This window comes from Oncorhynchus mykiss, chromosome 16, assembly GCF_013265735.2.
Source record: "Oncorhynchus mykiss isolate Arlee chromosome 16, USDA_OmykA_1.1, whole genome shotgun sequence".
NCBI classification, from domain to species: domain Eukaryota; kingdom Metazoa; phylum Chordata; class Actinopteri; order Salmoniformes; family Salmonidae; genus Oncorhynchus; species Oncorhynchus mykiss.
This window is the reverse complement of record NC_048580.1, coordinates 54881402-55025580: the sequence shown is the minus strand read 5'-3', so window position 1 is coordinate 55025580 and position 144179 is coordinate 54881402. Positions and strand designations below refer to the sequence as shown.

Genomic DNA, 144179 nt, shown 5'->3' with positions numbered 1-144179 from the left:
CACCCTCCTTAGGTGGAGCAGCATGCACACACACCCTCCTTAGGTGGAGCAGCATGCACACACACACACCCTCCTTAGGTGGAGCAGCATGCACACACACACCCTCCTTAGATGGAGCAGCATGCACACACACACCCTCCTTAGGTGGAGCAGCATGCACACACACACACCCTCCTTAGGTAGAGCAGCATGCACACACATACCCTCCTTAGATGGAGCAGCATGCACACACACACCCTCCTTAGGTGGAGCAGCATGCACACACACACCCTTAACACCATTACATGTTTAAACCGTTGCAGTGTAAATGTGTGTACGACATCATAACCGCCATCGATAAGAGACAATACTGTGCAGCCGTATTCATCAACCTGGCCAAGGCTTTCGACTCTGTCAATCACCACATTCTTATCGGCAGACTCAACAGCCGCGGTTTCTCAAATGACTGCCTCGCCTGGTTCACCAACTACTTCTCTGATAGAGCTCAGTGTGTCAAATCAAATCCATCTTTTGCACATCTACCATTCCAGTGTTTAATTGCTAAATTGTAATTACTTCACCACCATGGCCTATTCATTGCCTTAACTCCCTTATTTGACCTAATTTACACTCACTGTATATAGACTTTGTTTTATTTTTTTCTTCTGTATTATTGACTGTATGTTATGTTCATTCCATGTGTAACTCTGTGTTGTTGTATGTGTCGAACTGCTATGCTTTATCTTGGCCAGGTCGCAGTTGCAAATGAGAACTTGTTCTCAACTAGCTTACCTGGTTAAATAAAGGTGAAATTAAATTAAATTAAAAAAGCACTGTGTACTGTTTGTATAGAATGGCACTGCAAGCCTCTGAGACTGTAGATCCAGGCATTTATCCTTCATCATAAGACTTCAAAATAGCTACACGGATCATCTGAGTTGACCTTTGTATTTTATACTTATTTATTCACACATTCACAGGGCCCTACACACTACACACATTCACAGGGCCCTACACACTACACACATTCACAGGGCCCTACACACTATGCACACTCACAGGGCCCGCTACACACTACACACATTCACAGGGCCCTACACACTATGCACACTCACAGGGCCCTACACACTATGCACACTCACAGGGCCCGCTACACACTACGCACATTCACAGGGCCCTACACACTATGCACACTCACAGGGCCATACACACTATGCACACTCACAGGGCCCTACACACTATGCACACTCACAGGGCCCTACACACTATGCACACTCACAGGGCCCGCTACACACTACGCACACTCACAGGGCCCTACACACTATGCACACTCACAGGGCCCTACACACTATGCACACTCACAGGGCCCGCTACACACTACGCACATTCACAGGGCCATACACACTATGCACATTCACAGGCCCATACACACTATGCACACTCACAGGCCCATACACACTATGCACACTCACAGGGCCCTACACACTATGCACACTCACAGGGCCCTACACACTATGCACACTCACAGGGCCCGCTACACACTACGCACATTCACAGGGCCATACACACTATGCACATTCACAGGCCCATACACACTATGCACACTCACAGGGCCCTACACACTATGCACACTCACAGGGCCCTACACACTATGCACACTCACAGGGCCCGCTACACACTACACACATTCACAGGGCCCTACACACTATGCACACTCACAGGGCCCTACACACTATGCACACTCACAGGGCCCGCTACAGACTACGCACATTCACAGGGCCCTACACACTATGCACACTCACAGGGCCATACACACTATGCACATTCACAGGCCCATACACACTATGCACACTCACAGGCCCATACACACTATGCACACTCACAGGGCCATACACACTATGCACACTCACAGGGCCTGCTACACACTATGCACACTCACAGGGCCCGCTACACACTATGCACACTCACAGGGCCCCCTACACACTATGCACACTCACAGGGCCCCCTACACACTATGCACACTCGCAGGGCCCGCTACACACTATGCACACTCACAGGGCCCCCTACACACTATGCACACTCACAGGGCCCCCTACACACTATGCACACTCGCAGGGCCCGCTACAAAATATGCACACTCACAGGGCCCCCTACACACTATGCACACTCACAGGGCCCCCTACACACTATGCACACTTGCAGGGCCCGCTACACACTATGCACACTCACAGGGCCCCCTACACACTATGCACACTCACAGGGCCCCCTACACACTATGCACACTCGCAGGGCCCGCTACACACTTCGCCGAGTGGCGCAGCGGTCTAAGACACTGCATCTCAGTGCAAGAGGCGTCAATACAGTATCTGGTTCGAATCCAGGTTGCATCACATCCGACCGTGATTGGGAGTCCCATAAGGTGGCGCACAGTTGTCCCAGCGTTGTCCAGGTTTGGCCGGGGTAGGCTGTCATTGTAAATAAGAATGTGTTGTAACTGTAACTGACTTGCCTAGTTAAATAAAGGTTAAATAAATAAATAAAAACACTGATACTCCAATATACATACAAACACTTCTCCATCATTTGCCCACACATACATTTATAGTGACTTTACACACACACACAATCATCAGATATGCTGCTGCTACTCTGTTTATATATCCTGATGCCTAGTCAACTTAAACCTATACCTCTATCACTCCAGTATCCCTGCACATTGTAAACATGGTACTGGAACTGACCCTGTATATTGTATGCTTACTTACTTTATCATGTTTCTAATTTTATATATCTCTTTTGTTTTTGTTCCACCTTGTTATTTTTAAGTTTACATTGTTATTGATTGTTAGGGTTAGAGATTGCAAGAAATGCATTTCACTGTACTTGTGTGTGACATTAAAAATTGAAACTTGACTGGTGGCTAACGAGCAGGCTGATTGGGGATACCTCTGTGACTGACCCGTCTAATGAATGCCTCTCTCTGGGGACCTCTCCCTGGGGACCTCTCCCTGGGTCTCTATAGGTAGATGCTGTTCTGTTCATCTCTATGATCTGTAGACTAGGCTGTAGAGGTGCTGACTGGATTCTATCATGACACTATCAGGGCCTGGGCAACATGTAGCACCTGCCTGCATTCTACAGCCCATATGTCCATCAACGCATGCACGCTGCACACACATACCATGTATGCATACATCAAGGATTACAGGCTCATTACATTACATGATCGTCACACAGACAGCACCTACATTACATGATCGTCACACAGACAGCACCTACATTACATGATCGTCACACAGACAGCACCTACATTACATGATCGTCACACAGACAGCACCTACATTACATGATCGTCACACAGACAGCACCTACATTACATGATCGTCACACAGACAGCACCTACATTACATGATCGTCACACAGACAGCACCTACATTACATGATCGTCACACAGACAGCACCTACATTACACGATCCTCACACAGACAGCACCTACATTACATGATCGTCACACAGACAGCACCTACATTACATGATCCTCACACAGACAGTACCTACATTACATGATCATCACACAGACAGCACCTACATTACATGATCGTCACACAGACAGCACCTACATTACATGATCGTCACACAGACAGCACCTACATTACATGATCGTCACACAGACAGCACCTACATTACATGATCGTCACACACAAGTGCTCATACTGATCAAATAGGCAACAACAACAAAAAATTCACACAAACTCTATTCCTCTACATTGCCTACTAACATGGTCAACTGGGGTGCACCAAAACCTCTATGGTCCACCAAACCCTCTGTGGTCCACCAAAACCTCTATGGTCCACCAAAACCTCTATGGTCCACCAAAACCTCTATGGTCCACCAAAACCTCTATGGTCCACCAAACCTCTATGGTCCACTCTGCAGTGGAGGGGGAAAATCTATGTCCTCAGAAAGTGAAAACAGGACAACATGATCTGGCTCTTGACTCACTGACTACCTAAACTCCAAACTATCACATGAGCACAGAGCACTATTTGAGACAAAAGCTTTGCTGCAGTCACAATGCATCAATATTCCATGATTTCTTCCATTACTTTGAGTCCTGTGCTATGCCCTTCTCTAGGGTAGATTTAGAAAGGGAGGAATAGAGGGCACCAACTCACACACATTCCTAAATCCTCTCGGAGGGAGGAATAGAGGGCACAAACACACACACATTCCTAAGTCCTCTTCGAGGGAGGAAAACTCGGTCTGAGGTGTCATAGCGTTGTGAGAGCATGTGTGTGCGTTTGCTAGTGAATGCATGAGCAGCCAGGGTAAATAATTGAGATGGCTCCCAACAGAAACACTGGAATTTAGAGACCCCTGTAGATCTCACTCTCTGTCACGCAGACACTCCTCCACAAGTCTGCTGCAGAAACACACACACCATACACAGCCTCAACCAAAGGACCCTACACCCTGTCTGTCAGTTTCTGTTGGTGACTTCCGTACCTCTCTGCAGTGTACACATGGCCAGCACCTGTTTGACCCTCTCCTCCCCCTGGTCTTCCCTCTTTACTACCTAGCCCATTGAACCCTCATTACCATCAGCCTCCCCATTTCCACTGGGCCGCTGCTCTCTGTCAACCCCCCCCCCCCCCCTTCCTTCTGACCCCTAGGACCCCACCCCTCACCCTTTAACTGCTCCCCCAGCCAATCACAATTCAGCATTCTGCCCCACTTCATCCTACTCTTCTCATTTCTTTATTGGGTTGTGCTTTCCCCATTACCTCCATTCCCTCAGTGATTACTCCTAAATTGCATCCATGTACTGAGAGTTGAACCCTGCAGAGACCTCCCTTTACTGGGGTTAATTTCCACCTAGCCAGCCTCTCCTCTATACGGAGCTCTCCTCATATATGGGCTGGAAGGATACATGGCGGGGGAACACACTCACAACAGATGCTTTGTAGAATACAATCATTTACAAGGGAGGGGAAACAACGATGAAAAACACTATACGAAACATAAAAAATATCTTGAAGAAGTTGAGGAACATGACTTATGGCTGTGTAGTGTGTCTGTGCTGTTCTTTGTCTTGTTTGTGTGCTGTGTTGCTAGTTCCTAGCGTGCAACTCTTAACAGTCCAGGAGAACAATGAAAAAGCACCCAGGATTTACGAGTCATTGTGAGTGTAAAGTCTTAATCAGGAGGATTAGGTTTCAGTGCTGAATCACATTATTCTATTCTACGGTTGTGATATTGTTTAGGAGCCAGAGCCAACACTTTCTCTCCCGCCTCTCTCTCCTAGACAGGCCCTATCCTCTCTCTCCTAGACAGGCCCTATCCTCTCTCTCCTAGACAGGCCCTATCCTCTCTCTCCTAGACAGGCCCTATCCTCTCTCTCCTAGACAGGCCCTAACCTCTCTCTCCTAGACAGGCCCTATCCTCTCTCTCCTAGACAGGCCCTATCCTCTCTCTCCTAGACAGGCCCTATCCTCTCTCTCCTAGACAGGCCCTATCCTCTCTCTCCTAGACAATTCTATAGACGGATATTGACTTCACTCCATCTCTCAAGTGCACACAGCTTTCTTGAGTGTTTGTGTGAGTGTGTGAGTGTGAAGCCAAATCATGGTTCCAAACGGCAACCCCCAGGACAGTCAAGAAGCCCTCATCCAGACAGGACAGTCCAGAACCCTCCTATCCCGACAGTCCAGTCCAGAACCCCCTATCCCAACAGGACAGTCCAGAACCCCCTATCCCAACAGGCTAGTCCAGAACCCCCTATCCCAACAGGCTAGTCCAGAACCCCCTATCCCAACAGGACAGTCCAGACCCCATCCCAACAGGACAGTCCAGAACCCCCTATCCCAACAAGCTAGGCCAGAATCTATCCCAACAGAACAGTCCAGAACCCCCTATACCAACAAGCTAGGCCAGAAGCTATCCCAACAGAACAGTCCAGAACCCCCTATCCCAACAAGCTAGGCCAGAAGCTATCCCAACAGAACAGTCCAGAACCTATCCAGACAGGACAGTCCAGAATACAACACACCCGAGTGAAGGGATAGAGAGAGACCAAGACAACAAAGAGGAAAAGGAAGAAAGTGGATAAGGGGATGAGTGAGAGTGATGAGAGGAAAGAGAGTGAGTAGTGAGTCGGGTGCTGAGCTATGGTCTGGTATTCCTGTGAGGGGGCCTGTGTGATGGCCTGTTCTTCCTGTGTCGTGGGACTGGGTGATGGTCTGTTATTCCTGTGAGGGGACCTGTGTAATGGTCTGCTCTTCCTGTGAGGGGACCTGTGTGATGGTCTGTTCTTCCTGTGAGGGGTCCTGTGTGATGGTCTGTTCTTCCTGTGAGGGGACCTGTGTGAAGGTCTGTTATTCCTGTGAGGGGACCAGCGTGATGGTCTGTTATTCCTGTGAGGGGGCCTGTGTGATGGTCTGTTATTCCTGTGAGGGGGCCTGTGTGATGGTCTGTTATTCCTGTGAGGAGGGCCTCTGTGTGTTAGAGGGACACCAAATAGAGATTATACCATAGAGAGCTTTCATCTCTCTAACACTCTCCCTCCTCACCTGTCCCTTGTTTCCTTCTTATCCCCGTTTCCCCTAAAGCCCCTCCCTCTCTCCATCCTCCTGCAGCCACGCTTCTGTCCCTTGTTTCCTTCTTATTCCCCTGTTTCCCCTAAAGCCCCCTCCCTCTCTCCATCCTCCTGCAGCCACGCTTCTGTCCCTTGTTTCCTTCTTATTCCCCTGTTTCCACTAAAGCCCCCTCCCTCTCTCCATCCTCCTGCAGCCACACTTCTGTCCCTTGTTTCCTTCTTATTCCCCTGTTTCCCCTAAAGCCCCCTCCCTCTCTCCATCCTCCTGCAGCCACGCTTCTGTCCCTTGTTTCCTTCTTATTCCCCTGTTTCCACTAAAGCCCCCTCCCTCTCTCCATCCTCCTGCAGCCACGCTTCTGTCCCTTTAATTGTTTTTATTGTAACGGTTCAACCTAAGCAGGAAGCACATTTAATAACAGGGAAAGTACATTTTGACTGTCAGGGACTCCGGCTAAAGATGGAATTTGGCATTAGGTTCAATGTGCACAGACTGGTTACCGAGCAACAGTCTCCGGGGGTTTTCCCCTCCGGGCTCTTCAAACGAGGCCTGTGATGTGGTCAGTGCCTCTTTAAAATCAGTGCAGAGGGGAAATCAAACACACACAACGTGCGTATCTCTCTCTCACACTTACACGCATATGTACCAAAGCGCACGTACCTCACTCACACCTCTGAAAGAGGGGAAACTGTGTGTCTGTGAATGAGTGAGTGTGATAGGAAGCAGCTATTCCCTATTGCACGATCTGATTCAGCCAGAGCACACTTAACTGAATGACTGGAGGCTTGATTCAACATCTAATGAAGCTCGTCTATATAGAAGAGGTTTCTTCTATGCAGGTTTCACATGGTCTAATATTGGTAGCGTGTGTAAAATCATTAAGGAAACCTCCCTTCTGGCTTCTGTTTCATTCACAGGGTCATTCATCAATGAACACATCAACATCATGGGACAAATGCCTTTTCCATTCAAGTCCTTTTTGTAATGGTGACACTACTGAGCTTGTTTTGGCCTACACACTGGATGTCAACTCTATGGTGATGATGACAACATTAATCATTTATCTTACCGTGTTCTCTGATTACAGCTACAGTACACACAGTCATGGGATATTTAGAAATACAGATGGAGAACAGCTTTGTCTAAACCTGCACACTATCACAACATTTCTGGATGTTACAGAGGTTTGATAATCATGTTATATAATAATATATGCCATTTAGCAGATGCTTTTATCATACATTTTACATAAGCGTAACATATGGTCACATAAAAATGTGTGTGTGTGTAATACTGGTTAATGTTAAGCTCTCCAGGGTTACAAGGAGAAGACAACTTGTATAGCAGTGGAGTCAAAGGTTACGACTCCCCTACAATACATTAAGCCTGGTCCTCGGGCCTGTCGCCCCTCACACACGGCTGGCAGATCAGAGACAGAGCTCCCATCCAAACACAGGGCTGGCAGATCAGAGACAGAGCTCCCATCCAAACACACGGCTGGCAGATCAGAGACAGAGCTCCCATCCAAACACAGGGCTGGCAGATCAGCGACAGAGCTCCCATCCAAACACACGGCTGGCAGATCAGAGACAGAGCTCCCATCCAAACCCACGGCTGGCAGATCAGCGACAGAGCTCCCATCCAAACACACGGCTGGCAGATCAGAGACAGAGCTCCCATCCAAACACACGGCTGGCAGATCAGCGACAGAGCTCCCATCCAAACACACGGCTGGCAGATCAGCGACAGAGCTCCCATCCAAACACACGGCTGGCAGATCAGAGACAGAGCTCCCATCCAAACACACGGCTGGCAGATCAGCGACAGAGCTCCCATCCAAACCCACGGCTGGCAGATCAGCGACAGAGCTCCCATCCAAACACACGGCTGGCAGATCAGCGACAGAGCTCCCATCCAAACCCACGGCTGGCAGATCAGCGACAGAGCTCCCATCCAAACACACGGCTGGCAGATCAGCGACAGAGCTCCCATCCAAACACACGGCTGGCAGATCAGAGACAGAGCTCCCATCCAAACACACGGCTGGCAGATCAGAGACAGAGCTCCAATCCAAACACATGGCTGGCAGATCAACAAGCACTCACACACACTCATCTTCAGGTGGGGAATAACCCCTCATCATGGGTAAGCCCGCCTGTCTTCACCATAGAGCCCCATGTACACAATGATATGCATAGACACACGCAACTACACAAAACACCAATAGAGACCCCCCATCTGACCCATGCAGAGTAATATGATGTATTCTCATTCCAAGGTTTGCCCATCTGAGCCTCTTACCCTGGGTCTGAGTCATCACAGCAGTATCCTGCCTCTCTGCTTGGCTCTGTGACAGAGGATGACATTCATACAGGTCCTTCATCAGTCCGTCCACTATAGCAGCTCTGAAGCACACTGGCCAATTACCTTCTGTTCCCAATACAGTATGGAGGATTACGGAACCACGTAATTACAATTTAGCAGCTGTCAAGCCTGATGTATGTTTCTCTTCCTCCATCTGGACTGCAGTGGAAGAGGCTGCTTCTGGGAGTCTACCCCCCGCCCCACACACACACGTTGGCCATGCTACTCTACATACAGTAAGGTATAGGGAAAACTTGGCCATCAGAGAATAGTAGTGAGTGAGTGAATGCAGCTGCAATGCTTAATTTTAAAAGCTGCACACACACAAGCCATTTGTCTAAGTGTGAAGTTAGGAAGTTACAAAGAGCCTAGATAATCTGTTGTTTAAGGAGTCTGAAGAGGCAAGTTTACTGAATGAAGCAAAGGATCTTGTTATTCTGAGAGCTCTTCAATCAATATTGTCTTCACTGAGTAAGACATGTTATCCCTGAGAACCACAGGACAGCTTGTGGCAGGTCATGTTTACTGCACTGTAAGGGACTTTGAAGACCACTTTGGTTGTGAATATCCATCTAAGATAATGAAGTCTTTGCTTATAGACCAAGAAAAAGATGATGCATGTAAAAATCTAGGACGTTTAAGCACTCCAAATGTACCTGACTAAAAGCTTCAGGTCAGTACTGCTGTTTACTGCTGTTCAGCAGAGGTGTGTTGGTGAGGTGGGTTGGTGAGGTGGGTTGGTGAGGTGGGTTGGTGAGGTGGGTTGGTGAGGTGTGTTGGTCAGGTGTGTTGGTCAGGTGTGTTGGTGAGGTGTGTTGGTGAGGTGTGTTGGTGAGGTGAGGTGTGTTGGTAAGGTCTCCTGTGACTTGGTGAGACAGTTTGTCCTTCCTCAGTAGCTGTTCAGGAGCATGCACACACACACACACACACGTGTTACTGCCAGGACAAGACACTCATCACAGATGTCAGGGCATATAGGAGACTTAACTCTCAGGCAGCTCTCTCTAAAACACAGCGCTCACCTCTACTGACAGACAAACCAGGGACAAGCTCAATTAGCAACATGTCAGCATGAGATAGACAGGAGGGAAAGAACGAAAGAGGGAGAAAGAGTGAACAAAGCTAGAAATGTGTATGCACACTATATGCAAAATGACAGCAGCATTATAAGCACAATCTATTGTTGTGTCTCCCCCCCTGCTCACCTGGGAAGGAGTTTCTGTGGAAGTAAGGCTCTCAGACAGAAAACATTACAGGGATAAACAAGCGCAAGAGGCCTTTCTCTTGAGCTGCTCTCGTCTTGGCTGTGAAAGTCTGGCAGTCTGACAACACGCAGAACGGAATTTCACATGTTGCGTTTGAACACCACCACTGAATGGTAACTCTCAACCCTCCCGGTTCTCTTCCGTGGTCAAAGGCCTAGGACTAGGAGACGCATGCAAGTGTCTGTGCATGGGGCTGGGTGGGCAATGATGAAAACAACAGTGAATGAAAGATGGAGGGAAGGGTGGAGGGAAACGGACATGGTATTGAAAGGAGTTGATGAGGACAAAGTAGCAACCAGCAGAGTAACAGATGTTGAACTGATTGCTCAGTGTGTCAACACACACACACACACACACACACACTTGTGAGGACTGCTGCTGTTTGAGTATTCAAGAGAAAGCATGGCAGGCCTCTTTAGAATGAAGATGTTTTAGAAAGAAAAAAACTGTCAATTTAACAATTAGCAGCTTGAAAATGCAGGCCTGAGGACCAAGCTTAAAACAACCCTGGAGAGCTGCTATACACAAAGGAGCCCTTTTCTTCTTCCTTTTCTCCCTTCTTTTCTCCTTTCTCTCCTCTGTTTCTGGTGGCGCTTGCTAATTGAGAACACATTCAGAGCTTCTATAGCTGTCCTATTTTCTACTCTCCACAGATGTATTTTCCTTAGGAGTTTCTTGTCGGGGCATTAAGTGTATTGCCGGGTGTTTGTGAGAGTTTTCTGAATGGAGGGAACGAGGGGAACAGTGGGGTGATGATGGCTGATTTGTAATAGAGGCCTCTGAATCATTCCTCCACTGAACCCTCCTGTTGCCGCTCCATCCCACCCCACCAATACGGCACTCTCCCCTGGGTAGCAGTCCTCAACTCTCCCCCTCTCTCTGGTGGGGCCCAGCCATCCTGTGTGGTTCTGGTTTAACCAGATGACCTGAACCAGAACGTGTCCCAGCACCACAGAGAGGTTGGAATGTGTGTGCCCAGAGGGGACAGAGTCTGGGATGTAAAGGAGAGGGTCAAGCCTCACATAAATACACACACACCACAATCACACACACTCCAACAAACACCCTGGCCTTTCTGGTCAAGTCCCGCGGGTGGGTGAGTGCCGAGGAGGAGAGTGGCACACCCCGAGCTAAAAGTGTAGCGCTCTGCGGGCTAATTGAGCGTTTAATCATGCTTAATACCTCGTCTGACATAGACAGGAGTTACAGGCCCCTCAGGCCTTATCCAGAATACCCCAGAGACACACACACTGCCCTTTCCCACCTGCACAAAAGGAACACCTATGTGACAATGCTGTTCATTGACTATAGCTCAGCGTTCAACACCATAGTACCCACAAAGCTCATCACTAAGCTAAGGACCCTGGGACGAAACACCTCCCTCTGCAGCTGGAATCTGGACTTCCTGACGGGCCGCCCCCAGATGGTAAGGGTAGGCAACAACATATCTGCCACGCTGATCCTCAACACTGAGGCCCCTCAGGGGTGCGTGCTTAGTCCCTTCCTGTGCTCGCTGTTCACCCACGGCTGTGTAGCCAAGCACGACTCCAACATCATCATTAAGTTTTCTGATGACACAACAGTGGTAGGCCTGATCACCGACCATGATGAGACTATAGGGAGGTGGTCAGAGACCTGGCAGTGTGGTGCCAGGACAACAAACTCTACCTTAGCGTGAGCAAGACAAAGGAGTTGATCATGGACTACAGGAATAGGAGGGCCGAAGAGGCCGCCATTAACATCGACGGGGCTGATGTGGAGCGGATTGAGAGCTTCAAGTTCTTTGGTGTCCACATCACCAACGAACTATCATGGTCCAAACACACCAAGACAGTTGAAGAGGGCATTGACAACACATTTTACCCCTCAAGACACTGAAAAGATTTGGCATGGGTCCCCAGATCCTCAAAAAGTTATACAGCTGCACCATCGAGAGCATCCTGACCAGTTGCATCACTGCCTGGTATGGCAACTGCTCAGCATCTGACGGTAAGGCACTACAGGCAGGTAGTGCATACGGTCAAGTACATCACTGGGGCCAAGCTTCCTGACATCCAGAACCTATATACTAGGCAGTGTCAGAGGAAGGCCCAAAGAATTGTCAAAGATCCCAGTCACCCAAGTCATACACTGTTCCCACTTCTAACGCACGGCAAGCAGTACCCGGAGCGCCAAGTCTAGGACCAAAAGGTTCCTTAACAGCTTCTACGCTCAAGCCATAAGACTGCTGAACAATTAATCAAATGGCCAACCGGACTATTTACATTGAACCCCCCTTTGTTTTTACACTGCTGCTACTCGCTGTTTATTATCTATGCCTAGTCACTTTACAAATGACCTGGACTAACCTGTAGTCCCGCATATTGACTTGGTACCGGTACACCCTGTATATAGCCTCATTATTGTTATGTCATTTTCTTGTTACTTTTTTATTAAAAAATAAAAGCACTTGTTTATCTTGCACATATTTTCTTAACTATTTCTTGAACTGCATTGTTGGTTATTAAGGGCTTGTAAGTAAGCATTTCAAGGTAAGGGCTACAAATAAAATTTGATATGATTTACTAAAGAAAAGTTACATCTCAATAGGTGATCCAGGTATGTTCCTCAAGCAAGGGGGAGGCCGATGACATCACAGATTCCCACCAGACCAACTATTTGACTGCCATACTGTTTGAAGTTGTGTAAAAAAAAAAAAAACTATTTTGCTCAAAATATTTATTTTTACCCTGAGCACAGAGCAACAGAGGAACATGTCACATCTGCTCCTGCCACGCCCTCTAATGCTCATCCGGTGTCTCCTTGACCTGCCACCACTCCCCCAGTGCTCTCTCCCTCTCCCTATGTGTGTGTGATTGTGTGGGTGGAGACAGGTGTGCTGTAATCAGAGTAGATTCCCACCAGCTGCAACCTGTTCCATAATCAAGACCTCTACAAATACTCAGTCTTGCCACTTCCACACTGCCAGATCGTAATCTCTGACCAGTCAGTCCATGTTTCTAGCCGTTTGTTCCTGCTGTGCCCGTTTTCTCTTGCCTGACGCTGTTTTCCTCTCCACTACAGTTCTGCCCACTCTGACTCTGGTCCCTGTCTCCAGTCCGATTTCTCGTCAGTCCTGCTACTCTGTCACGGATTCCCCACGCTACGCTCCCTTGGACCTGCTTACCCTGTCCCCACACCTCCCGCTCCAGCCTCAGCCTCCCCACCTGGCTTCCAGCAATCCGCCCGAGCTTCCCCGGGCCTGCAATCAATCTTCCCCCCCGTGTTTCAATAAATACATTGGTTACCTCATCCCAGTCTCCTCATCTGAGTCTGCTCTTGGGTTTCCCTGTTCTGCTCTGCGTGACAGTACGATCTGGCCAAAGACATGAACCCAGCAGACTCAGATCCTCTACACCAAACCCTCACTGGCCAAGGCGCCGTGAGCAACATGACCAAGCCCTGAAAACCCTTCTGGAGCACATCAAGGAGTTTTCACGGAGCCTGTCTGACCTGCAGGGCCGAACCTTCGCCGGAGCTTGCAACCAGCTCCTAGTTCGCCTCCTCTGCTCCGTGAGCCGTTCGTTCTGGCACCTGAGCGGTATGACGGCAACCTCTGAGCTTGCAGAGCCTTTTTGTTACAATGTTTGCTGGTATACGAGCAACAGCCCCACTCTTATTCTAGCAAACGGGCCAAGATATCCTTCCTGATTGGCAGCCTCTGTGGAGCAGCGCTTTCTCGGGCCACGGCTGTGTGGGAGAAACAGTCCCTTCTGCTCCTCGTACTCCAGCTTCACGGAGAAGACGAGGAGAGTCTTTGACCACCCTGTCTGCGCTAAGGATGCTGCCAACGACTCCTGTCCCTCCTTCAAGGCTCCCATAGTGTCATTGAGATGGCGATCAAGTTTTGCACCCTCAACGCTGAGAGCGGCTGGAATGAGGCCCTTCAGGGAGCATTCCAGAATGCTCTCACCGAAACCATCAAGGATGAGTTGGTGTCCAGGGATGAGCCTGATGGACATGGAGCTCATCTCTTTCTCCATACGCATCGAGAACCATCAGAGAGGGCAGAACCTGAACCCACATGGCTCGACTGGGCCCATCTCTCTCCTGGGGAGAGGCAGCGGCGAGTCTGCGCTAGGAGCTGCCTGTACTGTGGCCAGGTTGGTCACTTTGTCTCCACTTGTTCACTGCGGCCAGCTAAAGGGGGTGGCTCGGCTGTAGTGGGGTATATACTGTCGAGTCAAAGCACCGGTCCATCTTTCCCCAAACCCTTGCTAGATGGCACTCTTGTATGGCAAAGCCAGGCTTTTTCTCTACCTGCCCTCAACGACTCGGGTGCCGACGAGAGTTTCCTGGACCGAAGTGTTGTTACCCAGTTGGGTCTGGACACTGTTCCACTCGATTCACCCCTTGATGCCAACGCTCTCAATGGACAGCTCCTTGCCCGTGTCAGTGAGAGAACGGTGCCGGTCATCCTGCGTCTCTCTGGGAATCAGCAGGAAAGGATCAGTCTCCACATAATCGACTGCCCTCGCTCTCCCCTGGTTCCTCGGTTAAAGCTGCACAACCTACAGATCGACTGGACCCTGGAAGGGTCACCACTTGGAGTACATTTTGTCACTCTAATTGTCTACATTCTGCCTTTCCCCCTCCCTTTTCTGTGCCCCAGTCCATTCCAGAACCCCCGGACCTGTCATCAGTTCCTCCAGAGTATCACGATCTAGCTCCTGTGTTCAGCAAGCACCACACCCTGTCTCTGCCACCTCACTGGCCGTACGACTGCGCTATTGACCTCCAGCCTGGAGCTCTTCTCCCCTGTAGCCGGTTGTATAACTTCTCTCCCCGAGCAAGAGGCTATGGAGGGGTATATCCAGGATTCCCTAGCTCCAGAACATGTCAGGCCTTCTTCCTCTCCGGTAGGGGCTGTTTTTTCTTTGTCAAGAAAAAAGGTCACTGAGGCCATGCATAGACTGCCATGGGAAGGAATAGTGTCACTGTTAGGAACAAGTATCCCTTGCCACTCATCAGTTCTGCTTTTGCCTCCCTCCATTGTGCCACGGTGTTCACTAAACTCGACCTCCGGAATGCCTACCACCTTGTCTACATCAGAGGGGGGCGAGTGGAAAACGGCATTCAACACACCAAGTGGACACTGAGTATTTGGTTATGCTGTTTGGTCTCACTAACACTCCTGCTGTTTTCCAGAGCCTGGTTAATGATGTTCTGAGGGGTGAAGCGTGATTTGATGCTTCGTTTTTGACAATGTGAACATTGCAATTTTTTTCAAGGACCCTGAGGCTCACCAGCAACATGTTCTCCAATGGCTGCTGGAGAATAACCTTTTTGTTAACTTCATTGGGATAGTGGGCAGCATTTTCACTTTTGGATGAAAAGCGTGCCCAGAGTAAACTGCCTCATACTCAGTCTCAGATGCTAATATATGCAAAGTATTAGTATTATTGGATAGAAAACACTCTGAAGTTTCTAAAACTGTTTGAAGGATGTCTGTGAGTATAACAGAACTCATATGGCAGGCAAAAACCTGAGAAAAATTTCAAACAGGGTTAGTAGTTTTTCAACTCAGCCCCTGTTGAAGATGCAGTGGGATATTGGTTATGTTGCACTTCCTAAGACTTCCACTAGATGTCAACCGTCTTTAGAACGTTGTTTGATGCTTCTACTATGAAGGGGGGCTGAATGAGAGGGAAATGAGGTCTGCCAGCAGTCACGAGCTCAGTCACGCGCATTCACATGAGAGGTAGCTCTCGTTCCATTGCTTTTCTACAGACAATGGAATTCTCCGGTTGGAACATTATTGAACATTTATGATAAAAACATCCTAAAGATTGATTCTATACTTAGTTTGACATGTTTCTACGAACTGTAATATAACTTTTTGTAATTTTCGTCCGAACTTTCCGCTGGACGTTGCACCGCGTTTCGATTTGTTTACCAAACGCCATAACAAAAGGAGGTATATGGACATAAATGATGAACTTTATCGAACAAAACAAACATTTAATGTGGAACTGGGATTCCTGGGAGTGCATTTTGAAGAAGATCATAAGGTAAGTGAATATTTATAATAGTATTTCTGACTAATGTTGACTGCGCAACATGGCAGATATTTCTTTTGGCTGGTTTGGGCTCCATACTCAGATTATTGTATGGTATGCTTTTTCCATAAAGTTTTTTAAAAATCTGACAGTGTTTGCATTAAGGCTGAGAGATGTGAGTTTTATGCTTCCTGTGTCCTTCCTGTGTTACATAATTGCACAAGGACAGTTATGGATGGACCCTGCCAAAGTCAGGGAAGTCACAGAGTGTTGTAACAACTTTAATGTGTTACAGAGTTAATGTTTAAGTTAATTCATTGAGAGGTATCTAAAGATATTTCTTTACAGTTATTTACATATGTAATTATATTGGTTAGTATTGAATTACGCTTTTGACTGCAAGTTCCAGAATGCCTTGCGACAGGAATGAGAGAGAGAACGTGCCAGTCATGTGCAGGTGCAAAGTGATTAAGCTGATTTTCCACTAACATCTTGTTTACATTGCTCTATAGAATCTAAAGTTGTTAATTGTAACGTGAACAAGTATTATTACTAAAAGAAGCTTTCATATCAAACCCGACGTCCCGAGTCATTACTTTGAAGACAGTTAATCTAACACAGAGTGGCCTGTGCCCTCGAATCAAAAAGCAGCGACAGCGTTTCCTGGGGTTTGCCAATTTTTACAAACATTTCATCCGTGACTACAGCCGTTTGGCAGCCCCTCTCATCTCCACCTCCACTCCATTCCACTGGTCCCCTGGGGCAGAGGCAGAATTCCAGGAACTCTAGCGCCGCTTCACTTCACTTCACTCTCCAATCCTCACCCAGCCAGAACTCCAGTTCGTATTTGAGCTTGACGCCTCCGATACCGGGGTAAATGCTGTTCTGTCTCAACGTTCCCCCTCTGATCAGAAGCTTCACCCATGTGTTGTCTTGTCCCGCAAGCTCTCACCTGCAGAAAATAATTGAGGTAACTGGGAACTTCTGGCTGTGAAGCTGGCACTTGAGGAGTGGCATCACTGGTTGGAGGGCTCGGTTTTCCCCTTCATTGTGTGGACAGACCACAAAAATCTGTCCTACATCCAGACCGCCAAGCGTCTGAACTCCCAGCAGTCCAGGTGGGCATTAATCTTTGGAAGATTCAACTTCACACTCACTTATCGCCCCAGATCTAAGAATACCAAGCCTGACTCCTTCTCCCGTCAGTTCACCCCCAACAACACCAGTTCTGAGCCAAAGGCCATTATGCCATCCACCGCTGTCTCCTGGGAGATCGAGTCCCATATAAGCCAGGCTCAGCAGAACCAGCCTGACCCAGGTAACGGTCCTAGAAAGCCTGTTTGTTCTTCAGTGGGCCCATTCTTCTCACCTGTCACTCTGGCATGAACCGGACTGTTGCCTTCCTGCATCAGCGCTTTTGGTGGCCCACCATGGAGAGAGACATCCGGGAGTTCATCTCAGCCTGCTCGGTCTGTGCCCGGAACAAAACTCCACTAAACCCACTTCCGGTCTGCTTCGCCCTCTTCCCATACCCAGTCGCCCCTGGTCACACATAGCTCTGGACTTCATCACTGGCCTTCTAACAGTAACTTAGTCATCCTCACCATTAGACAGAATTTCCAAAGCGGCTCACAGTCATTCCCCTCTCCAAGCTTCCATCCTCCAGGGAGACTGCGGACCTGCTGGTATCCCATGTGTTTCGGCTGCATGGCATTCCCACTGACATTGTTTCCGACAGGGGATCCCAGTTTACATCCCATTAATGGAGATCCTTTCTTCTGTTCAGCACTTGGCATTAATGTTAGTCTTTCATCTGGATATCACCCCCAGACCGACCGGGCCAACCAGGAGCTGGAGACTGCCCTACGCTTTGTGCGTTCGGCTAACCCTTCCTCCTCGAGTGCTCAGCTACCCTGGGTGGAATATGCCCACAACACCCTCCTCAATGCCTCGTCAGGTATGTCACCCTTTGAGTGTGCTCCTTTCTAAAATGCAGTTGCCATCAGAACAGCCTCAATTCGTAGGGGCATGGACTCTACAAGGTGTCGAAACTATCCCAAAGGGACGCTGGACCATATTGACTACAATGCTTCCCGAAGTTGTGTCAAGTTGGCTGGATGTCCTTTGAGTGGTGGACCATTCTTGATACACATTGGAAACTGTTGAGCAGTGTTGCAGTTCTTGACACAAACCGGTGCACCTGGCACCTACTACCATACCCCATTCAAAGGGCACTTAAATCCTTTGTCTTGCCCATTCCCCCTCTGAATAACACACATACACAATCAATGTCTCAATTGTCAAGGCTTAAAAATCCTTCTTTAATCTGTCTCCTCCCCTTCATCTACACTGATTGAAGTGAATTTACCAAGTGACATCAATAAGGGATCATTGGATTCACCTTGTTGTTTATGTCATGTTTTGTACACTCAGTGTATATGCACAAAATGAAACAGTTTAAACGGGTGAATGAAACAGAATTTCAGCTCCTAATCGTCTCAAGCCTGACTGCCATCCTCCTCTCTCCAACCAAAACAACACATTAACTTCTATGAGCCAGCTCAAGACAGAACTCGGCTGCGTGTTTCCATTGACTCAGTGAGTATGACTCAGTGTGGTTACTCATCGATCCAGGTTTTTCTGATGCGGTGTGGCTGAATGGATGTGTTTATAATGAATCTCTACAACAGTGACTGATTCTTCATATTCTTCATAACCACTGAGGTATAAACTACCAATCACAGGATGGATGCTGCAACGTTACTGGGGGGGTGGGGGGGGGGGTGCTTTCATTTATTTATCATATTGGGACCGAGGTGTTCTTAGACCCATAAACGTTCCCCATGATTCACGAGGAGATTCTGCTGATGATGACGCAATAATTTCCCAAAATGAACCCCTGACTGCTACAGTGGCAGGCAGTGTTTCAGTCTTCCCCAAGCAGAGTCACACCTCTGAGGCATGGTCCCATATAAACTCCTCTATCCTCTTCTTCTTGGTTCTGTTTCTTTTGATTTTTCTCCTTCATCTCTTACCTCACTCTCACCCTTGCCATCTTTAAACCCTTCACTCTCTCACTCTTCTTCCTAATATTTCCCTAATTTGTACGGTGATGAGTAACAACCCTACCTTCTGTACAGACCCAATTCCTCCTGGCAATATACGTGCACAGGAAAATCCTCTCATCGCAAGCCAAACACATCTAATCCCAAATAACCATTAACAGCTGAAAAATGGTTAGGTACAGTAATTATGGAAAGAGAGAAAGTAATAAGACAGATGAAAAAGTGGAGGGCGAGTAAGACGAGTGAGAAAGAAGGAAAGAGAGAATTCTGGGCACCAGGCCATGGTTAAGGAGCCAGAGTAAAAACACAGCACATCTCACATCCAATCAAGCTGAGCCCTGCAGCCAGCCTGAATTAAGGTCCATTAATGACATCAATACAAATAATCCACTACTGCATATAATTAAACAGAGTCCTTTATTTTATAGTGCTGAACTGGCCTCCAACATAAAGAACAGTGGATCAGTGATCTAATTAAACATCCTCTGTTTGTTTTAACCCTGCGTGGGTTGGCTCATTAAGGCCTGATGCTGAGTGATGGCTAAGAGTTTGCTGTGTCAGTCAGACCCAGGATCACAAGGCTGCTCCTCAGATCTACTGACGGAAATCTGATAAGCAGCACAGGCATGACAGACTCATGGATGTGGTGAGGGAGCATCCTCAAGTGAGAGATGATCTACAGTGTGTGTGTTTGTGTGTGTGTGTGTATGCGTTCCAAATAACATTTTACTTGTCACATGCCCTGAATACAACTAGTGTAGACTTTACCATGAAATGCTTGCTTACGAGCCCTTCCCAACAATGCAGAGTTTAAAAAAAATCCTGGATGGCAGGGAGCTCAACCACAGTGATTTATTGGGCTATCCGTAACGCCCTCTGTAGCACTTTGCGGTCGTGGATTTGCCATGCCAAGTGGTGATGCAGCTAGTCAAGATACTTTCGATGGTGCAGGTTTGATCATACACCTAACTTTGAGGATCCAAGCGGAAGAGGCGCTGCCGTGCACTCTTTACGACTGTGCGGGTGTTCGTGGACCTTGTTAGGTCCTTAGTGATGTGGACGCCAAGGAACTTGAAGCTCTAGACCCTCTCTACAAGCGCACCCTCAATGTGGATAGTGGCGTGCTCTCCCCTCTTTCTTCTATAGTCCACGATCAGCTCCTTGGTCTTACTGACGTTAAGGGAGAGGTTGTTGTCCTGGCACCACACTGCAACGACTCATCGCCGTCAGTGATCAGGCCTAACACCGTCGTATCATCAGCAAACTTGATTATGGTGTTGGAGTAGTGCGTGACCACGCAGTTGTGGTGAACAGGGAGTACAGGAGTGGCCTAAGTACACAGCCTTGAAGGGCACCCATGTTGAGGGTCGGCGTGGAAGAGTTGTTGTTGTCTACCCTCGCCACTTAGGGCCAGGCCGTTAAGAAGTCCAGGATCCAGTTGCAGACGTAGGGGTTTAGTCCAAGGGGCACCTTGCTTGGTGATAAGCATGGTGGGGACTATTGTGTTAAATGCTCAGCATTCTCACATAGTTATTTCCCCTTTTGTCCAGGTGGGAAAGGGCAGTGTGAAATGCAATTGAGATTGCATCATCTGTGGATCTGTTGAGGTGGTATGTGAATTGGAGTGGGTCTAGGGGGCGCCCTGATATTCCGTCTGTTTGATTGGTAACCTGTTTAAACGTTTTGCTCACATTGGCCACAGAGAGCGAGATCACACAGTCAATCGGAAAAACAGTGAAAGGCATTTAGCTCGTTTGGGTGTTCTGCACCACTGGGCAACTTTTAGCTTTTAGTTTCCCTTTGTAATCCGTTAACGTCTGCAAGCCGTGTCACAAATACCGAGTGTTGGCGCCAGTATAACAGGATTTCACCTTCCTCCTATATTGTCCTTTTGCATGTTAGAAGTCTCGCCGGAGGTCGTAGTGGGCTTTCTTGTATGCGTCCATGTCCTGCCCCTTGTAAGCAGTAGCACTAGCCTTTAGCCCAGCGTGGATATTGCCTGTAATCCATGGTTTTTGGTTTGGATAAGTTCTTATAGTCACTGTGGAGATGATATCGTCTATGCACTTGTTGATTAAGCCTGTGACTGTTGTGATAAACTCCTCAATACTAATCGGATGAATCCTGGAACATATCCCAATCTGTACTAGCAAAACAGTCTTGTAGCCTCGTGTCTGCTTCATCTGATCACTTCCGTACTGGTACTTCCCGTTTGAGCTTTTGTTTGTAAACAGGAAGCAGAAGAATGGAGTCATGGTCATATTTGCCGAAGGGAGGCTGAGAGAGGGCCTTGTATGTGTTTCTGTGGGTGTAATAAAAGTGGTATAACGTTTTAGCGCCCCTAGGGGCGCGTGGGACTGGTTGATAGAAGTGAGGTAAGACTGTTTTAAGTCTCCACCCCCCAGAAATGCTACCTCTGGGTGAGTGGTTTCTTGTTTGTTTATGGCCGCATACAGTTTGAGTGCCAAAGTGGTGTTGGCTTGGTGCGGGACGTAGACAGCTGTGATACTTACAGATGAGAACTCTCTTGGTAGATAAAAGGGTCTCTAGATTACCATGAGGTATTCTATATCAGGCGAACAAAGCTCGAGATTTCCTTCACACTTCAAGCACCACCCCAGTTGTTATTTAAGAGAAAACACACTGCACCGACTTCTCCGAAGCCGCTGTACGATCCTGCCGTTAGATGGAAAATCCACGTGGTACAACATACATAGTTTCATCACCCAGCCATGTTTTAGTAAGACATAATATTGCAGTTTTTCAAGTCTCTCTGATAGGAGACTCTCGAACGAAGCTCATCCATCTTATTTTCGAGTGACCAGACATTTGCCAATAGAACAGAGGGGAGCAATGTTTAGTTTTCTCTTCACCTCAATTTCACCAGGACTCCACCTCGTCTTCAGCGTCTACACCTCTGCGTTTTGGTAGCACATGGAACAAAGGAATAAGGCCCGGTATGAACAGTGGAACAGCGGAATCGGAGTTTGAAGTCAAATTGGAGGTTGGTAGCTGTCTATCTGATGCCCAGGAGTGCTTGGCGGTCATATGTGACAATAATATGAATGTTCTGTACAAAAGACACACGATAAAAGTCATTATATAGCAAAGTTGGGTTGGAACTCGTAAGATTTCACCCTTCTCCGTCACGTTATATTTTCTCTCTCTCACACACACACAAAGAGCAGCTCTGAGTCTAAACTTGTCAGGGATATCTAGGGACCTGTCAATTTTTCAAACCTGATTCCCTAACCTGGAGAACTGGCGGTGGTGAGAGAGAACACACACAACAAACCAGACCTGCTTCACCCAGGGTTCTATTTAAGGTTCTGGCTCTGTACGGATGGGTGATCGCATTACCCAGGTTTGTTATTGTGGTTTCCTTTCAGCTTCCCAGACGGCACCACATGCCCAAGACCTGGCTCGCTCTCAGCACTACTTTTACAAACACTCCGCTGCAGAAAGGAAATGTGTGTTGACAAAATATGTCAGCTTATTTTCTTTATTTCTCTGGTAAGTACTTCCCTGAAAAGACAGAGAGAGAGAGATGGGTTGGGGGGTAGTGGGTCGCCTCGGCACATTCATCACGTGGAGTGATGATGCTCTTAGAGCCGTGGGGGGTGGGGGTCGGGGATCCCTCCTTACCTTGGGGTGGGTGTGAGCGATGGACTCCCCCACCTCGTACTGCTAATTGACTCATCCATTATGGTCCAGTGAAAACACTTCTCAAGTGGCGACACATTACCAATCAAAGAGCCTAGTCAAGTGCGTGCGAGTTTACTTCTGTGCGTGTTTTTGCATGTGTGTCTGGTGACCGACAGACACGTAAACGTTCCATGTGTAAGTAACGCAAATGTCCGCCACAGCATTTCAAACTAATAAGCACATCATCATAAACAAATTTGACAGTTTAAGGTTGAACCTCTGTTCTTATTTCCCCTCTTTTTCTACTTCCAAACATGTTGATGCTCGTGGAGTACTCAGCCCTACCGCTGTACTGGTGGGACAAGTTTAATGTACATATAATTCGACAGGAAGAGAGAGTCAGGCAATATGTGCATTCCAGGTCAAAGTGTTGAACAGTTCCTTAAAGAACACTACTGACATTACTGACATTAATCTGACAATCGTAGGTTGGCGGAGAACCAATGAAGTTAATGTATTGAGCATACATATGTGTGGTATGAGTGTTAGCGTGTGTGTGTGTTCATCACTGTAAGTTCACCTCCTCAGGAGGCCTGTCCTTTAAAATATTTATGTCTCAGCCTTGTTGATGTGGACCTGGAGAGGGTAAGACTGTGGACCTGGAGATGTGGACCTGGAGAGGGTAAGACTGTGGACCTGGAGATGTGGACCTGGAGAGGGTAAGACTGTGGACCTGGAGATGTGGACCTGGAGAGGGTAAGACTGTGGACCTGGAGATGTGGACCTGGAGAGGGTAAGACTGTGGACCTGGAGATGTGGACCTGGAGAGGGTAAGACTGTGGACCTGGAGATGTGGACCTGGAGAGGGTAAGACTGTGGACCTGGAGATGTGGACCTGGAGAGGGTAAGACTGTGGACCTGGAGATGTGGACCTGGAGAGGGTAAGACTGTGGACCTGGAGATGTGGACCTGGAGAGGGTAAGACTGGACCTGGAGATGTGGACCTAGAGAGGGTAAGACTGTGGACCTGGAGATGTGGACCTGGAGAGGGTAAGACTGTGGACCTGGAGATGTGGACCTGGAGTGGGTAAGACTGTGGACCTGGAGATGTGGACCTGGAGAGGGTAAGACTGTGGACCTGGAGATGTGGACCTGGAGAGGGTAAGACTGGACCTGGAGATGTGGACCTGGAGAGGGTAAGGCTGTGGAACTGGAGATGTGGACCTGGAGAGGGTAAGACTGTGGACCTGGAGATGTGGACCTAGAGAGGGTAAGACTGTGGACCTGGAGATGTGGACCTGGAGAGGGTAAGACTGAAGAATACAGCTGGAGAAGAGGAGAGGGACTGCTCTCAAACTACAGCTGCAAGCAGCTCTCCCACACATTCTTAAAACCCCATCCATCTTGTATGTATCCATTCCCCTTGGCTACTAGTAGAGCCTTGGTTGACTCCCTCCATGAGCCATCCCTCCCAGTCACACAACCCAACACAGAGGGCTGAAGTGACCTAGCTGCTTGACCCCAGCTAGCACACACTCTAAATGGCCCCAGTGAGTGAGACAGAGATTGACAGAGACAGAGATAGACAGCAGTCTGTAGCCCATTACTTACCTATTGAACACAAAGCTGTGAATTTATCTTTTTCTCCTGGACCAAAGGCTGTGTGGGTTCACAGGCATCCTATTATGCATGACCTCTGACCTCACAGTGGGTTGGGCCTCAGATGTGTGGACGAGCTACAGGGAGCTGGTCAAAGGTCCAGTCTTCACAGAGCAGTAAACCTGAATCAGAGGAGGTAGCTGCTGCCCAGTTCCCACCACACTGATCTTCATGGTGAGAAGGGCCTTTGGAGTAGCCCACTCTCCCAGACACACTCCACAGACAGAGACACACACAGAAGGAAGTGCAGAACATTCAGCAGACAATACCAACAGCGGATACGACCCTCACAAAACCCACCACAAAGAATACACAACCCTCAAACACCCACAGTCCACATCACATAACAAAAACACAGGGCCATAGTTTTCCAGGACCAGCCCACCTCTCTTGATCTGCGACACTGGGTCCACTCCTGTCCCCCTGCAGTGCTCGAATTTCCTTCCGTCTGCCTCCTCTCTACTGGGTTCTGATCTTGTGTTTCAGCCACCAGAGTACTACTTCTGCCTCCCCTCTCTCAGCATTGGCACAACGTCAACAGCAGAGGTTCAGACATGATGATGACTTAGCCATGCTGCTGCCATGGTCAAAGACAGCATCGGCTGACAGCACCACCACTCACTAGTGGTCTCTGGTGGTGGATACCAGAACTGTACCACAGGATGGTAAATTGAACTCAGGTCGCCTAGCTCAGATGATTAACCAGAACCACATTTACAGACAACCATGAAAAATGGTTAAGCGATGGTGGCTCGGGTTCAACCCATCATAAATTATAATAATCTGTAAGTATTGCTGTTTTAGAGCTACAGTAACAGTAAATGTCATATTGAAATACAATTGTCATGAGAAAATTCTAACCAGGAGCACATTTTTTAAACTGAATTTTCCCCTCAGATTCTATCATACATTGTTTTGGGGTCTTTCAGTGTCCCAATAGGAGGGCTGAAGTATTGGATTCTACACCATCTGTAGCTGCCTGAAGCAGAGTGAGTGTCAGCTCTACCTTCGTACTGGGTGTGAATGGCATCGATGAAGGTGTACTGGCTGTGTCACCTGTGTATGTAGAGGTGCCCGTGTTCCCTTGTGGGAGTGAGTGTTGTCTGAACAACAGCAGGAATATTCTCCCTGCAGTTGTGGATCGACTGTATCAATGATATTACCTCAAGTTTCTTGAATGCTTTCCAGAATAGGACTTAATATCTGCAGTAAGTAAATCATCCACTCACTCTCTCCTAGAGCTCACAAAGGCTCCTAGTGCGTACGATTTATAATCAACACAAGAACAAGAGGTCGTCACATATTCAGCAAAACATTTATTGCTAACATAACACGATGCAATCGCAGAAAAATTACACGCCAGAAGAACACCTGGTAATAATGATAACGATAACTAATAAATCAGTAGAAAACAAATCTACGAACAACTGAAATGAACAACGTGAGTACAGTACACAAGTGCGCATGTCTTAATTCCACAGTTCACTTCTTTGTGTGCGTGTCTAGTCATACCAGTAGAGGCTCAGTGCAGGTGCTGTTGGAACCAGCACCACATTGAGTGTCAACACGGGCCAGAGAGTGACCGTCCTCGGCAAACCACACACACAAAGGGGGCAGCACAGTTGTATTCATTAGTGCACACCGTAACGTTTGCATTGGAAAACAAAAATGAGGTAGTCCCTCCTCCCTGTTTGTTAGTTTTGCGTCCATTTAGTGCCAAATGAATACGGTCCAGAGTTAACACAAGTCCACGAACCATCTAAAAACATGGCTTTTGAAAGTTAATTTCAGGATAGTAAAACATATGCCGTCTGTCTGTCTCTGTGTGTGTTAGGGATGAATAAGTTCAGGCCCCATGACTTTTTCAACATTTTGTTACGTTACAGCCTTATTCTAAAATGGATTAAAAATAAATAAATCCTCATGGATTAAAACTTGGAGTCCCCCTGTGATAAATTCAATTGATTGGACAAGGATTTACATTTTAATACATTTGCAAAAATTTCAAAAAACCTGTTTTCGCTTTGTCATTATGGGGAATTGTGTGTAAATTGATGAGAATTTAAAAAAATATGTAATACATTTTAGAATAAGGCTGTAACGTAACAAAATATAGAAAAAGTCAAGGGGTCTGAATACTTTCCGAAGGCAAGTACTAGTAAAAAGTTTGGAGACACCAACTCATTCAAGAGTTTCTTTATTTTTACTATATTGTAGAATAGTGAAGACATCAAAACTATGAAATAACATATGGAATCATGTAGTAACCAAAAAAGTGTTAAACTTTTCTCTCCTTCACTGCAGCCGAGGTGAGTAAGACATTTAAACGTGTTAACCCTCGCAAGGCTGCAGGCCCAGATGGCATCCCCAGCCGCGCCCTCAGAGCATGCGCAGACCAGCTGGCCGGTGTGTTTACGGACATATTCAATCAATCCCTATACCAGTCTGCTGTTCCCACATGCTTCAAGAGGGCCACCATTGTTCCTGTTCCCAAGAAAGCTAAGGTAACTGAGCTAAATGACTACCGCCCCGTAGCACTCACATCCGTCATCATGAAGTGCTTTGAGAGACTAGTCAAGGACCATATCACCTCCACCCTACCTGACACCCTAGACCCACTCCAATTTGCTTACCGCCCAAATAGGTCCACAGACGATGCAATCTCAACCACACTGCACACTGCCCTAACCCATCTGGACAAGAGGAATACCTATGTGAGAATGCTGTTCATCGACTACAGCTCGGCATTCAACACCATAGTACCCTCCAAGCTCGTCATCAAGCTCGAGACCCTGGGTCTCGACCCCGCCCTGTGCAACTGGGTACTGGACTTCCTGACGGGCCGCCCCCAGGTGGTGAGGGTAGGCAACAACATCTCCTCCCCGCTGATCCTCAACACTGGGGCCCCACAAGGTTGCGTTCTGAGCCCTCTCCTGTACTCCCTGTTCACCCACGACTGCGTGGCCACGCACGCCTCCAACTCAATCATCAAGTTTGCGGACGACACAACAGTGGTAGGCTTGATTACCAACAACGATGAGACGGCCTACAGGGAGGAGGTGAGGGCCCTCGGAGTGTGGTGTCAGGAAAACAACCTCACACTCAACGTCAACAAAACTAAGGAGATGATTGTGGACTTCAGGAAACAGCAGAGGGAACACCCCCCTATCCACATCGATGGAACAGTAGTGGATAGGGTAGCAAGTTTTAAGTTCCTCGGCATACACATCACAGACAAACTGAATTGGTCCACTCACACAGATAGCATCGTGAAGAAGGCGCAGCAGCGCCTCTTCAACCTCAGGAGGCTGAAGAAATTCGGCTTGTCACCAAAAGCACTCACAAACTTCTACAGATGCACAATCGAGAGCATCCTGGCGGGCTGTATCACCGCCTGGTATGGCAACTGCACCGCCCTCAACCGTAAGGCTCTCCAGAGGGTAGTGAGGTCTGCACAACGCATCACCGGGGGCAAACTACCTGCCCTCCAGGACACCTACACCACCCGATGTCACAGGAAGGCCATAAAGATCATCAAGGACATCAACCACCCGAGCCACTGCCTGTTCACCCCGCTATCATCCAGAAGGCGAGGTCAGTACAGGTGCATCAAAGCTGGGACCGAGAGACTGAAAAACAGCTTCTATCTCAAGGCCATCAGACTGTTAAACAGCCACCACTAACACTGAGTGGCTGCTGCCAACACACTGACACTGACTCAACTCCAGCCACTTTAATAATGGGAATTGATGGGAAATGATGTAAATATATCACTAGCCACTTTAAACAATGCTACCTTATATAAATGTTACTTACCCTACATTATTCATCTCATATGCATACGTATATACTGTACTCTATATCATCGACGGTATCCTTATGTAATACATGTATCACTAGCCACTTTATACTATACTATGCCACTTTGTTTACATACTCATCTCATTTGTACATACTGTACCCGATACCATCTACTGTATCTTGCCTATGCTGCTCTGTACCATCACTCATTCATATATCCTCATGTACATATTCTTTATCCCCTTACACTGTGTACAAGACAGTAGTTTTGGAATTGTTAGTTAGATTACTTGTTATTACTGCATTGTCAGAACTAGAAGCACAAGCATTTCGCTACACTCGCATTAACATCTGCTAACCATGTGTATGTGACAAATAAAATTTGATTTGATTTGATTTGATTTGATTTGACAAATCAAAATATATTTTATATTTGAGATTCTTCAAAGTAGCCACCATTTGCCTTGACTGACAGCTTTGCACTCTCTTGGTACTCTCAACCAGCTTCATGAGCACCTGGAATGCATTTCAATTAACAGGTTAAAAATGTTGTGGAATTTCTTTCCTTTTTAATGCGTTTGAGCCAATTAGTTGTGTTGTGACAAGGTAGTGGTGGTACACAGAAGACAGCCCTATTTGGTAAGAGACCAAGTCCATATTATGTCAAGAACAGCTCAAATAAGCAAAGAGAAATGACAGTCCATCATTACTTTAAGACATTTTGCCACAAAAACCATCAAGCGCTATGATGAAACATGCTCTAATGAGGACAGCCACAGGAAAGGAAGACCCTCTGCTACAGAGGATAAGTTCATTAGATTTTTCTAATCTTTTTTTTTATTTTACCCCTTTTTCTCCCCAATTTCGTGGTATCCAATTGTTTTTAATAAGCTATCTTGTCTCATCGCTACAACTCCCATACGGGCTCGGGAGAGACGAAGGTTGAAAGTCATGCGTCCTCCGATACACAACCCAACCAAGCCGCACTGCTTCTTAACACAGCGCGCAACCAACCCGGAAGCCAGCCGCACCAATGTGTCGGAGGAAACACTGTTCACCTGGCAACCTTGGTTAGCGTGCACTGCGCCCGGCCCGCCACAGGAGTCGCTGGTGCGCGATGAGACAAGGATCTCCCTACCGGCCAAACCCTCCCTAACCCGGACGACTCTAGGCCAATTGTGCGTCGCCCCACGGACCTCCCGGTCGTGGCCGGTTACGACAGAGCCTGGGCGCGAACCCAGGGTCTCTGGTGGCACGCCCTTAACCACTGCACCACCCGGGAGGCCCCTAGTTCATTAGATTTAACTGCAACTCAGATTGCAGCCCAAATAAATGCTTCAGAGTTCAAGTAGCAGACACATCTCAATATCAACTGTTCAGAGGAGACAGTGTGAATTAAGCCTTTATGGTCAAATTGCTGCAAAGAGAGAGAATTACAACAATGGAGCACAGAGAGAACAAAGAGGGAATGGGCCAGTCTTTCCAAATGTGTGAGTGTTCGTGTGTCTGTGCATTTACCCACCAGTTCCTCCGGGCGCTACTGAAGACTTCTCCTTAATTGAGGGTCTGGGATAGGGGCTGGACAGGGGTCTGGAGGTCATGCTAAGGACTGGGGGCTTGACAGGGGTCTGGAGGGTCGAGGTGAGGAGGTGTATTATTTAAGATACTTTAAGACATAGGGTTTCAGGTGCTTCAGAAGATAAGAGACTCTGCTGACCTAGCCATCAGATTGTTTATCAGCCATCACTAGCACAGCGAGACGGCTGCCTACCTACAGACTTGATATCATTGGCCACTTTAATAAATGGAACACTCGTCACTTTAATAAATGTAACACTAGTCACTTTAATAAATGGAACACTAATCACTTTAATAAATGTAACACTAGTCACTTTAATAAATGTAACACTAGTCACTTTAATAAATGGAGCACTAGTCACTTTAACAAATGGAGCACTAGTCACTTTAATAAATGGAACACTAGTCACTTTAATAAATGTAACACTAGTCACTTTAATAAATGGAACACTAGTCACTTTAATAAATGGAACACTAGTCACTTTAATAAATGGAACACTAGTCACTTTAATAAATGGAACACTAGTCACTTTAATAAATGGAACACTAGTCACTTTAATAAATGTAGCACTAGTCACTTTAATAAATGTAACACTAGTCACTTTAATAAATGTAACACTAGTCACTTTAATAAATGTAACACTAGTCACTTTAATAAATGGAACACTAGTCACTTTAATAAATGGAACACTAGTCACTTTAATAAATGGAACACTAGTCACTTTAATAAATGGAACACTAGTCACTTTAATAAATGGAACACTAGTCACTTTAATAAATGTAACACTAGTCACTTTAATGATGCCACTGTAATAATGTTTACTCATCTCATATGTATCTACTGTATCCTACACTATCTATTCTATACTATCTACTGCATCTTAGCCGCTCTGTCACTGCCCATCCATACATTTATATATTCTTATCCCATTCCTTTACTAGATTGTGTGTATTAGGTTTTGCTATGGAATTGTTAGATATTACCTTCAGTTGAAGTTGGAAGTTTACATACACGTTAGCCAAATAATTTAAATTTAAACTGTTTCACAATTCCTGACATTTAATAAAAATTCACTGTCTTTGATTAGTTAGGATCACCACTTTTATTTTAAATGCAATATCAGAATAATAGTAGAGTGATTTATTTCAGCTTTTATTTATTTCATCACATTCCCAGTGGGTCAGAAGTTTACATGCACAGCGAGACGGCTGCCTACCTACAGACTTGATATCATTGGCCACTTTAATAAATGTAACACTCGTCACTTTAATAAATGTAACACTAGTCACTTTAATAAATGTAACACTAGTCACTTTAATAAATGGAACACTAATCACTTTAATAAATGTAACACTAGTCACTTTAATAAATGTAACACTAGTCACTTTAATAAATGGAGCACTAGTCACTTTAACAAATGGAGCACTAGTCACTTTAATAAATGGAACACTAGTCACTTTAATAAATGTAACACTAGTCACTTTAATAAATGGAACACTAGTCACTTTAATAAATGGAACACTAGTCACTTTAATAAATGGAACACTAGCCACTTTAATAAATGGAACACTAGTCACTTTAATAAATGGAACACTAGTCACTTTAATAAATGTAGCACTAGTCACTTTAATAAATGTAACACTAGTCACTTTAATAAATGTAACACTAGTCACTTTAATAAATGGAACACTAGTCACTTTAATAAATGGAACACTAGTCACTTTAATAAATGGAACACTAGTCACTTTAATAAATGGAACACTAGTCACTTTAATAAATGTAACACTAGTCACTTTAATGATGCCACTGTAATAATGTTTACTCATCTCATATGTATCTACTGTATCCTACACTATCTATTCTATACTATCTACTGCATCTTAGCCGCTCTGTCACTGCCCATCCATACATTTATATATTCTTATCCCATTCCTTTACTAGATTGTGTGTATTAGGTTTTGCTATGGAATTGTTAGATATTACCTTCAGTTGAAGTTGGAAGTTTACATACACGTTAGCCAAATAATTTAAATTTAAACTGTTTCACAATTCCTGACATTTAATAAAAATTCACTGTCTTTGATTAGTTAGGATCACCACTTTTATTTTAAATGCAATATCAGAATAATAGTAGAGTGATTTATTTCAGCTTTTATTTATTTCATCACATTCCCAGTGGGTCAGAAGTTTACATACACTCAATTAGTATTTGGTAGCATTGCCTTTAAATTGGGTCAAACATTTCAGGTAGCATTCCACAAGCTTCCCACAATAACTTGGGTGAATTTTGTCCCATTCCTCCTGACAGAGCTGGTGTAACTGAGTCAGGTTTGTAGGCCTCCTTGCTCACACATGCCTTTTCAGTTCTGCCCACAAATGTTCAATAGGATTGAAGTCAGGGCTTTGTGATGGCCACTCCAATACCTTGACTTTGTTGTCCTTAAGCCATTTTGCCACAACTTTGGAAGTATGCTTGGGGTCATTGTCCATTTGGAAGACCCATTTGCAAACCAAGCTTTAACTTCCTGACTGATGTCTTGAGATGTTGCTTCAATATATCCACATAATTCCCCCCCTCATGATGCCATCTATTTTGTGAAGTGCACCAGTCCCTCCTGCAGCAAAGCACCCCCACAACATGATACTGCCACCCCCGTGCTTCAAGGTTGGGATGATGTTCTACGCCTTGCAAGCCTCCCCCTTTTTCCTCCAAACATAATGATGGTCATTATGGACACACAGTTCTATTTTTGTTTCATCAGACCATAGGACATTTCTCCAAAAAGTACAATCTTTGTCCCCATGTGCAGTTGCAAACCGTAGTCTGGAATTTTTATGGTGGTTTTGGAGCAGTGGCTTCTTCCTTGCTGAGCGGCCTTTCAGGTTATGTCGATATAGGATTAGTTTTACTGTGGATATAGATAATTTTGTACCTGTTTCCTCCAGCATCTTCACAAAGTCCTTTACTGTTGTTCTGGGAATGATTTGCACTTTTCGCACCAAAGTACGTTAATCTCTAGGTGACATAACGCGTCTCCTTCCTGAGCGATATGGCGGCTGCGTGGTCCCATGGTGTTTATACTTGCGTACTATTGTTTGTATAGATGAACGTGGTACCTTCAGGCGTTTGAAAATTGCTCCCAAGGATGAACCAGACTTTTTTTCTGAGGTCTTGGCTGATATCGTTTGATATTCCCATGATGTCAAGCAAAGTGGCACTGAGTTTGAAGGTAGGCCTTGAAATACATCCACAGGTACACCTCCAATTGACTCAAATTATGTCAATTACCCTATCCGAGCTTATAAAGCCATGACATCAACAGCGAGTCGCAGAAGTCCAGACAGGAGATGACAAGTTCCTGTATTAGGACCTGCACTGCTTCCTGTGTGAGGAAGGGTCGTAGTCTATGGATGTTGCAGAACACAAACCTGCAGGATCGAGTCACTGCTTTGATGTTTGCAGAGAACAACAGGGTGTTGTCCAGGATCACCCCAAGGTTCTTTGCACTCTGTGGGGTAGTCATTCAAATCACTCAAGGCCTTACCATCCTCATACGCTCTCCCATGTTTGTTGAGATCAGTGAGCTTGATCATTTTTCTCATGCCATAGCTGCTCCATATCTGAAAACGAACACACAATATAAAAGTAGAAGCAAACCTTTACGTATTGTATCAGGGTGGGTGAATGAAGTGAGACAAACCTTTACGTATTGTATCAGGGTGGGTGAATGAAGTGAGACAAAAATGTGACTGACGCACCCAGGACACTCCAAGCCGCGTACGAACCATCCTGATCTCACGAGCTTACATTCTGTTTCGCTACACGGCTATCAGGATGGTTCGTACGAGGCTAGACCACTCCTTCCTTACCTAATTATTGTCCCACCCCGATTGCTGGAATTGCTCAAATGTACTTAAGTATCAAATGCCTTACATTATGCAAACCAGACAGCACAATTTATTTGTTATTTGATTTACAGATAGCCAGGGCCAGGCACACTACAACACTGACATTAATTTACAAATAAAATGTGTTTAGTGTGTCCGCCAGATCAGATGCAGTAGGGATGAACATGGATGTTGTCTTGATAACTGCGTGAAATTGACCATTTTCCTGTCAAAATGTACTTTTGGGTGTCAGGGAAAATATATGGAGTAAAAAGTATATTATTTTCTTTAGGAATGTAGGTAAGTAAAAGTTGTCAAAAATATCAATAGTACACTAAAGTTCGTATACCCCCAAAAAATACTTAAGTAGTACTTGAAAGGATTTTTACACACATACTATGTAACATCATCCAAAGGCATGACAGCACCAGGAAAGTGTGAGGTGGGGGCTTGTCTGTCCGCTACTTACTCATGGTGTAAGAGACTGCAGGGTTTGGTGGTAAGATCTTTACTGTCCTCTTGAATCAGTGTCCACTGCTGGGTATTGTGCAGTCCGTTTCCATTGACTGTCTCACTTTGGCTCCACTCTGAGCGCAGTTTGTGGAGAAGTTTGAAAGTTGTATTATTTTTTTATTTATTTTTTAAAGGTACATTTTAAAGCAAAGAGCATACACAAAAAACACTTTTTACGCACCAGCTTGTGCGCATATAACTTTTGTATGGTTTAAATCAGTGTGTGTGTGAGCTCACCTGTCGACAAATTAAAAACTAGTAATGCAGCATCCTTCTGGTTCGGTCGCAGTCACGAAGGCATAATAGGAATGGGATACCCACTATATTCCTTGTACAAAGTAATGACAGCATCGGGTTCCATTCGTGCCTAGGTGAGAGGTGCAGTAGAGTTAGTTAACAGAGACCTGCGGCTATCGACTGTATTTGGAAACACTTTACACTGCATGCACTAACCACATTTATCGATTCGTTTGAGCACAGGTGATATGAAACAACTCATGCATGCAACGAACATGAATTATCTGCTTAAATGTATAACGTTTAGAGCTAACTTTAATATTAATAAAAATGGAACAAAATGGTCAAATTTTGTTTGAAATTATTACTTCTAAATCTGCAAAAAAATGCAACAATAATTTCTCATCTTTTACCAGGGACTCCATGTTGACACGGCAGATGATACCATTTTGTGGAGAATGAGATTTAGCAGAACAGGGGTGATGGAGACCAACCGCAAGGGGGCAGCAGCAACACATGACCTTGCAGTCACTGATTTGTTGTCCAGTGTGGATTCACAAAATGAAAACGTTATCCTTCCCTATCAAATCCAACTAGATATATTAATACCGTGTGCCGCAGCGATCCATAAATGGTTACTTCTCATCCCTTGCCTTTGATCTGTGCATTACAATGTCAACATTAAAACATTTAACATAAACACAGAGAAAATAATGAATGATTACATAGATACAACAGCCTTACTGCGTTATTACATTTATCCATAATCAATTTATTTGCCTCATCCTTTGGGTTACATAGCATTGTTCATCAAAATACGTGGCTCTCTTGGAAAACAACATGATCAGTTATATGGCACTTTGTTGTTGGAGTCCACACCTAGAATACATATGTATTTGTATAGACAATGAACAAAAATATAAAACCAACATAGTAAAATCTTTGAAATTGTTCTGAGTATCAGTTCATATAAGGAAATCAGTCAATTGAAATACATGTATTAGCCCTTAATCTATGGATTTCACATGACTGGTAATACAGAAAAGCATCTGTTTGTCACTAATACCTTTTTTTTTAAGTAGGGGCATGGATCAGACAATAAGAAATAAAAGTATCTTGTGTGACCCCCATTTGCCTCATCCAGCACGACGTCTCCTTCACAGAGGTGATCAGGCTATTGATTGTGGCCTGTGGAACGTCTGTGGAATGTTGTCCCACTCCTCTTCAATGGCTGTGTGAAGTTGCTGGATATTGGAGGGAACTGGAACACGCTGTTGTACATGTCGAGCCAGAGCATCCCAAACATGCTCAATGGGTGACGTGTCTGGTGAGTATGCAGGCTGTGGAAGAACTGGGACATTTTCATCTTCCATAAATTGTGAACAGATCCATGCAACATGGGGCCGTGCATTATCATGCTGAAACATGAGGTGATGGAGGCGGATGAATGGTGTGACAACGGGCCTCTGGATCTCTTCACGTTATCTCTGTGCATTCAAATTGCCATCAATAAAATGCAATTGTGTTCATTGTCCATAGCTTATGTCTGCCCATACCATAACCCCAACGCCACCATGGGGTACTCTGTTCACAACATTGACATGAGCAAACCACTCGCCCACACAATGCCATACACGCTGTCTGCTATCTGCCCAGTACAGTTGAAACCAGGATTGACCCGTGAAGAGCACACTTCTCCAGCGTGCCAGTGGCTATCAAAGGTGAGCATTTGCCTACTGAAGTTGGTTACAATGCTGAACTGCAGTCAGGTCAAGACCCTGGTGAGGACGACAAGCATGCAGATGAGATTCCAAGACAGTTCCTGAAAGTTTGAGCAGAAATTCTTCGGTTTTGCAAACCCACAGTTTCATTACCTGTCCAGGTGGCTGGTCTCAGACGATCCCGCAGGTGAAGCCGGATGTGGAGGTCCTGGGCTGGCATGGTTACACGTGGTCTGCGGTTGGACGTACCGCCAAATCCTCCAAATCGACATTGGAGGTAGTTTATGGTAGAGAAATGAACATTTTCTGGCAACAGCTCTGGTGGATATTGCACGCTCCCTCAAAACTTGACATCTGTGACATTGTTGTGTGACAAACCTGCACATTTTAGAGTGGCCTTTTATTGTCCCCAGCACAAGGTGCACCTGTTTAATGATTATGCTGTAATCAGTTTTTGGATACTCCATCCACCTTATCTTATCTTGCCCCTTATCTTGCTCACTAACAGAGATGAAAAAAAAATTGTGCACAAAATTAGAGAAATAAGCCCTTTCTAGGATCTTTTATTTCAGCTCATGAAACACAGGACCAACATGTTGCATTTATATTTTTGTTCAGTTTACATGTATAGATTATATGCACAACCAACCAGCATAAAAATATACATGAAAACACCCAAACTTACATTCCTTGTCCTCTTCCCATATCTGAAGTCTGTAAACAGAACTTCCTTTAAAAAATCAATGTACTGTTCTCCCACTTTCAATAAATTAGAAAATAAAATACTGTACATGACCAGAAATGGTTAAGATATTCTTCCGAAAATATTAGTAAAAAGATACAATAAACCACCTTTCTGTTTGATTTTCAGGCGTCCCGTAGGTGTCATGATTTTATTATGTAGTGTTAAATTACAAATAAAAAAAACATGCACGCACACGAGTTTGCATTGTCTGCAAAGTCCCTGGTTTGGCAGCAGCCATTGTGTCCTGTGAGATGAGTTTGGGCAAGGGGCCTATTCAAGAGGGTGTAATGTTACAGAACATTCCTATAGAAATGTACTGTGTAGAACATATAGGATTGTTTGTCATTTGGAAAAGGAAATCATGTCAGCTCTATTCATTACATTTCTATCTGCAACGTTACAAACATTTCGCTTCAATAAATATACCCCAGTATTCTTCTCCTCAGGGTCTCCATCCTATGGGGCCAAGGCACGTTCCATCAATTCCTCTCCTCCAATCCTCTCTTTCATTCCTCACATCACATCTGCTCTCTTGTCCCTCACTTTGTTCCTTAGTTTAGTCCTGGCTTTGAAGGCCGCTGAGTTGAACAGATGCTGTGAGGGAAATAAAATCAACAGGTTCGATTTACACCATTCAAAATGAAGAATACCAATATGGAGGGCAGGTTTCTATTGGGTCCTGTAAAGACTAGGCAAACCCATAACATGTCATAGTACCTGCTAAAGAAGCTAATGGGCAGGTACATTTTGTTTAACCGACATATATTTCATTAGACAGTGGAGATCTCACATGATATGTGTGTGGTTGTTGAACAGTATTTTCTGGTTTTAGGGCAGTGGTTATGGTTTCAGGGCAGTGGTAATCTGCTGGTGGGTTTACAGACATTTTAAAGTTCATAGGACGTGGGGTCACCTTCTCGAAACGGGAGATCTTGCTGGCTTTGACGGAGGAGTCCAGAATCAGAGGGGGTCCCAGGCCAAAGATATCCCTCAGCAACGGATTAAACTACATAGACAAGACCAGGCACACCCTTAAATATCATAGAATGACAAGCTGACTATTAGCAATTACTAAATGATACATGAGAAAGCATAGGCAAACAAGCATCAAAACCCTTTCAGACATTTGATTAGAACATTGTTGAGATACCAGATATCTCTGCTGTAAAAAAGTACATTTACCTCACAAACACTTCTAGACCTAGAATTTGTCCTAACCTGAAGGTGGTGTCTCACTCCAGACTCCAGCACCTCTTTGAAGGCATCGTAGACCCTCCTGCGCATCCAGCTGTCAATGTAGATGCCCTCCACACCAAAGCGGATCTTCTCTTCTGTGAAGTCCTCATTCTGCACAGGCGGGGGAGAGAATATTTCCATATTAAAATCAACATTATATAGTTATTTATTTCTCACACTGACCTATGGTCTCCAGTTAGAGAGACTGGTCTGGGGTGAATTTTAAACCCATTAAGCACCGTTAGAAGTGTATGTGGAGGGACGGGTGGTTCCTCACCTCTATGTAGTGCAGCACCTCTCTGAATATGGAGCGCTGTTTCCTCCTGTCGTTCTTGGCACGGTGTTTGTTCCCGTCAGTGGCCAGACCTTTCAGGCACTCACACAGCATGTCGCTGTCTTCAAATTCCTACAGAGAAAAACACAAGGATAAGGAGGGATATTTCCTCACTTCCTCTCCATGGGATCTACATTGGATCCATATTGTGTTATAGCCTGTGTGAATAAGACCAGGGACTGTATTCACAAAGTGTCTCAGAATAAGACTGCTGATCTAGGATCAGGTCCTCAATGTCTAATCTTATTCATTGTGATCTAAAAGGCTAAACCTACAGCCCCTGGTTGGTCACGAGGCAGAACATACCCTGTCTATATCTCTTCCCAGTTCAACCAGCAGGGCGATGGTTTCCCCCACAGCTATCCTGTAGTTCACATCGCTGCTCTCCAGGCAGGCCTGTAGCTTGAGTAGATGTCTGAGCACAATAGGAGACAGAGGAAGTGAGATGAGCAAACAAACAGGTTAAATTCACTTTTTATTTAAGGTGCCATCTTGCTGTTTTTCCCCTCATTGGCAAGATCCTGTCTGTATGTGAAATAGCAGCCTATTCCCCATTTATTCCACTAATTTGTCCAAATGTACTGCACCACTGTAGTACACGGGGAATGGTGTCATTTAAGACGCTGCCCTGTTCTGTGTGTTTCCCTCACATGTCTAGCAGCACAGTGAGGCGGGAGGCGGGGCAGAGGGTGACGAGTAGAGCCCAGGCGTGCAGGGCGGCGCTGTGGAGCCCAGGGGTACCGGCCTTGGGGGTGGGCAGGGTGCCCTCAAAGTTGGGGTACGACGTGGTGAACACACTTTCCAGGTGACTCATGGATTTGACCAAGTCCTGCCAGAGCGAGAGAGAGCGATTAAGACAGACAGTGAAGGAGAAACATTAAATTAAGTACGTGATTTGCCATATTACGTTTCTATTCCAGCTACAGAGAAATAGAATGAAAAGGATTTCTAGAGATTCTCACCTCTCCATCTTCCGCAGCAGAAACATAGCAGCACATACCCAGAGCACTGGCACACTGACAGGGAAAACAAAGAGGGAACACTTCAACTCTGAGTGGGCTTATAAGAATACATGCACTTTCAGTGGAAAACTGCAGTCGACAGCAGGACTGTGGTGAAGGCCAATGGTGACACTCACGCTCTGGCGGGCGGCCACACTGGCACAGCCGTCAATCATGATGGCGCTGAGGACGGGTCGAAGGATCTTGAAGCCCTCCTCGCTCTCGTCCCCCCCGCCCAGCTGCACACACAGCTGGGCACACACTGTGGCCGCTGCAGCCTGCTCCTCTCCACCACCTGAGAGGAGAATGGAGAGAATGATGGACAGAAAGAGGGAGAAAAAGGGTCAAGGGTAAGAAACCTTTTACAATCCTTAAGGTCAACAAGAGAAGTCAGGCTATTGCAGGACTTTGTCAAGAAAAACTCTGAATTCATAGAGCTTAAATTCAGGTATACTTGAAGACGATCCACTGGATCAGCAATGTTTATTTTCCAGCCAAATAAAGGCATGGTAGACCAAACAGTGTGTGCGGGTCAAATTCATCTCCTTGGCCTAGCACCACCTAAAGTAACCTGCGTTTGACTAGATTGAGTAGGTAAATTCAGCCTCTAGCTTCCTCCCTCCACCATCATCACAGACAGTCGCACGGTGTCAGTCTCACCCTTGCGCAGGCTCCTCTCCAGGCAGTCGCTGATGGTGAGGCGTCTCTCTGTCAGGAAGTCACAGAGCAGCCTGGATGAGAAGGCCCCTCTCAGAGACTCCAGGGCTGCCAGGCGTGTCTTTGCACTGCGAGGGACAGGAGGAAGGGGCACGTCAGTATGTCTCCACACAGCTCTGCCTAACGCTGTAGTTATATGAGAGGACACCTCTTACACCACACCATTATGTTGAAGCTGATCTTATGTTCCTCATGTCCATTTACCCAAGTACTAGCAACGTTGGTGGCTTTAGTTCTGAGAAGTTAGGTGTACAGTAAGTCCCTCTGTAAAAACATTTTAAATCCTGCGAGACCCACCTCTTGTCCATCAGGTTGTCTATGCATTGTTTCAGCTTGTCCTCGGTCTCTTCCTGGGCAGTCTGTTCATCTAGTGGCTCACCTGCTCCTGTGGTGGACACAGAGGAAACGACAGGTAAGCGCCAAAACAAAGAGCTTATATCAACTGCATGACGCTTCTTTGGATGATGCACCTGTGTTTAGTGGTGTGAGAGCACATGAATGTTGACTTAGCTTGTGTGTGTGTGTGTGTGTGTACCCACCTGGGCTGTCGTCCAGCACCGAGGCGTTCTCGCTGGCACTGCTGTAGTGACTGAGCACATCAGATGCCAGGTCATCATCACTGGCACCAGACCCACCCTTCACCCCATTCCTCCCCCCTATGAGAGAGAACGGAGGATAGAAAGAACAAGGAGAGTGGAGGATAGTAGGTGAGAGCAAGAGAAAAAGGGAAAGAGATGCAGAGAGATAGGAGTGTGAGTTTGAGGTGAACGTGGTCTCTGTCAGTGGCTCACTCAGCTGTCTGTCTCTGTCAGTAATGACATCCGAGGACCCTTGTAGAGACCAAAGTCTATTCTCTCCCCAGTGCTGACACACACGGGCACGTCACATGCAGCTAAACTGGGAAGGCTGGTTGCGGGCGGCCGCTGCCTGAAGTGTTAATCCCTCAGACACAGCCGAGCCAACTGACTGGCACTGCCCCTAGTACAGCTACCAGACTGTGGCCCTATCCTGACAGATGGCAGAGACAGTGAGGATATAGTCACACATGGCCACACTGCCTTACTCCAGTGATCAAGACCTAGCATACCTAGGCTCAAAGGAATTCATCCTTCAAGACAGACCTTTCTTAGTTTATCAGTGAAGTTGGATCCCCAGGTTGAACCGCAAAAATAAGCCTGCCCAGCCCCAGCAGAGAGCTTTACTGGGGGAAAGTTCACCGGGATGACAGACCTGATGCAGGGAATCAAGCTGTAAAATCACCTCCCTGTTGAATGGCTCTAGGGCTGGGGGAAGCCTGACCAGGCTCCACATTGTCATTTACTATGACGTCCTAGAATACACTGTATGACCAAAAGTACTGTATCAACAATGGCCTCCAGGAAGCATGTCCATTCATTTAGTGTCATCAAAGCAAAGGGTGGCTACTTTGAAGAACCTCAAATATAAAATATATTTTGATTTGTTGAACTTTTTTGGTTACTACATGATTCCACGTGTGTTATTTTATAGTTTTGATGTCTCCGCTATTATTCTACAATGTAGAAAATAGTCAAAATAAAGAAAAGCCCTTTGAATGAGTAGGTGTCCAAACTTTTGACTGGTACTGTAATTCATTCCCATAAGTCACCTTCTCTGTCTCTAGTGATCATACTGTACCGAGTGGGCCCTTATCAGTCACGTGACTTACTGGTACTCAACCTTGAACCTCAGGCAGAGTGTTCACAGCCAGCACTATGCACGTGTCAGCCTATGGCAATCACTCAAGCTTTCCACAAGTGTCTGCACCTCAGTCATGACATGGGGAGGCGCTTGAGTGTGTGACAGGGCTTTTCTTTTCCAGACACAGCCAGTGAGATGAAGGGGCTTCCTGTCCCCACAAGTCTCAAAACTTAGTCTTGGCCAATTGGGTCTTTAACTGAGCTTTTCAAAACATAAGCAACTTCCCTGCTGCCTAAGCTCGAAACCACAGATAAGAAAAACAAACACACGGTGTAAGAGATGGGAAAGCTGACGAATGGTAATGCCATGGTTTATGCAGCATTCTGAATGAAGCCTCTATGAGAGGAGTTAGGTCAGTGAGTTGGCCAACATGTGCAGAGGGGACGGTGGAGCTGGGGGTATCCAAGATGTGGATACAGTGTGTTAGTAGGACAGAGAGGGAGAGAGAAGGCTGGGAGTCCTGGGACCAGCCGGAGTGACATGAGGCAGGGTAAAACATATGGCAAGGAACTCCCGAGGACATTGTTTGGAATATTCAAACCTAGCTACTACACCTGTAAAGTCATGAGCCATGCAATATCATATGAACTGTAACAATGACGAACGGTAAAGATGACTTAGTCAAGTGGGTGGAGAAGTACTGGGATGTGATGGTCAAGTGGGAATAGTTGACAGATGGCCATGGGCATCAAATTAGTCCAGGTGATGTAGGGACACATTAGTACGTGGGTCCAGGTTACATGAACGGTGAATAAGATTTGAAGCAGGCCAGGGGTTGGAGTCCTGCTGTGTTACCTTTGAGAGACAGGGCCCTTGGCCAACAGATACAACTGTATAACCCCCTGTCTGTGACAGCCTGTTAAGGGGTTCAGGTGCAGGGAGAAGGGATGAAAGGTTGGCCATGGATGGAGGAAGAGACTATTAGAGAGTAAACCTCCTCTCCTTCTTCATGTTGCTCTCAGCAGTGCAGCTCTTGCTTTCACCAGACACTTCTCTGTGTAACCTGTCCTGTTTGATCATTCTCATCAATTGAACAGCAATAAGATGAATTCTACCATCTTTACTACTGGTCACATGGAGATATCTAATATAGATTACTCCGTGGTTGTTATAAACATGGATTTTACTTGGAGATAGCTAGCTAAAGTATTCCAGTTGAGCAAACATTCATTAGAATGTCATTTTACCGTTTCTACCACTATGCTGACAATTGACCGGGGGCGGAGCTCCCTGCCAGCCTAGGGACTAGGGCTGGGCGATAGAAATCAAATTCTACTATTCTACTACTACTTCTAAATCAATTCTACTTTGTTTGAACGCAATGTTCCAAATGCCAGTACTGCAAGAATCAAGGTTTAATTTGTTTGTTTATATGAGCATTTGTCTTTTTGGTCTCGTCTCTTTCGCTCCTTCTGTGCAACTTCCCAGTCGCACACACCAAGGCCCTCGCCCTGCCACTCACAACAAAGATGGAAGATCACTTCTTCCTCTCTGACAGAAAGCAGTTTCAACTCACTATTTGCATTTGAGGTTTGGTCCAACAGAATCGGTCATATGGACGCAGAAACACATCCACAGTCCTAAAGGCCTTAACCTTTCTATCCATACCATTTGTACCAACTGACCCTACTAAAATATGGAATATCAATGAACATGGTGGAAAACTAATCATCAGTTTCATTTGCGCACGGCCTTGGAGTGTCACGTACCGTATTTTAGCCAGACCTACGGGCTAGCTGTCTAGTTTGTGTTTTATGAATGTGCAATGAGCATAAAAACATTCCTTTATATATGGGCAGAAGTTCCTTAGGATCCGTAATTTGAATGTTTCTACCACTATGCTGACATTTGGCCACCTGCACACGTGGCAAAAAGTCTCTGCATTCAGCAATGACAGTCTCATTCTGAGAAAGAAAAGCATCTTATCCAGGAAGGACACTTGATTTCAACATTAAACAAGGGCGGACAACTAAGTTTACACATGTAACCACGGTTATGTGAGCTATTGGATCACTCCAATATGGTAGCCTTCCGAGGTGCCGAGAAAGAATATGAGATTAGTCCGGTGTACCGGGTAGTTCTGCGACTGACCACCTTAAATAGCTGCCGCCACACTACTTCCACCTCGTGTCCTTTGAGGAGCCGTAGATCACAGAGAAGATTGGAGAGATCCAATAGCTCACATAACCGTGGTTACATAAGTAACCTTTGATATGTAGCACTATATTGGATCACGCCAATATGGTATCACAATACCAGATTCAAATCGGTGAACTAGGTAAGGGACAGACAGAGAGCAAAGTCCCGTAGGACTGAGCTCAGGGCTATGTCCCTCCGTTCCCACTCAGGGTTTGGGCAAAACCCACCACAGCAGTCCCGACCTCATTTGCGGGGGCAACAATGACTCGATGTACCTAGAAACAGGTGCTAGACGATGCGCAACTGGCAGAGGCGCAAATGTAATTGAGAGGAACTCCTCAAAGCAGTGCCCACGATATACCTACTCCTCTAGTAGGTATGAGTAGAGTGCCTTGCGAAAGTATTCGGCCCCCTTGAACTTTGCGACCTTTTGCCACATTTCAGGCTTCAAACATAAAGATATAAAACTGTATTTTTTTTGTGAAGAATCAACAACAAGTGGGACACAATCATGAAGTGGAACGACATTTATTGGATATTTCAAACTTTTTTAACAAATCAAAAACTGAAAAATTGGGCGTGCAAAATTATTCAGCCCCCTTAAGTTAATACTTTGTAGCGCCACCTTTTGCTGCGATTACAGCTGTAAGTCGCTTGGGGTATGTCTCTATCAATTTTGCACATCGAGAGACTGAAATTTTTTCCCAATCTTCCTTGCAAAACAGCTCGAGCTCAGTGAGGTTGGATGGAGAGCATTTGTGAACAGCAGTTTTCAGTTCTTTCCACAGATTCTCGATTGGATTCAGGTCTGGACTTTGACTTGGCCATTCTAACACCTGGATATGTTTATTTTTAACCATTCCATTGTAGATTTTGCTTTATGTTTTGGATCATTGTCTTGTTGGAAGACAAATCTCCGTCCCAGTCTCAGGTCTTTTGCAGACTCCATCAGGTTTTCTTCCAGAATGGTCCTGTATTTGGCTCCATCCATCTTCCCATCAATTTTAACCATCTTCCCTGTCCCTGCTGAAGAAAAGCAGGCCCAAACCATGATGCTGCCACCACCATGTTTGACAGTGGGGATGGTGTGTTCAGCTGTGTTGCTTTTACGCCAAACATAACGTTTTGCATTGTTGCCAAAAAGTTCCATTTTTGGTTTCATCTGACCAGAGCACCTTCTTCCACATGTTTGGTGTGTCTCCCAGGTGGCTTGTGGCAAACTTTAAACAACACTTTTTATGGATATCTTTAAGAAATGGCTTTCTTCTTGCCACTCTTCCATAAAAGGCCAGATTTGTGCAATATACGACTGATTGTTGTCCTATGGACAGAGTCTCCCACCTCAGCTGTAGATCTCTGCAGTTCATCCAGAGTGATCATGGGCCTCTTGGCTGCATCTCTGATCAGTCTTCTCCTTGTATGAGCTGAAAGTTTAGAGGGACGGCCAGGTCTTGGTAGATTTGCAGTGGTCTGAGACTCCTTCCATTTCAATATTATCGCTTGCACAGTGCTCCTTGGGATGTTTAAAGCTTGGGAAATCTTTTTGTATCCAAATCCGGCTTTAAACTTCTTCACAACAGTATCTCGGACCTGCCTGGTGTGTTCCTTGTTCTTCATGATGCTCTGTGCGCTTTTAACGGACCTCTGAGACTATCACAGTGCAGGTGCATTTATACGGAGACTTGATTACACACAGGTAGATTGTATTTATCATCATTGGTCATTTAGGTCAACATTGGATCATTCAGAGATCCTCACTGAACTTCTGGAGAGAGTTTGCTGCACTGAAAGTAAAGGGGCTGAATAATTTTGCACGTCCAATTTTTCAGTTTTTGATTTGTTAAAAGTTTGAAATATCCAATAAATGTCGTTCCACTTCATGATTGTGTCCCACTTGTTGTTGATTCTTCACAAAAAAATACAGTTTTATATCTTTATGTTTGAAGCCTGAAATGTGGCAAAAGGTCGCAAAGTTCAAGGGGGCCGAACACTTTCGCAAGGCACTGTATATACCTACAGCTGATATGCTGTAGTAAGTGTAAATGTCCACAATCCAATGTGAGTCTTTGTATCGATAGGCTCTGGCCAAGAACTCTCACCATAGCAAACTAATAGCCGATCAGACTGTCGTATTGCCAGCCACTGTGTAATGTAAGTGGGCACAGCACACATGGGGGGGAATAACACCCAGCTCATCCGAAGGAGGAGCATATGCGGACAAACGTAAGGGTCAGTTCGCATCTGTCAAACAGGACCTTCGGCAAGAATGAGAGGTTAAGACGGAGGGTGACAGTCCTCGTCTGGACCCATTCATAAACACATTCAGCGCACACTGAAAAATCATGAAGTTCGCTCACCCTCTTAGTTGAGGTAATAGCCAACAGGAATGCCACCTTCATCGATAGATGCTTCAAAGTCCTTGACTTTAGGGGCTCAACAAGCACTGACAGCACCACGTTAACGTTCCAGTTTGGCACCGAGTGGGCCATTGCTGGACACAGACGTCAAGCTCCATAAATTTGGAGCGCAATGAACTTCGTCGTGGCATGCCGAGATAACGGCTATACTCTCAATGTGGAATGTCCCTCGGCCTGCATTGAGCAGTGACTAAAACCATTTGCACATATGGCTCTCACACCAGGTACAGAATATGCCCCACCACATTTGATATGACGCGTTGGTGGAAGAAACCATGGCGCTCCGCACTGTGTTCACCACATTGTCCTAAAGGCCTAGACAGGTCCACTAACGAACGCCTCAGAGGCCAAGCCCGAAGATGGAGGCGGTGCAGATCCAAATTCCAACAGTTTAAGGCAATATTGTAGTTCCCAAGGTATGTCCAACCTGATTAGCCAATGGGCTTTCATGATTTTGCAGGAAAATCTCTGTCGTGGATGATGTTGGCTTTCGCCGACTGATCGAGCCCCGGTACACACTATTTTTCAGATGTTGCACTACCAGAGTTACACAGTATTGTTGAAATGCACATGTATGAGCTACTTGCTATGGGCGTCACTGATATTAGCTTCACGACTGACATTTAGACCAGCGATGTCAGCCCCATGAGCATGCGGAGTCTGACAGCACAGTGGTTCGACAAGGATTTTGTACTGAAGAAAGCCATACTGTATGCTCAAGAATGTGCTGGTTATCATACCGCTGCTGCTACAAAAGTACTCAAGGTTGTGAACATGTGATTTGGTGGCATGCTATCTGAGCCTCTTTACTGTGTCGCCACAATGCTCGATGCTAGGTAAAAGGACCACTACTTCGATGCAGACAATAAACAGGGTTTACGTTAGGGCTGGGCGGTATACCGTATTTTACTATATACACCGGTATTTATGCACAGACCAGTTTGGGTTTTTACTTTACCTTCTATAACGGTATTTGTATGTTTGGTTTGTTGAATGTGATACGTCCATTTTTATAGTTTACTCCGCTACTTAAGTCAACCCTCTCTGCTCTCTCCCTCTCCATGCCTCTTTCCACAGAGATGTAGTCCCACCCCATTACTCAAGGAGCGCATTTGTTGTTGCTTGACCACGAGACACTTTCGTTCAGTCTGCATGGTTAATGCAGCACAGGCAACAATGTTGATGACAATGTTGTTGTTTCCACTTTGATCTTAATATAAATCCACAAGCGTTCTATAATTACAATATTAGTTTGTGTTTCTTACATCTGCAAACAGCTAGTTTGTATTTTCTTAGCAAGTCAAGCTAAATCGTGTTAGCCACTAATGATAATTGCTAGTTAGCTGGCTAGCTAATAAAAGTCAGATGAAACGTAGCTAGCTAATACATGCATGTTGTTTGTGCAACAGTATCTACTAAATCAAAAAGGAATAGGTGAAGCATGAATATGTTGGCTACATGAAGAAACATTTAATGTAGCCAAAGATTACATGGTCCCCTAGGAAACACTGAACATCACTTTGGTTCCTACCCTGTCACTTTTCATCCATGGCATTTTCATTCGTTGTCATGTCAAACACTGTATTCAAAGTGCCCAATATTATTTATCTTATAAATATAGAATTATAATAAACATTCTATTTCCATGATACCAAAAGTTCATCCAAGGGTTTTGATCTAAATCACAATTGCAACGTTTGGTTAAAAATAAGGCCTAGTATTTCTGCCCATATCGTGGCAGTGTTGAAATGATCCCAAATGAGTGCAGGAAATGCAGAAATTGATGGAAATGCAGCAAATTATTTTAGGTTGAAGTTGAATTGAACCATATAAAACAATCCGAATGGAGAAAGACCCATTGAAATAATATATATATCCGCCCTAGGGTCACACACTACTCATAAAGCAAATTTAGAACTTAAAAAAAATAAAATAATCATAAAAAAAAAATACCATGAGATATATTTTGGTCATATCGCCCAGCCTTAGTTTACTTGAAATGTTACATACACAGCTGGACAAGATGGAAACGGACGTAGAGACGCGCACTGAGGTGCGCACTGAGGAACAGGCGCCACGGACAGACAGCTGAAACTTCACTGCTTGACATGTATGATGTAATCTTGGTTGAGAATGAAACAACTGAACAAATGAACAATGAAACAGCAAGTAAGTGAAATAAATGTTTTGATTATGTTTTACTGGTAATGGGAACATATGCAAATGCCAACAAAATAACTTTTTGGTCAGTTGGGTTTGGTGTCTGTGTAACCTTGATTTAACTAGGCAAGTCAGTTAAGAGTAAATTCGTATTTACAATGACGGCCTACCCCAGACGACGCTGGGCCAATTGTGCGCCGCCCTATGGGACTCCCAATCACAGCCGGATGTGATACAGCCTGGCTTCGACCCAAGGTCTATAGTGACGCCTCTGGCACGGAGATGCAGTGCCTTAGACCGCTCGGGAGCCCCACGAAATGGGGGTAGAAGCTGTCAAGGAGCCTTTTGGACCTAGACTTGGCGCTCCGGTACAGCTTGCCGTGCGGTAGCAGAGAGAACAGTCTATGACTTGGGTGACTGGAGTCTTTGACGATCTGACCACTTCCGTATTGAGCGAGTCACTGGTACTTCCTGCTTTAGTTTTTGCTTGTAAGCAGGAATCAGGAGGATATAATTATGGTCAGATTTGCCAAATGGAGGGCGAGGGAGAGCTCTGCATACGTCTCCTTGTGCAGTAAAGGTGGTCTAGAGTTGTTTCCTCCCCCCTCTGGTTTCACAAGTGACATGCTGGTAGAAATTAGGTAAAACGGATTTAAGTTTGCCTGCATTAAAGTCCCCGGCCACTAGGAGCGCTGCTTCTGGATGAGCATTTTCTTGTTTGCTTTTGGCATTATACAGCTGGTTGAGTGAGGCCTTAGTGCCAGCATCGGTCTGTGGTGGTAAATAGACAGCTACGAATAATATAGATGAGAACTCTTGGTATACAGTGTGGTCTCCAGCTTATCATAAGTCTCTGAGCAATACCCAGAGACTTCTTTAATATTAGACATTGCGCACCAGTGAATGACATTCCACATATAGCAGTTGTCAGATACTGTGACTCAGAGCAGGTAGGTGAGGAGCTGCTTTGTCCAAAACCCATGCATAGTAACACTAAAGGGGAAGATGTAGCAAAAGCCTTCACAGATCATTTTGAGGAGAGTGGTGTCGATATTAAAAACATTTGCCATTACAACTGACAGTGCCCCCACTAATGGTAGGGAAACAAACTATTCGCAAAGCTGATTGAAGATTAAATTGGCCACCCTGTGTTTAAATTACACTGTCATTCACCAAGAGAATCTGTTCCAAGATTTCAAATTCCGATTTTAGGTACTGTGATAGCTTCTGTAGTTCAAATTGTGAATTTCCTTGTTGCTCACTTGTCTCTGAACAAATCCACTAAGACTTTCCTCTTCACTGCAGTGTCAGTAGAGGGAAGTTTCTGGAACAGTTTGTGGAGTGTTTGGATAAGGTTAAAGCCGTTCTGGCTGAAAAGGGCCAAAACTACCCAGAGCTTGAGGATTGGCTTGTAAAACTGATGTGTTACACTGACGTAACAGGTTACCTCAATGAGCTCAACCTGCGCCTGCAGGATTCAGGCCAAACAGTGCTGGATGGGTTCCATGCATGGAAGGCATTCGTTGCCAAGCTAGAAGAAGTTTACTAGCGGGATATTCAAAGTGGAACATTCCGCTACTTCAAGCAACTTAAAAGGGCTGTCAACGCAATAGTCAGTACTGACGCCATCGGAGTGTACATGGGGGAGCTAAAGTCGGAGTTCTCTGTCAGATTTAAAGACTTCAAGGAACATGGCCCAATGTTTTATTTTTTGATCAAGCCAGACAACTTTGAGGAGAGCGACTTGGATCGGTCTGTGTTTCATTGGATGGGAACCAAGGACTTTGAAATGCAGCTGATCGAGCTCAAGGCATCCTCCCTTTGGTCATCAAAATTCATGGAGCTGCGCAAAGAACTGGAAGGGACAGAGCGATCAAGGGGCCTCCATTATCCAATGTTGGGAGAGCCTGCCAGTGAAATGACAGTCTGAAGAAGGTTGCATCTGTGCAATGCTTTCAGCATTCAAATCCACGTATCTATGCAAACTTTTCACACATTAAGTCAATACTGAGCCCCTCACGCTGCCGGCTGACCACTCAGAGGCCTGTGTGCAGCTCAGTCTCCTAATATAGCCCAGATATTACGCGGCTCAGCAATGGAAAGCAGGGACAAGGATCGCATTAAAAATCGGTAAGATGTGATCGGTAAGATGTGATTTTCAATACAAAATGATATAACCTTGTAATGTTCATGCCAGTAAATTTCAGCAATTAGTAATGTGAGAGTGTGTGTTGCAGGGGATATGGAATTAGACGGGGGAGACAAGAGACTGAGTAGGCTACGATTCTCAGCAGTAGTTATGGACATGATAACACATTATGTTTAGGGTTGTTGTTAGGCCTAACAGTCGTCTGTCTTTTTTTATTGAACCTTGTATTTTTAAATAAATGTTAGTTTTTTTAATCACATATTATTTGGCCTTTGTAGTTCTGTAGCCTATATTGAAACGTGACTTCCACAAAAATGAATGGAGGAGCAATTTAAAACACATGATTTATTATTAACAAAGATGTATAAATCATATTTCCAAATGTTCTAACAACATTTCCATATAAACAATCAAAATGTCTGATAAATGCAATTGAAAACAGTGAAGTGTCTCACCACAATGAAATCTGGATTCTATCTTGATAAAACTCAAACGAATATTGTCCATCATTCAAAAACATAAATAAAACCAACATTTAGACAGCTTTACAAAATATACATAAAACCACTAACACAGGCCATCAAGTCACAATAAAGCACACTTCAAAATTAAAATGACCATTGCTTTAAATCTGCTAACCACAACTGCATGTCAGACAAATACACATAACGCAATGGAATAATAAGCACAAAAGGAAAAACGTACAAACCCGACAAATCAATGACAAAAATCAGGAAGTAGAACACAAAGATCTATAGATGCGTTTTAAAAAGGAGCGAAGACAGCGGCCTTGGTGTGGCATCGCTCATCTGATGTAGCTCGGCCTATAGTGGAGCTCCGTGGTGCTAATGGACAGCACCTTGGTGTGGCATCGCTCATCTGATGTAGCTCGGTCTATAGTGGAGCTCCGTGGTGCTAATGGACAGCGCCTTGGTGTGGCATCGCTCATCTGATGTAGCTCGGCCTATAGTGGAGCTCCGTGGTGCTAATGGACAGCGCCTTGGTGTGGCATCGCTCATCTGATGTAGCTCGGTCTATAGTGGAGCTCCGTGGTGCTAATGGACAGCGCCTTGGTGTGGCATCGCTCATCTGATGTAGCTAGGCCTACAGTGGAGCTCCGTGGTGCTAATGAACAGCGCCTTGGTGTGGCATCGCTCATCTGATGTAGCTAGGCCTATAGTGGAGCTCCGTGGTGCTAATGGACAGCGCCTTGGTGTGGTATCGCTCATCTGATGTAGCTCGGCCTATGGTGGTGCTAATGGACAGCGCCTTGGTGTGGCATCGCTCATCTGATGTAGCTAGGCCTATAGTGGAGCTCCGTGGTGCTAATGAACAGCGCCTTGGTGTGGCATCGCTCATCTGATGTAGCTGGGCCTATAGTGGAGCTCCGTGGTGCTAATGGACAGCGCCTCTAAGTTAACAGATGCGGTACTATGTTTTACCATCTTGGTGTGCTGTAGCCCAGGAGTGCTGCAACTTGACTAACAAAGACAGCTATAGGCTACGAGAGTATTAAGTTATTTTTAAATAAAGAGGTGTCTACTTACGAGTGCTTGATATGTTTCGTTCAGTTATGGAATTCTTCTGTTTGTGGGCAATTAAACATTCAATACACAATTAGCTGTAATGCACATATGAACATCCTAACTGACACGCAGATCGTTAGAAATGGTAGGATAAATTGTAAATTGGCACTCAACAGAAAAAAGGTTGCCAACCCGTGGTGTAGACTCCAGGCCCCCATCCGGTGGGACTGGGCCCACGGCAAGAGCTCCCAAGCCATTGGATCAGGAAATGTTGTCCTACCAGATAGGGCTGGAACTGTTGAAGAGCCAGGCGAACCACCCTGAGCTCCAGCACATTGATGTCAGCCTACTCATTGATAGCCTCTAATTTAGTGAATGTACGAGCCATTGCAAGACAAGAAACAGAGATACAGTATTGCGATATAGGCCTACATCTTTTGTTTACCGATACATGGTTCTGACTGTACTGCCTGGTGGCCCACCTGCCTACCAGTGACCCTGTCTTTTCTTGCTCTTTCAACTACTCATCTCCTCCATTGCAAAATACTGAATCTTAGTGGTAGTAGGAATCGAAGCTCGGGTCGAAGGGCAAAGAATCAACTCCCCACCACAAATCACAGGCACATGCCATTAGGTCTCTTTTTCAGACTAACACCAGCCTTGCTAGGAATACTCCCAGTGCACAAGCTACTATGTTAGAGCTATGTGGCAATGTCACTTTGAATGCGTTTGCTTTTCATGTATTGTGTAATTGATGTGTATTTAGATAGTTATGTATACTGCAATTGTTGTTTATTGATGTTTGACAGGTCACTGTAAATAAGAATGTGTCCTCAATCGACTTAACTGCATAAATAATGATGAAATAAAATGATCAAGTGGTCAATTATAACAAGCAAAGTTAGCTAGCTAAGGCAAAATTGCTTGCAAATAAATCTAGCTAGCTAGCTAACGTACTGAGCAAGATAAACAAATTGTCTAGCTCAGAATGCAAACAAAACACTGCATACTGTACAGATATATAGTGTGTTATAGCAGTTATATAAGGTGTTAGATAGCTAGCTATTATCAAACACCAGTTTGTCAATGCATTGCTACAAATAATGGTCATTCTATGAGAAAGTAGCTAACTACTGTAGTGTAGCAACTTTGTTCCATATGGAACCGATCAATTCAGGCAGTTGCACAGCATTTATGCCAGCTTAGATTGTGATGCAAATAATACATATTAGCCCTTTGCTACACATAATCATATGTTAACAAATAAGACAGCAGTTAGCCAACTTACCCTTGTTTGAACTACGTTTCCCTTTTTTACTCCTTGGCATGTCGCCAATCAGGTTTCTTCACAAATTCACTTCCAAGTCTCAACAGGGCACCCCCGGAGCCGAAACTGAACAATTAATATTCAAGGCCTTGACAGTCTTTTGAAAACTACCTCGGAGGTCACGATGTATTCAAGATCTTAATTAGTGTGATGACACCATATATCAAAAACAAAAATAATTAACGTTAGCTAGACTCGATCCCCCACTTGTTTTTAGTGGCACCACGTTTCACCACCGCAGATGATGTGGAGTTGGCTTTACAAGTCGAGGAATTTGTTTTTCTTCATTACCTGTGATTGTCCCCGGGTAACCGATATCTAATGCCAGATTGAGATACAACATGTTTTTTAAAGTGTTTGGAATGGAGTATCGAGCACGTTGCTGTTCCAAATTCACACATCTTCTTCTTTGGTATAAAGGCGTTCCACAAGCAAACGTTTAAGGTGTATGCCGCCACCTATTGCACTGGAGTGTGCGATCAATCATGGTTTGCCTAATTCTGTACTAAGAAAAAACAAATCCCATTAACTTCTATCAAACCCTCCCCAAAAACTCCATCCCTCTTCAAACTTTCTCTATCATGCTCAGACAATCTAACTATAGGATTAAGCAGCATTTAAAAATCATGTCAACAGAAACATATACTGTTATTCCTAATAACTGTTGCCGTATCCACAATCATTTTCAACCTGACATTTCTGCTTTTCACAATCCGAGTCGTGTTGATAACCTTCCCAAAGTCAATTTTATTTACCAACAAAGTGTGCTTTGACACAGCACATTTATGGGAGCAATAATTCTGAAAAGGCCTCGAAACCATGTCAGGAACACTGGGCTATAATAAGAAGGTCGACCAGTAAAAGCACCAGTTCTAACAAATCCACCATCTTCTCCTGGGTAAGTGGTAACTGCTTTCAGACCCACCTCTTATTAGATATATTAGGCAAAGCTGTGTTTTGTAGTCATATGATGATTCTCATTTAAGTGCCCAAAGCATGAATTCGTCTTCGACTAAACTACAGTATCCATAATACCCCAAAACAAATCAGCTGTTGGGGTCGTCCGACAATTTTATTTTTTTGTCAAACGAGCCAAATGCAACCGGTGTGAATTTTACTGTGAAACGCTTACTTATGAGTCCTTTCGCAACGATGCAGAGTAAAAAATTAAGAAAAATTGTCCAATCAAATTGTATTTTTCACACGCTTTGTAAACAGTAGGTGTAATCTAACAGTGAAATGCTTACTTACGGATCCTTTTCCAACAACGCAGAGTTCAAGATAAAGATACAAAGATAAAATAAAAATAGAAATAGTGACATGAGGAATAAATACACAGTGAATAACAATAACAAGTAAAAAATAACATGGCTAAATATAGGGAGTACCATACCAAGTCGACTTGCTGGGGTATGGGGTAATTGATGTAGCTATGTACATATAGCTAAAGGTAAAGTGACTTGGCAATAAGATAGATAATAGACTGAGCTGTCGCAGCAGCGCATGTGGTGGGCCCATGCCAAATGCCTGAAGGGACACTATGTTGAGGGTCAGTGTGGCAGATGTGTTGTTACCTACCCTCACCACCTGAGGGCTGGCCCATCAGAAAGTCCAGGATCCAGTTGCAGAGGGAGGTGTTCAGTCCCAGGGTCCAGAGCTGGGTGATTAGCTTGGAGGGACTGAACGCTGACCTGTAGTCAATGAACAGCATTCTCACATAGGTATTTCTCTTGTCCAGGTGGGAGAGAGCAGTGTGGAGTGCAATAGAGATTGTGTCATCTGTGGATCTGTTGGGGCGGCATGGGAATTGGAGTGGGTCCAGGGTGTCTGGGATGATGGTGTTGATATGTGCCGTGACCAGGCTTTCAAAGAATTTCATGGTTACAGATGTGAGTGCTACAGGGCGATGGTCATTTAGGCAGGTTACCTTTAGGTTCTTAGAAACAGGTGGTCTGTTTGAAACATGTTGGGATTACAGACTGGGACAAGGAGATGTTGAAAATGAAGACGCTTGCCAGCTGGTCTACCTACGCATGCTCTGAGAACACGCTCTAGTATGCAAGTGTTAACCTGTTACTCACATTGAACACGGAGAGCGAGATCACAGTCATATGGGACAGCAGGGGCTCTCATGCCTGGTTGAGTGTTGTTTGCCTCGAAGCGAGAATAGAAGGCAATCAGCTCATCTGGGAGGTTTGCGTCACTGGACAACTCACAGCTGGGTTTCCCTTTGAAATCTGTAATAGCCTGCAAATCCTGCCACATCCGACGAGAGTCTGAGCCAGTGTGGTAGGATTCTATCTCAAATCAATCACATCAAATGTTATTTGTCACATACACATGTTTAGCAGATGTTATTGCGGGTGTAGCGAAATGCTTGTGTTTCTAGCTCCGACAGTGCAGTAATATCTAACAATTCACAACAATACACACAACCTAAAAGTAAAATAATTGAATTAAGGAATATATAAATATTAGGATGAGCAATGTCGGAGAGGCATAGACTAAATACAGTAGAATAGAATACAGTATATACATATGAGATGAACAAAGAAAAAATATGTCAACATTATTAAAGTGACTAGTGTTCCATTATAAAAGTGGCCAGTGATTTCAAGCCCTGCGGTTGCAGGTGGTGCAGTTGCCGTACCAAACGACGATTGTGCCTCTGTAAAAGTTTGTGAGGGTTTTAGGTGCCAAGCCACATTTTTTCAGCCTCCTGGGGTTGAAGAGGTGTTGTTCTGCCTTCTTCACCTCACTGTCTGTGTAGGTGGAATATTTCAGATTGTCAGTGATGTGTAAGCCAAGGAACTTCAAGCTTAATTATCCACACAGTACACAAATAAGATACATGATAAAATAACCAAATAATGGGAAAATCGTGTTTAATAATTTGCAAACAACAAAATCTTGAATGTTAGAAATACAATATACAGGGCATTAATCAGCAGTAAATACAGTAGTCTATACATTTTGGCAATTGTCAAACAACATTAGTGACAGATGTTTAACTTACATCTAGTGGAGTCATGTGCAATGACAATTCTCCAAAGTTATGGCTTTCCCCAACAAAGAGAAAGGTATAATATATTATGAATTACCCTGAATTCTAATATTTAATTCTATGTGAATTATAACCTATATTACAAGGAAAATGAGGGTTTCAGATACAAACTACATCATTACCTTGCTATACAAATTAAGGCATTCACATGAACAAAAGTGAATATCAAAAACATTGAGACAATATTTCAATAGTAGAGGGGAGATGCAAGACCATGAACACCTCTATAAGATACTTCACAGTAGTTACAAGCAAGGTATTGGAGTTTTGCCACACATTACTGTATATATTGTTTAGTTTTAGTTTGTTGGGAATGTGACAACTAGGATCGTGGTACAAGCCTAAAGACAAAGTATCACAAAAGCAATTTGGAATCATATGAAGAGTTGTTTGTTCATGCTGACATTTAGTATTAAGTTAGCAATTAGTAAACATTAACACGTCATTGTGCCACTTAGCCTGTAAAATGCTAGATTAGATTCATACTATTAGACAGGAGAAAATGTTTTGCTCAGCAGTCCTGAGAACGTGACTTTCTCCTGTGTCTCTTGGTTTACATAGCACGTGTTGCTGCTTTTGCTGACTGGTCAGTGAGATCCCTGTCCTTCAAACCATATGGCTCATTCACACAACTCACTGTGGTCTAAAGACCATCAACAAGCTTCAGATAACAGGAGTGAAAAGCCTCATCCTCAAGAGTGTAGCTGTATTTGTGTAGTTGAGTGGAGATTTGGGTGTAGGCAAGGCCACACACTCTCATAACCCATTCTCTATCGCTAAAGAAAGCCTTACAGTCCTTCAGGTTTGAGTGTCACTGCTCAAGGTAAACACAAGGGGGCAGCATTTGTTCTGATAGACTGATCTCTTGCTGTCATTAGGAGGCAGTCTGTCCGATCAGGGTACTGTTCGCAGGCTGATCTCATAAGCCAGGTGTCCATTGAGGGACAGATCTAATGGCCAGAGTAGTAGTTTGTAGGCACGAAGGGCATCTTGGTGACCACTGCCTTCACTGCCTTCTTCCTCACTTCCACCTGAATGGGAGTTCCATTCTTGGCGTACGCCACATCCACGTAACCCATGGCAATGTTCTGCTTCAGGCAGGGGGAGGGGCAACCACTGGTGACCTCACCTGAAAAAATAATAATAACTGATAAAAAGAAAGCTGAATCTAATCTCAACAGCAATCCACACACAGCTAAATTTCAGGCCTAAATTTGTAGGCCTAATAACAATGACAAACAATAACAGAAAATCATCAGGCCTGGTATCCTGATCCTAAGTAGGCATAATCAAACTCTTACGTATGATTATTCAGATATTATATCTTGTAATAGCTAGTAGAGATCCTCTAACTGACCTATGACCTTTCCCTCTGGGCTGAGAATGGGGGTGTGCTGTCTGACAGGGGGTCCCGTGGACACCAAGCCCACACGCTTCCTCGTCGTCTTTGCCTTTATCTGGGGGACAATTATCTCAGCACCGGGGAAATCCTTCGCCTGACGCCGCCGCTTTCCTGCAAGTCCATCAAACAACCCAATTAACACACACACACACACACACACACACACACACACACACACACACACACACACAGGGAGTGTATAATAATGGGGAGTCACCTATGGTCCACACCAGTGTTGCCTCCACAGGGGTGGTGGTCTCATCGATGTCGTTACCATAGAGACAGAGGCCTGCCTCCAGTCTCAGACTGTCTCGCGCCCCCAGTCCAGCCAGCTTGACCTCACTGTTGGCCAACAGGCGCTCCGTCAGGGCCACCACACCAGATTTAGGCACTGAGATCTGAACAGGAGGATGATTTTGCAACACAACGAAAGAAACACATTCTTTTTTACAAATGCCAATTGCTTTCAGACAAAGGATTCTTGAAAGAAATGCACACAGCACAGAAAAATATCCATCTCTACTGAAGTACAAAGAAAAAGAGAGTGAGAGGACCACCTCCACTCCGTCTTCTCCAGTGTAGCCACAGCGGGTCACCCTGCAACCCTGGATCCCAAACACAGTGGCCAGAGTGCTGGTCATGAAGGTCAACTTGCTGAGGTCATCTGTCAATCCCGGCTGGAGCACCTTGGCCATGGAGGGACCTGAGGAGGACATTACAGGGTCATATTCTTTAGTACACATAGTAGCAAAATGATTTGCAACGGAAAACAAAAATATCTTATGGGACAAGTTCAGGTAGTTCCTCTCTGTTTCAGTTGGCCAAATCAACATTTATTTGTCACATGCGCTGAATACTTACAAGCCCTTAACCAACAATGCTGTTGAAGAAATAGAGTAAAGAAAATATTTATTAAATAAACTAAAGGGGAAAAAGACTCAAATAAAATAATCAAATAGTAACAAGAAAATTACATAACAATAACAAGGATTTATACAGGGGTTACCGGTACCGAGTCAATGTGCGGAGGTACAGTTTAGTCAAGGTAATTTGCAAAGTGACTAGAGGTCGACCGATTAATCGGCATGGCCAATTAATTAGGGCCAATTTCAAGTTTTAATAACATTCGGTAATCGGTATTTTTGGACGCCGAATGTGGCCGATTACATTGCATTCCACAAGGAAACTGCGTGGCAGGCTGACCACCTGTTACACGAGTGCAGCAAGGAGCCAAGTTAAGGTGCTAGCTAGCATTAAACTTATCTTATAAAAAACAATCAATCTTCACATAATCACTAGTCAACTACACATAGTTGATGATATTACTAGTTTATCTAGCTTGTCCTGTGTTGCATACAATCAATGTGGTGCCTGTTAATTTACCATCGAATCACAGCCTAGTTCGCCAAATGGGGGATGATTTAACAAAAGCGCATTTGCGAAAAAAGCACATCGTTGCACGAATGTACCTAACCATAAACATCAATGCATTGCTTAAAATCAATACACAGAAGTATATATTTTTTAAATCTGCATATTTCGTTAAAAGAAATTCATGTTAGCAGGCAATATTAACTAGGGAAATTGTGTCACTTCTCTTGCATTCATTGCATGCAGAGTCAGGGTATATGCAACAGTTTGGGCCACCTGGCTCGTTGCGAAATAATTTGCCAGAATTTTACATAATTATGACATAACATTGAAGGTTGTGCAATGTAACAGCAATATTTAGACTTAGGGTTGCCGCCCGTTGAATAAAATACAGAACGGTTCCATATTTCATTGAAAGGATAAACGATTTGTTTTCAAAATTATAGTTTACAGACTTGACCATATTAATGACCAAAGGCTCGTATTTCTGTGTGTTATATTATAATTAAGTCTATGATTTGATATTTGATAGAGCAGTCTGACTGAGCAGTGGTAGGCAGCAGCTGGCTCGTAAGAGTTCATTCAAACGTTACTGCATTTGCAAGCAGCTCTTAGCAATGCTTGAGTCACAGCGCTGTTTAAGACTTCAAGCCTATCAACTCCTGAGATGAGGCTGACAATACTAAAGTGCCTATTAGAACATCCAATAGTCAAAGGTATATGAAATACAAATGGTATAGAGAGAAATAGTCGATGTGTAATAATTCTTATAATAACTACATCCTAAAACTTCTTAACTGGGAATATTGAAGAACTGGGAATATTGAACCACCAGCTTTCATATGTTCTGAGCAAGGAACTTAAACGTTAGCTTTTTTACATGGCACATATTGCACTTTTACTTTCTTCTCCAACACTGTGTTCTTGCATTATTTAAACCAAATTGAGCATGTTTCATTATTTATTTGAGACTAAATAAATTGTATTTATGCATTATATTAAGTTAAAATAAAAGTGTTCATTGTTCATTCAGTATTGTTGTAATCGTCATTACAAATATATATATATATATATATATATATATAAAAATCAGCTGATTAATCGATATCGGCTTTTTTTGGTCCTCCAATAATCGGTGTCGGCGTTGAAAAATCATAATCGGTCGACCTCTAAAAGTGACCATGCATAGATAATAAACAGCGAGTAGCAGCAGTGAAAAAACAAAAAGGCGGGGGTACTTTCATCAAGGCAAACGGTGGCTACTTTGAAGGATCTCAAATATAAAATATATTTTCATTCGTTTAACACTTTTTTTGGTTACTACATGATTCCATGAGTTATTTCATAGTTTTGATGTCTTCACTATTATTCTACAATGTAGGAAATAGTAACAATAAAGAAACCCTTGAATGAGTAGGTGTGTCCAAGCTTTTGACTGGTACTGTAGGTCGAGTAGAACTGACGTTGCCATAAGAGAACTTACCTTGAACGGCAATCAAACATTCCTCCAGAAACTCCAGCTCCACATCGTGACCTTCTGCTTTGAACTTGGCTAGTCTAGCCTACATGAACACAGAAAGGATCAGATATATGAAACACAAACAGACATGACACTTCATCAAAGCGTTACAAATCCATCCAAAACGTTGAGTGATGGTCGTCAAACACATGAGGTCTGTGGACTACTGACCTTCATGTTGGCAGAGTCCTTGTCTGCACAGCCAGCATTGGACACCACGTAGAGGTAGCCTTGGTCTGTCTTGGTGACGATAAGATCATCATTTATTCCTCCCTTGTCATTGGTGAAGAGGGTGAGCGTGCCCTGGAGATAAGTGTGAGAAGAGTGTGTCGGTGTGTGGGAGAAACAAGTGTACGTGCGTGTCTTTTTGCTTGCAGGCATTTGTCTCACCTGGTTGTCCTTCAGCTCTGCTATGTCTCCAACGATCATAGACTCTATAAACTTGACTCTGTCTCTTCCGTGGACTTTGCTCTGTTTGAGACACACAATAGATGGTATAGCCCATAGAATGAGCACACAATATCGACCCATGCAAATTTGCTAAATGAAATGCCTCTCACCTGTAGCATGTGGCTGACGTCGAAGATGGAGCAGTGCTGGCGGGTGTGCATGTGGGAGTGGATGTGGCTGTCTTTGTACTGGACAGGCATGCTCCAGCCAGCAAACTCCACCATCTTACCCCCCTGGTCCCGATGGAAGTCAAACAGAGTGGTCTTCCTCATACAGGCCTGGCTCAGGAGGAAAACACTCGGTCTTTATTGTTGTAACATATGCTGCTGTACCGCAATTACTGTAATGGTATCAGTAATGTAAAAGTCATAGCCTGGTCGCCAGTCTGTTTCTGCCCACCTGCCAACTTCTTATGGTATTGTCGTGCCAATGACAATGGAGTAGTCAAAAGCACAAACAGACCTGGGACCAGGCTAGTAGAGTCATGGAAGTTCATGTAATTCATGTAACTGATTCAAACAACTGATTGTCCTATCATTGTAGGTGAGAACTCATTAGTGTAAAGAGGGCAACAGCAGGTCTGACTTGAAATATTAATGTTTTCGTCATAACCATAACAAATGCAGGTCCTATAATAGATAACAGTATTAATGTTGGTGATAAATGTGCCTCTTTCAACAGCCGCAGTGTACAGTATAAGTCTGGTGCGCAACATTAATCAAATACACCCAAGTTATTATGCAGACTTCTTCTACTACAACCATTGTCACCTTTAACCATTAACCCAGCCACTGCTTGCTCTTATCAGTCAGCCATGCACTTTGGGGGCCGATGTTGGCCTGCTTACGGGTTCAGTATTTTGTGAAACAACTCCAAAGTCATCTCTCTCTCTTTGTGTAGTCTAAACGAACACTGCTAACTAATCCCTACTGCTTGATGGGTACGATGTGCTAAGTGTTCAGGGTGCCTCCCTGTTCTTATTCATCTACTGTAAGAGTGAACAATAGGCACACATACAGTGCCTTCGGAAAGTATTCAGACCCCTTGACTTATTCCACATTTTGTTACGTTACAGCTAGGGTTGCACATTTTGGGGAATATTCAGAGGTGGAAACTTTCAGTGGGAATTAAGGTAAATATATGCAAATTAATATTAATAACATTTAAATGTAGATGTTTTTGCATTGGATATATTTACCATATCATATAGAGACAGAAACATAAACCTTTTACCTTATCATAAGTAGACATAATTGCAAATGATAAAATCCTTCCAATATATATATATTTTAAACTATTTAGTTACGAATTGAACTTTAATTAAATGAGTTGACTCTTCACACGGGATGATTTCACTGAACAACAAAAGACAGTGAATACTGAATGATCCATCGCATCTCCCAAAAACGTTTTCAACATACATTTTTAAAATGATAATCAACGCTATAGTTTCTAGACTGTCTTCCTCTCGGGCTTCCGTGTCTTCTCCCTGGACTGTCACTTTCCAACCTTGTTGAGGATGGCTCGTTGTCAGGCTCAAAAAGCCTCACATTTTCCCAGATGGCCCCCAATTTTTCAACCCTTGATTTGGTCAACCTGTTACGTGCTTTGGTGTGTCTGTTCCCAAACAAGGACCAATTGTGCTCTGAGGTGGCTGATGTTGGTGGGATTTGGTGGATGATGGAGGCAACAGGGGAAAGAGCCTCAGATCCACAGTCCCTTCCACCAGGTGACTGAACATCAGACAGGATTGCATTGTCTCCCTCAATCCGTGCAATGGCTACTGCTATAAGTTTCAGGAGTTTCAGGCTGCTTACCACTCTCTCCCAAAATACATCATCCAGGAGGATCCTCTTGATGGGGCTGTCCATATCGGCAGACTGTGATATGGCCATTTCTTGGGGAGACTCCTTCCCCTCCAAGAGATTGTCAAACATGACAACACCACCCCAACGGGTGTTGCTGGGCAGTTTCAACGTGGTGCTCTTATTCTTCTCACTTTGCTTGGTGAGGTAGATTTCTGCTATAACTTGATGACCCTTCACATACCTAACCATTTCCTTGGCTCTCTTGTAGAGTGTATCCATTGTTTTCAGTGCCATGATGTCCTTGAGGAGCAGATTCAATGCATGAGCAGCACAGCCAATGGGTGTGATGTGAGGGTAGGACTCCTCCACTTTAGACCAAGCAGCCTTCATGTTCGCAGCATTGTCTGTCACCGGTGCAAATACCTTCTGTGGTCCAAGGTCATTGATGACTGCCTTCAGCTCATGTGCAATGTAGAGACCGGTGTGTCTGTTGTCCCTTGTGTCTGTGCTCTTGTAGAATACTGGTTGAGGGGTGGAGATGATGTAGTTAATTATTCCTTGCCCACAAACATTCGACCACCTATCAGAGATGACAGCAATACAGTCTGCTTTCTCTATGATTTGCTTGACCTTCACTTGAACTCTACATCTGGCAAATGAGTAGATAAAGATGTCTGGTTGGAGCAGTGTATGCTGGGCGAAGAACATTCAGAAATCTCTTCCAATACACATTGCCTGTGAGTATGAGGTGAACCAGTTGCATACACAGCTTGTGCAAGACATTCACCAGCATTTCACCGACTACGTTCCTCTACTGAGTCAAAAAAACTTTTGATTCCAGGAGGACCATGAGCTGTTGCTGTCGATACGGTGTCTGATTCATAATTTTCACCTCGAATAGATGTAGAGGGACTTTTGTCAGAGGTTGCTTGTTGTGAGCGCTGAGGGAACTTTATGCACTTGGCCAGATGACTCTGCATCTTTGTTGCATCATTCACATATGATTTGGCACACTATTCGCAAATGTACACAGCTTTTCCTTCTACATTAGCTGCAGTGAAATTTCTCCACACATCAGATAGTACCTGTGGCATTTTCCTGTAAAGATTAGAAAAAAAGAGAAAAAAAATACAATTCCATGTACAGATAAATAGTTAAGCAGTTAGATTAAACAACTCCTTTGTAAGATATATATTTTTAAATGAAACATGTATGGCAACAGGTGAATTAACACTCCTCAGTTAGCAGGCTCAAGCAAGCTAAAACCCACATGGTAGCAAAAACTAACCAGCAGAAATGGTTAAGTTAGAAATTATTTAAACACACTTTGCTGTAGGCTACTATTTACTAGTTAACAAAAAAATAATGTGTCATATAAAATATATTCACCCCACCCAGTACTGTACTCAAAACTTACCAGAAAGCATGTAAAATGTATTAAAATGTATTAAAATTAAAATAAATCTCTGCAATCTGCACACAATAATGACAAACCAAAAACAGGATTAATACCTTATTTACATAAGTATTCAGCCCCATTGCTATGAGACTCGAAATTAGGCTCAAGTGCTTCATGATTTCATTGATTATCCTTGAAATGTTTCTACAACTTGATTCAAGTCCAACTGTGGTAAATTATATTGATTGGACATGAGTTGGAAAGGGCACACACCTGTCTATATAAGGTCCCACAGTTGACAGTGCATGTCAGAACAAAAACCAAGCCATGAGGTCGAAGGAATTGTCCGTAGAGCGTCGAGACAGGATTGAGTCGAGGCACAGATCTGGGGAAGGGTACCAAAAAATGTCTGCAGCATTGAAGGTCAACAAGAACACAGTGGCCTCCATAATTCTTAAATGGAAGAAGTTTGGAACCACCAAGACTCTTCCTAGAGCTGGCCGCCCGGCCAAACTGAGAAATCAGGGGAGAAGGGCCTTGGTCGGGGAGGTGAACAGTGCAAAGTACAGAGAGATCCTTGATGAAAACCTGCTCCAGAGCGCTCAGGTCCTCAGACTAGGGCGAAGGACAACAAACCTAAGCACACAGACAAGACAACGCAGGAGTGGCTGCGGGACAAGTTTCTGAATGTCCTTGAGTGGGCCAACCAGAGCCCAGACTTAAAACCGATCTAATATCTCTGGAGAGACTTGAAAATAACTGTGCAGCAACACTCCCCCATCCAACCTGACGGAGCTTGGGTGGATCTGCAGGGAAGAATGGGAGAAACTCCCCAAATACAGGTGTCAACCTGTATTGGCACACCTGTACGACAATGATTTAATCAATTTTAGAACAAGGCTGTAACCTACCAAAATGCAGAAAAAGTCAAGGGATATGAATACTTCCTTACATACATTCTTTCCTACGGTAAATGGCAGCGCGAGGCATAAACAAGATCTTAATAAAATACTTTATCCCACTCAGAACTGATTAGCATCAACGCCGAACTCTTTCAACTGGATAGTAACAATCCAAGGTCCATTCCTGTAAAGAATCCTGACCTGCAGTGGGCCAAGACATTACACTACACTACACTACATTCATCATTTGACAGTAAATCAGGAAGTCTTCAGCAGCCTAAACTATTCAATGAAATCTCACTAGAACTGATTAGAGTATAAATGGAAGATAGTGTTCATTCAATAGACTAGTTCTAGAGATGGGGGATCTGAGGCAGACCTATCTATACCCTGACAAGCCACTATTATACTTTTAATAAAGCCATAATCTGCAGCAGTCAGTCAAGCGAAGTGATCTGTGCGGGCTCGGGGGCATTCTGCGGGGACAGATGTAGATTTGATTTGCATGACCAAGCGTGCCACAAATAAGAGGGGAAAAAACCATGGAGCAAATGGGCAAGCGCAATATGATCGCCGTTCTGTCATATTGCAATAGCTTATGCAACAAAATCATTGTTAAAAAATCAAGGTTTGACGACTAAATACATCTAAAACATATGAACAGATAAACAAATTACGTTCTGGAGGATCTGAAACAATTAATATTCAAAATTTCCCAGCACTAGGCCAACTGCATGGGTCAGTTTTAGTGAGCAGCAGAAATTTGTCTTCGAGGTTGATGGAACAGTACCTCTGAACTTGAAGCATGCCTCTTCTGCCTCCTCGCTATTCCGAGTCCAACGCCACGTAGACACTCCCTCGGAACTCGGAAACCGAATCCGAACCCGCGGCCGCCAGATAGAATCCGAGACCACATCGTATATTCGTTGCAGACGAGATCCAAAAGTTCACGTAACATAAACACCTCGCTGTCGTCAACAGTTTGGACTCCGCACTCCGAATTGTGCTTTCTCTGCAAAACAGCGACCCTAGCCAGAGCAATGTATTTCGGGAAATGTAGTTGATGAAATTACACATTCTTCAAACATTTGGAGGAAAACTCACAACACAGGCCTGTTTGTTGCACATGTTCTGTGTCAATACTAAATGTTGCTGTCATATGAACAAATAAATATATTCTCAACTATTTGTTTCTACACTTTTCTTATATTTTTCTTTCGGTCTTTCTTTAATTCTTTATTTTTTCTTTCTATACATACATATTATGCATAGCCTATTGCAAGTGTTTATGATGTAATAACACAAGCAAAATGTTCACACCAATGCTCTGTAACATGTCTTATTGTCATTACTTATATTTGTAAATGTCCATAGGCCTACTGTCAGAGTACACTTTCAAAACACAACAATCTCTGTCATGGCACAGATAGTACACTGAAGCCTCGCTATGTGACAGTCTGACTGAGGGGAAATTCACAACACCCAGCACCATAACATAACGTATCCTATACTCAAGAAGAAATGTCATTACCACTGACCCAGAAAAACCAAGGAATTTCTGGATCTGGGATGACAGTGGCTACATCTCAGAAAACCACTAACGATGTGTTACACTAACAGTCAACCAGTAACTGTTATCTTTACACTGTCATTAGATCACTTGTTGTAAATTAATAAAATATGAACACACTAAAAAGCAGTCTTTTTTTATATTCGGGGACGTTTCACATTGCTCTGGGTCCTGTTGCTTACTATACCTCCTCTTCCTCTGTTGGATAATTGAATGATCCTGTGGCCCAGTAGCAGCTATTAATAGCACCCTCGTCCCAGCTTCTATTTTAGGGTAGGGGCTGTTGGGGTAGGGGCAAGCAGCAGGGAGCAAGGCAGGGATTGGGGGCACAGAGACACAGACACAGAACACTGGGTCTGGACTCACTTCCGTGCGATAAGGCAGTTATTCACCCTGGACTATATTCAGAAGGTTAATTAATACAGTTGTGGATGTATATTTTGTTTGATCCTATGACACTGGACAACCTTTTTCATCACTTGTTGTTGACACGTATTGGGAACGTATTGACAGCAGCTTTCCTTTCTTGAGGAGACGCACACGGAGACGTACTGTACGTGAATTCTCCTCAGATACACATACTATACGTGTATCTTTCAGAAGGTAAGAGCAGAGAGAGGGGAGAATTCAAGGTGGCTGATTTGGTGGAATGGCACTATCTGGACACTTGATTGATTGTGAGGAGAAAATTCATGGGTATTGTGTCCCTAAAGTTTTTGGGTGAAGCCCGGATACCTGAATAGAAAATGGGGTGGGAGTGTCTGGTTTGATGAATCATGCGTCTGTTTTTGTGTGTTAGAGAGTAGGACTATATCATGTCTCCCTTCTATCATTGAAATAATTGTGCTTGCCTGTCAATGCCACCATACCAATATGCCAATATACAACTTAGTGTGCTTAAAGCATTCTTGTACATTATATTAACTAGGCTGCATGACTGAAATGGCTTGTCATTTTGGCTAGACTTGTGGAAACATTCCCAGTCAGACAAAGGGCCTGTTCTCAATCACCTCTCCCCTGGCCCTGGCCCCGAGTCCAAATTCCAACTTCCTGATAACAGTTTTATTTTGATTATCAGTAATAATATTTAGAAACCTGGTGTCCTCTTCTCTCTCCCTCCTTCCCTCCAGGGATTATGGCGAAACAACCTCCATCCCCTACCACTCCAGTATTTTTTACCCGGATCAGTGATCGGGATCTGACTGAGATCGAGCTACATTCCGTGGAGTCCATCAACGACCTGCACCGCACCCACCCAGAGCACAACCACAAAGGTACCAGATGTTTCCAGGCTGTATTGTGTATAGTGATTGCATCCAAATCCACCATTGAAATGTGACTCTCATTACTCTCCCGTCACTAGAATCTCCACTGTCTCTATGGTCTCTATAGGCAGCAGACGACCTCCCCTTCCTCCTGCTCCCTCCACCAATGGAAACCTCCATCTCCGGGACAGACCAGTTGTCTATCAGACAGGGCATCCAATGAGAAGCCGATGGCAGAGCACGCTCCGAGACCTGTTGATGCCCACCTCGTTTCGATACACCATGGGGTGTGCAGTGACATCACTGACGCTGTTGACGCTACTTCTTATCTTCTATTTCTTAGGTAACGATATTCACTTACTCTTTCTGAATCTTGATCTGAAATCCAACCAGGCCTCAACATTTTGCCCATCCCTTTCTGTGACTGCGTTCCCCCTCCAGTGCAGCAGGGCAGCACTCTCCGGTCCCTAACGGAAGCAGTGAGGGAGAGACAGGCTGTGGCCCTAGAGGTCTCCCAGCTCATCCAGGAGCTGCAGGCGCTGCGCCACAACCTCACAGCCATCACGGGAGGATCCTGAGGAGCAGAGGTCACGGAGAGGAACACCCTTCACCCCTGGACCCTGAAATCCCCGTCCTAGTGGCCCCTGGACACTAATGTAACACCAACTGTTAACTACCTGCCCCAACATCTCCACTCAAGTCAAATCCCTGCCCTGCACATGGTATTGGAACTTGGGCCCATCCAGAAACAACCCCTACTGCCATATGCACAACATAGCCCGGGTGTGCACAACAGAGCCCAGGAGTTGGAACCCATAGAGAATGTTTCCATATACTGTACTGTATATTTATGAGTTGTTTGATTTGCAAGACAAATAGGGGAAAGAAAGACACTCATTCAGTAAGATTGCAGGGTATTGAACACTTTATAGCATCTTTAGTGACATCACAGCTTAAAAGACCACACTCTTCAACTGACAATTCATGTATTCATGTATTTGAACAACTGCATGAGGACAGAAATGATTCAGGTTCGAGACGTCCATGTGATCTGTGACTTAAACATACTGTACATACAAGCTACGCTGTAACTTTTAGAAGCGGTCCTCTTTTACATGTATGCATGAGACAGGCGATGTATGATGAAATGTCACAACCATTTAGTTACTGACAAAACACAGTGCAAATTTGTTCTGACTATCACAACTTAAACATGTCACAAGTGGAACTGAATTGTATAGAATGAATACGCTGAGAAAGTGCCTTAGCATGGCAACTGCCACAGTTTTCACTTTGATACACTTGGTGGAATTGCAATGATGCTACTGTATGCTGCGCATCAACCAAATAAACAAAAGAGGTGATATTATATATTGGTGATAGAGACTATATATTTTCCTGACACTAAGTGTTAGTGATTGAAGCTATCCTTTCCTGACACTTCTCACCCGCCCAGCCCTGATAGCACTGGCACAGGAAGTTAGTGCGGAGGTGGCTGAGGTCATGAGTGGGGTCAGGGAGGAAGTTGGAGAAGGAGTCAGAGAGTGGGATCATGTGGTCAGAGTAGGGGTCCCTTCTGGCACAGCGACCGTTGCCATGGCATCGCTCCTCGCTGCAACGCTGCACCCCTCTCTTCAGGGTGCTGATGTACACTCCCAGTTCAGAATTAATGTAGTCCCTCAGTATCTCACACTGATGCTGCCGAGAGAGGAAGGGAAAGAGATATTCATATACAAATACAGAACAAAAACAAACACAGAACAAAAACAAACAATCTAACAGAAACTGAACTGCATACACACTGAAGGTTGTAGAGGTACGGTGCATTCGGAAAGTATTCAGGCCCCTTGACTTTTTCCACCTTTTGTTACATTACAGCCTTATTCTAGAATGGATTAAATAAATATCCTCAGCAATCTACACACAATACCCCATAATGACAAGTGAAAACAGGTTTTAGACATTTTTGAAAATGTATAAAAAATGAAAAACAGAAATACCTTCTTCACATAAGTATTCAGACCCTTTGCAATGAGACTCGAAATTTATCTCAGGTGCATCCTGTTTCCATTGATCATCCTTGAGATGTTTCTACAACTTGAATGGAGTCCACCTGTGGTAAATTCAATTGATTGAACATGATTTGGAAAGGCACATACCTGACCTGTCTATATAAGGTCCCACAGTTGACAGTGCAGTTCAACCTTATAAGCCATGAGGTCGAAGGAATTGTCCGTAGAGCCCTGAGACAGGATCGTGTCGAGGCACAGATCTAGGGAAGGGTGCCAAAAAATGTCTGCAACATTGAAGGTCCCCAAGAACACATCATCACAAGGCCTTCATCATTCTTAAATGGAAGAAGTTTGGAACCACCAAGACTCTTCCTAGAGCTGGCCGCCCGGCCAAACTGAGCAACCAGGGCAGAAGGGCTTGGTCAGGGAAGTGACCAAGAACCTGATGGTCAATCTGACAGAGCTCTCCCAGAGTTCACCCATCTGTGGAGATGGAAGAACCTTCCAGAAGGACAACCATCACTGCAGCACTCCACCAATCAGGCCTTTGTGGTAGAGTGGCCAGACGGAAGCCACTCCTCAGTAAAAGGCACATGACAAAAGGTACCTTTGACAAAAGGCACCTAAATGACTCTTAGACCATGAGAAACAAGATTGTTTGGAATGATGAAATCAAGACTGAACTCTCTGGCCTCTCTGGCCTGAATGCCAAGCGTCACGAGTAAAACTGGCACTATCCCTACAGTGAAGCATGGTGGTGGCAGCATCATGCCGTGGGGATGTTTTTCAGCGGCAGGGTCTGGGAGACTAGTCAGGATCTAGGCAAAGATAAATGGAGCAAAGTACAGACAGATCCTTGATGAAAACCTGCTCCAGAGCACTCAGGACCTCAGACTGGGGAGAAGGTTCCTCTTCCAACAGGACAACGACCCCTATGCCCACAGACAAGACAACGCATGAGTGGCTTCGGGACAAGTCTCTAAATGTCCTTGAGTGGCCCAGCCAGAGCCCGGACTTGTACCCGATCGAACATCTCTGGAGAGACTTGAAAATAGCTGTGCAGCAACGCTCCCCATCCAACCTGACAGAGCTTTAGAGGATCTGCAGAGAAGAATGTCAAAAACTCCCCAAATACAGGTGTACCAAGGTAGTAGCGTCATACCCAAGAAGACTCAATGCTGTAATTGCTGCCGGAGGTGCTTCAACAAAGTACTGAGCAAGGGTCTGAATACTTATGTAAATGTGATTTTTCAGTAATGTTTTCTTAATAATTAGCAAAAATGTCTAAAAACCAATTTTTGCTTTGTCATTATGGGGTATTTTGTGTAGATTGATGAGGGGGGGGAAAACACTTTAATCAATTTTAGAATAAGGCTTTAACATAACAAAATGTGGAGAAAGTCAAGTGGTTTGAATAATTTCCGAAGGCACTGTATGTATATTATAGTGGATGTATATGCACAAACTGTGAGGTCTCCAGGATCTGACCTTTGACTTAGCGAACGCCTGCTCCCCCCACAGCACCACTCCTGCCATCCCCAGCGCTGCACTCTCTCCCAGTGTGTGCTCCAGATCCGTCTGAAAACACACACAAAAAGACATACACTTGAGGTGAGATGATTGAGTCTAATGGTTAAAGACCTGGAGAATAAACCCTGCTCCTCACAGCTGCCCATGTCCCTCAATGTTGATGATGTGGTTGTTACTGACAAGGAGCACATGGCTGAGCTCTTTAATCACCTCTTCATTAATTCAGGATTCCTATTTGACTCAGCCATGCCGCCTTGCCCATCCAATTCCTGCTCTCCCACCCCTTCTAATGTGACTATCCCCGATGCTCCTCCCTATTTTTCCCCTGCCCCGCTACAAAGTTTCTCCCCGCAGGCGGTCACTGAGTCCGAGCTGCTGAAGGAGCTCCTTAAACTTGACCCCAACAAATACATCTGGTTCAGATGGTTTAGACCCTTTCTTCTTTAAGGTTGCTGACCCTTTTATCGCCAATCCTATCTCTGACCTTTTTAAATCTCCTCTCTGGGGAGGTTCCCATGGCTTAGAAGGCAGCCATGGTGCGTCCTTAATTTAAAGGGGAGATCAAGCTGATGCTCTGTTATAGGCCAATTTCTATTTTCCCCTGTTTATCAAAAGTGTTGGAAAATCTTGTCAATAATCAACTGACTGACTTTCTTGATGTCTATAATATTCTCTCTGTATGCAATCTGGTTTCCACTCAGGTTATGGATGTGTCACTGCGACCTTAAAGGTCCTAAATGATGTCACCATTGCCCTTGATTCTAAGCAATATTGTGCTGCTGTTTTTATTGACTTGGCCAAAGCTTTTGATACGGTAGACCTTTCCATTCTTGTGGCCAGGCTAAGGAGTATTGGTGTCTCTGAAGGGTATTTGGCCTGATTTGCTAACTACCTCTCTCAAAGAGTGCAGTGTATGAAGTCAGAACATCTGCTATCTCAGCAACTGCCTGTCACCAAGGGAGTACAGCAAGGCCTGATCCTAGGCCCCACGCTCTTCCAATTTATATCAACATCATAGCTCAGGCAGTTGGAAGATCTCTCACCCATTTATATGCAGATGATACAGTCTTATATTCAGCTGGTCCCTAACCGGACTTTGTGTTAAATGCTCTACAACAAAGCTTTCTTAGTGTCCAACAAGCTTTCTCTGCCCTTAACCTTGACTGGAACAAGCTGCAACAAACACTGAAACTGGACAGTTTTATCTCAATCTCTTCATTCAAAGACTCAATCATGGACACTCTTACTGACAGTTGTGGCTGCTTTGTGTAATGTATTGTTGTCTCTACCTCCTTGCCCTTGGTGCTGTTTTGTGCTGTTGTTTGTGCCCAATAATGTTAGTACCATGTTTTGTGCTGCTACCATGTTGTGTTGCTACCATGTTGTTGTCATGTTGTGTTGCTACATGTTGTGTTTTCATGTGTTGTTTCCATGCTATGTTGTCGTCTTAGGTCTCTTCATGTGGTGTTGTGGTGTCTCTCTTGTCGTGATGTGTGTTTTGTCCTATATTTTGATTTTATTATTTATTTTAATCCCAGACCCCGTCCCCGCAGGTCTTTTGCCTTCTGGTAGGCCGTCATTGTAAATAAGAATTTGATCTTAACTGACTCCAGTTAAATAAAGGTAAAATAAATAAATACAAATAATGCAGGAATAGAATATCTTTCCATTGCTTGCTAGCATCAACTGCCAGGTGTGCTCATATGTCACTGTCTGCATGGCAAGGTCAATGGGAGACTAGTTTGATTACTTGTATGCCACAAAGTGATATCAGCACAAATAATAGTAAATTCTGCCAAATATCATATCAAAGAGTTTATAATATTCATAACATAAGTGCATCACTGTTAGTGTATGTTTTGAAGGACTGATTATAACTCTGTAATAACACAGTCATGGGATAGGAAACATTTTCCAACTTTACTGTTATACTTTACCTTGTTGAGGAAGTGGAGGGTGTGAGCGAATGCCACTCTGGCATAGGGCAGTACAGGAGTTGCATGGGTGCTAGTGGGGTACTGATTCGCCACCCTCAGGGCCTCCAGAAGCCTATGTCTGACCAGGAGGGTGGCATCAGAGGACCCTGCCAGACGTTTGGGTAGGTAGATACTAGGGTAGAGGGCAGTGGACTGGCGCCACAGCCAGGCTAGCTGGTCATTCTTCTGCCTGGTCTTGGAGTGGCAGTGACCCGTGTAGCTGTGGCCTTTCTGCTTCCTGTGGTAGTTGAAGCATTCAGGGAAGCTGTAGAAGCCCCAGAGTCCCCTCGGTCGCAGACACACTCCTAACTGCAGCGTCTCAGACATGAAGTCCCTGGCACCCCTCTCAAACTCCTTACGGGCCAGGGAGTTCACTTCCTGTTTAGTTAGCTCTGGATGCTCCCCTCTCACTAGTTTTTTAGACAGCCGGCGGTACTCCAGCTTAATGCCGAAGTCTCTCACCCACAAGGGGCGCCACTCCTCCCAGTCGATGACGGCCAGGCCCCTGAACCCTGTCCTGAGCAGGGCTGAGATCTGGGTCTGGGCCAGGGCCAGGTGGGCCTCCAGGTCTCCCCTCTGGGGAACCCCTCCATTAACCTGCAGACCCTCCTGGGTGATGTAAGGGTAGAGCCCTAGCTGATTGTGGTAGAAGATGCTCATGTTCTGGCCCTGGAAGCGCTGCTGGTGGTTCTCCACGATGTCGAAGGCCCCCAGGTCCAGGTGGATGCCATAGTGTTCCTGGCAGCTCGCTGTGGGCATGTTCCAGACCATGGTGAAGGGCCTGCCCTGGACCACTGGCCCTGCAGCAGCCACAGACCTTCCAGACTCATCACCCACTGCCCCCCATTGGGGAGTGACAGGGATGGTGGAGAGAAGGAGGATGGTGAGAGGGAAGCTATGTAGCAGCATGGCTGTTCACTGGTTAATGTGTTGTCGTGCCTAAAGAGAACACACAGACAGACACATATCTGTTCAAACTAAATTCATTTTGGCTGATGTTAATATTTCAAGAGGATCTTAAGGACTTACAAATTCTTAACATATTGTACAAATTGGAATATTTTTCTGCAGGATGTAGCATATCACAGGAAATGGATGACATGTACTCAACTGTGCACAATTTTCAGGGAACCCTTTTAGCTCGCGAGCACTACTTTCCAAACTACTGGCTGAAATTATACACAACCTCGGTTGCATCCCTTTCAAGACAAGACCATTGGAGATTGTCTGCACAGATGCTTGGATGAAAAGGTATTTAAACATGTGCAATCTTAAACGGTGACCCATAGAAAACACATAACAACACACTTTAGTACGCTGTCTTTTATTTCAACATCGAAATGATTGAAACATTAGGTCCAAAATATAGACCCAGTGATAAATATTTAGTTTGATCAGGTAAAATTAACCATTCATTAAATAAATGTTTTATTTTAGGACAAGAAAAAACAACTTACTTAAGGCACATGAGATCAAACATTTGGTATTCTTTGTTCAAGTGTTATCTCAGTCTACAGCACTAAGTATCTCTGTCAAGAACTCAAGGAGAGCCAGCCAGACCCCAAAAATATCCTTCCTTCTCAGTCTGTCAACCTCTTGTCAAAACCCTACAGGCTGTGGTACTAAATAGGCCAAAGGCAGCGTCCTTTTCCTCAATGTCCTGAGCATGTGTGTGTGTGTGAGGCTGAGTGACATGGGTGACATGGTCTGTGGTCAGCCAGGCCCTCAGACTCAGATGTCCTTGTGCATCCAGAAGATAGGAACTCCTTTAGCATCTCTGTAGGGCGTCTCCTCAAGAGTCTGAAACACTAGTCGGGCCGGACACTGAGGAGGAGGAGGAGGAGGAGGAGGAGGAATAGAGGGAGGAGGTGGAAGACCAGAGGGAGGAGAGGGAGGTGGATGACAAGATAGTGCAGAGGGAGGGAGGAGAAGAGGTGGAGGAGTAGGAAGACTAGAAGGATGAGTGGGTGGTGGAGGAGGAGGCAGAGGTGATGGAGCAGGCCCTATAAAGGAAGGAGGGATATGGGGTGGTGATGGTGGTGGTGGGCCTCCCTGTACCTCACCCTGGGTGTCGTCTGTCCCTGGGAGCTTGGAGAACCTCTCCAGCACCTCCATGGGCATGAAGGAGGCCATGACACCAGCATTCTGTACCGGCATGGACAGAACATAGCCCAGGTGGGCATAGAAGTGCTGCTTGTCGTGGGTAGTCAGACACAGCCTCCGGAACCCTCGGGCCTTAGCGTAGCACTCCGTCTCCTGCATCAGTGTTCGACCGTAGCCCTTCCCCCTCTGGGCCTTGGACACCACCACCGACTCCACAAACAGGCTCCCAGGGCGGGACACCACGCGGGACAGCCGGACATGCCCCAGGAGGGTCTCCCCATCCCCACCGTCCCTGTTCCCAGAGCCCTGCAGCAGCACCAGGGCTACGGGGAACTCCTGGCAGGATTTCTGGAGGGCGTGGACCCGGGCACCATGGCTCCGCTGCCACTCACTGTTCACCAAGTCGGCGCACGGCTCCAGCAGGTCCGGACGCTGATGCAGGGGGATTGCCCACACCCCCCCACTGTCATACCTGTGACCCCCCCCCCAGACAACACGGGACAGCCAGGGTCAGAACACACAGAGGGAGGGGATTCCATCTTCATGCACATGCCCCTGGTCACATCATCAGACAACTGCACTGGGAACTACTAAATTCCCCAGTGTGTCACAAAGTATAGTTATGACACAGCAGTTATTAGATAGGCACCAAATTTGACAACAAACAGTAGATAGGCATCATAGACAAATATTATAGAAGCAACCTCAGTGTAATTCAGGCAGTCTTGCAATGATCTTGGTTTTTACTGACAATCCATGGGCTCATTGGTGGTTGAAATAAGACCCACACCAGCCAGGATAACAGTAGAGACTTTTAGTCTCGCTCTCTTCCTCCCCTCCCTCCCCTGTGACCTTCTCTGCTGGCCCCTTGTCCGGGACACCGAGGGTGAAATGATACCTTGTTTCACTGCACCTACTGTACAGCTAAAGTAGGATGCATGCCCAAGTGCATTGATGAGACTCAGTTAACATGCAGCCCCTGGACAGGAGAGAAGCTGTTAACATTTCAACAGTACATTTTTCAAAAGGTACTACAGTACATTAAGCATCATCATTTCCATTTCTCAGATGCTATACAAAGCAGGCCTCCAGTTTAGTACAGTGTTCCAGATAGGCCTAGTCTGTGTCACAGAGTGTGGCCAGAGCTGACAGGCTTAAGATGTGCTGAGTGTCTATAACACCAGTTTCCACACTATCTCTCTCAGACATAAATGGGGAAGTTATTACTCCACAGCGTTTCTTGATAATATCAGCTTCAAGGAAGAGACACACTGAACCCACTCATTCTTGCGATACATGTAATGTACATCCATGTTCTCCACAGAAAATGTACCGTTTAAAAAACAAGGTTGTGCACCATTACTACGGTATTCTTAATTACCACTGAGGAAAACATGTTTCTTCTCCTCCCCCTGGTGATTGGAAGAAATAAGCTGACTGGACTAGTTGAGAATATCTGACACAACAAGACCTGAGGTTGCCAGCTTGTCAACTTTGGACAAAAAACGTGTGTCGTGTTGTATGGCCAAAACCAATGCAGATACACAAATAAAAGTCCGAAAAATTGGTTTCATTGTTATATATTCCTTCAGTTTGTAATACTTATCTTGGAGCAATACATCAACTTAAATAGATACAATATTTGTCATTATAGAAAGCTCATAATGTAGCCTACTTATGAGTCTATGTATTTATGATTTTCCCACAAATATTTGTCTTAATATTAACAACATTTGAAATGTATATTTTCACAGACCAAAGTATCAGCTATCATCACACCATGTAAAGGAACAACCTCCTAATTCTTCAATTTCTTCATCAAATGCAACTAACTGGATGTATGTCAGACACCTTAAAATAAACATATTTGAACCAAAATGTATATCCTATCTTAATCTATCAGGGAGATGGAGTTGACAGTTTATGGTTGAGACCATGGTTATTTCAATATTGTTTGTTTAAATCTATCAAAAGTAGAGAACTTCCCAGACCATGAGCATTCTTGTTGCACCATAATGAAGACAAGAAGAAGGGATCCCTATGGAGTAGTTATCCCTGCTCATTCCTCATTCATTTAGGATTTCACACACATTTGACGGAGTTGACCAAATCTCTGGACACATTTTTTTAGCAACTACAGTTTTGAGAGAAATATTCAAAGAGGGCTATTGCAAGACACTGCATAATGACATTTTTCAGTTGATATTAATCATTGCCTGTTTTTGTAACATTTTCAACTTTCTTTGGTGGCATTTCCGAGCATAGTGCCGACATGGAAATGTTGCATTATTATTTTATTTTTTTACTATAAAATAAAGTTTCCCTGCTGGACAAGGTTTGTCCCGACTTTCAAGAATCCCCGATCTACATCTTAATATCATTGTCAGAATTGTCAACAAGAGTTGTATCATTTATGAGAGCAGCATCCTTTACAACTTTGCAAATGACTCTCAGACAAACTCATGAATTGATCTAAATCTATGACCTGGTATGTAATCAAAATCTGGGGCTCCTCGCACAACACTGGGTAGCAGTGAACAAGAGCCACCATTCCTTAAATGCAGAAAATATTTGCAGAGCATTATTTTGTATAATAAAGACCACAGAGAAAACGCATGCTGCTGCACTGTAAAATGTTCTATTTGCTTACACATAGAAAAGCCTCCTAAAAGCAGTAGAGAAACACATATGATAAGAGTACAATACGAGGCCTATACCAAGCAAAATACAAAAGAAACAAATTGCCCTTGCAATTGCAGGCATCTTACCTGGTTCTACTGCAGAGTGGACTAGTGACTGGCAGGCAGAGAGGAGAGAGAATGCCAATAGTCTAATGACATCACACTGAACATGCTAATAGACGTCAAAAACCAGGAAATAACCTACATGACAGTTGTGACAGCAGCTCAACCACAAACTCTTTATCTAATTTAGTGTTAAATAACACACTTCCGATGTGACAAACATGGCAAGGGCTGTTTATTCCAGTAAATTAAATTGTAAGTGTGTTCATGTTAGCTGATACATACATCATTTAGTTACAAATTAGATGTACTGCATATGCAAGCATTGGTCGTAGGCCTAGCATTTTCCAAATAACATGTGGAATTTAGTGGGGAGATGTAATTATGATTTGTAGACTATATGGTATTTTACAATATAGCCAGTGCTGCAGCTATCTAAAACGTACAGTATGTGGATACAAATTGATTAAGTATAGAACCCCTAGATTACTGAATAACAGCATTATGAAGGGAGCTTGTCATTGATCTTCTGTATGACACATGAGTTGTAAAATAGTATTTTCTTAGGAACACTGTTCTTATCTCAAGATATCACTCACTGGTTCCTCTTGTGTAAAGGATCGCATCACCACCAGAGCCTTATAAGACACCCGGGCTCCCGAGTGGCACAGCGGTCTAAAGGCACTGCATCTCAGTGTAAGAGGCGTCACTACAGTCCCTGGTTCAAATGAAGGCTGTATCACATCTGGCCGTGCACAATTGGCCCAGCATCGCCCGGGTTTGGCCAGGGTAGGCCGACATTGTAAACAAGAATTTGTTCTTAACTGACTTGCCTAGTAAAATAAAGGTTCAAATACATAATAATCATTTCAAAAACATTTGTTTATATAACCACCAGGTCAAGTGATTTTAAAGCCCATCTTTCTCAATTGGTTCAAATATTTTGTGTTTTTTAAACAGGCAATCTGCAATTGCTACATCCATTTTTGGACTTTAAATTAATGATATAAACCCATTGATTCCTGAAGAATATAACTAATGAATGCCTCATGAGCTTAGTTTAACTTTCAAACCCAAATATAAGCTTGTTTTTCTCCATTGTTTGTAAACAATGTATTTGTAAACAAACACTGTATAGCCTCAAAACATGGTTAAAACCACTTTTAATAAAATGGATGGTCAGTCCTTGCATCCATAGCTCTGTCTATTCATTTGAAAGTCTTGACATTGCTCCACCCCCCATACCTTTACCAAAATAGTGGCGGGGTCACGACTTTGTTAATGTTTGAACTGCAAATTTCCCCTTTAAGCTGCAGGTATGGAATTATTGTCTTTAAAACTAGGTGTTGGTTAAATAAAAAATACAACATAATACTGAGTGAAATAATAAGAAACACTGTCAAACATCTCAGCTACTGAAAAATGACGGGATAGGCTTTTCACTTCCACTGCCAAATAAGGGCAGGTCCAAAAATAAGTGACACCACATCAGAATGCGCCCTAACCATTTTGTCGTAAATGCATTGCGTTCACAGTACAGAATGCAACAAATAATCTCTGTGAACGACATCATAGGCAACATAAATCGTGCTGGCTCGGGAAGTGCATTGAGTAATTCAAATGACGCCTCGACTTCGAGTACTTCCAGAAACCATTATTTAAATATCATATTCCAAATATCCAAGACCTAATAGCCTAAATTTGTATTTGGTTAAAGTGGAAAGCAATTGTGACAAATGTATGCTGTTAAAGCCTAAACCACAGCTAATACCTACATGTTCACGGTTTCACGCTTCTTCCACCGAAAGTTGGCTCGAATCTGAAACACGCGCTGTTCCTGGATCGGTTTTGGTTTCCTTAACCAAACTAATCAGGGTAATGGTTCAGTAGCCTTCACTGGTCTGCGATCGGGATTTACCGCACTTGGTCAGGAAATATACTTTAATCTTTGGCTGTGATCACTGGATCCACGTGGACAAGAAACGTAATGCGTCCACCCAGCGTATGGGAGGTATCATAGCATCTTTTAGAAAACGATGGGGATAGATCAATGTTCAACTTAATGGATATGTCAGTGGTATTGAAGACCAACTCGTGTCTCAATTTTTTTAACACGATTTACTTAAAAGGCACATCTCAATAGGTGGTCCAGGTATGTAACGAGTCCCAAATTGGGGAAAGGGGGGGGGGCATAGCAGCAGAAAGTAGAGATACTGAGGTGCTGCAGCGCACCCTGAAAAATCAGCATACCAACAACAAAGTCCTGTATTAGCTGTCCGATAAAGCCTTCTGTAGTGCGGGCTAAAAACGCAGCACCACCCACGATTATGTGGGGACGGGTTGTTCTCTAAGCAGGGGGGGGGGGGGGGGGGGGGGGGGGGGGAGACCGATGACATACTGTATCAGACCAACTCCTTGAAGTTTGCCGTTGTGTTTACCCCCCTCACTATTTTTTTTACCCTTTAGTCTGTACACACGCTTGGGATATCGTTTTTCAAAGGAAACGTTCAGAAATCATTGGAGGATGTACTTCATGGATATGACTTTCACTTAATCAGGGTTAAATAGGGGTTGATGCCCCCCGCCTTGCATTAAACAATAGCTCTTCCATAATCAGGAAACCATAACATTAATTAAATGTATATTTTCATCCCATCTTGAGTCAGGGATAGAGAATGAGAACTGGAAAGCCAGTGAGAAAACTGCCCGCAGCCTCCAACTATCCCTCAAAAACACCAACATAAACAGCAATATAATAAAGACAGGGCAGTTTAACAAAATGTTTGCTTTATTCTTATCCAGGACAACTCATTCAGAATGATCAAGGAGAAATAAGCACTATATTCTTGTTTTACATTGTCAGAGATGGTACTTTAGCTGAATAGGTCAAAGTAAAACAAAATGAATATATAATACATGAATCAATACATGTGTGGAGTTAATGATAACAACAATAGCCCTGAAACATAGGGTATTCTGTGGTAATCACCGGCACTGAATCAATCAACAACAGTAGGAGAGCTTTCAGAAAGGACTCAACCCCAAAGAGGAAACACTTTTTATTGAAATAATATTTTATCAAAGCTTCTGTTCATCTTCATAAAATGTTTCTAAAACTTCTCTTTAAACCTTTATTTTTTGTGGGCATTTTAAACGTTTTAATTTGTTTCTTCTTTTTCACCAGGTGTCTGTGTGTGCATGTGTCCTTGGCTGAGGTTTGTGTGTGTGTGTGTGTGTGTGTGAAAGAAAAGGGCACGCCTGTATGTATGTATGCATGTGTGTGTGTGTGTGAGAGAGAGAGAGAGAGAGAGAAGGGCAAGCCTGTGTGTGTGTGTGTGTGTGTGTGTGTGTGTGTGTATGATGTCCTTGCTGAGCTGTGGCGGCGTTAGAGTGGTAACAGCAGGGACGTTGCTTTTTAAATTGTCTGGAGCAGGTTCAAGCAACTAAGAATGTCTGTGTGTGATATTTATGGGTGAGTAGAAAGTGTGTGTACCTATGCGCAAGCTTACAAAGGAGTGTGTTAAGCTAGAAAATGTGTGTCAGGGTGTACTTCTGTAAGTGGTCTATGTATCTGTTCATCAATGTAAATGTGCGCGTGTGTGTAAGGCACGGAGAAGGGTGGTCATTTCAGGTCCATGCTGGAGCCAAACAGAGCCACTAGCTGTTCCTCGTAGTGGGTGATGTTCCTCTTCATGATCTCCTTACAGGAACCCAGCAGACGCTCAAACGCCTGAATGTCTATTACTGAAAAACACAGACAAAATCACTCACACAGCTGCACAACAGATAGATGGCGACATGGACCCGTATTCATAAGGTGTCACGGAAAAACAGCGCTGATCTAGGATCAGGTGCCCCCTGTCCATGTCATCTTATTCATTAGGATGTAAAGAGCAACACTGATCCTAGATCGACACTCCTACTCTGAGATGCTTTATGAATAGTGTGTCCTGGTAAAGGAATAGAAATACACTGTTGTAGCCTATGCTCCTGTATAGTTTATTTCCAACAGTTCTTTGCCATGCTTAGCTTAACCACCACACGGGTTGAGCCGGATATAGACCTTCCTGTCAAAACACTGAGATAAAACTACAGTACAGCACACTGCTTTCAAATTAACATTTTTTTGCACTCTACACCTGTAGAATTGTTAGATGTGTGTACACTTTGAAGTCATAAGAGAGATGACTATCACTATGAGAGAGAGAGCATCACGCAAACACCTGTTTGTCTGAGGGAAACATCTCTGCATTAGGTACTGAGAGACCGTGAAGGAGAGATACTCATCTAGAACACTTACAAGCCAGTAATCTGCAGTTAAGATGATTCAAGGAGACAAGCAGAAAATACCGCTCTCTGTCACACTGATGGACACCCACTCAGAGCCCAGGGCCTTTAAAATAAACTGACACACACACACATATGTGTGTAGATGTATGAAGTGGCCTTACCCAAGCACTTGACCTCTCCCACAGCATACGCTGATGCAGCGCGGGGCTTGTTGGTGACCAGTGCCAGCTCCCCAAAGTACTGACCCCTGCTACAGCGGGTGATCTCCACCTCCGCATTATCCTCCTGGTTCACCTTCGTCTGGGGGAGAGAGGGGGAGTGAGAGCAGGGTACAGAAAAAAAGAGGACAGGATGGGTTGTGGCTGATTTTGTTTACGATGATTTTTATATTTTTTTGCCGATTCAAATGACTGGTTGCCGATTTCAAAATTCACAAAATGTTTTGTCATGGCACACGAGCCACAGTGCCAAGGAAGCCCAAACATGTTGTTCACTAAGCAATAGGCCATGTCTGTTGCAGAGAGCTAAGAACAAGCCAGATCTGGGTTCAAATACATGCGTATTTAAGTATGTTATTTAAATACTTGGTGTATTTTCAAATAATGTGGCCAGATCAGCTACTTCTATTTGAAGTATTTTCAAATAACTATCCTAAAACTATTCAAATACGTTTCTCCAAATACATTTTTTCAAATACCCCTAGGAACAAAACAGACATGGGTTCAAATACATGGAGTATTAAATATTTGAAAATACACTTGTATGAGTATTTTCAAATACATTCCAATATTCAACTACTTGTATTTTCTGAGAAAAACTATCCAAACTACTTCAAAATATATTTTAAAGTAATTGAAATAACCTAAATATTATTTGAACCCAGGTCTGGATAGAGCCATGAGAAAATGAGTTTTGCTTTGTCATGGATATAAGATAGTACTTTTTAAAATCCATTTAATTGCACCAGCTAATACACAAGACGGCAAAAAATAAAATGCACAAGAATGGAAATACAGACTTAAAGCAGCACATCAATGCATTAGAAAAATGAAAAAGCCTCAGTGTAAAACTTTGTCTTACACTGTTCGGTTTTATAAACAAAGTGCTGCCACACCATTTACTAAGAAGAAATCAGATGGAGAAACTATCAGGGTGAGAAGGAGTTCTGATGCAGGTACAGCCGTCTAGTGCTAGCTAACATTAGGAACCATAGTTTGTTAGCTAGCTTAAATTATTTTTTGGGAAGGACATTTTGTGGATTGTAGATTTGACAAATATTCTGATTCGAATCAGGTAAATGTTGGCGATTTTTTTTTAAGGTACGCCGTGCTCAACTTTTAATTATTACTATTCATATTAATAATTATTATAATTCAGATCATTAGTCATACCATCTTTGTGTTTGGGTGCAGGGTTAAGCAGTACATATGAGAAAAAGAGGAGAGAAAAACAGGGTGACATGAACATAAAATAAAGGCACTTTTTCCACATTCTCTGGTGATGAGGCAGAAATGACAGGAGAAAACAAGTACTCTTACTTTGCTCTTCATCATTATCTTCACGTCTCCGGACTCCACAATGTAGAAACAATCTGCCCTGTCCCCCTATACAGCAACACAAACCGTTTACAATTGCCCATGGTCATCGTTACTAGTACGCTTTACAGTAATACCAAGAGAATCTTGGAGAACATCCTACCTGCATGATGATGCGTTCTTCATCAGAAAACGTCTTCATTCCTAATACATCCACAATCTTCATCCTCTCAGATAACTGAGAGACAGAAGTTTGATAAGGAAAAGCAAAGGGAGACGTCCAAATCAAATTAATATCAGTGCTACATTTTTCACTGTCGAGCTTCCTCAACTTCCTCCCATCCCACTCCCCTCACCTCCAGAGACTTCAGTAGGGGCACAGACTCTACAAATTGCTCGTACAGCCTCCTCTTTTTGGCGTTGTTCTTCACAATGAGCCTACGGAACGTGGCCCGGTCCTGGTAGTGCACACAGACAGGATAACACAATCACACCGACACAAACTGTTTCATTCTCCTGCTATAGGTTACATATCTAACAGACAAAAGGTATGGATAGGTGTACTAATCTTCTATAATATTTACTATCATGATTAAAAATATTAATCATAAAGAATTTATTAAACTTTTATAGCACTTTTCATTACATAAAGAGTATTAAAGACCAAAGAATCTTAAAGCACAAAATCTAAGATCTATCTCCTACAAATTAAAGACCCACAACAGCCTCCCTGGCACCCAATTTATCACCCAAATGGGAAAAGTAAAGAAATAGCTGTAGCGGGTCTTTAAAAACACTGAACAAAACAGGAAATCCAAAGACTGAATAGAATTAAGATGGGCTTCTGCTTCTCCAACAGAAATCGCAATCAGACTTGTCGGCGATGTCATGACGACGTTGGCTAGCTAAGCTCATGAGTAGAAACACGACGTCAGGTCTAAAGGTCGTCTCGTGCCGAACTGAGCATGTGCAAGCAGTAAAACTAGATTTATATCGATATGAAGTAGTTTGACAAAAATGAAAAGGTGTCAGTTTGTCACTCTCATGAGGTTGGAGTACTAACATGTTCAACTACTTAAGACATTGGCTCAAATCTAGGTTGTGCCTTTAGATTGAGAAAATATACAAATAAGGAACTATTTTTCACTTCTCTCATTGACTTTTCAAACCCCAAACACTGGCCCGGTTTGTTTGGCAAGCGTTCCCAGAAATCTTGCGATGTCTGGGTTTAGAAGCTCTGTGGTAAATCTTGTATCTGTAATGCCATTATGTTTACCATTCTCCCTAGTGTCCACTGGGAGGTGCTGTGGCAGAACATAGCAGTGAACTAGAGGTCAGAGGGTTAGGCCAGTGTGTGTGTGTGTGTGTGCATGATTCTCACCAGGCCCCAGAGCGCCCCCTCCTGGGTGGCAATGATGGTGGCAGCACGGGGGGTGTTGTACATCAGTGCCAACTCCCCGAAGCTGCCCTTGTTGTCATACTGGCCCACACACTTTCCTACGCCATCAATCAGTACCACTATGTCATAGATTCCTCTGGAAGAAGAATAGGGCGAGGGAGACAGGGGGAGGGGAAGGGAGAGAAATGAAGAATGTTCTAATAATATTTGAGCTCTCTACAAAATGCATTGTGTATAGTAATAACATAGGAGATATTTGCAGACTAATCTTCATCTATAATAAAGTTGATCAAAAAATTGGAGTATTGGGCTCTACTCTTGGGATTAACCAACCAGGGGTAGGGGGACTAACAGCACGAGGAGCTCAGTTCTGGGAATTTATTTGGATGATACACCACCTGATTGGCTGCCAGGGTTGCATTGTGCTGTGGTAGCCAGTGAGCATTCACTTTGTTTGGGGGGGATTAGTATGATGATCACTTGGCTATGTAGGTGACCAGGGGGTTTCCCATGAGGCTTTGCAAGGCAACACACAGGGAGGGAATAGGTTTTAACATGCTTATGACGTGCATCTAGCCCTAAGCCTCTCAGGGTGAGGCACTAGCATGACTGAGGAGGGAGCTTAAGGTGCAGAGAATAAGCCCACTCATACGCTGCGTCAAAATGGCACCCTATTCCCCATGTAGTGCACTTCTTTTGATCAGGGCCCACAGGGCTCTGTTCAAAAGTTGTTCACTATATAGGGAATAGGGTGCCATTTGGGAAACACCCATGAAGCCTAGGCCCAGGACACATGGCGGAAACAACAACTAGTAAAATAAGGCTCAAGGGGGACTTTTGTATTGTGTTTGGTATGAACGCTGCTTTCTAGCGAATGCCTTGATTGTAACGATTCTGAAGAAACCGTGCACGCACACACACACCTCTCGATCACATAGAAGTTGTCTCCATCGTCTCCCTGGTCGATGACATGCTCCTGGGGCTGGACACGCAGTTCAAACATGGCGTCCAGTACCTCTGAGAACTGTTCCTGTGAGGGAGGAGGGCAGCAGCAGGAGGGAAAGAGGATGATTGAGAACAAAGACCACAACAATCACTGTCTGAAAAAACTACTCAACTTAATAATGGACGGAGTGAGTTGTGCCTGTCTGGCAGATTGTGTATTACTGTGTGTTACTGAGTGTACCAGTAAGTAAAGACCAGGAAACCTTAACCTTTTATGAGTCAATGTGATCTACAAGCTATTAGAACAGAAGTGCATACGACGGTGTGGCCCGTTATACTCTATTAGAGTGTTGGGGTTTCCTGTCACTGTGTGGTTAAAACCTCGGTCTCATCTTTTCTACCTGTTCCAGGGTCTTGAACAGTAGAATATCTTTGCAGGCGTCCTGCAGTCGACAGCGCTGCTCGTCTGTTTTAGGATGCACCACCCTCGGCTCCTCCACCTCGTCATCGTCGTCTGGGTTAAAGGCCTCCGCGCACACTGGCGTGAGAACACTTAGATTGTAACAAACACTTGGGGGGTAAACACAGATTGCCATCCTGTAGTCCTAAAAAAACTGAGTTACCTCTGGTTTGTTCGGCCAGTCCTATGGTGGAAATGAATGGGTGACAATGGGATTTTGGGATAAATGCTGAAAATAAAGTCTGAGGTTAACACAGGCTTAGATGTTATATGTTTTGTTTCATGAGACAATATCAGTCAGTTAACATGACCTATATGTGCTGTTTGTGCTTAAAGTTTTGATTACATAAATGACTCAAACTGTAGAAAAAGTAAGATCTCCTAAGCCGGTGTTATTGCAGACCTTATTTTCAGTGTTTACATAAAAACGCCATTCATTTCCCCCAATAGGCTTTGGCCAACGAGCCATGGCGGAGTTAGTGCCTACAAAAATATGCCATTACTATTGCCATCTATTACCACTTAGACTAACAGATGCTTGGGGGGGGGGGGTCATCTTTAACACATAGAAGGAACAATATTACCGTAACACTTAAATCGTAACATGGTGGGGTAAAGAGTTCTAACTTATACTGTAACACATACGGGCCTGGGGGCACAATATTAGCACCACAATCAATACACCTAAAGACTCATTGTAAGGGATTACTCTGTGTGCTGGACACAACGAGGGAAAACATTGAAAACCACGCTCCAGGGGACTAATATCAGTGTGACACACACCTACTAGTTATCAGTGTTCAGTGGTACATTAAGACAACCAGTGACTTAGTGTTAACACCAAGCAGGCATAAAGAGGCCAGGTAAGATTACACCAGATCAAAGCACAAACACTTCACATGCAAACAAACATCGCTGCTGCAGATTACATTAGGGCAGTACTATTCAAAGTCAGGTTGGTGACCCCCGGAATTGCAGTGGGGTAGGCAAAAAAAGATATACACAGTGCCTTCAGAAAGTATTCATACCCCTTGACTTATTCCACTGTTACAGCTGGAATTCAAAATGTTTGTTCTCACCCATCTACACACTATAATGACAAAGTGAAAACACGTTTGTAGAAATGTCAAATTTCTTGAACATGAAAATGCAGAAACATCTCATTTACATAAGTATTCACACCCTAGTCAATACTTTGAAGACCCACCTTCGGCTGTGATTAGAGCTGTGAGTGTTCTTGGGTAAGTCTAAGAGCTTTGCACATGTGAATTGTACAATATTTGCCCATTATTCTTTAAAAAAAAATTCAAGCTGTCAAGTTGATTGTTGCTTAACAGCCATTTAAGTCTTGCCATAGATTTTCAAACTGATTTAAGTCAAAACTTTAACCAGGTCAATCAGGAACATCTAATGTCGTTTTGGTAAGCAACTCCAGTGTATATTTGTTCTTGTGTTTTATGGTATTGTCCTGCTGAAAAGGTGAATTAGTCTCAGTGTTTGGTAGGAAGCAGACAACCAGGTTTCCTCTAGGATTTTGCCTGTGCTTATAGCTGTATTCCATTTATTTTTATGTTAAAAACTCCCTAGTCGATGACAAGCACATACCATAACATGAAGCAGCCATCACCATGCTTGAAAATATGTTTTGCTGTATTACTTAAGTACTTTTTTTGCAAACAGGATGCACGTTGGATAATTTTTTTCTGTATAGACTTCTTTTCACTCAGTAATTTAGGTTAGTATTGTGGAGTAAATACAATGTTGTTGATCTATCCTCAGTTCTCCTAACACAGCCATTAAACTTGAACTGTTTAAAAGTCACCATTGGCCTCATGGTGAAATTCCTGAGCAGTTTCCTTCCTCTCTGGCAACTGAGAAGTGACTGGGTGTATTTATAATTGCAGTAACTTCACCATGCTCAAAGGGATATTCAGCTTCTGCCTTCTTTGCGAAGCATTGGAAAAACATCCCTGTTCTTTGTGGTTGAAAATGTGCTTGAAACTCACTACTAGATTGAGGGACCGTACAGATAATTGTATCTGTGGGGCACAAAGATGGGGAAGTGATTAATCATGTTAACTATTATTGAACACGGAATGAGTCCATGTGACTTGTGATTTGTTGTTGCCATAAAAAATAAAAAATGCATTGAATACTTAAAAAATATATTTTAATTTAAAAAAAAATCTAATTAATTTAAAAAATCATTTCTACAAACAAAATTCCACTGACATTATGGGGTATTGCGTGTAGATCAGTGACAAAATGTGGAAAACGTAAAGGGGTGTGAATACTTTTTACTGAGAAAGATCATTTGAAAAATAAAAATATTGAGTAAATGTATGTTTTTGTTCTAGAGAGATTAAAATGTAGCCTAATGAACTGAAGGTTATTTGTTGATGTGAAAATAACGGTGGAGACGCCAGCCTAACTGGCGAGAAAAATGGAGTCGCCAAAAAATTGGATAAAAAAAAAAAACTTTTAAAAAACTGGGTCCCTGCTGAAAAAGTTTGAATAACACTGCATTAGTGAGTAGTGACATCAAACAGGACTTACCCGACACTCTCCGGTTATATCTGCTGGGAGGAGGGGCTGGAGAGAGGGAGGGAGAAAGGAAGGGAGAGGGTTGGTGAACACTCTCTCCTGTTCACAGATCGCTGCAACTGTAGAGCCTGTGGTTACGACCTCTGACATTGCTAGCACTCTTGAAACGGCAGAGAAAAACAACTCAAACACATGAAATGAGACCGTGCCGACACACACAATATTCTACACTGCAATAAAGCCAGACAAAATAACACAAAAGTAGAATTTAACAGCTCTTTTATGTATTTTTAAGCTGATTAAATGACATGATCATTGCAGGTGCACCTTGTGCAGGGGACAATAAAAGGCCACTAAAATGTGCAGTTTTGTCAAACACCACAATGCCAAAGATACCTCCAGTTGAGGGAGTGTGCAATTGGCATGCTGACTGCAGGAATGTCCACCAGAGCTGTTGCCAGAGAATGAAATGTTAATTTCTCTACAATAAGCCACCTCCAATGTTGTTTTAGAGAATTTGGCAGTACGTCCAACCGGCCTCACAACCGCAGACCACGTGTAACCACGCCAGCCTAGGACCTCCACATGAGGCTTCATCACCTACGGGGTCGTCCGAGACCAGCCACATGGACAGCTGATGAAACTGGAGTATTTCTGTCTGTAATAAAGCCCGTTTGTGGGGAAAAACTCATTCCGATTGGCTGGTCTTGGCTCCCCAGTGGCTACACCCCTGCCCAGTTGTGAAATTCATAGATTAAGGCCTAACGAAATTATTTTAATTGACTGATTTCCTTATGAATTGTTTCAATATGAAATGAAACTCAGTCAAAACGTTGAAATTGTTCCATGTTGCATTTATATTTTTGTTCAGTATAGAAAAAGTGCATCATTGTCAAAATCTTTCACTATCGCTTTAAGATCAGAGTGACAAGTTACAACATATTTGTAGCCAACAGAGCGAGCATTGGTGCAAATGAGAGCCATGAGCACACAGCCACCGCTTGCTCGTCATCTCCCTACAGTGCAGTGGCAAGCATGTGTTACGTTTCAGATGGTGTTAACATAATTACATTTTTATGGATTTTTGGAGTAGAATATATATTTTTTAAAGTCACCACAGTTGTTCTACAAATAAACATTTCCCAGGGGGCATGTGCACAGACCCCCGCAGCAAAGAGAACCCCCCCCCCCAACCTTTGCCACTGCTGCTCAAACAGATCCTAGGGGAAACACTATATTAACATAATGATTGTTTCAGTGTCATTATTCTAAAGTGCATTTGTGGGAAGCAGGGGATGAGTGTAGACTAAGTGTGTCATTGTGCAAGGACATGCGTGTTTGCATGTGCTGTGTAAGGAGAGTGTATGAAGTGCTCTTGCCCGTCATCATGTGTGGGGGATAGCAAGTGCCTGAAGTTGCCATGACAACAAAACACAAGGAAGACCCCATTGCCATAACAACCCCCCCCCCTGAAACCACTTCTTCCTAAGTAAAAGGTCCCCCCTCTACCCAAACACCCACTCATAAACTCCCTTAAGGACGAGACGTTATCACTGTCTGCTGGCCTTACTAATTGCAGCTAGAGCTAAAGACAATCAAAGTGGTACTTGTTCGTTGAACAGTCATCCCTCACCCCCCCGCCTGTTGCTCTCTCCGGCTTTCTCTCACTATCTCTTAGTCTCTCACTATCTCTTAGTCCCTCCCTCTTTCCCTCCTTGTTCATGCCCACCCCTGTAAAAAAAATAAATCAACCATGATAAAGTGGAAAAGGAAACAAATGCAAAAAGGAATGAAGTGTTTGTGCTCGCAGGTTACGTTCTTGCAGTCTTCGACAGCCCCCCCCCGTGCAGATGATCAGACCTCAACGCCTGGAGAAGTGTTTCTCCTGGCCCCACATGAACATGACAGAGCATCATCTCATATGCACAGACAGAGTGACTGTTTATAAAGACAGGGCTGTGAAGCAGCAACCAGTGTCAATGGCCTATTGGGCAGAGCAGGAACACACAAGGCCATTGAGAAGGGAAGTGTAGTTGTGTGGCTGGAGGGTGGGGGACTAGGGGGAGACTAGGGGTTAAATCAGCACATGCTCAGTGTTGGCATACTGTTCTGGTTAGAGCACCGCAGGGACAGGACAGGGGCGTCTGTGTCTCCAAACCAGCACGGCTGACCTTGCCTCCGCGGCAGAGCCAGCCATGGAAGCAGCAAGGACAACAGAGGCGGTTAGCCTGGCAGGGAGCTCTCCCTTTTAGATACTACCACAGCTGTATACACCTGACTCCCCATGAAAACAATCTTTATTGCAGTCAGGGCTGTCACACTGCTCAGATGATCAGATCTCACAATGCCTGGAAAAGTGGATCATCATAACTCAGGAAGCACATTAATAAATATATAGTCTGAGATATGAGATAGCACAGCGGCAAGAGATGAGCTGGAAGGCGAGCACATAGAAATGGAATGAATAGAACAAGGTCCACCCATTATGCCATCATTGACTTGAATGGGGACACCTGTTCTATTCATTTTAATTATTGGCTACTAATTCCTTGACGCAGCCATAGTGGACAGGGTGCCAACTCAGACGCAGCCATAGTGTCTGCTAGCTTGTTGTTGATGCTCCTCTGTGCTTATCCAGAACATCTCTTCTGCTAATCTAATTGTTTTGACACAGCCTCCTAACCAATAATCAGTGAGGCCCAAGCAGGGTTGGGTAGTAACGGATTACATGTAACTGGGATTACGTCATCAGATTACAAAAATGTACTTTCTTAAAAACAGCTTATTACTTTCGGGATTACTTCATCTCATGTTAAGAGGTAATTTTATGAAATTGCCATTGCTGTCATTTTGCACAGCATCAAGACTTATCACATGCTCTCAAAGATTATATTGTTCGGTTGATCGTCCATCAAGTGTGGATGGCCTCTTATGGTAATAGGCTATATTTCGAGTTGGCGATCTAGCTAACTACTTCCTCAACTGGTGAATTAGCCACAAATTAATTAGCCTGTGTGATATTAGTGCCCAAAAAGATGTAGAATAATGAATGTCTATTGAACCCAAAAATAGATCTAAAAATTCTGGAACCCTTATTGCCTAGTTATCATACACCAAATTCATGACAAACGCTGGTTCAGGTTGCACATCAAGATATCTGGTGTCATGTATTCGTGCCTGAACATGTTGTTAGAGTCAACTTTATTTCTTGAATCATACCGTTTTCGTAGTCTAGTACACTTCTGAATGAAACCCTTTGAAAGACTTTATAAGACTGAGGCTACAAATGTGTTCAATTGCATGACCCCACTGCAATTGTGGCGCAACCAAGTCATGAGCTGGTGCCACCAATTGAAAATGCTAGTTTGGAGCCCTGTGACTATGCTCTTACACATCGAATATAACGTGTGAATTATAGCATATACTCTCATGCTAGTCCCCATTTGGAAATGCTCATGTTACTAAATTTAAAAAATGCTATGTTAGATTCATGTTTTAAGTATGTCTGGGTTTTAAAAGTGAAAGTAATTCAAAAGTATTCCAAATGTAATAGGATTACATGACTCATTCTGAGTAATTGAAAACGATTACGTTACTGATTACTTTGTTTTTCAAGCAACTGTCATCAGTAACACACTACCTTTTTCAAGTAACAGTGCCCAAACCACAGACAATGAAGTATGAACTAAGGCTAATCTTGTCTAGGTTCCATTTTTACATGTTTATTTAAACACATGGATGTAGCCTACTCACTGCTTTTTTTTAATGATTTAGCCAGGATCGTCTAACAATTTAAAATGTTTTCCAGGGAGACCTGGTCTTGCTCACACACACGTATGTTAATGCAAACACGTTCCAAAAAGCCCTGATGGGTCAAGGAGCGTTGCCATGGTCTTCATTCACCCAACAATGTGCATTTATATTCCTAGACGTCACCAGTCAATGTGGCACATCCCAAAGTGCAGTGCTCAGCACTCTTCGACAGCACTGTATAGATTAGTCACAAGGCTTGTGTAATGAGTAAATCCACACACACAGTCCACCATTTTCCCTGAACATGAGGATGATGGTGTGGCAAGGTAGCATATACAAGTGTTCCTGCAGTGTTCTGCTTTAGAGACTTAATAACTTTGTCATGTTTTGGTAGCAGATTGTAGAGGCCCCAGCCACACACTACAACAAGACATGCTTAGCAAGGACCGCTGAAAATCATTTATCGTATGGTATGTCAGTGAAATTGCTAGGGCAGGCCAAACACTGGGAAAAACATGTACTTACGGGTCTAATTTTCCCACACCCACAAGTTTACCACTGTGTGATGGAGAACATCAACATTACACACGCACACATTGTGTTTCTGCTCTTTGCAAGAGGATTTCCACTACAAGCTGAGGTACAAGAGATTACTCTGAATTTTCAGCTTGACTTTCAACTGTCATACTCATGGAAATTAACTACAGTATATTTTCTCCCCATGACTTTTCCAGCTTTCCCTCTCCCCTGTCAATCTGCCTCCTTTACTACACCCAACCCTCACTTGTCTCCTCTCTCCACGTCCCCCCCCTCTCATTCTCCAGGCTAGTCCTTAAAAGGAGAAGTGGCCTTGTCCTGTTTAGAGCTTGCGTTGTTAACCCCTTCTGGACTGTCAGTGATGGGTTAGCCCCTATATGTCAGAGCGGTCTGGGTGCCAATTTAATGGCGGACGCGCTAGCTAGGACCTTGGCCAAAGACGGAACTCCCGCCCCATTGGAAGGCTATAGCCTAAGTCAAGAGAAAGACTTTAGGAGGAAGAGCCGTGGAAGGTTGTGTGGTCAGAGAGACAGTAGTGATGGTAACAAAGAGCACTGACTCACTATCTGGGCCCATTTAAAGTAACAAAGGCTTCCTGAACCCACATTATCAGGCTTATGTTTAAAATGTAACAATTGAAAGTGTGTAAACTATCAAAGAAATACTAGATGGGTAATGGGATTGGGCAGAATGCCTAGCAACCAAATATGAACATATTGGCCTTTACAGAGCTGTGTAGACTAGACTTGCTCCTGAAAATCAGAGTGTGGTGCTGGTGCCAGGCTGGTGGATGTCCTAATTTGACCAGCCACCCCGCTTCACCACTGTCCTGTTGAGATTTTTTTTCTCTCAATGCAAAAATCATGCTTGCAAATGCTCTGTGTGACCACCTGCCAATGTAGCTGGTAGCGATAGACATTCTACCAGCCATTGCCAAAATATACCAGCATTTGGTGTGTGTTAATTTCCCACCCTGGTGCCCTTTCAGATAATAAATTATTGAAGCTATGCAAAGATGCCTGTATCAAAGCCACTTGTGGATGGCTGAGGACTGAACTATTACTGAACCCCTGCACTTTATCTACTGTGTGATTAGGCAAGGTCGCTGCCTGTCCACTTTATTCCCACTCCAATGTGTTTGTGAGGACAGCGCCAAGGTTGCCGGCCCAGTCTGTATTCCCTCTGCACTGACAGGACAAGGTCACCACAAGCCAACACAAATTTTTGTTCCATGTTCGTTCTGTGGGGGGTGTCAGACATCTTCCATGACCATTTTCATGTATTGCAGCCTATACGTCAAAAATGTAGTTGCTTGGGATAAAGGCGTCTGCTAGTAAAAGGTCATAAAAAAAATGTAATTGTTTTTAAATATGTCATATATAAAATGCTATAATAAATACCAACACATCTATTTGTTAGCAAGCCAGGCCCTGAAGGCCCCCCCCCCCCCCCCGCAGCATCTTTACAGCGACTGCCTGGTGCTCCCACCCTCGAAGCCCCTTTGTCCCGTTAAATCGTACAAATTACATCTTCTCCCTAAACCACCTTGTCTAATCAGATTGAGAAGCTATCCTGTTCGAGAGGGGAGAGAAAATGGAAAAGAGTCAGGGAAGGACAGCCATGACGGTCTGTTTTCAACTTGATTTCAATTTCAACGTTGATATTACAGTGGACCGGTAGCATCATCAACGGAAAGGCTAATTGATGCACAACGACCGATGATTAACTATCTGAGATAGTTAATAAAAGCATGCAACAAGAGAAAATGTTTGCAGTCTTCCTGTTAGCCATATCAGAATTTATCAGAGGTTATTATGCATTGCATGACAATATGTTATTAGAATGATCCAAACGGATGGTTTCTACATCCTGCAGTGTAGGGAAGCCGCATAAGGTCCACGACCAAGTGACTAAACACGGTAACAGCCCGTCTTTCAACGTGGTGACTTCATACAGTAAAAATGGCATATGGGAGAGCGGGCCGTGTGAAATGCATATAAAAGAGAGGATGTGATTTTCCTTATTTTTCTGCCACAGGAAATGGGCAGGGAATGAGGAAGTGCCAAAGTTCAGATGCTTTTCAAAACGTGACTAATAAATGAAGCAGTAAACTGCATGCATGCCTAGTTTGCCTCCCCATTCACGCTCACAGGGAGAGACGGGGAGCGACTTTAAAGCCAGTGTGGAGTGTGGCTCTCAAGGGATGCTATCCATTAGATTAGCCTAAATGCACAGTCTGGACTGGTAATTAGGTCACCTGTTGCACAACTGACAGGGACCACATTTTCCCTAGTGATGGGCGGGAGGATTTCTATAGTAGAGTATCGCAATATGGGCCCAATCTCTGTCCATGCCACATAAGACTAACTGACATTTGTTATTTCTCTTCTCAATGGCACCCAAACTTGTTTTTCAAAGTTTGTATGTAATGCAGAAATACTAGGATATTTCCAAGAGTGTATTTTCAAACTGCTGTGACAGAAAATGTAATGTTTTGGCATGTTCCTGGCAATCATACAGCTGGGAGTTGTATGGCCAGTTCATGGGATCCAGAATCTGGTTACAGCAAACCTGAAGCAAAGTGACCTCACAATGGTCTGCTGTTTGTCATGTCTTCGTTCAGGTGACTCATCTATTCATAGGGCCTTATAATGCCCTATCAGACAAGCTATGAAGTGCCGGTGTAAACAATTCCTTCTCTGCTTATACAAACTCCCACTTTTAATTAGAGGTCGACCGATTAATCAGGGCCGATTTCAAGTTTTCATAACAAAAATCGGTAATAGGCATTTTTGGACACCGATTATGGCCGATTACATTGCACTCCACGTGGAGACTGCGTGGCAGGCTGACTACTTGTTATGAGAGTGCAGCAAGGAGCCTAGGTAAGGTGCTATCTAGCATTAAACTTATCTTATAAAAAACAATCAAACTACACATGGTTGATGATATTACTAGTTTATCTAGCTTGTCCTGCGTTGCATATAATCGATACGGTGCCTGTTAATTTATCATTGAATCACAGCCTAGTTCGCCAAACAGGTGATTTAACATGCGCATTCGTGAAAAAGCAATGTCGTTGCACCAATGTCTACCTAACCATAAACATCAATGCCGGTCTTAAAATCAATACACAAGTATACATTTTTAAACCTGCATATTTACTTAATATTGCCTGCTAACATGAATTTCTTTTAACTAGGGAAATTGTGTCTTTCTTGCAAGCAGAGTCAGGGTATATGCAGCAGTTTGGGCTTTTTTAGTCCGCCAATAATCGGTATCGCCGTTGAAAAATCATAATCAGTCGGCCTCTACTTTCAATACACCCCCCCCCCCCCCCCCAGTTCTATTCTCCCCCTCTTTAGAGCTCATCTATTCCTCTGAAATGTGCAAAAGATAGGCTATTGGTTCAAATGAGCCCAAATTGCAATTCTACCTCAAGGAAAATAGGATTTATGCAACAGTTTGTTTTCAAAACTATACCATAATTTATTTAAGTAGCTTAAAATGGGAAATCTGCAGTACAAAGAACAACAAAGCGGTCACACCTCCACTGAGTTGGTAAACAGCGAAGGGACAGGGCTGGAGAAATGTAAGCACAGACATAGCTATGAACACAAGGACTGACCATCCATGAGATCAAAATGACAGTTTTAACCATGTGCTGAGGCTACAGTATACAATGTTTGATTAAGATTACTTTGTTTACAAACAAAGGAGTAAAATAAGCTTATATTTTGGGTTCTGATGGGGTTACACAATTTAACTAATCTAATCAGACACTTCTATGTTTTAGTCTTCAAGAATGTATGAATTTAAGTCAGAAAATTGATGTAGCAATCGCAGAACAGACCCTTTTAACTATGGAGCTGAATATTACTTCAGCTACGGTCACTTACACAAACATGCTACAAAACTTGATTATCCTCAGTACATCAAGTTTGACGATGGGAACCCTATCATGAAGACAAAAAGTCTGCTATAATACGCCAATAACATTAAGAAATGTCCTAGTGGGTCAGTGTCTGCCTCTCAGGGGTATGAGAGGAGTTGTGTTATGCATGAGATGGTTTCTCCACTAAGAGAGGAATTCAAATAGATGCGATTGTCATTAGAGATCTGTTTACACACACCCCACACATATAACCAATGAGGTAATTGCAATCAATCTCACAACCGCCAAATACAGCCAGAGATTAAACTGAATTCCAAGTCATTCCTCAGCCAATGAAAACACATTTTGGAATTGCTGTGATCACAGACCGGAGCTCATTGACAAAAACAGAACGTCCATTCACAGCAGAACAGCCCCTGAAAAGCAATGCGATCTGGGTCACGTTGCTCTCTCAGCCTGCAGAGAGCAGCGGACTTCCTGGCATCTTATGTCCGGGAACAGCCTGGGCTGGCAGATGTTATGCTGGCCACATCTTGTTTCTGTAAATAGGGTTTTCATGGCCTGGGTGTGTGGTGAATGCACTTATGTCATCATTGAGGACATTAACAGTAAGATCAGCAGACATCTGATATAACATGTCTAACCTATATAACGTCACAAACAGGATTGCAGCCATAAGTCTTACTAGTTTAGTTAGGGTTCTCCAACTCCAGTCCAGGAGTGCTACTGGTTGTGCAGACTTAGTCTAATCCATCTGTACTCATCTCTAACAAAAAGCATGACAGTATTCCGTTTGGGTAATGATTAAGTGAATCGGCCACATCAGGCTGCAACTTACGCTCGAAATCAGACTCGTCGGACCCGTCTTCATCGTCGCCATTTGACTCTGTTTGCATCGGCTCCCCATCGAACACCACTCCCTTCCCGAGCTTGACAGCAGCACCGCCCCCATCTTGGCTTCTGGTGTCCCGCAAGCGCGTGAAATATTGCACGGCGAATTCCACCAGGTCTGTTGGCCTTTGTCGAAGCACCTCCACAGTGTAGCCTTGCAGCAATTCCGTCAATCCCACCGGTATCTCGATACTCATGACTGTTTTTCGAGGGTGCTATCTAACTAGAAAGATGTTCAGGTATACTGTTTTTCGTACAAAAAAAAAATATATGAATTCAATATCCGTCCATGTGTTGCACGCTACAGCTCCTACTGGGGGGAGATAGCTGACACTTACAACAGCTTCACAAAACTGGGTTAGCTTGCTGACATTGATAAACAGTTAGCGGTTGCAAATTTGCTTAGCTAGCTAACAAAAATGTCCAAGCAAGTAACGTAGTGACACTGTCGATGGAAGGCCGGTATTGTTGTGTAAAGAAAGCAATATAACCCCAGTGACGTTAACGTTAGTTTATGATATCTGAGCTGTCAAGTTGGGTAACTAGATAGCTAGCTGCTGCTATACCAAGCTGACAAATGAGCTCGATGGCTAATAAATGGATGCCACAAATGATAACGAACGTTGTTAGTTAGCTACAGTAATGTTACTATAGTTTGTTCCCTCGCTGTCCTCCCTGTTCTTTATTTCGCCTCCTCTTTTTCGCTTGTTTCTTTGCCAGGGTAGCGACCAAACCCCGCCAGCTAGTGGTATATCCAATCAATACCCGATCAAAAACTTAACTGATCAGCGAACAGGCGATGTATAGTACACCACCAGCCAGCAAACGTTAGCCTATAATTAATGGGTGGGCACTGGGACTTGTTACGTTAGCTAGCTAGATTAGCTAACTACAGTACTAGCCAGTTGGTTTCGAGGAAAGAAGAAACATCTAATTAAATATCCGAAGTATTTCGCCTTTGTATTATACGGATAAAGTAATGGCGGCTAAAATCTACCAATAACGTCCCTTAAACTAAATGCCGGTAGCTATAACTAACAGCTGACTTCTTATTGCTGAGTCCAGGCAGACAGTTCAGTTGCAGCAGACAATCCGAGCCCGGCTTAATTCCAAGCCCCTGTAGACAAGGAGCGGTAGGAACAACCCAAACGTTAGCTTGAATTACCCAGTGTTTCTCCAACGTTAAAATAAAAATGTGTGGCATAAATATTGGTAACGACGTTCCTCGTGATTTTCCGTAAATCTGTTTCTACCTCCAGATGAGGCTCTTCTTTTCGTTACTTCGGGGTGAGTGGTAGACACGGTTGATTGACATGCCAATGTACCAATCCAATCTAAGACTCATGACACGCAAGGATCAATTAGGGGATTCGATGAATTCCCCGGGTGAACCGAGTTAACATTGAATACATTCGATTTTGAACCGGGCTTCCTCCGGGCGTGAGCCGGGTGTCCCGTTCTGGCAGACGGGGAAGTCGGCTCTAAAGAAAAGTGACAGGTTAAAGCTGCAATATGTAATATTTACATATAAATGTGAGTTATAGATCTGTCATTCTCATTGAAAGCAAGTCTAAGAAGATCTGTTCTATGTGCGCAATTTCCCGATCTTAAGTTTAGTTTTGCATCTTTTACTTTCGGATTTGTACACCATCTTCAACTAGCTGAAAATACAGCATTGTTGGGTATTGAAAATATATTTCACAGCAGTTTAGATGGTACCATGATTCTCTACATTATGCATAGTTTTTTTTTTTGTCACAAAATGAAATTAGTCGAAATATTCGAATTTTTGCAACCAGGAAATGGCTGAGCGATTTCTGCATATTGCACCATTAAGTACTTGGAGTAATGAGTTTGATTATTTCGATAAAGTGATTGCTTTAAATAAAACATCTTTATCTGCCTTCCCAATGAAAATAGGTGTATGTTTCTGAACGATGCACTATGCTGTATTGTTGACAACAGGGCCTGCTCCAGGCATAAGTGATCGCTTATGGTTGTGCATCAGCATTTTTTCTCTTGTTATGTCAGTCACTGACAGTCACTCAGCCATGTCAGCTAACAATGTTTTGATTGGTAAATTAGTCTAGCCAGCTATCTAAACTTGTAGTAATCATGGCCGAATACCAGATAGGCATGCAGGGCACATGCCCAGGGGCCCTGGCCTCCAGGGGGCCCACATTGATTTTTTGTTAGTCACGCTCACTCAGATATCATTAACATGACATACGTCTAGGCAAAATGTGTAGAATTGTCAGAAATTAGGTTTAAAACTGAAATAATGTCTCTCTACCCCATTGCAAAATGGGTAGAATTGCAGGAAATTTTCTCTTTCGCTTAGGGTCTCCAAAAGGCCAGCACCGGCACTGGATAACAATATGACCAAGTGCTGCAGATTACTGCTCATTTTTAGCAAACCGTGGCAGCTTCAAACCGTGGCAGCTTTATTTGTATTTATTAAGGATCCCCATTAATTGGCGCCACAGCAACAGCTACTCTTCCTGTGGTCCAGAAACATTAAGGCAGTGATATACAATTTAAAATATTACATAAACATTACATTTCATAGCACTTTTCACAACACATGTGTTCCCTCAGGCCACTACTCTACTATCACATATCTACAATAGAAAATCCATGTGTATGTGTGTGTGTCTTATCATGTGTATATGTCTGTGCCTGTGTGTGTGTGTCTCTACACAGTCCTCCCTGTTCCATTTAAATAAAAATCTAATTTCACTGCTTGCATCAGTTACCTGATGTGGAATAGAGTTCCATGTAGTCATGGCTCTATGTAGTACTGTGTGCCTCCCATAGTCTGTTCTGGACTTGGGGATTGTGAAGAGACCTCTGGTGGCATGTCTTGTGGGGTCTGCATGGGTGTCCGAGATGTGTGCTAGTAGTTTAAACAGACACATTGGTGCTTTCAGCATGTCAACACGTCTTACAAAAACAAGTCGTGATGAAGTCAATCTCTCCTCCACTTTGAGCCGTGAGAGATTTACATGCATATTATTAATTTTAGCTCTCAGTGTACATTTAAGGGCCAGTCGTGCTGCCCTGTTTTGAGCCAATTGTCATTTTCCGAGGTCCCTCTTTGTGGCACACGACTGAACAGTAGTCCAGGTGCGACAAAACTAGTGCCTGTAGATCCTGCCTAGTTCATAGTGTTGTTAAAAAGTCAGAGTGCTCTTTATTATGGACAGACTTCTCCCCATCTCAGCTACTGTTTTATCAGCATGTTTTGACCATGACAGTTTACAATTCAGGGTTACCCCAAGCAGTTTAGTCACCTCAACTTGCTCAATTTCCACATGATTTATTACATGATTTAGGGTTTAGTGAATGATTTGTCCCAAATGCAATGCTTTTAGTTTTTTGAAATATTTAGGTCTAAATTATTCCTTGCCACCCATTCTGAAATGAACTGCAGGTCTTTGTTAATTAAGTGTTGCAGTGATTTCACTCGCTGTAGTAGCTGACATGTATGGTATTGAGGCATCCGCATACGTAGACACACTGGCTTTACTCAAGGCCAGTGGTATGTAATTAGTTAAGATTGAAAAAAGTAAGGGGCCTAGACAGCTGCCCTGGGGAATTCCTGATTATACCTGGATTATGTTGGAGAGGCTTCCATTAAATAACACCCTCTGTGTTCTGTTAGACAGATAACTTTATCCACAATATAGCAGGGAGTGTAAAGTAGGCAGGAGGGATGTACGTTACACTATATTAGGCCAAGCCTTTGGAACTATGATTTTCCTAGATATGGCTACTAAATTGTGATCAAATCAAATCTTATTTGTCACATGCGCCGAAAACAACAGTGAAATGCTTACTTATAAGCCCTAACCAACAATGCAGTTTTTAAAAAATACCTAAAAAAAATAAGAATATAAAATAAAAGTAACAAATAATTAAAGAGCAGCAGTTAAATAACAATAGCAAGGCTACTCACAGGGGGTACCGGTACAGAGTCAATGTGTGGGGGCACCGGTTAGTTGAGGGAATATGTACATGTAGGTAAAGTTATTAAAGTGACTATGCATAGATAATAACAGAGAGTAGCAGCAGTGTAAAATGGGGGGGGGATGCAAATAGTCTGGGTGGCCATTTGATTTGATGTTCAGGAGTCTTATGGCTTGCGGGTAGAAGCTGTTTAGTAGCCTCTTGGACCAAGACTTGGTGCTCTGGTACCGCTTGACATGCGGTAGCAGAGAGAACAGTCTATGACTACGGTGGCTGGAGTCTATGACTAGGGTGGCTGGAGTCTTTTACAATTTTTAGGGCCTTCCTCTGACACCGCCTGGTATAGAGGTCCTGGACGGCAGGAAGCTTGGTACTCGGGGACGTACTGGGCCGTACGCACTCCCCTCTGTAGTGCCTTGCGGTCAGAGGCCGAGCAGTTGCCATACCAGGCAGTGATGCAACCAGTCAGGATGCTCTCGATGGTGCAGCTATAGAACCTATTGAGGATCTGAGGATCCATGCCAAATCTTTTCAGTCTCCTGAGGGGGAATATGTTTTGTCGTGCCCTCTTCATCCGATGGATTTGGATACTGCTTTAAAGCAAAATTTTGCAGCATTAGTAAAGATGTGATCAATACATGTTGATGATTTCATTCCTGTGCTGTTTTTAACTACCCTGGTAGGTTGACTGTTAACTAGTAACATTTTTAAGCCTTTTCTTGAGTAGGCAGCTTGATGAAAGCCAGTCAATATTTAAATCACCCAGAAAATATAGCTCTTTGATGATATCACATACATTATCAAGCATTTCACACATATTATCCAGACACTAACAGTTAGCACTTGGTGGTCTATAGCAGCTTCTCACAATAATGGGCTTTATGTGAGGCAGATTAACCTTTAGCCATATTACTTCAACAGTATTTAACATTAGATCGTCTCTAAGCTTTACAGGAATGTGGTTCTGAAAATAAACAGCAACACCTCCACCATTGGCATTTCTGTCTTTTCTGTAGATGTTATAACCATGTATTGCTACCACCACTGTATCATCAAAAGTATTATCTAAGTGAGTTTCAGAGATTGTCAGAATATGAATGTCATCTGTTACTAGCAAATTAACATATGTAGCTTAAGAAACAAGGTTAATAAAATCAATAATTTGCTTAATTGAAACCCCTCAATCACATTGTTGCTCAAACAGTTCAGCAAGACCTAGCAATACAATATCGCTACACACATAATCCAAAAAGTAAAAAAATATCAGAAATATCTAAGCAATGTCAGAGTCCGGAATATATACCAGTCAAAAGCTTTAACACACCTAATCATTCAAGGATTTTTCTTTATTTGTACTATTTTCTACATTGTACTAGTAGTGAAGACATCAACATTATAAAATAACACATACGAATCATATAGTAACCAAAAAAAGTGTTAAACAATGAAAATATATTTTATATTTGAGATTCTTCAAAGTAGTCATCCTTTGCCTTGATGACAGCTTTGCACACTCTGCATTTTCTCAACCAGCTTCATGAGGTAGTCACCTGGAATGCATTTCAATTAACAGGTGTGCCTTGTTAATTTGTGGAATTTCTTTCTTTATGCGTTTTAGCCAATCAATTGTGTCGTGACAAGGTAGGGATTATATACAGAAGATAGCTCTATTTGGTAAAATACCATATTATGGCAAGAACAGCTGAAATGAGCAAAGAGAAACAACAGTCCATCATTACTTTAAGACATGAAGGTCAGTCAATCCGGAAAATTTCAAGAACTTTCAAAGTTTCTTCAAGCGCAGTCGCAAAAACCATCACTACTGTCACAATCGTCTGAAGAAGTGGACCAAAGCGCAGCGTGGTGAGCATACAATTCTTTATTTATAATGTCGCCAACAAAAACAAGAAACCACTGCGAAGCTTACGAGGGCTATAGTGCCACTAACAAAGATAACTGCCCACAATAACAAAAGGGAAAAAAGGCTGCCTAAATATGATTCCCAATCAGAGACAACGATAGACAGCTGTCCCTGATTGAGAACCATACCCGGCCAAAACATAGAAACACAAAACATAGAAATCAGAACATAGAATGTCCACCCAAATCACACCCTGACCAAACCAAAATAGAGACATAAAAAGGCTCTCTAAGGTCAGGGCGTGACAACTACGATGAAACGTGCTCCCATGAGGACCGCCACAGGAAAGGAAGACTCAGAGTTCATTAGAGTTACCAGCCTCAGAAATTGCAGCCCAAATAAATGCTTCAGAGTTCAAATAACGGACACATCTCAATATCAACTGTTCAGAGGAGACGTGAATCAGGCCTTCATGGTCGATTTTCTGCAAAGAAACCACTACTAAAGGACACCAATAAGAATAAGAGACTTGCTTGGGCCATGAAACACATGCAATGGACGTTAGACCGGTGGAAATCTATCCTTTGGTCTGATGAGTCCAAATTTGAGATCAAATCATCATTCATTGAACTTGAGAGTAGGTGAACGGATGATCTCTGCATGTGTGGTTCCCACTGTGAAGCATGGAGGAGGAGGTGTAATGGTGCTTTGCTGGTGACACTGTTGGTGATTTATTTAGAATTCAAGGCACAAAAACCAGAATGGCTAGCACAGCATTCTGCAGCGATACGCCATCCCACCTGCTTTGCGCTTCGTGGGACTATCTGGGTCTTCCTGTTTTACAACAGGACAATGAACCAACCCACCTCCATGCTGTGTAGGGGCCATTTGACCAAGAAGGAGAGTGATGCATCAGATGACATGGCCTCCACAATCACCCGACCTCAACCCAATTGAGATGGTTTGGGAAGAGTTGGACCGCAGAGTGAAGGAGAAGCAGCCAACAAGTGCTCAGCATATGTGGAAACTCCTTCAAGACTGTTGCAAAATCATTCCAGGCGAAGCTGGGTGAGAGAATGCCAAGAGTGTGCAAAGCTGTCATCAATGTAAAGGGTGGCTACTTTGAAGAATCTAAAATCTAAAATATATTTTGATTTGTTTAACACTTTTTTTGGTTAGTACATGATTCCATATGTGTTATTTCATAGTTGTGATGTTTTCACTATTATTCTATAATGTTGAAAACAGTAAAAATAAAGAAAAACCCCTATAATGAGTAGGTGTGTCCAAACTTTTGACTGGGTCTGTATATACAGTGGGGCAAAAAAAAGTATTTAGTCAGCCACCAATTGTGCAAGTTCTCCCACTTAAAAAGATGAGAGAGGCCTGTAATTTTCATCATAGGTACACTTCAACAATGCCAGACAAAATGAGAAAAAAAATCCAGAAAATCACATTGTAGGACTTTTAATGAATTTATTTGCAAATTATGGTGGAAAATAAGTATTTGGTCACCTACAAACAAGCAACATTTCTGGCTCTCACAGACCTGTAACTTCTTCTTTAAGAGGCTCCTCTGTCCCCCACTCGCTTCGGTGAGGGGGTACTGTCACGTGTGCTCCCTCTCCGGCCTCTAGGTCACCAGGCTGCTTGTTATGGCGCACACCTGTCACCATCGTTATGCGTACCTGCACGTCATCAGACTCACCAGGACTCCATCACCTCCCTGATTACCTTCCCTATATATGTCATGCAAAAGGAACTCATTTCGCAGAACGTCCCAGAAGCTGTTTTTCAGGCTCTTGGTCTGCTAGTTGGTAGCAGGGTGAACAGGCTGTGGCTCAGGTGGATGAAGTTCTTGGTGATCTTCTTGGCCTTCCTATGACACCGGGTACTGTAGATGTCCTGGGGGGCAGGCAGTGTGCCCCTGGTAATGCGTTGGGCTGACCGCACCACCCTCTGGAAAGCCATGTGGTTGCGGGCAGTGCAGTTGCCATACCAGGCTGTGATGCAGCCTGACAGAATGCTCTCGGTGGTGCATCTGTAGATGTTTGTGAGGATCTTATGGGCCCTGATGAATTTCTTCAGGCTCCTGGGGCACTAACATATTTTCTGTAGGCTGTCTCATCGTTGTTGGTGATCAGGCCTACCCCTGTTGTCGTGTGAAAATGTGATAGTTTCAGTTTAATCAGTGACCTCTGTCTGAATGAGTGGAGCACCAAGCAAATTGCAGATTGGAATCACACTTTTATTATAATCAATATACATTTGGTCAATGCATTTCAATAAGAATGCAGTGTATTTGTATTACCTTTATCTGATTTATAAGGCTCCAACAGGTATTTACACCATATATATATGGGCCAAATCAAACTGACTCTATTTGTGGCCATTCTCACAAGAACGATGTTAAGAACATCTCTAGAGAGTCTTGTCTTGGGTCTGCCTCTGGTGGACAGTCCCACAGCAAGGAGTATACGATTATGCTACAACAGTGCCAGTTCTGAACTATATTCCCCAGGGCCTGTAAAACTAGCTACATAATACAAGTGGTTAATCTCTATGGTAAAACAATGATTGACTCCTTGGGGAGGTTAATCTTTTGGTAGACACTGTTTGTTTCACTGGGTAAATGATGCAGGCCTGAGAAAGATTTACAGTGACAGATGGGAGATGTTTTGAACCCCTCTCATTGCCTCCCATAAATTAACAAGGCCTTCCATCAGTCTGTGTATATGGGTCACTGACAAAATAATGGAAACACTTGCGTAAATTAAGGATACAAAGTATATTGAAAGGTGCTTCCACACAGGTGTGATTCCTGAGTTAATTAAACAATTAACATCCCATCATCCTTAGGGTCATGTATGAAAATGCTGGTGTCATGACGTTGGCCTGGGGGATAGGTTTATGACAGTCATAAATACCTCTTCCCCCCCTTTTCCTCTCTCTCCCCTACTAAGGTTACATTTGCAAAACCTTTGGTTAACATAGAGATTCTGGGAACGTCAGAAGGTGGGGGGAAATGAACGGTCCTATGTCAGAATGGTTCAGATAATAACTACAGAACGAAGCCAACATCAGCGTGAGCTTTGGTTGCGAATGGTATGAACTTTGAACTCTTATTCACTACAGAAGTGATACCTCCTAGCCATTGAGTTAGCAACAGCAGATGCAAACGAGGGTTAGGGAGGAACAGACAGAGTATCCCGTCTATCACCCAACAACGTTACTACAACGTATCCAATTGACAATCAGAGACATTCTTCAAAGGACTCGGTTTGGCAACACGGCCTTCCATCTACCACCAACCTACCGAAGCGCAGCTCAGAGTAAATATTTATTGCATTTTCCTTTTCCAAATGGGCGGTAATTTAGAATGCATCAGATACTGTATTTACGATAGCACAGCTTCTCCCTGTGTCCCTCAGTCTTCCCGCTCTTTCACTCAAACCCAGCCCTTTTCCTTTGTGTAACAAGCTGTCATATCTGTTCCGCCCGCTAGGGACGTTTTCCTTTATGACGTAATTTGTAATCAAGTTATGATTTAATTATGTGTATGTGTAATTCTGTGTGATTAGTTAGGTATTTAGTAAATAAATAATTAAACCAATTTTGTATTGCTGATTCAAATTGTTAGCCAGGGTTCGTGCAGATAACCAAGAATTTACAACTTTCAGATGAGACTGAATTAAGATGACAATTGATATTGACTGCTATCGATGTAAAATATTACTAGGTCTTTAAGAGTTTATTCGGGAGATAACAGCTCTATAAATATTATTTTGTGGTGCCCGACTCTCTAGTTAATTACATTTACATGATTAGCTCAATCAGGTGATATTAATTACGGAGAAATTATTTTATAGAATAGCATGTCATATCACATAATCCAGCATAGCCAAAGACACGACACTGGGAAGGCTATGTCTTTTGGCTGCAATGGTGTGATGAGCATGACAATTACAGTGGGGCAAAAAAGTATTTAGTCGGCCACCAATTGTGCAAGTTCTCCTACTTAAAAAGATGAGTGAGGCCTGTAATTTTCAACATAGGTACACTTCAACTATGACAGACAAAATGAGAAAAGAAATTCCAGAAAATCACATTGTAGGATTTTTTATTAATTTATTTGCAAATTATGGTGGAAAATAAGTATTAAGTATCATCACAGACATCCATTCTGCATTTACCATTCTACGACTCCAACACAATCATTAAGTTTGCCGACGACACAACAGTGGTAGGCCTGATCACCGACAACGATGAGACAGCCTACAGGGAGGAAGTCAGAGACCTGGCAGTGTGGTGCCAGGACAACAACCCTCCCTCAACGTGATCAAGACTAAGGAGATGATTGTGGACTATAGGAAAAGGAGGGCTGAACAGGCCCCGATTAACATCGACCGGGCTGTAGTGGAGCAGGTCGAGAGCTTATCGTTCCTTGGTGTCCCTATCACCAACAAACTATCATGGTCCAAACACACCAAGACAGTCATGAAGAGGGCACGACAACAGCTTTTTTTACCTCAGGAGACTGAAAAGATGTGGCATGGGTCCCCAGATCCTCAAAAAGTTCTACAGCTGCATCACCGCCTGGTATGGCAACTGCTCGGCATTCGACCGTAAAGGGGATACAGAGGGGAGTGCGTACGACCCAGTACATCACTGCGGCCAAGCTTCCTGCCATCCAGGATCTATATACAGGTAACGAGTGGAGGACAGAGGAGCCTCTTAAAGAAGAATTTACAGATCTGTGAGAGCCAGAAATCTTGCTTGTTTGTAGGTGACCAAATACTTATTTTCCACCATAATTTGCAAATAAATAAATAAAAAATCCTACAATGTGATTTTCTGGATTCTTTTTTCTCATTTTGTCTGTCATAGTTGAAGTGTACCTATGATGAAAATTACAGGCTTCTCTCATCTTTTTAAGTGGGAGAACTTGCACAATTGGTGGCTGACTAAATACTTTTTTGCCCCACTATAATTATATTGTGCTACGTTTTATTTTTTTATTTTGTAAATATTTTCTTAACTATTTCTTGAACTACATTGTCAGTTAGTGGCTTGTAAGCATTTCACGGTAAGGTTTTATTTACCCGTTGTATTCGGCGCATGTGACAAGTATATTTGATTTGATTGTGCGCCCAATATGGCGTCAACCCCATATTATACAATTATAATTTTTATTTAACCTTTTATTTAACTTGGCAAGTCAGTTAAGAACAGATTCTTATTTACAATGACAGCCTAGTGGGAAACAGTGGGTTAACTACTGCTTTGCTTTATCTTGGCCAGGTTGCAGTTCTCAACTGGCCTACCTGGTTAAATCAAGGTGAAATAAAAACATTTAAAAACATCCTTTTTCAGGGGCAGAACAACATATTTTTTACCTTGTCAGCTCAGGGATTCGATCTAGCAACCTTTCAGTTACTGGCTCAATGCTTTAACCACTAGGCCACCTGCCGCCCCAAAATGACTGGACAATCTACAAAATCGGTTTATGGAACACTACAATTCTGTACGTTGATATGACATGTTACAATATGATTGATTTTATGTATGATAAGTATTTTCTCAATGTTTTAAATGTTCATTGTTTTAAATGCCAGAGCCCTTTATATGGCTGGGAGAAATGTTGCCTTATATTGCCATCTACAGGCCAATGTGTAATGTCACACTGCACCTTTATGTTAAATTGAGCAATTTAGTAATAAATAATAGACAACTTTGTCAATCTAGTATGACGCCTGGATTATTATTGATGACAAACTCATAATCATTTCCCAACTATCAAACAGACAAGCATCTCCTGACTTTCCACCATCCATATAGTGACAGACAGACCTGATATTGATCACAGTCAACAGGTTGTTTAGGAAAGGAAACGAGGCAAGGAAATAGCTAAAGTCAGATTAGTTCAACAGTCAAGGTTTATTGGTAACATTGTTTGAATAGGTTTTAGCTTATTTAGTAAGTTTCTTGTTTCTCAGTGGTCACAAGTCATTTCAAAACATCATATGTTACAGCAGTTCGTGTTACAAAAATGTTCAGTTTGAGGAATACAAACGACAGATCATTAAACATTGTTCCAACATCTTCCATCAGTCTCTCATCAACATTTTGTACGTAACCAAAACCATCATAGCACCAGACCTAGGTCAAATACTGTATTTGATGTGATTTGCACTTTTGGGACTATTTCATTGGTTCCATTGTACTGGGCATGCCAAATCAAGTGCAGCTCAACTATTTGAAAGTATGTATCTATTAGACCCAGAGAACACCTAGGGCTCTATTCAATCTGTAGTGCTGAAGCGTTACAGTTGCACGATAAAAACGTTCCTGATTGTTCCGACATCTGCAGCTTTTACCGTCAGCTAACATGGGAACTTTGTCTTTAAATTTTAATGATACAAATTGAATGGAGCCCCTATTGGCCAAATTTGTCTCCAGTCTGATTTTATTTGCCCCCCCCCTCCCCCCTCTAGTTTTCTGAGCAGAAAATACAAGTTTAATTGTTAGACATAAAAAAAAACAGTGAAAACACCAGCAAATCTGTTCCAAGTATTCCCACACATAATAGAGAGATATATCTGATCATTTACAAATGTAAGCAAGGTTTGAAAATATGATGTTTTAGTGAAATGTTATATATGTTTGGGTTTCTTGCTGTCAATTTGCAGTCTACAAATTATTTGCAATTATTTTCCGGCCCCCTGATCATCCGCTCAAGAAGAAAAAAAAATCAGCCGGCGGCTGAATCTAGTTGATGATACCTGTCTACTGTATGAGGTGATTCAGCAATAACTGTTGGATTGGCTCAAGCCCCTGTCTCTAGAGACTGACTGCTGTTTGGCATGGCTGATTCTAGTGCAGTGTTTCCCAACTCTGGTCCTCCAGTACCCCAACAGCACACATTTTAGTTGTAGCCCTGAACAAACACACCTCATTCAGCTCAATGAGGGCTTGATGATTAGTTGACAAGTAGAATCAGGTGTGCTTGTCCAGGCCCACAACAAAATGATATGGGGAGAGTTGGGTAAATTGAGCCGCCCTTGTTTCTAGGAAGCCATACACAGAATGGACCAAATATTTAGAAAGAGATCCTAATTGCATGTAGTCTGGGAAGAAAGAAACCACATGGAAACAGTACTAAACAAGTTCGGTCCAGAAAACAAATATTCACCAAGTCAAATGAATTTATTGATTGGTCAGTTGGGGTCAACCTTTGCATGAAAGTGCATCCTTGTAGCTGTGTAGGCTAATATAATCAAAATGTTTGCCTTGGGGTAAGTTTAGCCAATGGCTATGGGTTAAGTTTAGCCAATGGCTATGGGTTAAGTTTAGCCAATGGCTATGGGTTAAATTGAGCCAATGGCTATGGATTAAGTTGAGCCAATGGCAAGTTGAGCAAATTGAAGCATTTCTTCCCAGGCGTGTCCTCAAACTGTTTTTGAAAAGTGCAAAGTGTTTATCATGTGTTAAGACTGTGTTAAAATATGATTAATAGACTAATGTGATTGTGTTTGGGAAATAAAGACATGTGTTTAAAAAGGTAGGGGTAATAATTAATTCAGTACAGAAATGTATAGGTGGCTTAACTTACTCTGTCCTGCGGGTCAACTTAACCCATACCTGAGGTAAGCTAGGTTTTCAAAACTAATGTTTACATGAATTCTGATTATTTCCAGGGACACATAACATTCTGAAAAAATGACTCAACTTACCCCACTCTTCCCTACTGTTGGGGGTACTAAAGGACCGGTGTTGGGAAACACTGTTCTAGTGGGTCACATGAGAATGTAGTTTAAGCCCTTCAGCAATTTTCAGTCAGTCTTTAAGTGACCAAGGAGCCCAAGTTATTTTCACACAGGTTCTGGGAATAAAGCACAAAGCAACACGAATCACATAGTAAAATAAATTACACTTCATAAAATGGGCCATTCAGATTCTTACTGTATGTCCTTCTCAATTTCAGTTATCAGGTATTAGTTCTGAACGCTCAATAAAAAGTAAGTTGACTATAGTATAAAACCCTTATGTTCCACATCACGTTACTTTAAGTTAAGAATGCATAACAATAGAGTAGACAAGATCAATAAAAGTAGTTATATAGATGCAAACAGAATAATACTTATGTCCTTCACATATTATTCAATTTGTTATGAGCAATCTGACAGTTTATCAATATTTATTGATAAGAACATGTCTGGTTTCAGGAGTAACACATTTACAATTGGACAAATTCTGCCCTTTTCAAATATATGCCACCATATTGTTCTTAAAATGTGTGTTATTTAAAAACGGGTCATTCAGTTCACACACACAATGCTGATTTACTTTGTCCAAGATGTCCGACTGTTGTGTTCAATGTAATCTACTCACATTCGCCGTTTCATGGAATGGCTACATCCGTTTACACAGCACAACTTCACATGTACATAGCAGACATTGGATGAATATAACATCTGAATTTCTTCGGCTGTGAGTGATGAAGGAAAGAAACGGCCTCAGCAACAATTTGAATAATTAAATGGATGTTTTGTGCATAAAGATGACTAACGTGTCTTTTATTAGGAATGTTCTAATCTGACTTCTCTTAGCCACAGAGGTGTCATAATACCCATAAAACCTAGTGGTCAAACAGGAAAATGGTTCCAATCATTTCTCCATCATTCATATCCATAGGTGACTTTAGAAACACTTAAAATAAGGGCTGTGTTTCGTGTAGGCTTACCCTGGTGTGACGTTTTAATAACTGTGTAAATCTCACTCAGGCAAGGTGACTTTTATCAATATGTTTGGCTCTATTACTCTGATTCAAAAATGCTATTTGGCATCAAAGTAGACATCATGCAAAACTACAAATCCCTGCAAGCTCCTGCACGTCATCTCTAGCTGACACCTTAGTTAATCCAGATTCTTACCTTTGCCTTGATTCAGCTGTCTCATCCAGATCATCATGGCATTTGTAGTAGTTAATGATAGCCACATTAGCAGCTAATTAGCATTTGATTTTTGGGGGGTAAATACAAGAGAATATATATTGATATAAGTCACCTTGTCCGAGACAGATTTACACGGTTATTAAAACATCATGCCAGGGGGGAACATTTATGGTGGAAAAACGATTGGAACCAGTTCCTTGCTTGACCGCTAGGTTTTATGGCTATTATGACTCATACTGTGGTATTCTATATGGCCAACTAAGGAAATGTAATTTCTGGGCCGGGTATCAGTTAAACTGCAGTACCAAAGCAAGACTGCCGGAGCAGTCAAAACCGTGCTTATAGACAGAAACCCTGGCCCCTTGGTTGAGTTACTAACAATGGTCTATTGACAAATGTCTAGTCAATTGAATTTCACTTTATTAAATGCTTGACGCATCAGACAATTAGATTCACCAGTCTTCCCCTTACAAAACAACTTCCACCATTTAAAAGAGGAATATCGGTAACATGGATATTTCACATTATACATTAAAATCTGTATTAGTCGTTTGCAATGCAAACTATGGAGAAACACAGATAAATGGTGAGGTTGTAGGTGATGAATTGAGGCCGTCATCTTTTTCAATATAAGAACTGTAGCGAAGTGACGCCTTTGTCTGTACACAGCATGTACTGTATAATGATTCACAGCATGTACTGTATAATGATTCACAGCATGCCTCACCTTACTGTGGTGCTCTAATGGATTCAGCCTTTTTTTCCATAGGGTTTTTCCTGAGGTGTTGCCATAGTAACGGGCAACTTCTCCATCTTGGGTTGCAGCCACCTATACCCTGTAGTTCTGATAGATGACCACTAGTGGCAGCAATCTGGGGAGCTGGGTGTTCAAACAAGTCCAAAATGTTTGACTCTATGAACAAAGGATCTGAGATATGGTGGGGATAACAAAGGCCAGTTGTCTCCATGGCAACACACAAAAGGGAACACCTCAGCCTGGGCAAATTCAATATGTTTCTGTTGGCCTATTGAACACTGTGGTTACAAAGGAGGAAAAAACCCCTCTGTGAATTGTGCCTGGCCTAGCTCTCAGCATTGTTCCCTTTGAACTCAGTACAGGGAGACATGGCTGATATATGTACTATGAAATGCTGCCTGGCAGCTGGGGCACAACTGTTGTCCCTAATGAAGAGCTTAGAAAATCTGCTCCTACATTGGCCATGGGGGTCAAAGGTCACTGACAAGTTGACCTTAAGGAAACCTCCTGTGGGCCTCCTGACCTGTCACCCCCCACTTCTCCCCAGAGGACCAAGAGGTTTTAAGTCTGACTGACGTGCACAAGGCTGGGGTTGGGGTAAGGTGCAGTTAACTACATTTGTACTGCAAATGATCGCTACTGGTGGGCTAGCAGTAGAGTATATGCTGTCAGTACAAATGTATTTAGGTCATACAGTGGGTTGTGGGGTGAAGAGGAGGGGACTAGGAGCCCTGAGAAGGAGACACAGCGAGACGCTCAGAGATCCAGCCAGTGACTTCCTTCAGCACCGCCGCCACCGTCTCTGGGAGTTCATGGTGCAGGACGTGGTATGCTCCTTCGTACACCTGACAGAGACAACACACACACCGGGGTTTCCATTAGGGAAATGTGGAGCAGGAAATTTGACCAGCAACATTTTCATTTACCGGACATTTGAGAAACTTACCGGACCCATATGCATTTGGTGCATAATCTGGTTAAGGCGTCCACCCACGGCGCTCAGAATGACAAAACATGCAAGTGAGGATGCAACGATGTGTGGTCCTTCTTAACCGAATTCTGATGTGCACTTTGAACATGTTAGAATAACAGTCCACATGTCATTTTCCTCAGCCAACAAGCAAAATCGCTAGCCTCAATCTACTACAGTAGAAAAGTTGAAGCTACCTATTGTATTGGTCAGTGTGTCGAGAAGGAAATGGGACAGTTGTGGGATGATAGATCCCACATTAATACAACCAGTATTCATGTGGTTAACTCTCTCTCTCTAAGCTACATATCTATTTTTAAAGCATTGAGTTTGATGCAACAGATCAGAAAGTTTCTTTAAAATTCTAAACCCTAAAACTCGATCTCAAATTCAAGCTGCTTTATTGGCATGAGACATTGTCAATATTGCCAAAGCAACAATGTATACAATATACATTAATACATTTCTAAAAAATAATAATATAAAATGGTAGAAAATAATAATATAAAAATAATATAACGATAAGTCAATAGTAGAAATGTAATAAATGGAAAAATCTAAATATGGAAAATGAAACCAACTTATAACTAAAAACGGTCATCTTCACCATTACATCAGTACTACAACTACCATCACCATCATTAAACTGCTATCATTACCACCCATACCACTACTATTTGGAATGATTAACAATAATAGTAATAATAAGTAAGTTACTGCTTACTATGCAGATGTTATTATTCAGTGTCCCTCAGGCTATGGCAGGAAAATACATATTTGGCTGCAAGAGGAGCCATTGCTCCTTCGCCCATGTGAATTTTTAGTTTTTCCTCTGGGTTTAATAAGTTAACATTTGGAGTAAATGTAGTCATTTCTGTGAATAATGAATCTCTTTGCGAGGAATATAAGTAAAGGAGAAAGTGCATCTCTGTCTCTACCTCCCCTGTCGTGCAGTGACCACATACACGCTCCTCTTTGGGTAGCCATGTCTTATGTCTGCCGGTTTCTATTGCCAATTGATGGTCACTCAGTTGATGGACTTGCGCTCTCTCTCTCTCTGTGTGTGTGTCTCTCTCTCTCTCTCTCATATTACCTCTCTCTCTCTCTCTCTCTCTCTCTCTCTCTCTCTCTCTCTCTCTCTCTCTCTCTCTCTCTCTCTCTCTCTCTCTCTCTCTCTCTCTCTCTCTCTCTCTCTCTCTCTCTCTCTCTCTCTCTCTCTCTCTCTCTCTCTCTCTCTCTCTCTCTCTCTCTCTCTCTCTCTCTCTCTCTCTCTGTGTGTGTGTGTGTTTCTCTCTCTCTCTGTGTGTGTGTGTGAGTGTTTCTCGTTCTCTCTCTCTCTGTGTGTGTTTCTCGCTCGCTCTCTCTCTCTGTGTGTGTTTCTCGCTCTCTCTGTGTGTGTGTGTTTCTCTCTCTCTCTCTCTCTCTCTCTCTCTCTCTCTCTCTCTGTTTCTCTCTCTCCGTGTGTGTGTGTGTGTGTGTTTCTCTCTCTCTCTGTGTGTGTGAGTGTTTCTCATTCTCTCTCGCTCTCTGTGTGTGTGTGTGTGTGTTTCTCGCTCTCTTTCTCTCTCTCTCTGTGTGTGTTTCTCTCGCTCTCTCTCTGTGTGTGTGTTTCTCTCTCTCTCTGTGTGTGTGTGTGTGTGTTTCTCTCTCTCTCTGTGTGATGATGTATTAACTTGGAACAGCCAGTGAAACAAATACAGAATGTTCAAGAGCAGAAAAGATGGTGTCCTTTCTAAATATACTGGCTTGTCTATATCAGTTTGTATGACTTAGTGTCTGACCTATTCACATCTGTTGAGACATGTCTGGTTTTGGCCTGTCTGCAGTGCTAAGAATGTGCAAAGTTGGATTCAAATCAAAGGGTGGCTACTTTGTTCAACAAACCAAAATATATTTGAGATTCTTATATGTGTTATAGTTGATGTCTTCACTATTATTCTACAATGTAGAAAAATAAAGAGAAACCCTTGAATGAGTCGGTGTGTCCACACTTTTGACTGGTACTGTATGTCTCTGGTGCTGGTCCCACCTTAATCTTCTTGTCCGTGCTCTGGGCCATGTCAAACATCATCTGGGACCCTCTAATGTCACACAGCTTGTCGTCGTCACCATGGAGAAGCAGGAAGGGCCAGGTGATGGCAGGGACCTCTCTCTCGATCCGCGCCACCGCGCCCATCAGCTGCATGCCAAATGACACACGCAGCCCACCGTGATGGTTCAACTCGTCATTGTCATACGCCTCAACCTGCAGGGTAAAGGAAGGGACCGTTGAGTGACCACTGAGCATGTTTGATTTCCTTTAGGCGTTCCCTGATAGTATCCCACAGGGTACTTGGCTTTCTCAATATTGACACGATGCAAATACTACTCTACAAGATCTGGCCTGAATACATTGTGTCCAGTATATAACACTCACTGCTGAAGTTTATCTCAGGCCATATCCTGGTGCTTTGAATAATAAAAAAATGGAGAACTGTAACACTCATTACCTATTTTCTGTCTAGAAGCTTGACACCAGACCTGCACCTGCCTTTGTTGTGATAAGTGCATTTCCTCAACATAACAGGTTGTGAAAGGAGAGAAGGGTGAGAGCCCGATACCCATTGTTGTCTGTTGCTTCCCTTGTTTAAGGGTAACTTTGGGTGTAAACAGAGAACTGGATGACGTGACAAATCCCTAGGCCTGGATCTCAGTCAAGACTCTATTGTGGAGCAGCCTTTGAAACGGCAAAACATACACAACATACAAACCCAGACATATGAGCTCCTATCCAGTCTTATCGCCAACTCTCGTTCTTCATTCAATCACGTTGTCCTTTGTGACTAAATAAACTCTTTAACTCTAACTTCTACATCCTAAACATCTGCTTCATGTATTTGCACACGGATGTATGTACACACACGCAAGCATGCACACACACACACTCCATAGATCAGTCTCACCTGTTTTTGGTCCCGTGAAATCCATTTAGAATCAATAGAGCCCAGAGAGAGACTAGGCACCATGTGATTTAGGACTTTAGCCAGGAACACCTGTAGACAACAAATAAGGAAATCCCCAGCGATTACAAAGGAATGTAGGGAACTAATACAGCTCTGGTCAGTGGTTAAGTACTTGTACAAACAAACGGTATGGTACTGAGTTGTATGGATCTGTAGACATTGGTGACCCGCTAAATGAGAAGGGACTGGGTGCAGGTGAAACCATAGAACTAGATATCCCAGAACGGACATCCTCATTCAAGTTATTGGGAGGATGGTGGGTGAGAAGTAAGTAAAGCATATTTGTATGGGAGAAACCCACCTTGAAGGGTGTGGCAGATTCTGGGTTCATCTTGACCATAGGTGCAATCAGAGCCACACCGGCAAAGTCATTAGGTCGTTCACACGCCGTCAGAATGGAAATGGCTCCACCCTGAATGAAAGGGGAAAAGGAAGAGAAGTTATGACATCTTCTGTGATTTAAATCAAATAAGCGAGGGTAAAGTAATTAGGAGATGCACAACCGCTTTCTAGAATTAATCAATTTGGCACAGATAATTCTTGATGTTTTTCTGGGAGACCAATTTGTTTGAACAGTGTTTGTCTGCCCAGACATTTGAATATTCATGAGTGGGGGCCTCTATCGAGTGAGCCTCTAAATAGATCACATATATAACACGAACATAGCTAGATCTATTTAGTAATAACCATACAATTTAGCTCAGTTGGTAGAGCATGGCACAGTCATGCTGGGTAGTGGGTTTGATTCCCGGGACCACCCAGAGGTAAAAAGTATACACTCATGACCAAGTTGCTTTGGATAAAAGCATCTGCTAAATGGCATATACAGGGAATTGGGAAAGTATTCAGACCCCTTCCCTTTTTCCACATTTTGTTACGTTACAGCCTTATTCTAAAATGGATGAAATAAAAACAATGTCCTCTTCTATCTACACACAATACCCCATAATGACAAAGCGAAAACAGGTTTTAGACATTTTTTTCAAATGAATTAAAAATAATATAAAGAAATGCCTTATTTACATAAGTATTCAGACCCCTTTCTATGAGACTCGAAATTGAGCTCAGGTATATCCTGTTAATAAATAGCCCATAGTAGCAAGTAATTACAATTTAGCTAAATTAACACCGGAGTGATAGATGTGCAAATAGAAATACTGGTGTGCAAAAGAGAAGAAAGGTAAATAAAAACAATATGGGGATGAGGTAGGTAGATTGGATGGGCTATTTACAGATGGGCTATGTACAGCTGCAGCGATCGGTTAGCTGCTCGGATAGCTGATGTTTAAAGTTAGTGAGGGAAATAAATATAAGTCTCCAGCTTCAGCGATTTTTGCAATTCGTTCCAGTCAGTCATTGGCAGCAGAGAACTGGAAGGAAAGGCAGCCAAAGAGGGTGTTGGCTTTGTGGATGACCAGTGAGATATACCTGCTGGAGCGCGTGCTACAGGTGGGTGTTGTTATCGTGACCATTGAGCTGAGATAAGGTGAAGCTTTACCTAGCAAAGACTTATAGATGACAGGTTGATAGAATTGTCCGGAGAGCTCCGAGACAGGATTGTGTCGAGGAACAGATCTGGGGAAAGGTACCAAAACATTTCTGCAGCATAGAAGGTCCCCAAGAACACAGTGGCCTCCATCATTCTTAAATGGAAGAAGTTTGGAACCACCAAGACTCTTCTTAGAGCTGGCCGCCTGGCCAAACTGAGCAATCGGGGGAAGAAGGGAGGTCAGGGAGGTGACCAAGAACCGGATGGATGGTCACTCTGACAGAGCTCCTCTGTGGAGATGGGAGAAACTTCCAGAAGGACAACCATCTCTGCAGCCCTCCACTAATCAGGCCTTTATGGCCAGACGGAAGCCACTCCTCAGTAAAAGGCACATGACAGCCCGCTTGGAGTTTGACAAAAGGCACCTAAAGGACTCTCAGACCATGAGAAACAAGATTTTCTGGTCTGATGAAACCAAGATTGAACTCTTTGGCCTGATTGCCAAGTGTCACGTCTGGAGGAAACCTGGCACCATCCCTACAGTGAAGCATGGTGGTGGCAGCGTCATGCTGTGGGGATGTTTTTCAGCGGCAGGGGCCGGGAGACTAGTCAGGATCGAGGAAAAGATGAACAGAGCAAAGTACAGAGTGGTCCTTGATGAAAACCTGCTCCAGGAGCACTCAGGACCTCAGACTGGGGAGAAGGTTCACCTTCCAACAGGACAACAACCCTAAGCACACAGCTAAGACAACGCAGGAGTGGCTTCGGGGGCAAGTGTATGAATGTCCTTGAGTGGCCCAGCCAGAGCCCGGACTTGAATGCAACCGAACATCTCTGGGGAGACCTGAAAATAGCTCTGCAAAAATAGAAAATAGCTCCCTATCCAACCTGACAGAGCTTGAGAGGATCTGCAGAGAAGAATGGCAGAAACTCCCCAAATACAGGTGTGCCAAGCTTGTAGTGTCATACTCAAGAAGACTCAAGGCTGCAATCGCTGCCAAAGGTGCTTCAACAAAGTACTGAGTAAAGGGTCTGAATACTTATAACAATATGTGATATTTCAGTTTTTCTTTAATGAAGAATTTGCTGAAAATTATAAAAACCTGTTTTTGCTTTCTCATTATGATATTTTATGTGTAAAAAATGGTTTTAATCAATTTTAGAAAAAGGCTGTAACATAACAAAATGTGGAAAAAGTCAAGGGGTATGAATACTTTCCGAATGCACTGTATAATGAATATATTCTTTGGATCTCTCTAATAACTAATCAAGAGAGACCACAAATGCCGACAGTATTTAGCACCTCTGAACAGTGTCTGCAGTCAATCTCTTTTGTGTTCACACAACAAAGACTTTGGAAGTCATCAACCAGTTAACACATTGTTAAAATACTCCAAACCCTAGGTGGCAGTAGCGATGTTTGGCATTGCATATCCGTGCGTATTGTTTATGGTCTAGATATCAAGCGATCTGCTCTAATGTTGCTATTTTGTAGAAAGCCATTATTGATACCAGCCGGATGGCCAGAGCTAGCAAGATGACAAAGAAACAATTTAATTCCCTCTCCTTTACCCCATACTACCAGTGCCAGCCCATAGCCAAATGTTTACCTAGCTAGCTAAAGTTAGCATATTTGCTAGTTAGTACAACATAGCTAGCTAGCTAAGGACACTGCTAAGTATCAGCTAACACAGGCAGCTGTTTCATGGAAACTAGTTAATCTATAGTGATTTAATTATAATGTCAATGCTAGCTACAGTGGTTAGCTAGCTTGGAGGAAGTATTTAGTGTTGTGTGCATTGCGTCTGTGCACTTAGCTAGCTACCACCCATAGCCTACATTGCATATGAAGTGTTACTGGCTCATCTGTGGATGTATAGAGAAAATGCCCAATTCTTTCCTTCTTTTGTTGGCTCCCCCACGTGGGGGTTTGTGTTCTCTGATTGTCTCAAAGTCAATTTGTTGGCCACTGACGAGCATTGCGATCAAGTAGAATCGGTAGGTTTGTCGCAACTCGGTCAGAACGCTGCAAGTACCGCTTTTGTTCTAGCAAGAGAAGGAACGACATCCCACTGTGATAAGTACCTATCGGCAAGGAGATTCCCTGTGTGTTTCATGCTATAGAGAGACAGACAGAGAGAGAGAGGCCTTTGGGGGATTGAGCAGGAAGGGTGAGCGAGAAACAGAGAGGCTCTTTAAGGAACTGATGAGAAAGGCCTCCACTAGAAATACACACACAAACACACACTAATCCCCGACTGCAATGAGGGGGAAAATACTTGCATAGTGTTGCGTCCCCTGACACTATGAATACTTGGATTGTGGTTATGTAAGGCCCTAACATACTGACATTACATAAAGGCCTGGTTCTGACGAAGTTGGAAATGGAAGAGGGCCAGATCTACAGAACCAGAGTGGGAGATGGGGAAGGAGGGAGGAATGAGTTAGGTGGTCAGTAAGTACAGAAAAAGAGGAGAAGGAGGGATGGAGGGAGAAATTGGTCAGTAAGGAGCAAGGGTCTGTATAGCTCACTAACCAGGACAGCAGTGAAAGATCAGTAGGAGAGTGGGCAGTGTAGCAAGGTTTAAGCTTGGATAAGAGGGTCTGTTTTTGAGGGCAGTGAGGGTCACTGGTCAATTCATCAGTGGTCAGTGCATGCACTGCAGTAAAGGATGCTTTGGGACTATGTGTATCTGGACTAGTCTGTATCTGGATTAAGATTCTTAAACATGCCATTTGTGTTGACTGAGACCACAGACTTCAGGTCTTTAAAAAACTTCTTAGGGATAGGAGTCCTGCTAGCGGAACAACTTCCGTTGAAACTGGCGAGCGAGCAATTCAAATAAATAATCAGAAATATTATGGATTTTAAACATTTATGTACATATAAGTGTTTTATATCGGCTGAAAGCTTAAATTCTTGTTAATCTAACTCCACTGTCTGATTTACAGTAGCTATTACTGCGAAAACATGCTGTGTGATTATTAGAGGACGGCACCCCACATCAAAATGTTTTTCCACCGGCACATGTTTCATACATTCACAAATAACGATTATATATTCACTTATTTTTGAAAATCTTCCTCTGATTTGTCAAGTTGACTGAGACCACAGGCTTCAGGGCTTTAATGGCAATAGTGGTGGTGGTATTTGCCCGACACAAGAAGTGCACAATTTGACGCTGCTCGTACATTACAGTCTCTAGGCATCAGACATGGGTTCTAAGCATTGCTTTTTCATATTCATTTGGGGCTGGTTTCCCAGACACAGATTAAGCCTAGCCCTGGACTAAAAATGACTTTAAATGGAGCTGCTCCATTGAGCATACCTTTTAGTCCTAGACTAAGCATCATCTGTGTCCGGGAAGCCGGCCCACATGCCTGTAAAATGCCAAGCCTTACCTCACTCCACAGGCTTTTCCATCACAATAACTTCCCATTAAAACGTCCTGTTTAAATGTTTACGTTCAGACGTTCTAAACATTTACTCTACTAAAATTGCCTACATTCCAGGCATAGTGAAACAAAGTACTCTAATTATAACAGCAGGTCAAACCCAGGGGAAGGCTGTCTATAGGTGCATGGCTGGTGGTACATGAGGGAATCTAAAGGATTGCTATAACAATGAGGATCTTGACCAATAGGCTACAGGTGGTTTCCATTGTTCGTGGGCTTTACGACACAGAAGCAGAGTTCAGTCATAGAACAGCAGAACAAGCAAACATAGACAGGAAAGAGCAGAACAGAAGGGAAACAAGGCCTCTAATGCTAAATACGGTAAATCCTTTTGAAAGCCTGACTTGGCACTATTGGTTCTTACAAAGCTAGACTTTCAAAGGACACCATCTCCCAAGAGTTTGCAGAATAAATGATGTCATACACGTCAGCTGTGATGTCAGAGCATCTGTGGTCATTTGAGTCACACTGAGTGTAGGGGGTGTTGAATGCAGGCCTTGTCTAATGTTTGTGTGATGGATATAGCCTTAAGGTAACCCTGGCCCTATGACCTCTGAGAAAACAGTTTGTCCTGTATTGTACTGAGAGGTAAACATGCCATAGCCCCTGGCAATAATACAGTCTCAATGTTTGGTCAGGGAGGAGACTAAAGAGGGTACCGCACCATAGAATGTCCAATGATGAAGATTGGCAGGTCAGGGTGTCGTCCCTTCATCAGGTCAATGTGCTGGAGGGAGTCTCTGACAAACACCTGGAAGTCCTTAATATTCATCCTGTCTCCTTCACTCTGGCCATGGCCAACTGATGGAGGGAGAGAGAGACACGAGATGAGACGAGAGAAACTACTGAGTTACAGAGACAAGAGGGGAATAAATTGCCCACTCTCCCCCTCATTACTCTCTGTGCAGAAAAGAGGGAGAGCTAACACTTTGCTCTGAGCATGCCAATGAAGCCAGTGTTTCCCCTATATGCATTCATCAGCGGCACACCACTGCTGCTAAATAGTGGCTACCATAACACACACACACACACACACACACACACAAAGTTTGGACACAGCTACTCATTCAAGGGTTTTTCTTTATTTTTACTATTTTCTACATTGTAGAATAATAGTGATGACATCAAAACTATGAAATAACACACATGGAATCATGTAGTGAACAAAAAAGTGTAAACAAATCTAAATATATTTTAGATTCTTCAAAGTAGCCACCCTTTGCCTTGATGACAGCTTTGCATACTCTTGGAATTCACTCAACCAGCTTCACCTAGAATGCTTTTCCAACAGTCTTGAAGGAGTTCCCACATATGCTGAGCATTTGTTGGCTGCTTTTCCTTCACTCTGCGGTCCAACTCAACCCAAACCATCTCAATTGGGTTGAGGTCGGGTGATTATGGAGGCCAGGTCATCTGATGCAGCACTCCATCACTCTCTTTCTTGGTCAAATAGCCCTTACACAGCCTGGAGGTGTGTTTTGGGTCATTGTCCTGTTGAAAAACAAATTATAGTCCCACTAACCCCAAACCAGATGTGATGGCGTATCGCTGCAGAATGCTGTGGTAGCCATGCTGGTTAAGTGTGCATTGAATTCAAAAATAAATCACAGACAGTGTCACCAGCAAAGCACCCCCACACCATCACACCTCCTCCTCCATGCTACATGGTGGGAACCACACATGCAGAGATCATCCGTTCACCTACTCTGCGTCTCATAAAGACACGGCGGTTGGAACCAAAAATCTCAAATTTGGACTCATCAGACCAAAGGACAGATTTCCACCGGTCTAATGTCCATTGCTCGTGTTTCTTGGCCCAAGCAAGTCTCTTCTTCTTAGTGGTGTCCTTAGTAGTGTTTTTTTTGCAACAATTCGACCATGAAGGCCTGATTCAAGCAGTCTCCTCTGAACAGTTGATGTTGAGATGTGTCTCTGTGAAGCATTTATTTAGCTTCAATCTGAGGTGCAGTTAACTTATCCTCTGCAGCAAATGTTACTCTGGGTCTTCCTTTCCTGTGGAGGTCCTCATGAGAGCCAGTTTCATCATAGTGCTTGATGGTTTTGCGACTGCACTTGAAAAAACTTTCAAAGGTCTTGACATTTTCCAGATTGACTTCATGTCTTAATTAAGGATGGACTGTCGTTTCTCTTTGCTTATTTGAGCTGTTCTTGCCATAATATGGAGTTGGTCTTTTACCAAATAGGGCCATCTTCTGTATACCACCCCTACCTTGTCACAACACAACTGATTGGCTAAAACGCATTAAGAAGGAAAGAAATTCCACAAATTAACAGTGCCGGAAATAGCAGTGAAAGGTGCGTGTGTCTGTCCTTGCTCGTCTGTGTCAAACATCCCTGTTAACTGAAATGTATTCCAGGTGACTACCTCATGAAACTGGTTGAGAAAATGCAGAGTGTGCAAAGCTGTCATCAAGGCAAAGGATGACTACTTTGAAGAATCTCAAATATAAAATATATTTTCATTGTTTAACACTTTTTTGGTTAATACATGATTCCCTATGTGTAATTTCATTAGTTTTGATGTCTTCACTATTATTCTACAATGTAGAAAATAGTAAAAATAAAGAAAAACTCTTGAATGAGTAGGTGTGTCCAAACATTTGACTGGTACTGTATATATATATATTTAAATTTAAAAAATGGGGGACCTTGCCACTGCTGCTGAAAGAAAGCATTCAGAACATGTGCCTTTCTCTCTCATAGCTTCCACTGATAATGGTGCAATGGAAGCCCATTGGTGTCTGTCAGGTGATGCTGCTCTTTGCTCCTCAGCAGTGAAGGGTGTGTGTGTGTGTGCATGCTCGTCTGTGTCAAACATCCCACTCTCTCCTAGTGATTCAATATTTTGGTTATTACTTTGAAACTCAATGGAAAAAGATTTGACTGTCGTAGACAAATGACATTTATTAACACCCTCCTCATTACTGTATAATAACCTTAGAATAGGTCATTTCTGTAGCGTAAAATAAGTGCTACCCCTGTGGCTCTGTAAGAGGTGCTGCAGGCTGTTTAACTCACCATGGTCGTGTGCAAAGACAAGCAGAGACTGTTCCTTCAGGGTCTGGCCGATCTCATCATACGGCCCACAATGCTCCCCTGCCCCATGGGCCACGAACACCAGAGCCCTGCAAGAAATGGGGAAGGAGAAGTCAGTCACATTACATGCACATAGGCACATGGACACACATTAACAACACAAAAACAACATCCTTGTGATCACCATCAAGGGTTTCATCAGAGTTAAACATCTCACATCCTCCAGCGATAGCAGCTATCAGAACCACGACACACCCTTGTTTGCCCACAGAGCAGCAGAGTTAAGTGGAAACAGACAGTGGACTAATCTCCAAAAACAGACACATAGCCAACAGAAAGAGCAGGGAGCCAACCCAGCTTGCCAATGCTGCTTTAGTTCCTGCTTATAACCAGTTTGCAAAACTGAGTGAAGCTCTCAGTCAATGGCAATTAGCCTGAATATGCTCAGAGAAGGAGATGCGAAAGGAAGAGTGAGAGTGGCTGTTCATTAAACTTCATTAGTATCTCTGTTCCAGTTTCTCTCTCTCATTCTTATTTGAGAGCCTCCGGCAGGCTAGAGCTTCACATGTACTTGTTGGCTAAGAAGGAGTTTCTCAAAGCGTGCCTTTGTGTGAACATAATGTTCCCAACACACATGGGACAGTAGGACTTCTATAGAGCTAATCTCAGTATATTCGGTCTTGAGAATGGTAGTAGGGAGTCAAAATTCTGTCCCTCCCTCTATCTCTCCAAGGAATTTGGACCCACTTGTCTCCCAGAATGTGGCTTTGAACCAGGCTTATCAAATGCTGCCTCTAGCCTGAAAGAACATCAAGTTTTCCCGCAGCATGAAACGAGCCAAGACGATAATCCTCTTTATGAGATGCAGACTGAACTCTGCTTCATAGCACATGGACTGATATCCACCATGAATAGATTCATTCACTCAAACACAACAAGACTGGTCAATCTCTATGGCATATCAAGCTGCACGTGTGTAGTCGAGGTAGGGAGAGGTTGTAAATGGGCCAGGGCCTGAACACTGGCATCTTAATCAGATCAAGGGCCTAAGCTGCTCAACACTCCAGGGCCATAGCCCTGACTGCAGACTGTGTGAGACAGGGCTGGGGACACCACAGTGAATACAGCTACAACCAGAACAGCCAAATGAGCACGTCTTGGTAGGTGTGTGTCAGTGAGTAGTGAGAGAGACTAAAAGCAATAAGACAAACATTCAAGTCAGCCTTGTTTGGTAAGGAAATTATTGTAATCCTGATTCAATTGTGTAAAACATCAATAGTGGAATGACCCACTTAACTACATGCAGTGTGTGTGTGTGTGTGTGTGTGTGTGTGTGTGTGTGTGTGTGTGTGTGTGTGTGGACACGTTTTAATATACTTGTGAGTATATTAAATGCTTGTTGAAAAGTCCTCACAATAATAGCAAACCAACAAAAATGCAGAGAAGTGAGGACATTTTGCCAGTCCTCACTTGTAAAAAGGCTATTTTAGGCTTAGGGGTTAGGGTTATTATTAGGGATATTGGTTAGGTTAGGGAGTTAGGGTTAGGTTTAATGTTGGGGTAAGGTTTAGCAGTATTTCTCAAGTAAAAAAAAATTGCATGAAAACGAGTCATCTATCTTTGTATGATAACAAACACTTCATTGAAGAATCTCTACTGTTGACCAATGACCGACAAAGGGGCGTAGACTTCGGCTCCGAACTTCAGCTTTTCGAGAAAACAAAATGGTGTGCACGAACAGCCCCCCCCCCCCCCCCCCCCCCCCCCCCCCACAAAAAAACTTGTCAAAGACCAAAACCAACAAAAACTTCCCAGAATGTCATAATATATGCACGGACTGTTCCGGATGGGAAATACGCAGATGCCTTTACACTCTATATGCCCAGTCAGTGATGCCATCAATGGACATGTATGGCAGAAATGGCATGCACTTGATGTTACAACACATTTTTAAACAAGCATTCATTTTATTTTAATCCAACCTTTAAAACCTGAGGGGCTGGATCTCACAAAATCATAAAGGGGAGAATCCATAGCTTGTAGAGATTTACACCAAAACGGTCATTTTTATAAATGATGCCACCACATGAACAGAAAGCCCTAAAATATGTTTCTCTCTGATTTTCCCACCCCCATATGAGATGCCAAATACTAGCCTCCAGTCTAAAGAATAGCATGTGCTAAACAAACAGTGCTCTACTATAAACTGACCCACACTACTGTCAGTAGAAATGATTCAATTAGCAGTATTCTAGGGACCTGATGGTAACCATAGTGACAGCACGTCTGTAGTAAGACTGTTCTGCTGAGGAGGATGAATGGTTGCTGCAGTAACCGTTGCTAGACCGCAGTGCAGGCATGTAAATGGTTGTTGTTGTGTGCGATGTGGGTGTACTGTACTTACTGTACTGTGCCATTGGACTAGCCTGCACCCTGTCTACACTGACTGTAATGTTGATTGAATTTGGTTCATACACTAGGAGTGACATTCTGTAGCCTGGCCTATATGACAGGAGCTGTGTGTGTGATCCGAGACAGATTCTCAATCCGCCCACAAACAAGGAACATGTTTACATGTTTATAGAGAAGTGAGACCACAAACACCCTGTCAGAGCTAGCATGAGTCAGTTGTAGGCTACTGCAAGCTCCATGGTTTGGTGTGACACTAGCTTGACTACAGTCCAGATGTTGTGTGCCTCTGTTTCCAGGCCCAACTCTCTGTCTCTGATGTATTGGAGTCTGTTCCATTTTAAATGGTGTTATGGGGTGAGGGGGCAGGGACCAAGGACAGGTGCATAATAACTTACTGTATTGAAAACGTTATGTTGTATCTTAGTTGTATCTAGAGTCTGACAGTCTCTAACAGGCTGGTGTAGCCTCAAAAATATATTATCTCTGTGTAAAATGTTACTTTTTATTATAGGACACATAGGATACATAGCAGTTGACGTTCTATTAAATAATGAATGCATTGTTAATAATTTCAAAAATACACGCACAACCTCCGGACATGGCAGGTGACGAAAACAATGTCGTTGTCTTCGATCATCCACGCTCTTTTATGGATTATACCTCGTTTTACACATCACGTCACATTTCTTCCACTGACCTTGGGGGGCCCTCCGGCTCCCAGTAGCGGCAGAACAAGTGCTGTCCGTCGGCGTTGACGATGTGCTGCAAGTCGGCGTAGGGGACACCTTGCGGAGTCCGCCGCGGAGCTCCTGGTTCGGGCATGGAGGCGCCGAGGACCCACTCTGCAACATAAACACGGAGCACAGATATTAGGTCGGTGCTATACAGGTAGGACAGACCGGCGAAAAACAAGCACGTGACCAAGACGTTCATTGTTCGCTATTTTTCATTAATTTGCTGGCTGGCTGGTGGTCAGCAGCAAGCGATTCCGCAGTTTAGAAATATTTTTTTTCAATTCAATACAGCGATCTACGTCACGGAAGCGTAAACCTATGTTCAACTCGCCTCTCCCCGGGCGACTGTGGTCACGCTTCACCACAACCCCTCCCCTTCACGCTCAGCAGCTGACTTTTATGGCAAGTGCACATTAAATGGATAGCAATACAGTCTTATGTTACAGTAACAATAGGGAGTTCTTGACTTGGGCAGACGCTCACCTCAGCTGAGTACCAGCACCTCAAATGTTCTACTGCTTGAGCTCCTGTTCCTCTTATAGAATACTAACTCAAAAGTATTGTGGAGCTCCTGCACCTAAATATAAACAGTACCAGCACCCAAAATGAGTACCAGCACCTATTTCAGTCCAAGTCCAGCACTGACAATAGGCTACAGTGCAGTCAAGGTGACTGAATGTAGGCTACAGAATGAATGTCGTGCAAAAGAGGTTGTCTGTAAAAACCAAACATATAAATGTTAACGAATGTGCGCCTTGGAATAGACTATGGGTCAATTAACTATTGATGATAGTGCTTCTGATAAGCTATAAATAGATCGGCCACAGTCTCAAGGGACATGAGGGGACACTGTCGACAACACTACTAGTTTTGGCACTGTCGAAAGTGGGGTCAAATAGCATACACAAGCGATACATATAGCCAGAATTTCTAGAAATACTTAATTTTTGATAGCCTGTGTCATATAAGGGTCCACAGTCCAATGTTTCAACATATTACATTTGGCTACTTATAACAATGTAGCCAAACGTGACATTTTTGTGATTTAACTGGCATACCTGTCACATTTGTTACATTATTATTAGTAGCAACATTGTATCTGTTGAATAAAATTCAATATTCATAGGTGGACAGTAAACTCTTGGCTGAGATAACAGCAAGAAATGGAAACCATTCTTGAGGTCTTGTTTTTATAATGATGATGACTGGCAAAAAAAGTTGACCAACCTTATGTCCTGAAAGGTCTGTCAAGTTTCTGCCTCCTCTCACAAGGCTCTCTCTTTCTTTTCAGCTCTTTTGGGTGAAGTTGCGTGGCTGCTTGTAGGTAATGCGTGTGAGAGGAAACACCAAATACACACACTGACTGAAACCCATTTCCAGCAGGCGAATGGAGCTTCACATACTAGACCAAAATGCCTCCTCTCTCTCTCTCTCTCTCTCTCTCTCTCTCTCTCTCTCTCTCTCTCTCTCTCTCTCTCTCTCTCTCTCTCTCTCTCTCTCTCTCTCTCTCTCTCTCTCTCTCTCTCTCTCTCTCTCTCTCTCTCTCTCTCTCTCTCTCTCTCTCTCTCTCTCTCTCTCTCTCTCTCTCTCTCTCTCTCTCTCTCTCTCTCTCTCTGAACAGAGAATAGGTGATGATAATCTAATGGTCACTCTCTCTTTCTCACACACAAACCCACACACATGTACACAGAGAGAGAGTTCCCATGAAGTAATAACAGGTACGTTACATACTAAGAATTTAAGAAAACATTTGTAGACTAATGCATTATCATCCAGAAACATGATATCAAATCACATACAGTAACAGTCAAAACTTTGGACAAACCTACTCATTGAAGGGTTTTTCTTTCTTTTTGCTATTTTCTTCATTGCAAAATAATAGTGAAGACATCAAAACTATTAGATAACACATATGGAATCATGTAGTAACCAAAAAAGTGTTAAACAAACAAAATATATTTTAGATTTTTCAAAGGAGCCACCCTTTGCCTTGATGACAGCTTTGCACACTCTTGGCACTCTCTTAACCAGCTTCACCTGGAATGCTTTTCCAACAATCTTGAAGGACTTCCGACATATGCTGAGCACTTGTTGGCTTCTTTTCCTTCACTCTGCGTTTTTATTTTTTATTTAACCTTAAGTCAGATAAGAACAAATTCTTATTTAAAATGACGGCCTACCCCGGCCAAACCTGGACAATGCTGCCACCACAAGGATGGACCGAGGGTGTCCGGATTTGGGGTCGCCTTTCCGGACCCGTCATCTGGTCGTCATCCAGACTGGAAGATCTGGGCAGTAACTTAGGCAGATGTTAACAACGCACACACACTCATGAAATGTATATAATTACATTCATTCCCCAATTAGCGGCGTTGTGGCAGTAAGTGATGGTTGTATGGGGACTTTGTTTATGGCTCTGTCACTTCCTAAGTGTCAAAGGAACTGAACCGAAAAGGAATGAAAGCATAAATAAAATGTATACAAAATATAGTTCTCACACAAAAATCATCTAATTGGACTGTATTCTATATACGTCCAATGTTCTGGCAAAATGACTATCATGGCATTGTCTCTAATGCCATATATATGGTTTTCCTACTTGGTGTGTTGCTTAGGCACTATCCTAAGTTGATATATGATAAGTTTACAGCTGTAAGGCACTAGTTTTGGGCAGTCTACAGGGATGACCTATGGACTTCTGGGAAGAAAACTGGTGAGTGCTGTAGAGTCCAAGGCCTAGAAGTAAATGTTCAACTTTACTAAGGCTGGTATTTTGCTTGGACTCTTAAGTGATCCTAGCATAAATCCTAATTGGATGTTCCGTTGTGCATGTGTGTTTATGCGTACACAAGCGCACATGCCAAGGGAAGAAAACCAAGTATCCTGGCAGATTACAACTTGTTCAGAATGAGTCTGAATGAGTCTGAATCAGGTAATTTTCAGGTCAATGCCTGGAGGTCAGTCAGAATTGGTGTCAAGGGAGTCTGTAGTAGTTTTTACTACAAGTCACTGTGTCTTCCACTATTGTAGTGGTGATAGGTATGAAGTCTATTTCATAGCTTTGTTATCCACGGAGGAGCTAACCTCACGATGGAAGTACTCTTTAAGTATTGGACCAGTCGTACGTGGTGTGATCGTGGTTAATGATTCCAATCATTTAACTCCTGAATGGAGGATTCTATTTATTAGTGACATGTGTGTTAACCATTGGAAGAGTGACCTGGAGATTTTTATTTTTATTTTTTATTTTACCTTTATTTAACCAGGCAAGTCAGTTAAGAACAAATTCTTATTTTCAATGACGGCCTGGGAACAGTGGGTTAACTGCCTGTTCAGGGGCAGAACGACAGATTTGTACCTTGTCAGCTCGGGGGTTTGAACTCGCAACCTTCCGGTTACTAGTCCAACGCTCTAACCACTAGGCTACCCTGCCGCCCCTTCCACATGTTGCACTCTGAGTGACTCCTATGTCGCTATTGTCAAGGGTAATTTGATTGGTTAGGTCTCTAACCTTCTTACTGATTGTAGCTAGACTGACTGTTGCTGGTATTGGTACTGGTGCTCAAAGGGACCAGTTATCCTACCGATTTATTCTGAAATATTATACTACCGGAAAACATGATTGGAGCGTTTTAGTAGTTGTATTGTAGTTGAACCTACACATGGCAAGGACTGATTATTGTTGCCATTTGTTTTGGAGGTGGACAAGTCCACTGGACTTCCTTTACGACCAGTGTGGTACACCTCAGTACTATCTTAGATGTGTTCTAAGATAATCCCCATCTAGGGGCCTGTCTGCTCCTCACTGTTCTCATAGTGGAGTTTACAACTAGATTTGATTTTTGCTCTGGCGGCCTTGTACGGTGTTGTCTGTAGTCTCAACCCCCCCACCGGCCTCGATGAGGCTAATCATGGGTCTGGGCTACTATTCCCCCCCTTGTGTCTCCGGACCCCCCCACCACCACCAGCGGGTGGTGTTGGTGTCCGAGGCGCAACCGAAAAGGTCGGACCCTATGTGCGAGTTGTCAGCGGCCGCGTTATGAGAATGGCTGTAGCCTTTCAACCAAATCTCCTGGTGTTTGTGCTTCAAAATGCTCAGTGGCTGTAGAGGCATGTCAGTCCCCACCGCATCCACGTGTGGCAAACTCTTCAGTACCTGCGAACTGAGACGAGGATATCGGTCTGTGATATCGCAGTGTTTCACCAGTAGGAGTCATCGGGTCAGTTGCTGGACTGACGCCATTAGTGTCATTGTAAGGGGTGACAGTCCCCAACAAAGCGGAAGGTGTATCATCGGACATCATTCCACTTTTAACCAACGTTTAGTTGGCTTCAAAGCCCTTTTGAGATCATCAAACAATGTTTGAGAGATGAGTGATATTGTCGCACCCAAATCAATTAGTGCATGACAAGTTAAAGTAATGATGGACTGTCGTTTCTCTTTGCTTATTTGAGCTGTTCTTGCCATAATATGGAGTTGGTCTTTTACCAAATAGGGCCATCTTCTGTATACTACTACTTTTTCACAACACAACTGATTGGCTCCAATGCATTAAGAAGTTAAGAAATTCCACAAATTAACTTTTAACAAGGCACACCTGTTAATTGAAATGCATTCCAGATAACAACCTCATGAAGCTGGTTGAGAGAATGCCAAGAGTGTGCAAAGCTGTCATCAAGGCAAAGGGTGGCTCCTTTGAAAAATCTAAAATATATTTTGATTTGTTTACCACTTTTTTGGTTACTCCATGATTCCATGTGTTATTTCATCATTTTGATGTCTTCATTGTTATTCTACAATAAAAATAAGGAAAACCCTAGAATGAATAGGTGTGTCCAAACATTTGACTGGTATAGTTGATGTTTGGGGCCACCCTGCACATAACATCAGCAGCCCCAGACTGAGTTTGATGGTTTGAGAGGAAGATCTTGTGAAGTTAATGGCACTTCCTGTTTCAACACAGCCACCACCCTCGGCAGTTTCATAACATAGTCTCTGCACAATGCTTCAGAGAGGCTTAGGTCAAGAGGCTTTGTATTCCAAACACCGCTTGACGCTTTCAGAGAAGGCTTTTCAGGATCTATCAGTATAACCTGCCTAATAACTGGTAAAACATTCCCTGACTGTACTGTGTGTTCCCTGACCAACTACCACAGACATGTACAATCTCCCTGTGGAGCTGTAGAATAGTCACGCTTGCAACTAAACATATCAAATCAAAGTTTATTGGTCGCATACACAGATTTGCGCGTTTTAAAGCAGGTACAGCAAAATGCTTATGTTACTAGCTCCATCACTGCAGTATAATGTCTAGCAAATGCTATACAAATACACAAATAATCTAAAACAAAATCAAGAAATGGCAGAATGAGTCCAATTAACAATCCAAGGAGACACGTATATTAGAGTGAGCAGTGTCAGAATCCACAAGACAAATATAAATATGTGATGTGTAATAGACAGTACAGTTGAAGTCAGAAGTTTACCTACACTTAGGTTGGAGTCATTAAAACTCGTTTTTCAACCACTCCACAAATGTCTTGTTAACAAACTATAGTTTTGGCAAGTCAGTTAGGACATTACTTTGTTCATGACACAAGTCATTTTTCCAATAATTGTTTACAGACAGATTATTTCACTTATCATTCGCTGTATCACAATTCCAGTGGGTCAGAAGTTTACATACACTAAGTTGACTGTGCCTTTAAACAGCTTGGAAAATTCCAGAAAATTGTGTCATGGTGTGAGAAGCTTCTGATAGCCTAATGGGCATCATTTGAGTCAATTGGAGGTGTACCTGTGGATGTATTTTTAAGGCCTACCTTCAAACTCAGTGCCTCTTTGCTTGACCTTAGAAATCCTTTTTATTCTCTATGTTTGGTTAGGTCAGGGTGTGACTCTGGTGGGAAAGTCTATGTTTTCTATTTCTTTGTTTTTGGCCGTGTGTGTGTGTACGTGTGTGTGCGTGTGTGTGTGGTTCCCAATCAGAGGCAGCTGTCTATCGTTCTCTGATTGGGGATCACATATAAGTTGTCATTTTCCTTTTGGGTTTTGTGGGATCTTGTTTTCTGTTTAGTGTCTGTACCTGACAGAACTGTGCGCTTTTGTTTTCACTTTGGTTATTTTGGTTGAGTGTTTTTTGAAAAATAAAATATCATGAACACTTTCCACACTGTGCTTTGGTCCACTCCTTTCGTCGAGAGCCGTAACAACATCATGGGAAAATCAAAAGCAATCAAAATAAAAAAATTGTAGACCTCCACAAGTCTGGTTCATCCTTGGGATTCATTTCCAAACACCTGAAGGTACCACATTTATCTGTACAAACAATAGTAGGCAAGTATAAACACCATGGGACCACGCAGCCGTCATACCACTCAGGAAGGAGACGCGTTCTGTCTCCTAGAGATGAACGTACTTGTAAGGGGTGCGTACTGGCGGCAGTGAACTCAGGCGCAGGAGAGCAAAAACAGTGTTACAAAAGAGAAGTCAGACGCAGGAGAGCAAAAACAGTGTTACAACAGTGAACTCAGGCGCAGGAGAGCAAAACCAGTGTTACAACAGAGAAGTCAGACGCAGGAGAGCAAAAACTGTGTTACAACAGAGAAGTCAGGTGCAGGAGAGCAAAAACAGTGTTACAACAGAGAAGTCAGACGCAGGAGAGCAAAAACAGTGTTACAACAGAGAAGTCAGACGCAGGAGAGCAAAAACAGTGTTACAACAGAGAAGTCAGACGCAGGAGAGCAAAAACAGTGTTACAACAGAGAAGTCAGACGCAGGAGAGCAAAAACAGTGTTACAACAGAGAAGTCAGACGCAGGAGTGCAAAAACTGTGTTACAACAGAGAAGTCAGACGCAGGAGAGCAAAAACAGTGTTACAACAGAGAAGTCAGACGCAGGAGAGCAAAAACAGTGTTACAACAGTGAACTCAGGCGCAGGAGAGCAAAAACAGTGTTAAAACAGAGAACTCAGGCGCAGGAGAGCAAAAACAGTGTTACAACAGTGAACTCAGGCACAGGAGAGCAAAAACAGTGTTACAACAGAGAACTCAGGCACAGGAGAGCAAAAACTGTGTTACAACAGAGAAGTCAGACGCAGGAGAGCAAAAACAGTGTTACAACAGAGAAGTCAGACGCAGGAGAGCAAAAACTGTGTTACAACAGAGAAGTCAGACGCAGGAGAGCAAAAACAGTGTTACAACAGAGAAGTCAGACGCAGGAGAGCAAAAACTGTGTTACAACAGAGAAGTCAGACGCAGGAGAGCAAAAACTGTGTTACAACAGAGAAGTCAGACGCAGGAGAGCAAAAACAGTGTTACAACAGAGAAGTCAGACGCAGGAGAGCAAAAACTGTGTTACAACAGAGAAGAGACGCAGGAGAGCAAAAACTGTGTTACAACAGAGAAGTCAGACGCAGGAGAGCAAAAACAGTGTTACAACAGAGAAGTCAGACGCAGGAGAGCAAAAACTGTGTTACAACAGAGAAGTTTAATAATAAAAACCACCGGAAACAGAACAAACAATCAATGGATACAAAACCCATCGCACACAAGATAAACGTGCACATGCACTTACAATAAACAATTCTGGACAAGGACATGGGGGGGAACAGAGGGTTAAATACACAACATGTAATGATGGAGTTGAAACCAGGTGTGTGGGAAGACAAGACAAAACAAATGAAAAATGTATCGATGATGGCTAGAAGACCGGCGACGCCGAACGCCGCCCGAACAAGGAAAGGAACCAACTTCGGCGGAAGTTGTGACAGTACTTTGGTGCCGAAAAGTGCAAATCAATCCCAGAACAACAGCAAAGGACATTGTGAAGATGCTGGAGCAAACTGGTACAAAAGTATCTATATCCACAGTAAAATGAGTCCTATATCGACATAACCTGAAAGGCCGCTCAGCAAGGAAGAAGCCACTGCTCCAAAACCGCCATAAAAAGCCAGATTACGGTTTGCAACTGCATATGGGGACATAGATCATACTTTTTGGAGAAATGTCTTCTGGTCTGATGAAACAAAAATAGAACTGTTTGGCCATAATGACCATCGTTATGTTTGGAGGAGAAAGGGGGAGCCTTGCAAGTCGAAGAACACCATCCCAACCGTGAAGCACGGGGGTGGCAGCATCATGTTGTGGGGGTGCTTTGCTGCAGGAGGGACTGGTGCACTTCACAAAATAGATGGAATCATGATGAGGTAGGAAAATTATATGGATATATTGAAGCAACATCTCAAGACATCAGTCAGGAAGTTAAAACTTGGTTGCAAATGGGTCTTCCAAATGGACAATGACCCCAAGTAGAAAATGTGTGGGCAGAACTGAAAAAGCGTGTGCGTGCAAGGTGGCCTACAAACCTGACTCAGTTACACCAGCTCTGTCAGGAGGAATTGGCCAAAATTCACCCAATTTATTGTGGGAATGTAACGTTCTGAGTGTAGTGGGTGAGAAGTCAGGCGCAGGAAGCAGAGAGTTCAGGGGAGTGCTATTTTAATGCACCACAACGGTGAACATAAGCCAACCCCACGAAAACACAGGGCGTAATACAAAACAAACGCCCCAAACAGGGGGACTTAAACTGTCCAGAAAAGACCCACGAAATGGGAAAGCACGTAACTCACAGACGTGCACACAAGTTTACACAACACAGAAGGTCACAATAATTAATCCCGCACAAGGAACCAGGCGGGCCGGCTGACTAAATAAAGCCTCACTAATTATACAAAATTCAAAACAGGTGCACTCAATGAACACATAAGGGAGGGGGAGGAAATAATCAGTGGCAGCTAGTAGGCCGGCGACGACGACCGCCGAGCGCCACCCGAACGGGAAGGGGAGCCACCTTCGGTCGGAGTCGTGACAGTACCCCCCCCTTGACGCGCGGCTCCCGCAGCGCGCCGACACCGGCCTCGAGGTCGACCCGGAGGACGAGGCGCAGGGCGCTCCGGATGGAGGCGATGGAAATCCCTCAACATTGACGGATCCACAATGTCCCCCACCGGTACCCAGCACCTCTCCTCCGGACCGTACCCCTCCCAGTCCACGAGGTACTGCAGGCCCCTCACCCGGCGTCTCGAGTCCAGAATGGCCCGTATCGTATACGCCGGGGACCCCTCGATGTCCAGAGGGGGAGGAGGGACCTCCGGCACCTCACCGTCCTGTAGGGGACCAGCTACCACCGGCCTGAGGAGAGACACATGAAACGAGGGGTTAATACGATAATAGGAAGGGAGTTGTAATCGATAACACACCTCGTTTATTCTCCTCAGGACTTTGAAAGGCCCTACACACTGCGGCCCAAGCTTCCGGCAGGGCAAGCGGAGGGGCAGGTTTCGGGTCGAGAGCCAGACCCTGTCCCCCGGTACAAACACGGGGGCCTCACTGCGGTGGCGGTCAGCACTCCTTTTCTGCCGTCCACTAGCTTGTTGAAGGGATTCCCGGACGGCCCTCCAGGTCTCTTTGGAGCGCTGCACCCATTCCTCCACCGCAGGAGCCTCGGTCTGGCTCGGATGCCACGGTGCCAGGACCGGCTGGTACCCCAACACACACTGAAAAGGGGACACATTAGTAGAGGAGTGGCGTAGTGAGTTCTGGGCCATTTCGGCCCAGGGGATGTACCTCGCCCACTCCCCTGGCCGGTCCTGGCAGTACGACCGCAGAAACCTACCCACCTCCTGGTTTACTCTCTCCACCTGCCCATTACTTTCGGGGTGATAACCGGAGGTCAGGCTGACCGAGACCCCCAGATGCTCCATGAACGCCCTCCATACTCGGGACGTGAACTGGGGGCCCCGATCAGAAACGATGTCCTCCGGCACCCCGTAGTGCCGGAAGACGTGGGTGAATAATGCCTCCGCAGTCTGTAGGGCTGTAGGGATACCGGGCAACGGGAGGAGACGGCAGGACTTAGAGAACCGATCCACAATCACCAGAACCGTGGTGTTCCCCTGAGACGGGGGAAGATCGGTCAGGAAGTCTACGGATAGATGTGACCATGGCCGTTGTGGAACGGGGAGGGGTTGTAACTTCCCTCTAGGAAGGTGCCTAGGAGCCTTACTCTGGGCGCATACTGAACAGGAGGAGACATAAACCTTAACGTCCCTAGCCAAGGTAGGCCACCAATACCTCCCCCGAAGGCTTCCTATTGTCCTCCTCACCCCAGGGTGACCCGAGGAGGGTAGGACGTGAGCCCACCGAATCAGTTGGTCCCGAACACCAAGCGGCACGTACTTCTGCCCCGCCGGACACTGAGGAGGCGCGGGTTCAGCCCGTAACGCCCGCTCGATGTCCGAGTCCACCTCCCATACCACCGGTGCTATCAGCTTTGAGGCGGGAAGGATGGGAGTAGGTTCGGTGGACCTATCCTCTGTGTCGTAAAGGCGGGACAGTGCATCCGCTTTCACGTTCTGGGAGCCCGGTCTATACGATAAAGTGAACCGGAATCGGGTAAAAAATATGGCCCACCTTGCCTGACGCGGGTTCAGTCTCCTAGCTGCCCGAATATACTCCAGATTTTGGTGGTCGGTCCAGATGAGAAAGGGGTGCTTAGCCCCCTCAAGCCAGTGTCTCCACACCTTCAGAGCCCTGACCACCGCTAACAACTCCCGGTCACCCACATCATAGTTACGCTCCGCTGGGCTGAGCTTCCTCGAGAAGAAAGCGCAGGGGCGGAGTTTTGGTGGCGTACCCGAGCGCTGTGATAGCACGGCACCCACCCCAGCCTCGGACGCATCCACCTCCACTATGAATGCTAGAGAGGGGTCCGGATGGGCCAACACGGGTGCATCCGTGAACAGCGCCTTCAACTTGTTGAAAGCTCCGTCCGCCTCTGCTGACCACCGCAACCGCACCGGACCCCCCTTCAGCAGTGAGGTAATTGGAGCCGCTACCTGGCCAAAACCCCGGATAAACCTCCGGTAGTAGTTGGCAAAACCCAAAAACCGCTGCACCTCTTTTACCGTGGTCGAAGTCGGCCAATTACGCACGGCCTTACTGCGGTCACCCTCCATCTCCACCCCCGAGGTGGAAATGCGATAACCCAGAAAGGAGACGGCTCGTTTGGAGAACACACACTTCTCAGCCTTGACGTATAGGTCATGCTCCAGCAGTCTACCAAGCACCCTGCGTACCAGAGACACATGCGCGGCGTGAGTGGCTGAGTAGATCAGAATATCATCGATATAAACAACTACTCCCTGCCTGTGCAGGTCCCTGAGAATATCGTCTACAAAGGATTGAAAAACGGCTGGAGCATTCTTTAACCCATACGGCATGACGCAGTACTCATAGTGGCCCGATGTGGTACTAAATGCGGTTTTCCACTCGTCTCCCTTCCGAATACGCACCAGGCTATACGCGCTCCTGAGATCCAATTTTGTGAAGAACTGCGCTCCCTGAAATGATTCCACTGCCGTAGCAATGAGAGGTAGTGGGTAGCTGAATCCCACCGTGATGGCATTTAGACCTCTATAATCAATACACGGACGCAAACCTCCCTCCTTTTTCCTCACAAAAAAGAAACTTGAGGAGACGGGTGAGATGGAGGACCGAATGTACCCCTGTCCCAGAGACTCCGTGATATATGTCTCCATAGCCAACGTCTCCTCCTGGGATAATGGGTACACGTGACTCTTGGGAAGCGCAGCGTCTACCTGGAGATCTATCGCACAATCCCTTCCCGGTCGATGTGGTGGTAATTTAGTCGCCTTCTTTTTACTGAAAGCGATTGCCAAATCGGCATACTCGGGGGGAATGCACACCGTGGGACCCTGGTCTGGACTCTCCACCGACGTGGCACCGATGGAAACTCCCAGACACCTTCCAGAACACTCCTCTGACCACCCCTGGAGAACCCCCTGTCTCCACGAAATTTTAGGATTGTGCCAGGCCAGCCAGGGAATCCCTAGCACCACTGGAAACGCAGGCGCATCAATAATGTAGAGACTGATACGCTCCCTATGATTCCCCTGCGTTACCATGTCCAGTGGAACCGTGGTCTCCCTGACCACCCCTGACCCTAATGGCCGGCTATCTAGGGAGTGCACGGGAAAGGGAGAATCTATCGGCACAAGCGGAACACCTAATTTAGTAGCGAGTCCGCGATCCATAAAGTTCCCAGCTGCGCCTGAATCGACTAGCGCCCTATGCTGGGAAGAGGGGAAAAATTTAAGGAAAAAAATCAAGACAAACATGTGACCAACAGGGGGTTCTGGGTGAGTTTGGTGCTGACTCACCTGGGGTGATCGAGAAATGTTCCGCCTGCCATCTCGACTCCCAGACGGACCCCCCCAGCACCGATCGGCCGTGTGTCCTCTCCGACCACAGCTGGTGCAGAGGGAGCCTCCTCCTCCGGTACCCCTCGGCACAGTCCCTCCCAACTCCATCGGAACGGGAGTGGCGGTGCTGGGTGGTGGAACACACAGGACCCTCTCCGAACGCCCGCGGGCAGCCAGCAGATTGTCCAGTCGGATGGACATGTCAATTAGCTCATCCAGGGAAAGAGCGGTGTCCCGACACGCTAGCTCCCTGCGGACGTCCTCCCGGAGACTACACCGGTAATGGTCGATAAGAGCCCTGTCGTTCCACCCAGATCCTGCTGCCAAGGTCCGGAACTCCAACGCGTAATCCTGGGCGCTCCTCTTCTCCTGCCGGAGATGGAATAGTCGCTCTCCCGCTGCTCGGCCATCTGGAGGGTGGTCAAACACTGCGCGGAAGCGGCGGGAAAACTCTGGGTAGTGCTCCTTCGCTGAGTCTGGGCCATTCCAGACTGCGTTCGCCCACTCCAGAGCACGACCCGTGAGACAGGAGATGAGGACACTCACCCTCTCCGCTCCCGAGGGAGTGGGTCTGACGGTGGCTAGGTACAGTTCCAGCTGGAGTAAGAACCCCTGGCACCCCGCCGCCGCTCCATCATAGACCCTCGGGAGCGTAAGACGGAGGGTGCTGGAGTCAGGAGATGGGGAGTCCTGAGGGGGGGGAGCCGAAGGTGGAGAGAGGAGACCACTTCTCTCCCATCGGTCCATTCTCTCCATCACTTGATCCATAGCCGTTCCGATCCGATGGAGAACGGTGGTATGATGTAGAACCCTTTCCTCCATCGAGGGGAGGGGATTGGCTGTTGCTCCTGCTGACTCCATTCCTCAGGGTGCGGGATTCTGTAACGTTCTGAGTGTAGTGGGTGAGAAGTCAGGCGCAGGAAGCAGAGAGTTCAGGGGAGTGCTATTTTAATGCACCACAACGGTGAACATAAGCCAACCCCACGAAAACACAGGGCGTAATACAAAACAAACGCCCTAAACAGGGGGACTTAAACTGTCCAGAAAAGACCCACGAAATGGGAAAGCACGTAACTCACAGACGTGCACACAAGTTTACACAACACAGAAGGTCACAATAATTAATCCCGCACAAGGAACCAGGCGGGCCGGCTGACTAAATAAAGCCTCACTAATTATACAAAATTCAAAACAGGTGCACTCAATGAACACATAAGGGAGGGGGAGGAAATAATCAGTGGCAGCTAGTAGGCCGGCGACGACGACCGCCGAGCGCCACCCGAACGGGAAGGGGAGCCACCTTCGGTCGGAGTCGTGACAGGGAAGCTTGTGGAAAGCTACACGAAACATTTGCCCCAAGTTAAACAATTTAAAAGCAATGCTACCATGTACTAATTGAGTATATGTACACTTCTGATCCACTGGGAATGTGATGAAAGAAATAAAAGCTGAAATAAATCATTCTCTCTACTATTATTCTGACTTTTCACAATTTTTAAATAAAGTGGTGATCCTAACTGACATAAAACAGGGAATTTTTACTAGGATTAAATGTCAGGAATTGTGGAAAACTGAGTTTAAATGTATTTGGCTAAGGTGTAGGTAATCTTCCGACTTCAACTGTATATCATTTGGAAAATAAAATGGTGTGTACAGTAGTAGGTATATTAGGATGAGTTATGTTGAGAATACAGTATATACAGTTGAAGTCGGAAGTTTACATACACCTTCACCAAATACATTTAAACTCATGTTTTCACAATACCTGACATTTAATCCAAGTAAAAAGGCACAGCCAACTTTAGCATATGTAAACTTCTGACCCACTGTAATTGTGATACAGTGAATTATAAGTGAAATAATCTGTCTGTAAACAATTGTTGGAAAAATTACTTGTGTCATGCACAAAGTAGATGTCCTAACCGACTTGCCAAAACTATAGTTTGTTAACAAGAAATTTGTGGAGTGGTTGAAAAACGAGTTTTAATGACTCCAACCTAAGTGTAGGTAAACTTCCAACTTCAACTGTACATACACAGTGAGTAAACAATA

The 144179-nt window shown here is 43.9% G+C and overlaps 7 protein-coding genes and 1 long non-coding RNA gene across 12 annotated transcripts; 1 reads left to right on the top strand and 7 right to left on the bottom strand.

The window, feature by feature from the left end:
* Positions 1-33231: 33231 nt before the first annotated feature.
* Positions 33232-36228, bottom strand: LOC110492913. The gene is made up of 3 exons (XR_002469098.2): positions 34628-36228; positions 34347-34464; positions 33232-33610 (listed from the first exon to the last, which is right to left on the bottom strand). It is a non-coding gene; the product is annotated as an uncharacterized LOC110492913 (long non-coding RNA).
* A 654-nt stretch (positions 36229-36882) lies between these two features.
* ifrd2 (interferon-related developmental regulator 2) lies at positions 36883-54257 on the bottom strand. Its single transcript, XM_021566547.2, has 12 exons — positions 53780-54257; positions 40921-41037; positions 40679-40766; positions 40325-40449; positions 39802-39959; positions 39626-39679; positions 39314-39492; positions 38970-39078; positions 38607-38735; positions 38312-38440; positions 38007-38099; positions 36883-37687 (listed from the first exon to the last, which is right to left on the bottom strand). Exons 1-12 carry the CDS (start codon positions 53817-53819, stop codon positions 37607-37609), a joined length of 1302 nt encoding a protein of 433 aa, XP_021422222.1. The 5' UTR covers positions 53820-54257; the 3' UTR covers positions 36883-37606.
* A 2429-nt stretch (positions 54258-56686) lies between these two features.
* On the bottom strand, positions 56687-66786 carry LOC110492324 (aminomethyltransferase, mitochondrial). Its single transcript, XM_021566543.2, has 9 exons — positions 66524-66786; positions 61735-61902; positions 61565-61645; positions 61346-61477; positions 61139-61217; positions 58842-58987; positions 58502-58682; positions 58240-58395; positions 56687-58011 (listed from the first exon to the last, which is right to left on the bottom strand). The coding sequence occupies exons 1-9, from the start codon at positions 66689-66691 to the stop codon at positions 57833-57835; spliced, it is 1290 nt and encodes a 429-aa protein (XP_021422218.2). The 5' UTR covers positions 66692-66786; the 3' UTR covers positions 56687-57832.
* Positions 66787-67591: 805 nt separating this feature from the next.
* si:dkey-20d21.12 (uncharacterized protein LOC556245 homolog) lies at positions 67592-69719 on the top strand. Of its 2 annotated transcripts, none has more exons than XM_036947320.1 (4): positions 67592-67906; positions 68434-68577; positions 68696-68911; positions 69015-69719. In XM_036947320.1, exons 2-4 carry the CDS (start codon positions 68439-68441, stop codon positions 69221-69223), a joined length of 564 nt encoding a protein of 187 aa, XP_036803215.1. In that variant the 5' UTR covers positions 67592-67906; positions 68434-68438; the 3' UTR covers positions 69224-69719. The 2 variants fall into 2 exon arrangements, with proteins under 2 accessions (XP_036803215.1, XP_036803216.1); XM_036947321.1 differs by having other exon boundaries at positions 69010-69719.
* Positions 69720-69853: 134 nt separating this feature from the next.
* On the bottom strand, positions 69854-80858 carry hyal3 (hyaluronidase 3). Of its 2 annotated transcripts, none has more exons than XM_036947318.1 (4): positions 80709-80858; positions 74048-75025; positions 72069-72158; positions 69854-70266 (listed from the first exon to the last, which is right to left on the bottom strand). In XM_036947318.1, exons 2-4 carry the CDS (start codon positions 74993-74995, stop codon positions 69973-69975), a joined length of 1332 nt encoding a protein of 443 aa, XP_036803213.1. In that variant the 5' UTR covers positions 74996-75025; positions 80709-80858; the 3' UTR covers positions 69854-69972. The 2 variants fall into 2 exon arrangements, with proteins under 2 accessions (XP_036803213.1, XP_021422216.1); XM_021566541.2 differs by lacking the exon at positions 80709-80858 and adding an exon at positions 78958-79612.
* On the bottom strand, positions 75818-77502 carry LOC110492326 (N-alpha-acetyltransferase 80). The gene is made up of 3 exons (XM_036945788.1): positions 77497-77502; positions 76145-76621; positions 75818-75910 (listed from the first exon to the last, which is right to left on the bottom strand). The coding sequence occupies exons 1-3, from the start codon at positions 77500-77502 to the stop codon at positions 75818-75820; spliced, it is 576 nt and encodes a 191-aa protein (XP_036801683.1).
* An 845-nt stretch (positions 80859-81703) lies between the features above and the next one.
* On the bottom strand, positions 81704-100485 carry LOC110492322 (cAMP-dependent protein kinase type II-alpha regulatory subunit). Of its 2 annotated transcripts, XM_021566539.2 has the most exons (11): positions 99130-100485; positions 90119-90154; positions 87504-87640; positions 87081-87187; positions 86140-86293; positions 85115-85216; positions 84922-84996; positions 84762-84827; positions 84615-84617; positions 83385-83523; positions 81704-82677 (listed from the first exon to the last, which is right to left on the bottom strand). In XM_021566539.2, the coding sequence occupies exons 1-11, from the start codon at positions 99377-99379 to the stop codon at positions 82556-82558; spliced, it is 1191 nt and encodes a 396-aa protein (XP_021422214.1). In that variant the 5' UTR covers positions 99380-100485; the 3' UTR covers positions 81704-82555. The 2 variants fall into 2 exon arrangements, with proteins under 2 accessions (XP_021422214.1, XP_021422215.1); XM_021566540.2 differs by lacking the exon at positions 84615-84617 and having other exon boundaries at positions 81977-82677; positions 99130-100483.
* Positions 100486-110930: 10445 nt separating this feature from the next.
* On the bottom strand, positions 110931-131222 carry LOC110492321 (monoglyceride lipase). Of its 2 annotated transcripts, XM_021566538.2 has the most exons (8): positions 131071-131222; positions 129807-129951; positions 126680-126786; positions 124305-124441; positions 118997-119107; positions 118636-118725; positions 117723-117938; positions 110931-115568 (listed from the first exon to the last, which is right to left on the bottom strand). In XM_021566538.2, exons 2-8 carry the CDS (start codon positions 129929-129931, stop codon positions 115446-115448), a joined length of 909 nt encoding a protein of 302 aa, XP_021422213.1. In that variant the 5' UTR covers positions 129932-129951; positions 131071-131222; the 3' UTR covers positions 110931-115445. The 2 variants fall into 2 exon arrangements, with proteins under 2 accessions (XP_021422213.1, XP_021422212.1); XM_021566537.2 differs by lacking the exon at positions 131071-131222 and having other exon boundaries at positions 129807-130198.
* Positions 131223-144179: the final 12957 nt, after the last annotated feature.

What these genes read in the sequence shown, in the direction of transcription:
- ifrd2 (XM_021566547.2), bottom strand. Translation starts at nt 53,819, where the DNA reads ATGCCAAGGAGTAAAAAAGGGAAACGTAGTTCAAACAAGG. An exon ending in GGTGCTGGACGACAGCCCAG is followed by an intron (nt 40,767 to 40,920) that starts GTGGGTACACAC and finishes TGTCCACCACAG; the next exon opens with GAGCAGGTGAGCCACTAGAT. An exon ending in GTGTGGCCGCCCGCCAGAGC is followed by an intron (nt 39,680 to 39,801) that starts GTGAGTGTCACC and finishes TTTCCCTGTCAG; the next exon opens with TGTGCCAGTGCTCTGGGTAT.
- LOC110492324 (XM_021566543.2), bottom strand. Translation starts at nt 66,691, where the DNA reads ATGTTACGTGAACTTTTGGATCTCGTCTGCAACGAATATACGATGTGG. An exon ending in ACGTCAGCCACATGCTACAG is followed by an intron (nt 61,646 to 61,734) that starts GTGAGAGGCATT and finishes TGTCTCAAACAG; the next exon opens with AGCAAAGTCCACGGAAGAGA. An exon ending in CTGGAGAAGACGGAGTGGAG is followed by an intron (nt 58,683 to 58,841) that starts GTGGTCCTCTCA and finishes CCTCCTGTTCAG; the next exon opens with ATCTCAGTGCCTAAATCTGG.
- si:dkey-20d21.12 (XM_036947320.1), top strand. Translation starts at nt 68,439, where the DNA reads ATGGCGAAACAACCTCCATCCCCTACCACTCCAGTATTTTTTACCCGG. An exon ending in CCCAGAGCACAACCACAAAG is followed by an intron (nt 68,578 to 68,695) that starts GTACCAGATGTT and finishes TGGTCTCTATAG; the next exon opens with GCAGCAGACGACCTCCCCTT. An exon ending in TCTTATCTTCTATTTCTTAG is followed by an intron (nt 68,912 to 69,014) that starts GTAACGATATTC and finishes CCTCCAGTGCAG; the next exon opens with CAGGGCAGCACTCTCCGGTC.
- hyal3 (XM_036947318.1), bottom strand. Translation starts at nt 74,995, where the DNA reads ATGCTGCTACATAGCTTCCCTCTCACCATCCTCCTTCTCTCCACCATC. An exon ending in CCCTCCACTTCCTCAACAAG is followed by an intron (nt 72,159 to 74,047) that starts GTAAAGTATAAC and finishes GTGTGTTTTCAG; the next exon opens with ACGGATCTGGAGCACACACT. An exon ending in AGGCGTTCGCTAAGTCAAAG is followed by an intron (nt 70,267 to 72,068) that starts GTCAGATCCTGG and finishes CTCTCTCGGCAG; the next exon opens with CATCAGTGTGAGATACTGAG.
- LOC110492326 (XM_036945788.1), bottom strand. An exon ending in CAGACGACACCCAGGGTGAG is followed by an intron (nt 75,911 to 76,144) that starts GTACAGGGAGGC and finishes CCTCCTCCTCAG; the next exon opens with TGTCCGGCCCGACTAGTGTT.
- LOC110492322 (XM_021566539.2), bottom strand. Translation starts at nt 99,379, where the DNA reads ATGAGTATCGAGATACCGGTGGGATTGACGGAATTGCTGCAAGGCTAC. An exon ending in CGACGAGTCTGATTTCGAGC is followed by an intron (nt 90,155 to 99,129) that starts GTAAGTTGCAGC and finishes CCCTCTCTCCAG; the next exon opens with CCCCTCCTCCCAGCAGATAT. An exon ending in AAGAACGCATCATCATGCAG is followed by an intron (nt 84,828 to 84,921) that starts GTAGGATGTTCT and finishes GTTGCTGTATAG; the next exon opens with GGGGACAGGGCAGATTGTTT.
- LOC110492321 (XM_021566537.2), bottom strand. Translation starts at nt 130,042, where the DNA reads ATGAACGTCTTGGTCACGTGCTTGTTTTTCGCCGGTCTGTCCTACCTG. An exon ending in AATCTGCCACACCCTTCAAG is followed by an intron (nt 118,726 to 118,996) that starts GTGGGTTTCTCC and finishes TGTTGTCTACAG; the next exon opens with GTGTTCCTGGCTAAAGTCCT. An exon ending in TTTCACGGGACCAAAAACAG is followed by an intron (nt 117,939 to 118,635) that starts GTGAGACTGATC and finishes TTTACCCTGCAG; the next exon opens with GTTGAGGCGTATGACAATGA.